We start from the raw sequence: 144,179 nt of genomic DNA, 5'->3' as shown, positions 1-144,179 counted from the left end.
TGGCCTTTGAGAAATCAGGGTGCAGGTGGAGAGATATTGAAGGTGCATGAACTAAGTCGTTTATACCTTTCCTCTTCTCTGTGAGCTCTCCCTCCTTTGTGCCAAAGTCTCTGCCGCCTCATGCTTCTTTCTGTATGGGTCTCCCCCCAGTCACCTCACCTGCTTGATTCTAGACTTCCTTCAATTCTCAGAGCTGTCTTTCCCTGATAATTCACCACCTCCATTTAAATGAGTGCCCTCATAACACTTCTTTATAGCCTTATGCACTTCTATTCATAGCACTACAATATTTGTAATCATATCTTTGTGTTGTCTGTTTTCCCCTTTGCTCATCTTTGTAGTTGTAATGCCATGTTTTAGACATATGCCTTCAATCAATATTCCCTGGGGAAAAAAACCACCATATATATACATATATGTATCTATATATCAGTATATATATCTATATATCAGTATATATAGATACATATAGGCAAAGTATCCATATATGCATGTGGTTATATATACGTGTTATATTATCTGTATACACACACACAAACTCTAACTTCAACAGTGCTAAATTTAAAAGCCAAAGCACTTAAATTAATCAATACTATTCAAATTGCTTTTCATCTTCCAAATTTTGTTCTAAACAAAATGCTTTTAAAAATGTCTTGTCTGGTCTAATAAGAATTAAATAACCACAAGAGTAAATTAAATTTCTAGTCTTTTCTGCTTTACCTAAGAGAAATATTTTAAAGATATTTTTTAACAAATTTCACTGAGTGTTGACAATTTGGGAGCATGTCTTCCCTCCCCCCCAATGAAGTAGGAAATTTGAGTAAAAGGACAGACATTCAAGAATTACTTTAATTCAGCTTGGGTGGTGAACTGTCTGACAGTAAGTAACCATTAGTCTCTTTGGGTTTAGTTTCCTCACAAGGAGGAAAGGAAACAACTCAAATTTGAGAGGAAGGTCCGCGTTCTCAGGGAGTTTCTCAGCAATAACAAAGCAAACTAGAAAAATGGACTTAAAGACTTTTTTTGTTTTATTTTTGTTTATTTATAGTTTGGGTTCACATGTTAGTTTTGTAAAACACTTCACTGCCAATATCTCATCTCATGTGGTCCCGGGAGATGTATTATCTACATTGGCATAAGGTTTATTATTAGATATTCTTCCAAATTGGCTGTGAGTTTGTTTTGTTTTCTTAAACCTAAAATATAGGGGCATGTTTTTATAGGAAGTCTCTCTGTTACAATGTACTTTGCATTTAGATTTGGCCTCCGTCACACCCAGGTCCATCTCTAGATATGAAGTATCTCACACGTGTAGTGTGCTCAGATGGTCAATACTTTCCACCTCCTTGCCTCACCTTTCTGTCCAAATATGTTTTGTCTTGCTCATCTTACCTGAGCCAGAATTGAGCAAATGAAATATTTTTTTCCCTTAGATAGTAATTAAACCTTTATAAAATGCCTAAAATTTACCTACTTACATGAACTAAACAACATAGAAATCACCTGATTTGTGAATTACCTCCCCCCAGCCTATCTCAGATCCTCCCCTGGACTACCTAGGTTTTCATTATAAGAAACCTAGAATTCTTAAATTTTTTTAGAGCAGTGGATTTATGACTGAAACAGTAGTCCTGTAAAATTGCTTTTAAAATTGGTTAGCAGCCACTGAGTTTTTTGAAAACCAAAAAATTAAAGAGTGTTGGGAGAGAAAATAGGAGGATATACAAAAACTTTAGAGATGTTTAGTCCTGTGAGTTAAGGGATATAACCTATTTCCACTCTAGGGTTTGTCAGCCTTTAATTTTTTTTTTTTAATCTCTGTTAAAGTACTCTTAGAGTATTTTAAGGAAGTGGGTATTAACTTTAAGGTATTAATCTTTGAAGATGGGGATGGGAGGTTGCCAAAAGTAATGGTAGCTCTTTATAGCTATGAATTTAGTCTCCTTTTACAGTTCCTCATAGGATGGAAGCTAAGATATTAATCTAGCTTGTGAAAACTTTATTTTTCTTTGGTTACATATGTTTATTGGCTTATTTTTCACCTCAGGGATTAATTTAAGAAAATATAAACTTTATTTTTTCCTCTGGCCTGACAAGATCCACAGCAGTTGGTTTCTGACTATTATGCAAACTTGGATTACTTGATCTAAGAAAATTCAAGAAGTCAAATAAGTAACACAAAAATTTTTGCATTTATTCCAGACCCATTTAAAATTATTCAACCACTGCTGAACCTCTTGACTATGAATAATTAAGATATGGCTACAGTGGGAATTTTCTTAAGTGTTTTATTAGATCATGCATTTTTATGCTTAAAGTAGGAACAATAAAGAAACAGTTTTGAAATGGAAAGGAAGAACTTGGTTTCTTCATGGGAACACCAGATTTCAGTTAAGGATACTGAGGATCAGTTGACTTCCACTTACCGTTTAGAGTAGTACAATAGATGGAGTCAGTAAAAAGGCAGCTAGGATTTGGAGTAGTCCTGGAAAGGGACAGGACTGTTTCATATTAGCTTTTGCATCCAAGGTAAAACAGCCAAATAATGAAGTTTTTGCTTGTGTGAAAATTGTAATTAACATGTGTGAAGATTTTGGAATTTGGTATTTTCCGTGGAGACACACTGAAAATAGTAACTGAATAGTTGTAGGGAAGACTTAGACAGGATCAAGACACTGGAGGGAAAGAGTATTAAGTAAAACTTTTTTGTTTTTTTAAATTATTATTTAATTTTTTAACTGAAAAGTTGTAGGTTTACAGAAAAATCATGTAAAAATCCAGAGTTCCCATATACCCCCTATTGTTGACACTTTGCATTAGTGTGGTACCTTTGTTACAACTGATGAAAGAATATTAAAATTGTACTAAGTATGGTGCAGCATTTACATCAGGTATATTTCCCCCCATATACCATCCTATCATTAACGCCTTGTATTAGTGTCATACATGTGTTATAATTCATAAAAGAACACTATCTTGCATTATTAACTATAGTTCATGTTTAGTTTTGTTTACTGTGTTATATAGTTCTATGTTTCACCTGTGCAGAATTTTCTCCCCAGTCCTATGATTTATTTAAATTCTCTCCCTCACTCAGTGCCCCCTTTTCCTTATACTTTTCAGTTCTGGGAACCTCTGGTCTAAACAAAGACCCCCTCCGAGCTCTTTGGCTCAGACAGTTCCTTTATGATTGTCTGCCTCATTGGACCCACTCTCTCCCAGGCTTTTAGCCAGTGCCCACCTTCTTGGGCTGACAGGAAAAATCTAAAGTCCTATTCAAAAACACAGCATTGGGTTAAGTCAAAAGGTTTAATAACCAGATACCATCAGACTAAATGAATAAACGAATAAAAGAGGAATATCCCATGTGTGTGACTTTACCATTTTTAATGAGTACACTGCTTCAACAGTATACTATGTACATATAGTCAGATTTGAGCTATAAATCTACAGAAAATGTATTAATATCAGGTCTTTTTTCAGAACTATTTAAATTATGAACAAAATAATTCATTGTGTTTACCTTCCCCACAATAATGTTAAGTCTGTTGTTAACTTATTTTTGCCATAGTGTTTTAGTCAGTTTCTGAAACAATGTCATTTGCTTCGTGTGGTTTATGCTTCAGAATCCAATGTCTAGTTCAGTATTTCAACTGTAGAGAAGATGTACACAAATATCCACTACTGCTAATTTTTCCTTTTAAAAAATAGCCTAGAGAAACCTACAAAGAAATTTTATACTTCTTGGAAAAAATACTGTGTAATTTTTACTGTGGTCTATCAAGATCAGTTTTTTCTGCGTGCATTTTATATACATAAATAATATTCAAATCATACCAATTAACAGAAAATAAAATTTAATGTCTGTTGATTGTAATTAAACCTCAATACATTCCCTATATATATTTTCTTAACATACATATTTATATAGGCTTAAATAAAAATCAATCATATGTTCTCATTTTTTCTCCCAAGAAAATTATAAATAAGATGGGTATTTATCAAGCATGTAATAAGAGTCTGTTCTTTTTATTAATTTAAGACTCTGAAGAAGAAAATACCATATTTGGAAGAAATTATTTTAAAATGCCTTTTTTCTCAAACTATTGTTAATCTCTATTTTATTTGTGTTGAGATAGCCAAAAAGATGCTTATTTCTCACTACAGTGTCAGCCTTTTTAGATATATTAGATATCTTTCAGGATATTGCCTGTCCCTCATGAATTTTCATGGTCTTCTCTTACTGCCATATTTATTTCATTTTATTTCTAAAACTGAATTATTGCTTTTTAAGTGTCTAATTATACAGAATTAAACTGTTTCACTTGCTACAAGCTTTAGGAGTCTTCAATACAACACAATTAAGATTCACTTCACCGTAGCCATAGTCATTTTTAAACTCTTTAGCTTCATATTTGTATTATAAAATTAAATGTGTGTATATTTATGTGTAGATAAATTGAAATAAAATGTATGTGTACATAAATAAATGTGTGGTATATAAGATATACATATATATGTACATATAACATATACATATGTACATATAATATATATATATGTACTTATATGTCCAAGAAAAAGTACAATGTCTTCTAGACAGTATGATAACCCAGTGATTTTATAGCTATTTTAAGTAGCATTTCATAAATGCAGAAGCTACCATCTGTAATTCAAATGCTCTACAGTCTAACTGGCTGCCTGACCATTCACTTATTTTCTCTTTTTATGTTTCCCTTATTAAATTCCCCTTTGGAAATCCAGCAATCAGGATCATTGCTCTCATATCAAAACCCCAAAGACTATGAGTTCTTGATTTCTTGAGTCTTTCTGCTCTGGATATATGTGTATTTAATATTATTCAGTGTTATCAGTTAAGGGGTGCAAAAATAACATATCCATTAAGGATAGATCGTTAAATCAGACTTACATGTTTGCTTGATATATGCTCTGAGTCTGATCCTGTTGTTTCCAACTTGGATTGGGTTTGGAAGTCACAGGCAGAAATTTTAACTAGAGAACTAAGGAGTTAGGAGTGAGACCAGGCAACAGAAGCTGAGATTTAGGATGGAATGAGCTGTGGTATTTCATAGATCTGTGGTAATCACAGAGTGTTGCAGTACTTATCCAGGGAAAAGCCCTGATCAGAGTGGGGCATTCTCTGTGACCTGACTTTACACAGTTTCCATAGACTCCATTCTGTTGAAGCTGCTGTGAGGCCAATGAAAGTCTGCAACTCAGCCTTCCTGCTAAAATCACATGAATGAATTCATTGACTGGTTTTTGAAGGTTCATAATAGAGAAATAAATAGAATAGAAATAAATAAGGGCGGCAGACTTTGCCCAGTGGCTAGGGCATCCGTCTACCACATGGGAGGTCTGCGGTTCAAACCCCGGGCCTCTTTGACCCGTGTGGAGCTGGCCCACGCGCAGTGCTGATGCGCGCAAGGAGTGCCATGCCACGCAGGGGTGTCCCCGGCGTAGGGGAGCCCCACGCACAAGGAGTACTCCCCGTAAGGAGAGCCGCCCAGTGCGAAAGAAAGCGCAGCCTGCCCGGGGAAGGGTGCCGCACACATGGAGAGCTGATACAACAAGATGACGCAACAAAAAGAAACACAGATTCCTGTGCCACTGACAACAGCAGAAGTGGACAAAGAAGATGCAGCAAATAGACACAGAGAACAGACAACTGGGGTGAGGGGGGAGAGAAATAAATAAATAAATAAATCTTTTACAAATTAAAAAAATTTTAAAAATTAATAAAAAAAGAAATAAATAAGATTGAAAGTTTGACCAACTTATTCTTTTATATTAAAGCTATGTCTCCATATTTAAAAAACAAAGCATTATAAGCATTTTAGGTACACCATGAAGGAAGCAGATAAGATAAGTGTAGTGTCTACTAGACCATAAATTCTATGAATGCAGAGCTTCTATAGTCCCATAACCTACCTCAGCAATGACACAGTAAATGCTCAATAAGTATTTATCAGTTTGCTGGGCTAACCAAATAAGCTATTAGAGACACCTGAATATGAAGAACTGGTAGGTTGAGTCATTTGTGCATATTTAAGGATTATTCATATCATGCTAATGAACAGATAAAATTTAACATGTTAGTTTACTGTATTAAGTTAGTAATGGTTTCTGTAGCTCAAATTCAGTCACTTATTGGCAACTTCAGGTTGTTCAACATGATCGGTATATTTCCAGTGTGATACAAAGATACTTAAACACTAAAGTACATCATTTATGCTTATATATTATATTTATACATTACTTATATTTAAGCATTATGAATTATTTTAAAAATTGAAAGAAAAAACTCTATAGCAATGTTTATAGATATCTTTAAAATCACCCATTATCTTACCACTACCATTTCCACATCAAACTATTTTCATTTCTCTCTTTCTTCTTAGCCTATATGCAGTTTTAAAAACAATCTGTTTTTTTAATACCTGCAAAACAAAAATGTGGAACTGAATACTCATTAGGCATATTAGAAAAACTAGAAATACTGTTCTAGTAACTCAACTGTCTCATTTTATCTTAGAAAATTCGTTTGAAATAGGATTTTACTGAAATTAGTCCTAATAGGCACAACTTATGTTAAGTGAAAAATTCACTTTACCTATTTCAATATAGCACAAGACCATATAAATGGAAATAATCTAATGACAATGCATTTTTCTTTCTAATATATATTTTATTATAGCAGATGTATTTACACCTCCTTGTATTGCATATGTGCAAATAAATACTCCTCACCCAAGAACAAATATTTCAGGTAGATATTACCCTCAGTATGCATTGGCAGCATTTCAAGTTAAAATATTTCTTCAAAGTAGAAAAAAACAAAGTAATCAATTATTAATATTTTCCAAAGGGTTATGTATATAATGTTGTTTGAGTGGTGATTTTATTTAAAACCACATTAATGAAACTTTGGCAGCCTAGTTCTTGAGTTTCATTTTAGTTGAACAACTATTATCACAGAAGTAATTTTTCATTATGCAGAGTAGGCAAGTTATAAAGGAGAGTTAATAAAAACATAGTGAGTTTGTCTCCAGCAAATGAAATACAAGGTTGTACATAAGTAAAACCTCATAAAATGTGGTTCAAAGTAAAATATTTTATTGATCCTCCTTCTGTTCTGGAAATTGCAGTCATATAATCACATTTAGGGGGTTTATTGCTGGGTGTTTTCAAGTCATAGAGTAACTAGGGCCAATTATATTCAGTGAGAGTCACAGAAAAAAGATGTGGCTTACAGCCAGAAACTTCAAGCAAGAGACTCATAGCTACTTGAGGATCATTCTCTTTTCATTGTGTAGCATGTATGAAAACTTTATTTTTCTAGACATGCTGAATCATGCCATGCATTTCAAAGAAAAGAAAATGAGTGTTATCACTACATATTAGGAAGTATAACTTTTACTTCTGAACCAACACATAAAACAATTGAGAAAATTTCATTTAGATAAATGCAGTAATCAAAGTTACTCAAATCCTCCCAACTTGCAAAATACATTGTACGCCCAGATTTGAAAGGGGGCAGGCTACCTACTTCTTAAGAAACTATCCTGGAGACTTAGGATCACAGTGACTTAGCCATTTTATTTTCTTCTCTGAGCAAACAATATCCTTGGTTGCTAAACGACCTGTTTAAATGTCTATGCCAGATACCTCCAATGTGGGCCCTGGATTACATATTTCAGATGACCACAGTTGAAATAATATGAGCTGGAAAAGTTCTAAGGCTTTAAGTTGGTGGTTCTCAATTGTAGCTGCACTTAAAGATAACCTGGGAACAATTAAAAATACTAGTGCCATAATACTAACCTAGAAAAATTAAATCAGAATCAGACCAGAAAGACTGATAATTTTTTAAATTCCCCAGGTGATTTTAATGTGCAGCCAGAATTAAGAACCATTGTTCTACATATAGGTTTGAAGCTTGGAGAATTATTAACAAGTCTATAATACTCACCCAAATAACTTGGAGAATGATTTAATCTACCCTGTAGCAAATTAAAAGTGAGTGATACATAAGAAAATTCAATTGTAATCAGACTCCAAATTTGTGGGAAAAACAGATTTTCTTTGTCAAGACCAGGGTCACATAATAGCTCAGGTCTTGAGATGACGGTGATGCTGATAATAGTTTAAAGTTGCGAGTTTTCTGTATTTAGGCCTTGTTCTAAGTGTTTAATATGTATTAGCGCATTTAAACTTCAGAATTCTCTTATTAGGTAAGTATTATTAACTCTATAATGCAGATTGGGAAACTGAAGTTCAATCCATCTTCAAGTTCTGGCTTCCATACTTGTGTGTGATCTTAAACAAGTTGCTGCACCTCCAAATTCCATTTTCTTATCTATGAAATGGGGTACAGTTTTCCAGTCAGACTTGTTTGGCGATTAAATGAGAATAGAGGTAAAATAAGTAGTACAATGCTTTTCAAATAAATGACAAATATTTTCTAACATATTAATAATATGCTAAATCAATTTGGCTTTATATAAAATACATTAAAATATTGTCCAATTTCAGATAATTCTATATACTTAATAATTGATTGGCGAATAATCAACCATAATCTTTCTCCAAGAATCTTGAGAAGATTAAGATAATACTAATAATACAACCACTTAACTCCCATCTCCATGTCCCCACTGGTTTGCCTGTGACCAGGTCTCTACAATGTAGCCAGGGATTTTAAAATGCTGGTTGCATTACAGACAATATCAGCCTCTACTTCATTGGGCTTTCATTGCTTTTAGGATAAAGGTCAAAACACTTAATTTGGTCCCCCATATCCAGGGTAGCCTTTGCTCTTAAGCCTGGCTGCCCACTGAGCTTCCAGAAAGCCCTTTTTTCAGATGTTTAACACTCCAAAGTTTATTGCTATCCCATTACTTCTCCCTGGAATATTCTTTCTGTGCTCCTGTCCTACTCACCTCCTAGGCATTCTTCACATCTTAGCAGAAAGATGGCTTCTCAGGCAACAGATCTCATCTCTGTCCTTTTCCCTTCTCCATTTGTGATTGTTAGTCTTATGTGTCAATGAGCTAGGGTATAGTGCCCATTTTATTTAATCAAACATCAATCAAGGGGCTGCTTAGAAGGTATTTTGTAGATGTAGTTAATATCTATAATCAGTTGACTTAAAGGAGATTACTCTTGAAAATGTGGGAAGACCTTATCCAATCAGTTGAAGCCCTTGAGAGCAAAAACTGAGGTTTTTTGGAGAAGAAATTCTGCCTCAGAACTGCAGCAAAGAAATCCTATTTGGGTTTTCAGCCTGCCATTGTGCCCTATAAAGTTTGGACTATAGACAGAAATATCAACTTCTGTCTGACTTTCCATCCTGCCAGCCTTCTCAGATTTTGGACTTGTAAGCCACTATCATCACATAAGCCAATTCCCAACCTACTAGGGTGTCTGCGGTTAAATTAAGGGCACTGAGTGGGAAGAAATGGGAGTCTGAAATGTGGAATAGGGACATATGGGCAGATTCTGAGGAAACTGAGGACATTGAACACCTAAATCCTGCTAAGACTTCTTTACCAGTAGAAGCACCCTCTTCTATATCTGTCTAAGAAGTTTAACCTATCTTGTGTGATGAACCTGTAATATTCTCCTCTGAGGTAGTTCTCTTGCATGAAACTACTGAATTTCCTCAGGATTCATCCCCCTTTTTCTTCTGAGGTACAACCAGACTCACATCTCAAGAAGGGAAGGAACTTGTTACACTGCCAAAATTTATACTATTAATCATTCTACCAGCTTTCCCCAAAGAGATCTACAGTCTTTTACTATAGTGTCTGTGCACTGGGTAAAATAAAATAATCAGACATTTTTGGGATTACTGGATAGTAGTTTTGAACTGACACTAATTCCAGAAATTTAAAATGGTCAGTCAGGGTGGCGGACTTGGCCCAGTGGGTGGGGCATCCGTCTACCACATGGGAGGTTCACGGTTCAAACCCTGGGCCTCCTTGGCCCGTGTGGAGCTGGCCCATGCACAGTGCTGATGCACGCAAGGAGTGCCCTGCCACACAGGGGTGTCCCCACGTAGGGGAGCCCCACACGCAAGGAGTGCGCCCTGTAAGGAGAGCCGCCCAGCGTGAAAGAAAGTGAAGCCTGCCCAGGAGTGGTGCTGCACACACGGAGAGTTGACACAACAAGATGACGCAACAAAAAAGAAACACAGATTCCCATGCTGCTGACAACAACAGAAGCGGACAAAGAAGACGACGCAGCAAATAGACACAGAGAAAAGACAACAAGGGGTATGGGGGGGAGGGGAGAGAAATAAATAAATCTTTAAAAAAATAAAATGAAATAAAACGGTCAGTCAGAAGATAAGCTTAGAAAGGTCAGATGACCAATGGAGTTTTAGCTCAGGTCCATTTCCCAGTGTGTCCCCAAATGTACTCTGTGGTTGCTACACCAATTCTGGAAGGTTTAATTGGAGCAGGCATACTCAACAACTGTCAGAATCCCCACATTGGTTCCCTGACCTGTGCTATGAGGGTATTATGGTAGGAAAGGCCAAGAGGGAGCCACTAGGACTGCCTCTTCCTAGAAGTAAATTAAAAAGGAATGCCACACTTCTGGAGGAATGGCAAAGATTAGTGGCGCCATTGAGGGCATGAAGGATGCAGGGGTGGTGATTCCTACCACCTCCCCATTCAACAACCCTTCTTGGCCTATGCAAAAAACAGGTTAATCATGGAGGATGACTGGATTTTCATAACCTTAACCAGATGGTGAGACTTCAATTGCAGCTACATATCCAGATGTGGTATCATTTCTTGAGCAAATTAGCACATTCTATGGTATCTGATACACAGGTATTAATCTGGCAAATATTTTTTCTCAATACCCATTAATAAAGACCACCAGAAAGTTTGCTTTTAACTGATAAGGTTGGCAATACCTCTTCACTGTCTTATCTCAGGGGTATTTCAACTCTCCAGTCCAATGTCATAATTTAGTTTACAGGACATTGATTTCTTTTCCCTTCCACAAAATATCATAATGGTCGATTACATTGATGGCATTATGCTGACTAGAGTAGAATCAGCAGCTACTCTAGATGTCCTTGTAAGATGATTGGTGTCAGAGGGTAGGAAATAAACTCCACAAAAATTCAGGAGCCTTCCACATGACCATAATTCCTGAATCTAATGGTCTGTGGCATGTTAAGATATTTCTTCTATTTTGAAGGCTAAATTGTTAAATTTGGCCCCTCCTACAACCAAAGAAGATACACAACACTCAGTGGGTGTCGTAGATTTTGGAGACAACATCTTCCTCATGTAGATATGCTACACTGGACTATTTACTGAGTGACCTGAAAAGCTGCTTGCTTTAAGTGGGGTCCAGAATAAGAGAACACTCTATAACAAGTCCAAGCTGCAGTGCAAGCTGTTCTGTCACTTGGACTATATGATCCATTCAGCAGATTCATTGCTGCTTAAAGTGTCAGTGGTAGATAGAGATAGTGTTTATGGCTCCTAGCAAGCTTCTATAGGTGTATCACATCACAAACATTTTAGGATTTTGGTATAAAGTCAGATCACCTTCTACAGATAACTGTTCTTTTGAGAAGCAGCTTTTGGCTTTCTACTCTGCCTTAGCAGAGACTGAATGCATAACCTGGGCCAGCAACTTACCATGTAACATGAGTTGTCCTGGATGTAACATGAGTTTGAACTGGATGTTGTTGGACCCACCAAGCAACAAGTTGGGAGTATACAAGAGCACTCTATTATCAAATGGATGTGGTATATAAGAGAGCAGGATTGAACAGCCCGTGTAGGTACAAGTAAGTTACATGAGGTAGTGGGCTAAATGCTCATGGCCCCAGCTCCTTCTACATTACCTTCTCTCCCATCCTGTAGCTATGCCCTCCTCAGGAATTCCCTATGATCATTTGACTGAGGAAGAGAAGCTTGGTTCACTGATGGTTCTGTGTGATATGCAAGCACTATCTGGGACTGGACCTCTTCAGCACTGTAGTCCCCATCTGGGACATCTCTGGGGGGCAGTGATGAAGGGAAAATTCTCTCAGTGGACAGATGTTCAAGCAGTATATCTAGCTGTTCATTTTGCTTGGAAGGGGAAATGGCCAGAGGTGCATTTGTATTCCAGTTGAACTCTGCCCAGTGTTTTGGCTGAATGGTTAGGGACTTGGAAGAAACTTGAATGAAAAATTGATGATAAGGAGGTCTTGGGGAGAAGTATGTGATAGAATTTTGTGAATAGGTAAAAAAATACAAAGATATTTGTGTCCCATGAGAATGCTCACCAAAGGGTGATCTCAGTAGAGGAAGATTTCAACAGTGAAATTGATAAGGTGACTTATTCTGTGTATACCAGTCACCAGTCAGCCTCTATCCCCAGACACTCCTGTCATTGCCCAGTGAGCTCAGGAACAAAGTAGCCATGGTGGCAGGGATGTAAGTTATACATAGGCTCAACAACATGCACTTTTACTCCCAATGTTGTCCTTTCTACAGCCACTGCTGAGTACCAAATGAGCCAGCAGCAGAGACCCACCTGTCCCTGATAAGGCATCATTTCCTAAGGTGATCAGCCAGCTTCATGGTGGCAGGTTGATTATGTTGGACAGCTTTCATGAAGGAAGGGCAATACTTCTTTCCTTATGGGAATGGATATTTTTCTCTGGATATAAAAACTAAAATCTTATGCTTCATAGAATCAGGATTTCTGAACTGAGATTTCAGCTTGTATATAGCTGTCATAATCCTAAAAGTTTTGATTCTTCCACTTTTCAGTGAAGTTACAAAATTTTTTCACTTGTTCATATTTCAGGACCTCTAGGAGATACTGGACACCTTGACAGCCAGACTGGCCACCCTAATCCCAATAATGTCCAACCTGACCCCCAAGCCTAGCCATCCTGATCCCAAACCTGGTCACCCCAACCCTGAGACTGGGCATCCAGTTCCACCAAATGGCTCTTCAGATGTTCGTCCAGTTAGTCTTCCTGTCCAATAGCCAGTGTCTAAGCATCCAGGTGGACCTGCAGGGGTGCTAAGGATTCCAACAAAAGTACCTCCATCAACCTGTCCACCTAGATTGGAATATTTAATTCAATAATTTGAAGTACATGAAATACTCACAAAAATAAAACTGTTTCCATTTCACTGAATCAGATTTACAAATAACTACTTCATGAAAGTTTGAAATGGCAAAACCACGTTTCTGACAATGAGCACTCTAATTCTTCTAGGTCAATTTCACTTTTAAAAGCAAAATACAAATATCTTAGGAAATTTTGTTTCTGTAATTTTGAAAATAATATGAAATAATAGCCAATAGTCAACATATTAAGAACTATTTTCCATGCTTTTTCTAAGTATAACGCATGTATTCTCATTTAATTCTTATAGAAACCCTATGATATAATTATCCCCATTTATCAGAAAAGGAAATGAAGTCCAGAGATGTTAGATAATTTTCTCAATGTCAAACATCTAAGGAGAATCTAGGATGCTTTTTAATCTTAGGATTTTGGTTCTGTATCCTGGGTTCTCTAATTCTATCAGTAAATTATTTACTGGGGATTTGAAAGACACTTTGAATATAGTTTAGATTTGAGTTTCAATAAATAGTTGAAAAAGTAGTTAATATTTTATATTTATATACTTTTTATTATAATTAATAAAATTGAATTTTGATGATGCTGCCTTTGTTGTTTGTCTTTTTTCCTGTAACATTTGATACGATGGCAGGCACTTATAATTTGCCTCAATTCAAAACTTACACAGGCAATAAAATAACTGTTGGATTGATGCTATCTTTAGTTTTCAGTTTTTAAATCAATAGAAGGAAACTTAGAGATTGTATAGCCCAGTGACCTCATTTTACAGATAGGCAAACTGAAGAGTTTTGACATTAAGCCATTTAATGAAACAATGAGCTGGATAATAGATGCCTGCTCATGAATGAGTTTAATTTCCTTCTCACCACACATACAGTTGTAGTAGATGCTGAGGTGAAGGGTGCTTCTTATAGAGGCAGAGGCTAGGACCTGCCGGGATCTGGGCAAAGAAACTCAAGGCTTTTCATAGTGATAGGGCTTTGAAGGATATCTCTCTCTGACTAAGTATCTTTGACACACCGATATTGTAGAGTGACTTTCGTTTGCTGACATTCCTTTTAGTTGTTTGTTAATTTGGTCAGGCTGGACCAAAGGATAAGGTCTGTTATCCTTAGGGCTTCGGACAAGAGGGATCATTATTTGTTCCTTCCTGGCTCTAATCAAGCAGAGATTTTAAACGTGTAGTTCACAATAGGAAGTTCTTTGGTGAGATACCACGTGCTTTCAGCTTTTAGAAACCGCGTTCCCCTCCCCTGCCAGGAAGAGATGCGCCCGCTGCAGGGCAACATTCACTGCGAGGGTCGTGGTCTACACAGCCTGTGAGTTGCCCGCAGTCCGCGTTCCCACGCACCTTCTCGTCTTTTCCAGTAGCCCTCTTCCACTTCTCGACAGCTACTGCCGAGCTGAACAAGGCCCCCTGGGCCTAATGTGACACTGTGGCTCATCTTGCATTTTCGTTTTCTCCCAATTTCACATATGCATGAGGGTAAGCCTTTGCATTACCTTCCCTCATACACACTGCAAGAAAATATGCCGTGAACCTGGCGTATGAAAGAAAATCTTCTCAAACCAATTTAGTAGACATAATGTTTTATAGAATATAAATATAGTGATCATCCTATATCCATCTCCATGCCTGAACATAATAATCCCCACACTTAAAAAATGATTGCGACTTTTTATCCATACATGCAGCATCACTGAGCCCACCTGCAGCCACGCCTCCCTTTCTGACACAAATTTATGGAATTAGGAAGATGTGAATTGTTTTCTTTTCCATGTCATACATGGAGCTTCCTAATTTCTCTAGCGCTTACTACCCTCTTCTTTCCTTTTGCCATTTTTCTCTGTCTGTATGATCTCTAAACACCTTACCTTTTCCTTTTACTTATGTTGTCCTGCTATTTTAAATTGTTGTTAGGTATTATATTAGCATAAATTCAAAATTTTTAAAAATAATGCTGATCATGTTTCCTGTTTTATGTTTTTAGTCATGACATTATTTGAAGCCAATAACAAATATGAAATTAAGGACATCCTTGGACAGAGGATTTTCTTTGCAGCAGAGAAACCTGGTTGTGGTATCTGAAATTTCTTTAGGTCTCTCAGTCTTTTAACATTATGATTCTTAATAATATAGGCCCAGAAGTCATAACTATGAAGACACCACTAAGATGAAGAGCCTGTTGTTTCCCCTGCTGCCTTCAGAAGGTCGGTGAGCAATTAACACAACAGTTCATAAAGTATTCAGTGTGAATTTTTACCCTTTCATTGAACCTATGTATCAAATGAGACTTAAAGGAAAATTGATCCATGAGCTGTTGTTTTATTCCTTAGGGTAAATTCTAAAAGAAGGAAGGCATTTGAAAAGGAGTAAATTATTCCCATATCACTGAGTAGTGTGCATCACGGGGTTGAGTCCATGCAAAAACCATACTTTTTGATCTCCAGAGAAAGTGAAGAAGGCAAGACACACTGCTTGAGGCTCTCACTGGAAATGACTGGGAGAGACCTGACCAGGGCCAGCGAAGGGTAACATTGAGAACATCCTAAAATAGTTCAGGAGAAAGTGACAAGAAGAATGGTGGAAAGACCAGATACGTTCATCCCACAGCTTTGCTTCCCTGGCCAGACTACTAAAGAATAAACCTAGATGAGACCTCCTCTGAAAAATATCAACTCTTGTGTTTTTCATTTTCCATTTCTATTGTTTAAATAGTTGAGTCCCCAAATATAGATGTAGGTGGGAGCACCTTCAGCTGTTTAAAGATCAGCTATCTCTTTGGCACATATTACCTGACAGATCAGTCATAGAAAATGTTGGTCTTAGGGTGTACGAGTTTACCAGAAAGTTGAGCCTTTGCTTGTTTCACCATTGACCTGAGACCAGTCCTGCCAGGGTCACTTAGTCATTCCATACAGTTTGCTGTGAGTTATGACTAGAAAGAGGTACAAACACATGAATTATTTGAACTCATACTACTCTTGCTTTGAGAAGATAACTGCAGTTGTTCATAATAAATTTAGTTCGTTTTCCGCTTCCTTTAGATTAGCCATAATAATATAGCCATACAAATGTCTGAGGAATAACAGAGTTTGATGTGGAAATGCTTAAATTTGTATAGACCTCTACAATTTAAAGGGCACATCAACATACATTATACTACTTGATCTTTTAAGAGTGCCTATGAAGTCTTCATTTACAGATGAGGAAACTAAGGTAGAAAGTCACACAGCTAATAAAGGACAGGGGCAAGATGCCAGGCCTGTATTCTTTCATTGTACTGTCATTCCCACTAATATTTGAAAACTGCACTAGCAGTCAGAACTCTGATTCAAACATATAAACCACTATTTTCAAAGGCGTCAAAAATAATTTCTTAATAACTTGGACATTTTTCATAAGTAAGGCAATTTTTTAAAATGTACATGAGGTCAGTAGAGCAGTGGTTAAGAGCAGAGACTATGCATCCGGCCTATGGGAATGTGTATCTCTCTCTTCTACTTTGTAACTAATGACTATGAAGCAAGTTGATTGACCTCTCTGTTCTTCAGGTTCTAACTCTACAATAGGGGTATTAATAGCACCAATGGAATAAGTTTATATTGTGACTTAAATACTTTAATGTACACATGGTTCTTAGAATAGTGCCTCCCACTTATAAAATGCTCAATAAATGAGTTATTATTACCCTGAAACTACTTAATATTATCATTATATGATATATTATATATTATTATATTTTTCCCTTTTTAGTTAGAAATATATGCTTCTCCTGATGCCCCAGGAGGTTATATTATTCAGACCTGGCATCCAAGTCTACCAAAGTTTACAGTTCAAAATGAAAAGACAGAGGATGTACTAAAAATTATTGGTCCACATTGGGAGGACATATGTTTTGAGATGCTGATTTTGAAGTAAGACATGTGATAATGTTTTCACGTAATATAGGATTTGCTTTCTTAATATAAGAAGACTCTAATTTTGTAGGTTGTTGCAGATATATTAAATAAATACATGCGTATGCATATCTTGAGGGAGAAAATGCACTCATATATTAAATTTGGCCAGGGAGGCAGTTATTATGCTTATTAAAAGTCAGTGGTGATTACACTAATTGAAAAAATAGCAAGAAGTGAGAAGCAACATAAATATCCATCAACAAATGAATGGATAGACAAAATGTGGTTTATACACTCAATGAATGTTACTCAGACATAAAAAGGAATGAAGTTCTGATAAAAATGCTACATGGATTAACCTTGAAGACATCATGTTGAATGAATAAGACAAACACAAAATGACAGATACTGTATGATTCCACTTACATGAGATTACTAGAATATACAAATCCGTGGAGATGGGAAATAAAGTATAGTTTGTCAGGGGCAGGAGGAATGGGGAGTTAACGCATAATGGGTAGGGTGTTGGAAAAGTTTTGGTAATGGATGGTGGCAAGGGTAGAACTACATTGTACATGTGACTAATCCCACTGAACCTTTTTTTAAAATAAAGATTTATTTATTTATTTATTTCTCTGCCCCGCCCCGCCCCGGTTGTCTGTTTTCTGTGTCTATTTGTTGCTTCTTTTTTGTTCGCTTCTGTTGTTGACAGCAGCACGGGAATCTGTGTTTCTTTTTGCTGCGTCATCTTGCTGTATCAGCTCTCCGTGTGTGCGGCACCATTCCTGGGCAGGCTGCACTTTCTTTCACGCTGGGCAGCTCTCCTTACAGGGCGCAGTCCTTGCACATGGGGCTCCCCCACGTGGGGGACACCCCTGCGTGGCAGGGCTCCTTGTGCGCATCAGCACTGCACATGGGCCAGCTCCACACGGGTCAAGGAGGCCCAGGGTTTGAACCTCGGACCTCCCATGTGGCAGACGGACGCCCTAACCACTGGACCACGGACACCCTAACCACTGGGTCAAGTCCACCATCCCCACTGAATCTTATGCTTTAGAGTGGTTGACGTGGGGAATTTTGTTGGATATTTGCTGCCACAATTTTAAAAAGAGAGAGAAACCAAAAGAAAATGACAATTAAATGCAATACATGGTCCTGGACTAGATCTGATAATTGAGGACAAAAAAAATGAAATATAGATTCTATGCTTTTTATCAATGTTAAAAATTTTAACTTGATAACTGCATTTAATGAAGGATGTAAGTGAATATTCTTGTTCTTAGGAAATATACAAGGAAGTATGAAGTGTTCAAGGAGCACTACTACTCTCAAATGTTTAAAAAATAGATGATCTATAGATTATGGATAGAGATGGATAGATAGACGGGTAGATAGATAGGTAGATTGAATGATTTATTAAATGTGGCAAAAATGTTAAAAATTGGTAAATTTGGGACTCTGGATAGAGGATATAGTGGAGTTTTCTGGGTAGGGGGACATATGAGAGTTCTCAGTATTGGTTTTGTATTAATTTTGCAAATGTCCTATAAATTTGAAATCATTTCAAAATGAAAGGATTTTTGTTGTTGTTGTTGTTTTTAAAGAGTACCTTGGTTTCCCAACTGCTAAATCAAATACCATGCAATAGTTTGACTTAAACAACAGAAATTTGCTGGCTCATGGTTTTGAAGCTAGAAAAATCCCCAAAACAAGGCACCAGCAAGATAATTCATTTTCCCCAAAGACAGGGTCATTCTGGGGCTGGCTGCTGATGATTCTGGTCCTTGACTTTTCTGTCATATTACAATGAACAGGGCCACATCTTCCCCTTTTAATTCTGTGTTCTGTTGACATCCAGATTATAGCTCCTCCCAGGGCTTTCTCTCTGTGGCCTTCTTTATAAAGCCACCAGTAACAGGATTAAGACCAATCTTGATCCACTTGACCATACCTTAACTAAAATAATCTCATCAAAAGATCCTGTTTAAGGGAAGAGGATGTAGCTTAAGTGATAGGGCCTCCACCTACCATATGGGAAGACCCAGGTCTGATCCCTGGGGCCTCCTGGTGAAAAAGAAGAAAAGAAAGCATGCCTACACAATGAGCCAGTGCCTGCACAGCGAGCCAGTGCCTGCACAGCAAGCCAGTGCCTGCACAGTGAGCCAGTGCCTGCACAGTGAGCTGAGTGTCCACACAATGAGCCAAGTGCCCATGCGGCAAGCCAAGTGCCCACATGGGTGCACGCATGATGAACTGAGTTCCCATGTAGTGAACTGAGTGCCCACGTGGGTGCACGCATGGCAAGCCAAGTTCCCACATGGTGAACCGAGAGCCCACGAGAGTGCCCACACAGCAAACTGAGTGCCCGCGCAGTGAGCCGAGTGGCCGCACAAGTGCCCACACAAGTGCCCACATAGTAAGTCAGTGCTCGCACGGCAAGCCAGTGCCTACTGAGCTGAGTGCTCGTGTGGTGAGCCAGTGCCCGCACAAGTGAGTCATGTAGCAAGAAAAAGAGAGAGGATGGGGCGAGTCAATGTGAAGCGCAGCAGAGACCAGGAACTGAGGTGGTGCAATTGGCAGGGAACCTCTCTCCACTTCAGAGGTCCCCAGGATCGAATCCCAGTGAATCCTAGAGGAGAAGGAGAAGAGAAGACCAAAAAAAAAAAGAGAGAACTAGATACAGAAGATCACACAGTGAATTGGTACATACAGGAAAAACTGTAGGGTGGGGGAGGGGGAGGGGAAGAAAAATAACAAATTAAAAAAATTTTTTTTAAAGATTCTATTTACAATGGGTTCACACCTATACAAATGAAATAAGATTATTCTAATAATGGAAGAACTTTTATCATTGATATAAAAGCAGTGACCACCAGAGGTTCTGAGGGGAAGAAGAGGGAAGAATATATATTTATATAAGGGCATTTTCAGGATATTGGAATTGTCCTGCATTGGCTTTGCAATGACGGATACAGGCCATTATATATTTTATCATGACCTGCAAAATTGTGTGACATAGAGTATAAACTATAATGTAAACTACTGTCCATAGTTAATAGCAATGTTTCAATATGTATTCATCAATTTTAACAAATGTACCACACTAAAAGAATGTTATTGTGGGAAAGTGTGGGAGGTAGAAGGAGTAGGGCATATAGGAATCCCTTTTTTTTTTATGTAACATTTATGTAATCTAAAGCTTCTTTAAAAATAAAAAAAACATTAATAAAAGAACACCCACAGGAGTGGGTTAAGAATAAAAACATTTTTCTGGAGTATGTATTTCAATCTACCACAGACAGTATAAAATATATTACCCAATAATGTACTTCTACTGTCTCTAACTTATCCTTATATTATTAGATCACTGGAAACCACAACACATCTGTTTGTTTACTATATGGAAGAAGCCCATCAAAATGGTTTTCTAACAGCTGACTTAACCCAATGGCTCCAAATTTTTGTTATAGTTGTTTTAAAATTAGGAGGTTTTGTAACTTGGTATCAATTCCCTAATTATCTTGGAAAGTCAATAAAGCTTGTAAACTGGGCCCACATTTCTACATGGCAGAAAATTTTCAATCTGAGTTGAACTGTCAGCTTTTGATAAAAACAGTGAACTCTGCCACAGTCTCTCCCACTTTCTAAGGGTTTCCGCATCCATTCATTTATGTGCAATATCTGCCAGGCTTTTCTAATTACATGATTTTCAATTCTTCTGTCAGGTCCTTGTTGTAGAAAGATGAATCATTCCCTCATTGATTTCAGAGTCTACTGAAGGAGAAAGGCAATACTAAGAAAACACATTTGATATAAAAGAGAATTTATAAAGACCCTTTTTTTTTTTTTTGAGGTACTGTTACTGGGGATTGAGCCCGGATCTCAAACCTGGAAAGCCAGCATTCAACCACTTTGCCACGTCGGTTCCCCTAAAGACTCTGATAAATGGCTATGTATAATATATGTGTATCTATGTGGATGGATATGTGTGTGATATAATATGTATAATGTGTAAGAGTATGAAGACTTTACATAGGGAATTTATAGTAACAGCTGACTATGTAGGAGGTCAGTGTTCTTAAAGATCTAAAGGAGTGTAAAGATAACTGTTCATTCAGGGAAAAATATTAACAGATGCTTAGCTGGAATATATTTAACTTGTGGAAATTAATTGAAAATACTCGAAAAGCAAGTCAGAACAGATTGGGAGTTTCTTATATTTAGTGCTAATGAATTTAGATTTCACTCATCTACCTTTCTTTAATGGACTTCCTAAAGCATCCATTACATATAATGAAATAAAATCTATCCTATGCATCTAAAATGGTACTAATTAGGTACCATCCTTGAAAGAATTGAGAATTAGTCTCTTACTCCTCACTCAAATCATTTTTTTTTTTAAGATTTATTTTATTTAACTCCCCCCCTCCCCCAGTTGTCTGTTCTCTGTGTCTATTTGCTGCGTCTTGTTTCTTTGTCCGCTTCTGTTGTCGTCAACGGCACAGGAAGTGTGGGCGGCGCCATTCCTGGGCAGGCTGCACTTTCTTTCGTGCTGGGCGGCTCTCCTTACGGGGCGCACTCCTTGCACGTGGGGCTCCCCTACGTGGGGGACACCCCTGCGTGGCAGGGCACTCCTTGCCCGCATCAGCACTGCGCATGGGCCAGCTGCACACGGGTCAAGGAGGCCCCGGGGTTTGAACCGAGGACCTCCCATGTGGTAGACGGACGCCCTAACCACTGGTCCAAGTCCCTTTCCTCAAATCATTTTTTAAAAGGGAGACATTGGAAAGTTAGCCATGTTAAGGCAGGAAGTAACTGTAACACTATGGAATGTGAACTCCAGAAGAGTGTTAATCAGTGGGGAAATCTGGAGTACAAAAGAGATAAAGGGCCAAACCACTGTGGGGTAGGAATTGTTCTAAAAGAAGGAATAATTCATGAGACAATTTTTAGGTGGGGTCCATAAAATTGGTTTGATGCCAGTTGAGGATTAATTGCAATTTGGAAATGATTCTCATGTCTTACGTTTGAAAAGTTGAATAAAGAATGTTGCCATTGCCCTAGTTAGGAATCTTGGAGGATAGAGTTGATTTATGGGAAATTAGTGATTTCTATTTAGGTCATGTTAGATTTTAGGTTTGTAGAGGAAAAGGCTTGGGATTTTTCAGCATTAGAAATGGTAGTTGGAGACATGAGATTATCTCAAATATGAATGCAAGAAGACAAGCAAACCTTCTATCCCATGCAAGAGAATCTATCTCATTTTTCTCATCCCAGTGTTCATGGTACAGTTAAAAATATGCCTTCATGAATTTGACATTCTTTGCCAGCCACACTTATGAATTTAAAGTCTGAATTAGGGCCACTGTTAGAGTTCAGGAATCTCCAAACAAAATTAATCTTGTTTGGTGATATTTCTGTCAAAAATCAAATGGAAAAGTAGCCTAGAAGGAGACTGTACCCCAAGGGCACCCTCTATTCCTTCACTAAAAGTTTATCATCACATGTACAGATAATCAAAACTTTCATAATGTTCTGGGAACTAATCCACCAAGAACAAGAGTCAGCAGACAAAAACTGCATAAAATAGAATATGATCAATCATAGAAGAAATTCTAAATAAAGATAAAAGTGATAAAAGCGGGAACAAAAAGACTGTAAGGGAAGAATTAGACTATAAATAAAGGCCTAAATGATTTGAAAATAAACCAAATGAACTCACTGGACATGAGGAGCAGTCATTAATAAAGTATCTTTGGAAAGACTGAAGAGCAAATTAAATATAGCTAAGGGAAGAATTAGTAAACTGGATGATCTCAGGAGCATACAGAAAAGAAATATATATATATATATTTATTCATAACTTCAAAGAAACATAAAAATTAATTAAGGGGACATGGAATCTAGGATAAACTACTCCAGTTTATCCCAAAGAAGAGTTACAGAAAATGAGAAAACAGAGAGGCAATGTTCAAGCCAATACATGGCTAAGAATTTTGCTGACTTTGATGCCTCAGATTTACAAAGTGCCTGGAGGGAAAAAAAGAAACCGATACATTTAGAAAACTGTAAACTTCAACTAAAATTATAAACCTTAAAAGTAGCAAGTAGGAGGAAAGAGGTTGTCTTTACTTTAATATCCCTGGCCAATAGCAAGTTTGTACATTTTTCTCGAGGTTTACTGGCTACTTGTAATTTCTTTTCTTTGCCCATATTATCTATTATTTTCTTTATTTTTTCTTGTCAATTATAGAAGTAATTTGTGTATTTGAGACATTGACCCTGCATCTGTCCTCTGATTCGCAAATATGTTCTCAAAATATTTTATTTGAATTGGGATTGAATGGTTCATTTATGGTTTTTTTTTTGTTTTGCTTTTGCCAGACAGAAATTTTAAATTCTGTGTGGTCACTGTCTTAGTTTGTCAGGCAGTTATGACAAATACCACACAATGGGCTGACTTAAATAACAGGAAATTTTTGGCTCATAGTTTTTGAGGCTAGAAGTTCATCATGGTATTGGCAGGGTTTTCTTTCTTCCAGAATCTGTAGCCCTCTGGTACTGGCTTGCCACAATCCTTGGGATTCCTTGGCTTGCATCTCTACCTCCATTATACAGTGAACTGCCTTATTCTCTGGTTTCTTCTGACTTTTAGCTTCCACTGAATGACTGAATGTGTCCCAATTTCCTCTGTTTATAAGAACTCCAATCATATGGATTGAGGTCTATCCTGATTGAATTTGACCCATCTAAATAGGATCATCAAAGATCCTATTCATAAATGAATCCATACCCACAGGACCAGAGGTTATGACTTGAACATGTGTTTATGGGAGGCATGATGCAGTACCCAAGAGTCATATATAACTTTTTTTTCTTTTTTTTCATTATTGAAGTTGTGAGTTTATAATCAGAATTCCCATACAACATCCTACCACCAGCATCTTACATTGTTACGTTTGTTACAAATGATGAAAAACATCATAATATTACTGCTATCTACAGTCCATAATGTATACTTGGTATATTTTTCCCACAAGCCATTCTATTATAAACACCATGTATTAGTACTGGATATATGCTATAGTTTCCTGAAAGAATGTTCTCATATTTGTACAGTCCATCATCCACCATGGGGTTCATTGTGTTATACAGTCTCCTGCTTTGTACAGTCCACCCAAAATATACACTCAGTGGTCCTCAGTTTATCACAGAGTGTGCTGTCATCATCTCAGGCTATTTTAGAATGTTTTCATCACTCTAAAGGAAAAAATCCCATATTCCTTTATAGACCCCCATTATTAACCCTTAGTATTGATATAGTATCCTCTTTGCCACTTCTTCAAAAATATTACAATATCACTGTTAACAATAGTCTATAAGTTACATTAGTTTTATTTTTCCCATGTATTACCATATTCCTACCACTTTGCAATAGAGGAACGTTCTTGTCTTTGTAGTATTAACCACAATTCTTATTTTAATTCCTTCTGGCTCACTTGTCTTGATTACGAAGGTCTCTGAAAACCTTTTAAAGTATTTACATTTTTCTTCTTTTACATTTAAATGTTTAAATTACTTGAAATTTTATTATTGCAAGTTAGGTTCAATCTTTAATTTCTTTTAGAGTGATAGACACTTGTATCAAGGTAATTTATTGAGTTAAATATTCTTTCTTCACAAAATTGAAATATCATCCTTGCCATACTTAAATTCCTACAACTAATGGGATATATTCTAGATTCCCTCCTCTGTTGCATTTGTCTATTTTTTCTTACATTAGTGCGTTATGATTTGCCTTATGACTTAATGATAAACCCCAGATATAGTCAAAGCCACATTGCCACTCATAATTCTTTATCATATTTCTTGCTATTCTCAGATGATTCCTTCCATGTGAACATTGTTTATTTCATTCAATAAAAAAGTTAGAATGTAATTGACATCACAATAAACCTGTTTTTTCCGTGAACATTTTTATGATGTTAAACATTTCCCATCTCAGAAATGTCTTTTTATTCATTTATATATTATTTTGTATCATTTATAAGACCATAATGCATGTCTTCATATAAAAACTCTTCCTTTTTTGTTAAATTTTTTCCTAAGTAGTTTATAGGAATTATCACTATTAGGAAGGTATATTTTTCTCATTTATATTTTAGGTATTTATTGCCAGCATTTTAAAAAGGAATTTATTGTTTACCTTTAATTCTGTCATCTCATGGGATCCAGTATAAATTTTAGAAGCTGCTTTTGCTCAATCTTTGCCTGGATATAAATGACAATGCACATGAGGTAATTTTAACTCTTTGATACTTATGCAAATTAATTGATATTTCCAGCTTACTTCCATAGCAATGATGAATAATGACAATAGTGGGAAAACCAAGTTCATGATTTTAATTGAAATAAACATACATTTCATAATTTAGAAAGATATTGGCTGATTTTTTATTATATTTTTCTATTCCTATTTTTTTAATTTCATAATTTTTAGTATGCATATCTACAATAACATTGTGAGAGTTCCACACTGTGGATTGACACACAATATTTGGAACAGCTTTATCATATTTGATCTTTAGGTAAATAACTTTTTTTTAAAGATACATAGATCATATACAATGTTACACTGAAAAATATAACAGGTTGCCATATACCCCACTATCCACCCGGCCACTCCTCCCGCATCGACAACTTCTTTCAATAGTGTGGTACAGTCACTGATGAGTATATTTTGGAGCACTGCTGCACTGCATGGATTATAGTTTATGTTGTAGTTTACACTCTCTCCCAGTTCATTCAGTGGGTTATGGCAGGATATGTAATGTCCTGCATCTGTCCCTGCAATATCATTTAGGACAACTCCAACTCCCGAAAATGCCCCCATATTACACCTCTTCTTCCCTCTCCCTGCCCTTAGCAACTCCCATAGCCACTCTCTCCACATCAATGATACAATTTCTTCCATTGCTAGAGTCATTTTATCAAGAGCAGGAGTCAGCAAACTTTTCTGTAAGGGGCCAGAAAGAAAATATTTTAGTCACTGTAGGCTACAAAGTCTGTCACAACTATTCAACTCCGCTGTTTTAGTGTGAAAATAGTCATAAACAATACATAAACACATGGGTTTGACTCTGTTTTAATAAATCTTTTGTTACAAACACAGGAGGTAGGCTGAATTGGGCCCATGAACCTTTGCTTGGTGACTCCTGAACTAGATTTTTATTAGGAATGGTTACTTAACTTTCTAAAAAGCAGCACATCGTAGTGGTCAAAAGTACAAACTCTGTAGCCAGAATGCCTGTCTCTATGACAGCTTAGCTATGTGACCTTGGATAAGTTACTTAACTTCTTTTTGCTTTAGTTTTCACATATAATCATAGTATGTACCTTAAGGATTATGAGGATTTAATTGTAAATCCTTTAGAACAGTGGTATGAATATAATAAATGCTGCATGTATTTGTAACTAGTAAATGAATAAATGACTTTGCAGAATTGAATGATACGATGATATGTTTTGAATTACATATATCTTCCAATATTTTACATTTTATCATGGTATTCACTTTTGAAACTTACCTGGGTTCAATAAGCTTGTGTGGTATATTTTTGCATCTATATTTTTATGTCAGATGAGTCCATAGTTTTTAGAATATCTTTACTAATAATTTTAATTAAATTTATGAATTGCTAAATATGATACCAATTTAATACCAATATGGTAGCTATTTATTTATTATTTCCAGTGGTTGAAATAATTTTATGATTGGGATTTTCTGTTTTTAAAAGCATATCTAAAAAACAAACAGTTACCTAGAACTAAGCTAAACCTTACCTGTTTCTGAAGACTATTCACCTGTAGATCATTAAGATCTTTTCCATTAAAAAAATCACCTTTTCTATATCTTGCATAAATTTTGGTAATGTTTAAAAATTTTCTTTCTGTAGACAGTAAAAAGTGAAAATATTAATATCTGTTAAATCTAGGTGGTTAGCTTAAGGTGGGTAAGTATCCCTGCAGTCTTTCATTTTTTAAACTATTACAAAATTGGAACAGGTGTAGCTCAGTGGTTGAAGACATGCTCCACAGGTATGAGGTCCCAGGTTCAATCCCCAGTACCTCCTAATAAATAAACAAACAAACAAATAAATAATACAAAATGTAAAATTGAAACAATTTTTTAAAAATAAGGTTTTTGTTACTGGCTTCAAATTCTTTGATGACAGCTATTAGGACACTAATATATGCAAGAGGGAATTTATATTATTTGTTTTGTGACAACAGTGTTGCATAACAAACTACCTTCAACTCAGTGGCTTAAAATAAGAAGCATTTATTCTCATGGTCTGAATCTGGGCTGATTCAGTGGACACACCGAGGCTCAACTAGATGGCTCTGAGTTAGGTGCAGGTTTGTCTGAACTTGGCTCCAAATGCAGGTATGGCTCTGTCTGCTCCACGTGTGCTCATTCTAGGGCAGTAGGGGCAACAGCTAAAACTACCTGGATCATGCTTTCATGCTGACTCATCACAGGAAAGCAAAAGCCAGGCTAACACTTGTAGCCACGTTTAAGGTCTTTGCTTAATGTCATGTCTATTAACCTTATATTAGTCAAAGCGAGTCATATGGCCAAGCCTAATGTTAATGGGCAGAAGAATATACCCTGCCTACAGTGGAAGGAGATTTGAAATTATACCTGATGAGTCATGATCCATCCAATCACAGTTTTCATATCAGAAGTGTGTTTCAGTTTTTTTAAATAACCCTTCCATCTGCATCCAAATAGAATCAGTCAATTACTTTTGGTTTCCCCACATTTAAAAAACTGACTCCAAACTAAAGCAAGGGTTTTAAAGGTGTTGCTACCACATGTGGCACCATGTGTAAATTTTTAAAGAACACTGATCTCCTGGATTAGAAAACCCTACAAGCACATAGCTTGATGAGTGTAGGTGACATTAGCCCCACCTGCCACTTAGCTAGCTGCTTTTGTCCTGGGCACAAGTTCAGTTCAGTTCTATATGATACCCTGGGTTTTCCTTAGGCAGAATTGTAAAATTCAGAAATTTTTACTTTTGTGCCCTTTCTTTCATACACCCTTCCTTTTTGGTTGTTGTTCACAAAACACCTGTTAGCCAATTATCTCTTGCCTTGGGGCATCTTACCAAGTCCCTTATTATCTCCCTTCACTCAAATCTGCTATTTCTCTTTTCCAGCCTCTTAACATTTCACTTTTCCCCAACAGATAGTGGGTATAATGGGTCCTCCTATCATATTTAAATTCTTAGCCTCTGTAAACTCTATGTATTTCCTTTAAAACAGAAGTCACATGGAAATTTTGTTTAATACCTTCCTGATGACTTCTAGAAATCCTATCGAAGAAACACTTCACATTTGTATCCTTTACCCAAGTCCCATTGGAGTTTTAAATCAACTCAAATGATTTATAACTATCTGTCAAAGTGAAAATAGAATATGTTAAATATTTTAGCAAAACTACGTTCACATAAATTTTCTAAGCAATCAAAGAAATTTTTTCATTTATCTGGAAATAGATACAGGAGATATTTATAACGGGATATAATATTCATGGTTCCATATTGTGCATGATTTTAATATAGTAATTTTTTCATTTTACTTTTACTTTGTAAGTAGTTTCGTTATTTGTTTCCTTTACATAATTTTTTAAACTCTTTTTTTTGTAATTTAGATTAACTCTTTTTTTTTTAAGATTTATTTCTCTCCCCTTGCCTCATCCCCCCCTTCCCCCCCCGGGTGTCTGCTCTCTGTGTCCATTCGCCGTGTGTTCTTCTCTGTCCGCTTCTATTCTTGTCAGTGGCACCAGGAATCTGTGTCTCTTTTTGTTGCGTCATCTTGCTGCGTCAGCTCTCCCTGTGTGCGGCATCATTCCTGGGCAGGCTGGACTTTCTTTCTTGCTGGGCGGCTCTTCTTACAGGGCGCACTCCTTGAGTGTGGGGCTCCCCTACACGGGGGACACCCCTGCATGGCAGGGCACTCCTTCCATGCATCAGCACTGCACATGGCCAGCTCCACACGGGTCAAGGAGGCACTAGGTTTGAACCAAGGACCTCCAGTGTGGTAGGCAGATGCTCTATCCGTTGAGCCAAGTCCACTTCCCTAGGTTAAATCTCTTGATGAAGAAATTATAATTAGCAAGATTTCCCAACAATGGACTGGAATTTTTAGAGCAGTATGTACAGATATAGATAATTTTGGAGTCCAGTTTACATTGAACTTGGATGTTAAAATGAAAGCTATGATCCTTGGTTCATGTTTCCTCATTGTAAGTTAACTCTTACTGATCTTGGTTATGGATGGGTTTTCTAATACCATTCTGAAGTGATTCAAAATTTTAAAATAACTTTCTTAAAATCACAAGTTTTACACAATGGGTCCCACTTAACCTTAACTTTGAAATTCCATTTACTACAGATACTTTTCATCTAAGGTGACCAGTTTCTATCTGGAGAGTTCATGTAGCTCCCTCCATGTGGCAAGGGGATAACTTGATGTGTTAAGGAGTGGCTCAGGTCTTTAGGGATTTTATTAAAAAATAAAAAAATTAATGTTTTGGGGAAAGCTTTTAATCTGGCTTACTTAGAATAAAATTCACTGAAGCATGGTGATGTCATCCTGATTCACTGTTTGACTGAATCACTTAGTATATGACAGTATAAATTGTATTAGGTATATACATCTCCACCTCTCAAATATTTCTGCTAAAAAAATTCAAACTTAAATTCAATAAAGCCTCTAGACATATCTACTAATTTAGAGGAAATACATGGGGTAAAGCAATGATTCTTAACATTGCATATTGGAATCATCTAGGAGCTTTGAAAAAAAAAGCAACTCAAGTCCCTGGCCACACTCTAGTTCAACAAAATCAGAATCTCTCAGGATTCTGAATCAGTAATTTTTAAAGCTCCCCATTTGATTCCAATACACAGCCAAACCTGAGGACCACTAGGACAGAACAATGGTTCTCACCTTTTACTGAGTAGCTGAGTAGCTGGTCAAAATTCCCATGTCTAGGCTTCACCTACATCTACTAAGTCAGTATCTCTGGAGGTGCGATCAAGCCATTATTATGTTTTAAGCTCCCAAGTGATTCCAATGTACAATCAAGGTTGAGAAAAACTAAATGAATATTTTAAGTATTGATATGGGGATACAATCAGAAAAATGTAACATGTGAAAAGGACCTAGCTCCATTGACAAATCACTAAGAAGGTAAAAAGAGATAGAACTGTAATATTGTAAAGAAACTTAAAGAACATGTCAATCTAAAGCAGTTTGTGAACTATATTTGGATAAGGATTTAATCAAACCAATGTAAGGATCCATTTATGAGGCATTCATGGAAATGTGAATGTTGACTGGAAATTTGATGATAATAAGAAATACGTATTTTTTAAAAGGTGATGATGACATTGTGGTATATAAAAACAAAACAGTGTCCATATCTTTCAAGGGACATGCCAAAGAATATCCATTTAAAATGTTATAAGATCAGGAATTGGGTTTTTAAAAAACTTATTGAAGTATATCACTCATACATGAACATACATAAACAATAAGTGTATAGTAAAAGTGGTGAACTTACAAAACAAACATACCTAATGGCATACAGAGGTCCCATACATCACTCCATCACCAACACTTGCATTGTTGTGAAACATCTGTTGCAGATTATGAAAGAATATCATCAAAATCTTACTATTAACTATAGTCCATATCTTACATTTGGTGTATTTTTCTCCCAACCCACCCTATTATTTTTTTAAATATATTTTTATTACAGAAGTTGTGAACCTACAACACAACCATGTACCTGTGTAGAATTCTTATACAACACTCCTTCACCAACACACCACACAGTGGTGGAACATTTGTTACAGATTATGAGATAATATAATCAGACTATTACCAACCACATTACATAGCATGCATTTGGGCCACTTTTTCAATACTCCCCAATTATCAACACATTACATCTTTGCAATAGATGCATGAACATTACAGTATTGCTGTTAACCACAGTCCATAGGTCACACCAGTTGTGTTTTCCCCATGCTTCTCCACATTCCCACCACCCTGCAATAGTGATGTATATCCACTCTAGCTCAGAGAAGGACACTCTTGCATCTGTACCATCAACCACAATTCTCATCCACCTCTGGGTTCACTGTGTTATTCAGTCCCTAGATTATTCCCTAGTTTTCTTTCAATTGACATTTACATCCCTAGACTAACCTTCCCAGCCATATTCCCATTTATAAACCAGCTGCTACTCACTACAATGTTACCATCAACTCTATCCATTTCCACACTTTCACAATAAAGTTAATTATCAACTGATGCTGATACATTAAGCATCAGTTCTTCTCAGTCCTCCTCTTATCTCCTAATAAGTTATATTCTAGGTTTTAACTCCCTACATTTATTCTTTGTATTTAGTTCATATTAGCGAGACCATGCAATATTTGTCCTTTTGTGTTTGGCTTACTTCACCTAGCATAACATCTTTAAGATTCATCCATGGTGACCTATGTGTCCCAGTTTCATTTCTTCTTATTATAGCATAGTATTCCACCATATGTATATACCACATTTTGTTTATCCTTTCGTTGGTTGATGGACATTTGGGTTGTTTTCATCTTTTGGCAATTGTGAATAATGGCACTATGAACATTGGTGCGCAGATACCTGTTCGTGTCACAATTTTCAGTTCTTCTGGATATATTCCTAGTAGAGGAACTGCTGGGTCATATGGCAGTTGTATTTTCAGTCTCCTGGGGAACTGCCAAACTCTCTTCCACAAAGGATGCACCATTTTGCATTCTCACCAACAGTGAAGGAGTGTTCCTATTTCTCTACATCCTCTTCGGCAGGAAGAGGTTATTAATAATGGCTATTCTCTGAGTTGTGAGATGATATCTCATTGTCATTTTGATTTGCATTTCCATAGTAGCTAGTGATATGGAATATTTTTTTCATGTGTTTTATGGCCATCTGTATTTAGGAATTTGGTTTTAAATAATAGGGATAAAGGCAGGGGGAGCTAAGAGACAGTAATAAATGAAACAAGATTAATAATTATTGAAACTGGGTGAAGGGTCAGTAGGACATTATTATGCTATTGTACTTAATATGGGATGTGTTTAATATTTCCTATAAAATTTTAAGTTTATATTCAATATTTGTCAATATTTAAAATGATGTTTTCAAACATTGTTGATTTCACATAAAAAGTAATATTTAACCTGAACCTTAAGGGAATTAACCCAAGGCAGAGTAGAATAAAAACTTCATGGTGTGTTTGAGGAAGAGAAGGCAGTGTGGTACACTTGGTCTGATAGAAAATGGGGTTAGAGGTAATAATGGGAAGATTCTTAGGAAATGACTCTAAAGGAGACTGGCTTCATCTAAAGGAACTTTGAATGTTGGGCAATTTCTTGTAGATAATAGTTAGTCAATGAAAATAGTTTGGTTAATGATTGGCTTTAAACTAAGTATAAAAAAAGTAGCTATAAATCCAAAATTTATAAAAATATATCCTGGTTACTATGTGAGAAATAGATTGAAGAGAGGTAAAACTGCAAAGTCCAAGTGACTGGCATGAAGGGATAAAAGAGAATTACACATGTGAGAGAAATAAAATCCAAAGAATTTGGACTCAAGTCACAGGTGAGGAACTATGATTCAGTACTACTGATGGAGTGAACACAGGACAAATTTAGAAGAGAAATTATGAAAATTGGCTAAAGGGGGACCTTCTAATTTTAAAATAGCTGCCATACTCCTAAAAAAATCTCAAATTTGTACTTGGAAATCCAGCCAGAAGACAAGTTTTATAATTAGAGGACTACACATGTTGATGAAGCAAAATTGAAAGAGGGATATTCCAACAGGGCCACAAAAAATGTGAAATTCAGAGAAATTATCACAGGATTAATTAAGTTCATGTAGATATCAATAAATTAATAGAATTATAGGATTTAACTACTATTACATTGGAAAGCTGAAGGTAGAGCTTGTATAGCTATTGATTTTTCCCAGATTTAATGATTGTATTTGATATTTTTGCTTTAACAGGCATGTTATTATGTTTCATCAGATCCTATTAGCATTTCTACATCAGAGAATTAATCTCTGATTTGTCTTTGAGAACTCATTTCTGTATTTTTGTTTTTATATAAGGCTTCATGTTTTATGAAAGATGAGACCATGAAGAGAAAGCAGGGATTTGTATTAGATTAATAAAAGTCTCCCTGGAAAATGTGAAGTCTGTATATTGATTGGGTCTATCTAAAAGAAACTCTGAATACTTGTTTTTTTCTTTTTAAATGAACTGTGGACAATCAACTCAGGTGACATTCTAAACCCTGCACATTTAACTCCACTTCCCTTTCAACTGTTAAATTGTCTTAAGGACAAAAGTTGAGAACACTAGGAATGCCAGAAATGACAGGAAAAGAGAAGTCCAGATGACCTTTCCATAGTACAGATAATTCACCATGTGCCAGATTCCAAAGATGAGATGTAATCATGGCATTCGCCTCTAATTTACATTTGGTACAGATGGCATGACCAATAAAGTGATATACTTGCATAACTGGATTCTAATGACATTAGTTATGCTAGTTAGAGAAGGGGAGGACTTTCCAAGGCAGCTGCTGGGTGCCACAACCAACTCAGAAATGAGGCTTGGAGGTACTGCCATTCTCTGTGACAGACACAGCTTGCTTTTATTTCCCCACTCTCTTCCTCATAAGATTCTAGATCACTGGTTAATCATAGCAAGACTGCAACTGATAAAAAACATTTCCTTCTTTCCTTCAACTATGCAAGGAAGATTTGACCAAAAACCCACATAGTATCTACAGAAATCGTTTAAAGGAATCTTGTCATTAAGTAGTTGTAAAGAGAAAAATAACCAAACAGATGAAAAATAAGCAATTTAAATGAGAATAATTCCAGGAATTGCATAAATATCTAATGTGTAATCTCAATGAGATTTGAGGGAATATTGTATATTAGTTTCTAGGACAGACAGTAAAGAAAAGGGAACATTCTGATGTGGCAAGATTTAATAAAGTTGAAAACTATAACCACATTTTAAGATATGATGAAGACACTGAATAAAGTAGATTGAATAAAGTAGAATACTAACAGAATACAGTAGAAGAGAGATTTTAGAAATTCTCTCAGAAGTCAGAAAAGACATCAAATATTGAGAGAAAAGTTGAGACCTGATGAACAGATACAACTTCAATTTATGCACAATACCAATTCCAGAAGCATAAGTATCATAGGGGAAAATGCTTTGTTTTTTTTTCCAATCAAAGAAAATTTATTTACAATTGAGACAGACTATAATCTCTAAATTAATGGGTTTATTACATAGCAGGCAAAATTAATGACAATGTCCTATTTATGGTTAATTATTAAAAAAAAAAACAACATACTGCATATCTACAACATAATAAACATTGTTAGACAAGAGCAGAATGGTTTCTGGGGCCTAACTTCCTCAATATATCCACAGCCTCAACCTAGTTCATTTTATTCTATCTCACTAACAGAGTTCAACAAATTCAGCAGTCTTTAATAGCAGACATATGTGGTATAAGGCCTAAAATTAAGGTACATTACTATGTCCTGCCTTGACATTGGTTAAGACCTGCAGGTCTTAAAAACTTACCCACAGTTATTGCCCGCACTGTACTCCTGCAGATGAGATCCACTAACTAAATATGCTTCCTTATCATGGGCACCAGTCACAGCGTCTGCTTGCCCCTAAATAGTGGGCTTCATAATGTGTGCAAGGAGTGCCGTGCCACGCAGGGGTGTCCCCCGCGTAGGAGAGCCCCACTTGCAAGAAGTGTGCTGCGGTCACCCCTCGGGCTGAAGTGTGGTTTGCTGGCCTGGCGAGGGGAGCGGCCGCGGTAGGCCTAATTCCGCTGCCCCCATAATAGGGTGGCTGGTCGGACTCACCGCCACCCCTGAAGGAAGCTCGGCATGGGCGCAGAGTGCCCTCAGGTCTCCCCTTCTCGGCAGCCATGCTTCCGCGGCCGCCCCTCCTCCCGGATGGCGCCACATGATGCCTTGTGGGGCGGCACCCTTCTTCTTCTTTCTCCCTGCGCAGGCGCAGGGCGGAAAATTCCAGTCTGCCCTTTTCCCCTCCCCCGACAGCGGCAACAGCCAGGCGTGGGCGGAAAAATCCAGTCTGCCCTCTACCCCAGCAACAGCAGCCACCAATCCCTAAACCCTGTCCCTTCCCCCAGCAACAGCGACAGCCAATCCCTAACCACCACCCCTCCCCCGTCCAGTACCGCCCACTGACCTTTCGCCGGCAACCAATCAGAACAGGGTGTGGCTTCGACCAATCAGCCTTCCCCAGCCCCTATAAAACTGTTGCCTCTCCCTCAATAAAGTGGACTTGTGTGTTTACCTTGTCTCCGCGGTAGTTCTTCTGACGTGTGCCCTCCAGTCCTGAGAGCCCCCGACAAGGGCCTGGCCTCCCTTGTCCCCAGTTCGTTGCCTGCTTCTCCGGGTGACCCCTTCGTCGCCGGCTTCGCCGGGCGACCCCGTCAGCTGAACCGCGCAACCCCTGTGAGACCGACCCCTCGTCTGCTGCCGGACCGACCCCTCGTCCCAAGCGGGACCGATCCCTCGTCCCAAGCGGGACCGACCCCTCGTCCAGAGCTGGACCGACCCCTCATCCGCAGCCAGACCCCACCTCTACCGACCGAGCAAACCGCCGCAGTGTGCCTCATAAGGAGAGCCGCCCAGCGCGAAAGAAAGTGCAGCCTGCCCAGAAATGGCGCCACACACACGGAGAGCTGACACAACAAGATGATGCAACAAAAAGAAACACAGATTCCCGTGCCGCTGACAACAACAGAAGCAGACAAAGAAGACGCAACAAATGGACACAGAGAACAGACAACCGGGGTGGGGGATGGAGGGGAGAGAAATAAATAAATATTTTTTAAAAATAAATAAATAAATAGTGGGCTTCAGTTCCTTGCAGCTCACAGAATTATTCAAACAAGCCAATCACATGTTCCTGCAGGAACCAAAGTTTACCTCACCCACTTTGTTACTAGAAAGACTGCCTCCTACAGTCCCTGCTGGTTCACTTTGTGCAAACCCCATATGACCCTGTGTGACACAGTGTCCTACCCCTAATAGGAGGACACTGACTAGTAAACTGCTGTCAATTTCATCCGTCCAGTGCTAGTTGTTATGTGTCCAGCTATCCCTTCCTCATCAGCAAGGTGAATAGGAGGTGATCAAACAATATATCAGAGACCAAAGAATGTGAAACAGAAAGGAAAATTCTATTAAGGTATTTATGACTTTGCCCCCCATTTCCCATGGCTGTCTTTGAATTAGACACTTTATGACCTTAGGGATCATTCGCCTCAGCATGATGTGACTTACAGAGACATGATGCCATAAGATTATTCTGAACAGAGACTGCTGCATCTCTTCTACCCTGAAGAGAGACAGGAAAGGCATCAACTCTCAGGACATTACTATGCACATCAAGTTCTCATATCTTGGCTTCTAAATACCATTCTCCACTCAAGGAACTAGGCTCTGAAGAAATATTTGATGCCAGAATTGAGATAGGGAAAGTACAAGATGAGCCTCAAACAATTGGTGGAAAAGCAAGGAGATACTCAGAAATGATGGCGACATGCCAAAAGAATGAAGAAACCAGCTTAAAAGAACTCCCACCAGCAAAATAATTAGAATTATTATGATATTATCACACATTGAATAAAACAGGACATCATGAATCCAGACAGATATACATAGATAAATGTATAAATCGAAAGCTTCAGGAGGAACAAGATCCATATAGCTTCAATTTATTTCCCACACTTTTAATTACAAAAGGAAGAAGAGTAACTTGTTTAGTCAAAGCCTAGCAGCCACCACCATAATCAAATGATCAAAATGAACTTCATCTGTAAAGGACAAATTGAAATCAAGTACCAGTTAGGTATAAAATAGAAGAGCAGATAGTGAAGCTTTATGGCTTTTGTTTTTTGGTTTTTGGGTTTGTGTTTAATGCTTGGAGATAAGTGTATTAGTCAGGGTTCTCTAGGGAAATAAAATCAATAGGAGAACCAGCAAGATGGCAGCAGAGTAAGGAGCTCCTAGAGTCAGCTCCAGCTACAGGGCAGTTAGCAAACACCCAGAGCTCTCTGGACCTAGGGAAGTACCTGTTTGGGGGCTCCATGAGGCCAGAAGAGCATCCTGCAACATCCTTAAAGGAATGGAAGGAGGAGGCTACCCATCTGCAGAGAAGACCCATAAATAGAGCACTCCAAGCCCCGGAAACTGGTGCCTGTCCTCCACTGGAGGCATGAGCCGCCTTGGGAGCTGTTCCATGGCTGAAATTGAAAGCTCCACTTCCCCAAAACAGGAGGAAGAGATGGCTGGGCACCGATTTCAGCTACTGATGAGGAAATTCAGTGGGCTACAGTATAATCCTGAGAACAGCCAAAGTTTGAGCCTGTCCAAGTCAGAAGAGGCTGGAAGCCACAATCTTAACTCTGCACCTGGCACTAGGGGAAGTGGGCAGACTGAGGATCCCAGTGTTGGTGAGGACCGGCTTCTTCCCATCCAGGTCAGATTGCAGCTCTAGCCTAGGCCCCAGTGCCACCTCCAGCGGGGAGGAAGCTGCAGGGACCTGTGCCAGCCTCTCCGGGAAATTAACCGGCCAAGGCACGGAGGCCAGTGATTATTCTACTCTGGCAGCATGAGCCACCCCAGGAGCTAATCTGTGGCTGCAATTGGAAGCTCTGTTTCCAAGGAACAGGGAAGGAGGAGATGGTTGGCTACTGATTTCGGCTACTGATTGGTAGACTTGGATGGCTAAGATATAACCCTGGGAATAGCTGGGGTGTGACCCAACCCAAGTCAGAAAGAGACTGGTGGCCACCATTTTAACTCCGCCCCCAGCCTGAGGGGAAGCAAGGACCAAAAATCACAGTGACAGTAGGAACCAGTTTCTTTCACGCAGATCAGCTTGCAGCCCTGGCCTAGGCTTCAGTCCTGCCTCTGGCAGGGAGGGCACTGAGGAGCCCTGCACCAGCCTATACAGGTAACTGCAGGGAACTTTGGCTGGCATAGACGGAAAATCAGAAGTCTACCAGGGCAACTGCAGTCATCTTGGACCCACACTACACAGTTTGCTGCCCACACCTGCAGCTCTATCTCCACCCCAGAGGAGAAAGGGATGTGAAGCTTCATGAGTCTCTCTGGGCAACTACAGTCTAGGCACTTGGATTATTCCACAAAGCTGTGACTCTGTCCCTACCCTTGGCAAAGGAGAAAAGTTGGAGGAAGCTTCATTGTTCCCTGGTGCAACAAGGGCAGCTTGAGCCTCCACAGCTTACAGCACCAACTACATGCTTGGCCCCTACTGCACAACCAACAAGGGAGAAAGAATAGGAAGCCCTAAACTAAAGAGAAAAACTGCACCCAGAAAAAATACTCTAGTAAGCAGATGCAAAGACACCAACGAAAAATTTCAATCCACACCAAGAAACAGGAAGCTATGGACCAGTTAAAGGAATAAGATAAGTCTCCAGATGACATAAAGGAGTTGACACAACTAATCATAGATGTTAAACAAATCTCCTTAATAAATTCAATGAGATGTCTAAAGATTAAGGATATTAAGAAGACATTGGATAAGCTAAAAGATGAATTGTATGTATGAAAGCATACGTAGAAAAACAGCAGATCTTATTTGGAATGAAAGGTGAAATAAATGAAATTTTAAAAACATTGGAATCATATAACAAGCAGATTTGAGGAGGCAGAAGAAAGGATTGGTGAGCTTGAAGAAATGGTCTCTGAAAGTGAACATACAAAAGAACAGATGAAGAAAAGAATGGAAAAAATTGAACAAGTCTCAGGGAACTAAATGACAGAAAAATGCATGCAAACATACGTGTCAGGGGTGGCCCAGAAGAAGAAGAGAAGGGAAAAGGAACAGAAGGAATATTTGAAAAAATAATGATAGAAAATTCCCCAACCCTACTGAAGGACATAGATATCCCTGTCCAAGAAACACAACATACTCCCATCTGAAAAAATCTGAATAGATCAACTCTAAGACACGTAACATCAGAATGTCAAATGCCAAAGACAAAGAGAGAATTCTGAGAGCAGCAAGAGAAAAGCAATGCATAACACACAAGGAATATTCAATAAGATTAAGTGCTGATTTATCACCAGAAACCATGGAGGCAAGAAGACAGTGGGCTGATATATTTAAGATACTGAAAGAGAAAAACTCCCAGCCAAGAATCTTATATCCAGCAAGACTGTCTTTCAATAATGAGGGCAAGATTAGAATATTCACAGATAAACAGACACTGAGAGAATTTCTAAGCAAGAGACCAGATTTTCAGGAAATGCTAAAGGGTGTGCTACAGCCTGAAAAGAAAAGACAGGAGAGAGAGACCTGGAAGAGAGTCTAGAAATGAAGAAATGTCAATAAAAGTGTCAAAAGAGTAGTGAAAATAAAATATGACATAAAACTCAAATAGTCAGGAATAAACTTAACCAATGATGTAAAGCACTTGTTTTCAGAAAACTGCAACAGAATGTTAAAACAAATCAAATAAGCCCTAAATAACTGGAAGAACATTCCATGCTTATGGATTGGAAGACTAAATATCATTAAGATGTCAATTCTACTCAAATTGATATACAGATTTAATGTAATCCCGATAAAAATAACACCAGCATTAAAGAAAAAATTGAAAACATGATCAGTAAATTTATTTGGAAGTGTAAGGAGTCCTGAATAGCCAGAAACATCGTAAAAAGGAAAAGTGAACCCTCATCTCCAGACTTTAAATCATAATACCTACCTACAGTGGTAAAACCAGCATGGCCTAAAGACAGACACAATAGACTAATGGAACCAAATTATTGTTCAGAAACAGACCCTCGCAGGTATGGTCAAGTGATTTTTGACTAGCCTGTCAAACTCACACAGCTCAGACAGAACAATCCATTCAACAAATGGTGCTGAAATAATTGGACATCCATAGCTGAAAGAAGGAAAGAGGACCCCTATCTCACACCTTATCCAAAAACTAACTCAAAATGGATCAAAAAAAATAAAAATAAAAGCAAGAACCGTAAAACTTCTAGAAGAAATTATTGGAAAATATCTTCAAGACCTGGTGGTGGGTGGTGGATTCTTAAAGGAGTTAAGAGGTTGACTGATTGGACTACTGATGTTTAAGTATGTAGAAGGATTAATTAGCTTTACTATAAATGTACAGAAATGTATAGAGTAGATGATAACACACAGTGAGTAACAGCTAGTTTATAAGTGGGGAGGTGACTGAAAATGGTAGTCTAGTTATGTAAATGCCAGTTGACAGAATGCTAGAGAATAATCTAGGAACTGGATAGCACAGTAAACCAAGAGGTGGGTGAGAATTGTGGTTGATGGTACAGATGCAAGAGTGTCCTTTGTGAGCTAGAGCAAATGTATATCACTACTGCAGGGTGTTGGGAATGTGGAGAAGCATGGGGAAAATACAACTGGAGTGATCTATGGACTGTGGTTAGCAGTAATAATACAATATTCTTGTATCTTTGCCAAAGATGTACTATATTGATACCTGAGGCAGTATGGAAAATGTGAGCCAACTGTATACTATGGACATGGTAACAATCAGATGATATTATTTTATCTGTAGCAAATGACACGCCACATTGTGGTGTGCTGATGGAGGGGTATTGTTTGGGAATTCTGCACATGTGCATGATTGTTTTATAAGTTTACAACTTCTGTCATAAAAAAATATATTTAAAAAATAATAATAGGGTGGGTTGGGGGAAAAACACACCAAGTGTGAGATAAGCACTATGATTAGTAGGAGGATTTTGACAATATTCTTTCATAATTTATAACAGATGTCTCATGACAATGCAAGGTGTTGTTGGAGGGTTGATGTATGGAACCCCTGTATGACGTTATACACATTTGCTTTATAAGTTCACAACTTTTACTATACGCTTAATTGTTTATGTATATTCATATATAAATGATATAAAGATAGTAATAATAGGATTGGTTAGGGGAAAAATACTTTGTTTAGTAGTACTATTTTGACAATGCTCTTATTTTTTTTTATTCCCCTCCCCTTTTTCCCTGTTGTCTCTTCTCTGTGTCTATTTTGCTGTGTGTCTTCTTTGTTCTCTTCTGTTGTTGTCAGCGGCAGGGGAATCTGTGTCTCTTTTTGTTGTGTCTTCTTGCTGTGTCAGTTCTCCATGTGCAAGGCGCCATTCCTGGGCAGGCTGCACTTTCTTTCCCACTGGCAGCTCCCCTTATAGGGCGCACTCCTTGCACGTGGGGCTCCCCGACGTGGGCGACACCCCTGCGTGGCGGGGCACTCCTTGCGCGCATCAGCACTGCGCATGGGCCAGTTCCACATGGGCCAAGGAGGCCCTGGGTTTGAACCACGGACCTCCCATGTGGTAGACGGACGCCCTAACCACTGGGCCAAGTCCGCTTCCCCTTGACAATGCTCTTTAATCATTAGTTAAAAAGGTTTAACAACAGTGCAAGTTATTGGTAGTAGGGTGATTTATGAGAGTCCTGTATGATGTTATATATGTTTGTTTTGTAAGTTCACAACTATTATTATACACTTATTGTTTATGTATGCTTATGTATGAGTAATATACTTCAATAAATTTTTTTAAAAAAGAAAATCAATAGGAGATATCTGTAAATAATATGAAATTTTTAAAAATTCTCTCACATCACTGTGGGGGTGCACATGTCCAGATTCTGCAGGCAGGCTGCAAACCAGGGGCTCTGATGAAAGTGCAGTGAAGGTCCTTGATGAGTTCTAGGAGATGTTGGCAGTCCAAAGACAAGCTGGGAGATCCTCTCTCAATGCTGGAATCACTTCCTCTTTTAAGGCATTCAACTATTGGATGAAATATCACTTATTGCCTATGGCAATCTCCCTGGTTGATTGTAGATGTAATCATCCATCTATGCAGTAAACTCACTGAAGACTCAAGTCCATAAATATCCTTGTTTTACTGTTAGGCCAGTGCTTGCTTGACCAAACAACTGGGCACAAGTACCCAGCTGACACATTAGCCTAACCATCACTATGAGTATATCTTTCCTTGCAGTGGGCTTTTAGTGTAAGGATTGTGTTTATCTAGTCAGGAGTTGGGTTTGGTTTGTAGTTTGTTTTTGTTATGGTCACCCTCAGTGCACAACAGGCTTCAAATTCTTCTAGTGATAACTTGTGTTCAGGATGTGGGCTGATTTCCCAGAGGGTTTTACAGAATGCCTGCTCCCTGAACTTATCTGTCTCTTGAAACATTCCTTGCCATAATTGTTATTTTTCCCCAGTGCTTCTTAGGCTGATGGTGGGGATGGGGCTAGGGAGCATTCTCTGACATTCAGCTTACACCTCAGTCTTAGGCAGGCACTGTAAACCCAGAGGGTCGTGCCATAATTCAATGTAGTCCTGACGTCAGAGTCTATGGAGAATCAGTTTACTCATTTGATCATGACATCACACAGTTGGTGTTTACTGAGAGTCCAGGACTGCCGAGAAATGTGAGAGCTGTGTCTAGCTGTGTTTGTGTGAGGGGGGTTGATAGGCAAGTGAAGGAAAGGGTTGGAAACATCTTTCAATCAAAAGATATTTAACAAGTAGGCAAACCAGTTAGAAACACTCCAGATTGGAAAAGTTGATGAAAGCAAAGTGAGGAAACTCCTCCTGCCATTTGCCCTATGCAGCATGGCTGGGAGCAAACAGATGAAGGAGCTGCTTTTACTACGATCCCCAGACAGGTAAGCACCTCCATCATGCCCCCTCATCGTCCTACCTGTCTTCCACCCCACTGGAAGCCAAGCACCCTTGGTGTGAGAGGAAGGGAATGGTGAGAAGTTTCTCTTCTTGTTTCAGAAAGGCCTGAAGTCCGGGGCAGTGGAAGCTTGGGCCCACCGAGGGCTAAGATCCAGAGTCACCCTAGGGTGTGTTGGGATTGAAGGGATGGACAGTACATGGTCCTGACTAATGGGTACGTGCAGGGAGGAGGGTCACAGAGGCTTGGAACTGGACTGTGATTTCAGTCCTGAGAAGGAAAATCTGGGCAGTGAGGAGGATGGAGAGGGAAGGCGGAGAAGAGGCTAAAAGATGCAAGATCTTCCAGTTCTTTGTGCTTGAACACTGACTCGAGTGTCTTTCAGAAAAGAAAGGGAAAGTTGAGGCCTGCCTGGGAAAGACGCAAACACCAGGCAAAGACAGTTAAATGGTCTGAAAATCCCTATTTGGACTTTCTAACATTCAGTTAACCACTCTTATTCTTTGAAGCCCAGGTTAAAAGGTTGAAAAGGAGTTTGGGCTCAGAAAGAACTACTGTAATTTTAGGGTATATAGAAGAGAATCAATAAAGAATTCTGCCATCATTTATAGAAAATGTGATTATTTAAAATGCTTCCAAGGGGAAGTGGCTGTAGCTCAAGCAGTTGGGCACTTGCTTACCACATTGGAGTTTCTGGGTTCAGTTCCTGGTGCCTCCTAAAGAAGATGAACAAGACAGTGAGCTGGCATGAGGAACCGACGTGGCTAGCTTATGCAACAAGATGATGCAGTGAAGATGGTGTAACAAGGAGACACAATGAGGAAACACAATGACAGACACAACAAGCAGGGAATGGGTGTGGCTTAAGCAAGAGGGTACCTACCTCCCACATAGTAGGTCCTAGGTTCAGTTCCCAGTGCCTCCTAAAAAGAAGACAAGCAGACACAGGAAATACACAAGGAAGAGACACAGAGAGCAGAAAGCGAGCACAAACAACAATGGGGTAGAGAAATAAAATAAAATTATTCTTTCTTAAAAACAAATGCTCACAGGGCACATTTACTATTCCTCGTATTGCTACACACTGGAAAGGTGTGCAGGGGTTCCCCCAACTTCCTGCACTGTCCTTAACCCTTCCCGGCCAGCACTGACTACTTGACTTCATAAGGCCACTTTCCTGTACCTTGCCTTTCTCTTCCCAGCTTTGTGTTCCTCTCTGTGCTTTGATTTCCTCAACTGCCAAGTGAGCATGATAATAGTTTCCACCCATAGCATCGGTACAGGGATGAAAGTGATGTAATTCAGGTCAAACTGAAGCAAAGTAAGCAGGTTCCTGCCGTAGAACCAGAGAAGAATATGACAACAGCTGCCTGTTGATAATGATCAGTAATTTTCAAAACAGCAAAGTGGCTCAAGCCAATTTAGAAACTTTTTTACTAAGTTGAATTTTTGTATTGTGACTGAATGATTCACAATGAATCCAAGGATGAAGAATGGAATTTCTTCATACAAGATGTCAAATTTGGAAGACGATTCTCCCCTCAGAGGAGAGTGGAATGCCATCTATACACAACTGCCTTGAATTCTCTCTGTTAGCCACATAGTATCAAAGTAGGTCAAGTCATTGAAAGAGAAGAGCAAAAATCTGGAGCAGGAGACCAGAAGAATTCTTATTCTGTGAACAACACTGAGTTTGAACTCAAGGTTTTGGATGAGTAATCATGATACTAAACAATGACAACCAACAGTCATTTGGCCACAGACCTCTGTAATTACCCCTCACACCAAGCACTCAAATTAAATTTCAGTCTACTTTTAACATTTATATGTGGTAAAAAATATCCCATTGGGCCAAACAACTGCTTATAAAATTAAATTTGGTAAACTGATGCTTGAAGCCTGCTTACTGACTAAAGGCAATTTGTTTCCATTTTCTTTCTGCCTGTAGATTCTGCTTTCCCACCATTGATATATTGAAGTTATTCTGTTTGGCAGTGATAGGAAGCAAACTTTTCTTTCTGCAATAGAAGTTTTTTTTGAGACTCAATTGCTAGAAAACACTTAAACTTTATTCAAACATTGTGAACAAATTACAGTCATCTAGAAACAGGACAGGCTAATTCCCTGTTAAGTGAAGTTTTCAGAAGTTAATCAAATCATTGTGTACTATTTACCTACTAAACACATTTCCATTAAAACACACTACCAAAATTCTTTAATATTTCTGTAACAAGCATTTGAGAGTTTATTTGCAAGACTTTGCACATCTATTTAGTTATTTTGTAATGAAAATTGATTTACTCAAATAATTCAAATATGTAGGTGATTTTTTTCCCATTGAGACAAATATAAAGGTATAAAATTGATTGATGTGCTGACTTTCAGGAAGATGGCAGGTTAGAAAGAAAAAGGACTTTCTCTTATCACAGAAAAATAGCTAGAGGACAGGCAGAAATGGCCTGGGAAAAAAGTTCCCACACCAGGGAATGGCAGGACACCACACAGAAGAGAGAGAGAGAGGCACAGGTAAGGAACTGCAATGTTAAAACCATGAGTAGACTGCAGCTACAGAGAGGGGCCAGCACCCCTGCCCCCCAACAGCTGAAAGCTTTGAATTCTATGACCCAGAGACTATGGCTATAGACAAAGGGGGTTGCAGGTATCTACCTCCCCAGGAAATGAGAGAGAGAGGGGTGAAACTAAGGCTTATTAAGCTCTTGACTCACGAATTTGTTCTGCAGTGTACCAAGAACCTTTCCATGCTCAGGGCAGGTGGGGGGGGTAAGCCATTGTTTTCCCTGGGAGCTCATAGGAGACTACAGAGATTTGAACCCCTCAAACACCCTTCCTACCGACCAGGACAGGTTTCTGAATATGCAGAGGGGAGTGGAATTATTTCCTACTGGGAAAAGAGAGAGGGCTTCCAGCAAAGTTTGGAGAACAGTCTCTGAGAAAGTTTGATTTGTGAGGCAGTTAGCCTTCAGGCAGGAATGTCTGTCATTTTGATCCTATCCATGTTGCAGAAAACACACTCCAACCAGACTTCAAACTGAAAGGCTTACTGAAGAGTGCCATCTGCTGTAAATAAGTAAGAGAAGCCTTTCCCAGTCTTTAAAATCTCCTTCCAACACCCTTGGAATCTGGTTTGCAGTCCATTACCTGGGTACAGGGTCCAGATTTCAGGAACTAAAAGGGACAATACTAAAGACCTAGAACAGGTTGAATCAAGAATCTAAGAACAGCAACAAAACAGTCTCCTGCCACTAAATCTCTACAAAAGAAAGACAAATTGAGTAACAGAGTAAACTCACCATCATAATGAGATGCCTAGAAATCAACAACAACAACAACAAAATACAAGCCATATTAAGAAAATGGAAGAAATGGCCCAAGCAAATGAATATGCAGAGACCCAATGAGACACAGGATTTGAGACAATTAATCAATGAGATTCAGACAAATTTCCAAAATCAAACTGATGAGTTGAAATACAATATGGTTAAAGAGATAAAGTACATCAAGAAGACACTGAGCAAGCACAACGAAGAATTTTTTGAAAACCTGAATAGCAAAGTAACAGAGCTCATGGGAATGAAAGACATGTGAAATCAAAAACACATTAGAGGCATACAACAACCAACTTAAAATGATAGAAGAAAAAACAAGTGATACAGAAGACAGAACAGCTGATATTCAAAAAAGTAAAGAACAGGTAGAGAAAAGAATGTAAAAAAAAATTGAGCAGGAGCTCAGAGTTGAACGATAACATGAAATGCAACAACATATGTGTCATGGGAGTTCCAGAGGCAGAAGAGAAGGGAAAGGAGGAAGAAAGAATATTTGAGGAAATAAGGATGAAAATTTTCAACACACATGAAAGAAATGAACTTACATGTCCAAGAAGCACAACATACCCCCACCAGAATAAACCCAAAGAGACCTGCTCCAAGACATATACTTACTACTCAGAATGTCACATGTCAAAGATATAGAGGACATTCTGAGTGAGAAGGAGGGAGAAAGAAACCATGACATACAAGGGACATTCGGTAAGAGTATGGATTTCTCATAAGAAATCATGGAGGAGAGAAGACAGTGGTGTGATACAGTTAGTATACCGAAAGAGAAAATTGCCAGCCAAAAATTCTTTATCTGGCAAATTTTCCTTTAAATATGAAGATGAGTTTAAAATATTTACAAACAAACAGAAACTAGGAGAGTTCATAAAAAAGAATCCAACTTTGCAGCAAATAGTAAAGGGAGCCTTATAGCTCAAAAGTAAAAGACAGGAGGGAGAGGTTTGGAGGAGAGTGTAGAAGGCAAGAATAGCAGAAAGGATAATCATGAGAGTAAAAAGACAGATAAGAATAAGATGTGACATATGGAAAACCAAAGAATGATAGAAGTAAATAATGCATTTACAGTAATATTACTGAATGTGAATGGATTAAACTCCCCAATCAAAAGATATAGACTGACCAGATGGCTAAAAAGCTTTAGACAGCCATATGCTACCTATAAGAGACTCACCTTAGACCCAAAGATACAAACTGGCTGAAAGTGAAAGCCTGGAAAAAAATGCACTGCACTAACTGTAACTGAAAAAGAGCTAGGTAGCTATACTAATATCAGACAAACAGACTTTAAATGCAAAAAAGTTATAAGAGATACAAAATGCCATTATATATTATTAAAAGGGACAGTCCACCAGGAAGAAATAACAGTCAAAAATGTCTATGCACCTAACCAGGGTGCACCAAAATACATGAGGCAAACTCTGGCAAAACTGTAGGGAGAAATACACATCTCTACAATAACAATTGTAGACTCCATCACACCACTTACATCATTTGATTTGTAACTAGACAGAAGATCAACAAGGAAACAGAACGTAAACAATATGATAAATGAGCTAGATCTAATATGAACATGAATGCAGAATGTTCCATGCAAAATCGGTGGGCTATATATTCTCAAGTGCTCATGGATCTTTCTTCAGGATAAACCACGTTAGGTCACAAGGCAGGTCTCAATAATTATAAAAAGATTGAAATTATACAAAACGCCTTCTCAGAACATAATGGAATGAAGTTGGAAATCAATAATAGATAGGAAAGAGGAAATTCTGCAAATGTGTGGAGGCTAAACAACACACTCCTAAACAATTAGTGGGTCAAAGAAGAAATAGTATGAGAAATCAGTAAATATATTGAAATGAATGAAAACAAAAGCACAATATATAAAACTTATAGGATACATGGAAGGCAGTGGTGAGAGGGAAATTTATAGCCCTAAATGCCTAAATGAGAAAAAAGAAAGAGCTAAAATCAAAGCTGTAATGGAACAACTGGAAAAACTTGTAAAATAGCAACAAACTATTCCTAAAGCAAGCAGAAGGAATGAAATAACAAAGATTAGAAAAGAAATGAAATTGAGAACAACAACAAAAAATAACAGAGAAAACCAACAAAATCAAAAGCTGGTTCTTTGAGAGATCAAAAAAATTGACAAGCCCTTAGCTAGACTAACAAAGAAGAAAAGACAGATGCAAATAAACAAATTCAGAAATGAAAGAGGGATGTCACCACTGATCGCACAGAAATAAAAAAGGATCATAAGAGGATAGTAAGAGAAACTGTATGCCACCAAACTAGACAACCTAGAAGAAGTGGACAAATTCCTGGAAATGCAAAAACAACCTGCACTGATGCTATAAGACATACAAGAATTCAAGAAACAAATCACTGTTAAGGAGAAAGAATCAGTCATAAAAAATCTCCTAACAAAGAAAAGTCCAAGACCAGATGTCTTCACAAGTGAATTCTACCAAACATTTCGAGAAGAATTAACACCAACCCTGTTTAAACTCTTCCAAAAAGTTTAAAAGATGGGAAAATTACCCAATACATTTTATGACGTCAAGATCACCCTTATACCAAAGCCTGATAAAGGTACTACAAGAAAAGAAAATTACAGGCCAATCTCTCTAATGAACATAGATGCAAAAATTCTCAACATAATCTTGCAGGTAACATCCAACAGCATATCAAAAGAATTTTACACCACAACCAAGTGGGATTTATTCCTGATATGCAAGAGTGGTTCAACATAAGAAAATCAATTAAATTATTATACTATATTAATAAATTAAAGGGGGGAAAAAACCACAGGATCATCTCAATTGATGCAGAAAAGGCTCAAATACCTTGGGACCAATTTAACCAAGGAAACACAGGACCTAAGTTAAGAAAACAATGCTAAAAGAAATCAATGAAGACCTTATAAATGGAAAGACATTCCGTTTTCATGGATTGGAAGACCAAATATCATGAAGATGTCAATCCTACCCAAACTTGTTTATAGATTCAATGCAATACCATTTAAAGTTCCCAAAGCCTACTTTACAGAAATATAAAAGACATTTACCAAATTTATTTGGAATGGAAAGTGCACCTGAATAGCCAAAAGCATTCTAAAAAAGAAGAGTGATATAGGAAGAATTTTGCTTCCTAACCTTGAAATATATTACAAAGTTACAGTGGTCAGAACCACATGGTATTGGCATAAAGACAGAAATCTTGATCATTGGAATAGAACTGAAAGTCCAGAAATAAATGCTCACCTCTATAACAAACTGATTTTCCACAGACCTTCCAAGTCCATGTTAACAGGACAAAATACTCTCTAATGGGATAAAACATAAAGATCTCTTGGTAAGTTGGTGGTTTCTTGGACCTTGTACTGAAAGTACAAGCAGGAAGCGGACTTGGCTCAGTGGTTAGGGCGCCCGTCTACCACATGGGAGGTCTGCAGTTCAAACCCTGGGCCTCCTTGACCCATGTGGAGCTGGCCCATGCTTGGAGAACTGGATACGTATAAGCAAAAGAATGAAAGAGGACCCCTTTCTCACTCCCTACACAAGAATCAACCCAAAATGGACAAAAGACCTATATTAGTCAGCCAAAAGGGTGCCTATGCAAAATACCAGAAACAGATTGGTTTTTATAGAGGGTATTTATTTGGGGTAGAAGCTTACAATTACCAGGCCATAAAGCTTAAGTTACCTACCTTGCCACATGTTGGAGCAAGATGGCTCCAAGAGTTCAGGCTTCCTGGGTTCCTCTCTTCCTAGAGCTTACCTTTCTCTGGCCTCAGCTGCTCTGCTATCTCCACAAGACCAGCTGTAGACTATCAGGCAAAGGGCTTGTCTTTCTTCCCAGGGCCTCTGCTGTGTCTAATCGAGCCTTGTTTCTGCTCCTCTGTGTGCTTACATCCCAGGCTCCAGCATTAAAACTCCAACTAACTCCTCTACTTTGCTGTGTAGTTTTATCTGTGAGTCCCTGCCCACTATTGACTTGGCCCAATCAAAGTTTTAATCATTAATTAATCAAATAAAGTGAAACCTCTGAATCCAATACAATCTAATGTGCAAACAGGCCAGTTGACAAATATAATCCAATATCTATTTTTGGAATTCATACCAAACTACTACAAGACCTAATACATAAAAGCCAGGACTATAGAGAATATTAGAAGAAAATGTAAGGAGGCATGTTAAAGATCTTGTGGTAAACTGGTGGTTTCTTGGACCTTATACTGAAAGTATAAGCAGGAAATGGACTTGGCCCAGTGGTTAGGGCGCCCGTCTACCACATGGGAGTTCTGCAGTTCAAACCCCATGTGGAGCTGGCCCATGCACTGTACTGATGAGCGCAAGGAGTGCCGTGCCACACAGGGGCATCCCCACGTAGAGGAGCCCCACGCACAAGGAGTGCACCCGTAAGGAGAGCCGCCCAGCGTGAAAGAAAGTTCAGCCTGCCCAGGAATGGTGCCGCCCACACGGAGAGCTGACACAACAAGATGACGCAGCAAAAAGAAACACAAATTCCCATGCCGCTGACAACAACAGAAGCGGACAAAGAAGAACACACAGCGAATAGACACAGAGAACAGACAACCAGGGCGGCGGGGAGGGGAGAGGAGGAGGAAGAAATAAAAAAAATTTTTTAAAGTATGAGCAATGAAATAAAAAATAGATAAATGGGACCTCCTCAAAATTAAAATTTTTGCACCTCAAAGGACCTTGTCAAAAAGGAGAAGAGGCAGCCAATTCAATGGGGAAAATATTTGGAAATCACCTATCAAATAAAGTTTAATATCATGATATATAAAGAGATGCTATAATTCAATAATAAAAGACAACTCAATTAAAAAATGGGCAAGACTCAAATAGGAATTTGTCCAAAGAAGAAATACAAATGGCAAAAAACACATGAAAAAATGTTCACTGTCATTAGCGATTAGGAAAATGAAAATCAAAGCTACAATGAGATATAATTTCACACCTATTAGAATGGCCACTATTAAAAAGAGAGCTACAAGTGTTGGGGAGGATGTAGCAAGATAGAAATATTTATTCACCGCTTGTGGGAATGTAGAATGGTACAGCCACTTTGGAGGACTCTTTGGCAGTCCCAAAAGAAGTTGAATATAGACTGATCATGTGACCTGGCAATACCAGTACTTGGTAAAAATTGAGAGGAGTGACACTAACAGACATCTGCACACTGATGTTCATAGCATTATTCATAATTGCCAAAAGATGGAAACAACCCAGGTGTCCATCAACCAATGAATGGATAAACAAACTGCTATATGTACATGATGAATTATGCAGCAGGAAGAAGAAAGGAAGTAGTAAAGCATATGATAACATGGATGAAACTGGATGACATTATGTTGAATGAAGCAAACCAGAAATAAAAGGAAAAATACTATATGATTGCACTACTATGAACTAAGTATATTGTGTAATCTTATGGAGTTAATTACTTGAATATGGGTCACCAGAAAATAAAATGAGGTTAGAGTATGGAAAGCTGAGGGTTAACTAGTGCAGAATTGGTAAAAAGGATGTTTGTTAATCTTTGGAAATGAATAGAAAAGGTGAAAGCACAAAATAATACTTGTAACTATTAATAGCAGTGCTATTCAATGGGTATGACAGTGGTTGAAAGGGAAAATCTAAGGTCATGTAAATTACTAATAGGAAAGCTAAAAAATGTACCATGATAGTGTATAGCATAGTAAAACCTCATGTAGAATATGAAAATGGGTAATATTGTAAGATAAGACTGTTTTTCTTTGACACTGAACACATGTCAATACTATAAGATGTTAATATCAGACAAAAAAAAATAAGCTAAGTGAAAGAAGCTGAAACATTGTGTAATTGTATAATTCCATTATATAACATGTAAATATAAATCAATTTATAAAAATGAAATTAGGTTAGTCATTATGTAGGGCTGGGGAAGGATAGAGGGATTGAGAGGAGACTAAGGGCTGCGGAGTTTTAGTGTTTTGGAGTAATGAAATTGTTCTAAAATTTTTTGTGACGATGAATGCACAACATTGTGATTATACTAAAAGCCAATGATTATACACACTTTGGCTAGATTGTATAGTATGTGAATATGTATCCAAAAAAAAAAAAAAAAACCTTTAAAATAAATAAATAAATAAATAACAAGAATAGCCAGAAATAAAATTATGTATAGCAGGGGAAGCATAAAAAGATTAAGAGGTGATACATTTTTTGTTTGTCTGTTTTTTATTATTATTATTGAAGTAATGAAAATGCTCTAATAGTGATCGAAGTGATGAAAGCACAAGTATGTGATTATGCCAAATACCATTGATTGTACCCTTTGGATGGATTGTATGTTTACTAATGTGTATAAATAAAATTGATTCGTTTAAAAAAATTGATTGATGTCAATGGGCTCAAACTGACCATCCTTCTAATAAATTCTTGCAAAGCTCCTGCATTGGGCCAATGACTGTGGTATACTGGCCACAAAAAAAATAAAGTCTTCAAATTGGTTAAGGCCTATTGTACATGTGAAACATGTGGAACGTACTATGATTGGATTTAAGGTACTATGCAAAGTAAATAGTAGGGACACTTAACTCAGTGTTAAGAGTCACTTCCTAGGCAAAGTGACACTTAAACCGAGACGGCAAGTTTGCTGGGCAAAAGGAATTTGGAGAGAAGACTGGGTCAGGCAGAGGGAAGAACACAGGCGGAAGTCATGTAGGAGCTTTGCAGTGCGGCTGGGCCATTGGCTTCATACACTGTAGGCGAAGGCTTGGAATGCACAGGTGGACGGAGGTGGGAGCGCTAGACCTGCAGGGCCTTGTGAGCCACATTAAGGGGTTCAGGTCAATAGTTTCATGCTGGAATTCCTGAAAGTTCTCACAATAACCAAAGCCCATTTATCTGAAGAGATTGGGATTAGCAGTTACTTGCTTAAGTACAAATGACAACAAAAGGTGGGAAATCATATATATGAAAGATTCATACATTTTTTAAAAATAAATTAAGAGTAAATTATATCAACATTCATTCATCTGCAAATCTTTTGATGGAAGGCAAAGGTCAAGTATGGAACTGCTGTTCTTTGTCTTTCTTGCATAAAAACCCACACTTAATTTTTATTTAAATGGAAACAATTTAAAGATACTTAAAATGTATTCTTAGTGTAGAATACTGGATCGTCACTATTGTTTTCAATCTCTCACATTTGTCTCATACTTAAGTAATTCAACAGCAATTATCTTTAGCAACCAGATTTAATAAGCATTTTTAAATAATTCAATTTCGTTCCCATAGAAACTATTTCATTTTATATTTATACTAAATTAACCAAATAATATTTTCTTCTGTAGTTGCAAAGTAGATACAGCTTGTGTAAACTGATTTGAGAACAAATACAACTTGTTTTTAGGAGGGATCTATGGTGGTTTGAAGCTGTAAATATCCCAGAAAAACATGTTCTTAAATTTATTCCATTCCTGTGGGTCTGAACCTACAGTAAGTAACAGCTTTTGATGACGTTATTGAGTTAAAGTATGTGTGTTGCCCAGCCCAATCGTATGAGTCTTAATCCAGTTACTGAAATCCTTTATAAACATAATGAATACAGAGAGAAAAAATTCATAGTGGGAGCTGCCAGAAGCTGAAATCGATGGAAGCTGGCATGGCCATGAGCCTTGCAATGTGACAGAGGAGCCAAGTATCACTGGCTGCCAGGCCCAGAACTCTGGTCTTCGGGAAGAAAGCATTGCCTCAATGATACCTTGGTTTGGAATTTTTTTGGCCTCAAAACCATAAATTAATAAATCCCCATTGTTTAACCCAACCCATTTCATGGTATTTGATTAAGCAGCCTAGGAAACTTAAACAGGATAGAACTCAATTTGTGAGAGCTTATGGACCCAAGAAGGATCCTCAAATGTATTAGTTCTATATATTCGGCATGATATGGACATTATGAGTAGGTTGTACAGAGAGAATAAGCAACGTAAACCCTGTGAATTGGATAAGTAAGATTAATTAAGAGAGTATGTTGAATTCCTTTGGTAACTAATTATTCTCATATAAAGAAAACAACTCTTTAACCAGCATAATAATTTTTAAAATATGATTTGAGGCTTCTGTAAGAAATTTCATGCTCCAAAATCCTCTCCTCTATGGAAGGACAGCCTCTCTATATACTTTATCTATACAGTAATTTGGGTTAAACAAAATCAATCCCATAATTTACTTCCCATTTGGATAAAACTTTTTCTATATGAAAAACAACAAAAATCACATTGATATAGTAATAGGTATAGATATGTATTGTTTGTATGCATGTACACCTATTCTCTATTTACACTAGAGGCAATGACACACCAGTAGTACTCCTCACTCTCTTATGCTTTCTAAAAACTAGACTCCATTTATAGGAACCAGGCTCCTTGAAAAAATGGCTGACTCCAGGGATGGGCCAGAAAAGTTCAAGATGAACTTGGAATATCTTGTGCCAAAAAATAAGGAAGTGGTCAAAGAATGATGTAGACATGTCAAAAGGACATGCCAGCTTTAAGAGGATCTCACTGTTACATATGGAACAATTTGAGCATCAACCTAAATAAAGGTACCAAAAGATTATATCCTGTGAATAAAGTAAAAGTCTAAGAGTCAATACTAATACAAAAATTTAAAAAAAGGAAGACAGGAAGGAGGAAGGATGGAAGGAAGGAAGGAAAGGTAAAGGAAAGTTCTATTTTTTTCTTTTTTACATTAGACGCTCACTAATAAATTTAGACACCATTTGGGAATAATCATCATAATTTGATTCCAGCAAGAAAGCATTAATGGCTGCTGAATTTTATGGGTGAAAGTTTGAAAAGTAGCAGAATATTTACATTGTCTCAGAGTAGCTCCCCACAAGATTCTTATTCTTTACAAAATCAAGAAATAGTAAGTAGGCGTTACACAGGACACAGTTCAGCCAAGCTTTCTACTACTATATAAGAGTGATCTTGGACTTCTAGGAAAACGCAGAGATTGACCCTCTCACACAAAAAAGCAGAGACAATGCAGGTAACTATCTAAAGGAGGTGCTTCCTATATATACATAGAACAGGAAGGTGCCCTGAGTCGTCTAAAAGGGTACTGGAAAGATAAAGAAGGAAAGCACAAGTTGCTCGGACTCTGGCTAGAAACTGCACATGTATCCCACCTTTGTGGCCAGTAGCCATGGTGCCCCTGGCTTGCTGCTGACAAGGGACTGGGTGTGAGTGTTCCCTGGGAGGAAAAGCAGTCTGGCAGAGGCTGAGGAGTGTTTTCTTTGTGGTTAGTTTGGCCAGCTGAGCCCCATTTGAATCTCCAAAGGGAGAGGGGAGGGGGGATCAGCTCAGGGCCATACACCCACCCTGAGAGAGAAAGCAATTAGATTAGAGAGGAGGGGGGACACACATCTGGGGAAAGGGGGACAGATAGCTCCCTGAAGCACAATAACCTAAGGAGACAATTTAGCTCAGTGGAGAAATTCCTGCCTTGCGTATTTGAGGCCCTTGGTTCAATTTGCAGGTTGATCATGATCAACCTGGTTATCAGGCATCCAGCTTATACTTTATGATAAGGAACTTATAATCATTCTCTTTGTTTTAGACTTTCTTGAATCTGTTACTTTTTTTTTTTTTTGGTTCCTTTTTTTATTTTAATTTTTAAAATTTTACTCACTAAAACCTGATACATCACCTACAGAGGGCAGGCCACAGGGTGACTGACTCATGAACACCAGCAGCCTGAGATGCTCAATGGGGCCTAAAGGGAAGGCCGCCTTTCCTTGGTCGTTTTGTTGTTGTTGTTGTTGTTGCTACTGCTCTTTTATTTCTTCTTTGTTGTGTTTCCCCTTTCTTTGTCCCCCCCCACTTTTTTTCTGTTTTACTATTTTTATTCCACCGACATTATTTCTTTTCTTTCTTTCATTTTTCTATCTTTTGTTTTCTATTGTTTTTCATTCATTCCACCTCTTTTTATTTGTTCCTCAATTTTTTACACTTTTATTTCTCACTCTTTTTTAATATAACATTTTTGTGATCTACGTATCTTCAAAAAAACAATTAAAAAATTAAAATAAATAAATAAATGACATCCAAATTAGAAAGGAAGTAAAAATTTCACTATTTGCAGATGACATGATCCTAAACCTCAAAAGCCTTAAGAAAACTACAAAGCTTCTAGAGCTTATAAATGAGTTCAGTAAAGTGGCAGGTTATAAGATTAATGTTAAAAAAGCAGTAGCATTTCTGTAAACCAATAATGAGCATTCTAAGGAGAAAATCAAGAAAAAGAATCCCATTTACAATAGCAACTAAAATAATCAAATACCTAGGAATAAATTTAACTAAAGATGTAAACAACTTGTATACCAGAAACTATACAACACTGTTAAAGGAAATCAAAGAATACCTATATAAATGGAAGAATATTCCCTGTTCATGGATAGAAAGACTACACATCAGTAAGATGTCTATTGTACCCAATCTGATTTACAGATTTAACACAATCCCAATAAAAATTAATACAGCATTTTTTACTGAATTGGGAAAGCTAATATGAAATTTGTTTGGAAGGCCAAGAGGCCTCAAATAGTGGAAGACATATTGAAAAAGAAAAATGAAATCAAAGGATTCACACTACCCAAATTTAAAGCATATTACAAAGCAATGGTGGTCAAAACTGCATGGTATTGGCACAAAGATAGACATACTGACCAATGGAAATGAATTGAGAGTTCTGATATAGATCCTTGCATACACAGTCAGCTGATATTCAACAAGGCCACCAAGCACATTCAACTGGGAGAGATGGACCTCTTCAACAATGAAATATCCATATCAAAAGGATGAGAGAGGAATACCATCTCACATCTTATACAAAAATTAACTCAAGAAGGATCCAAGACCATAAGGATCTTGGAAGATAATGTAAGGAAGCATCTATAGGATTTAGTATTAGGAAATGGTTTCATGAAATTTATACCTAAAGCACAAGCAAAGAAAGAAAAAATAGATAAATGGGACCTCCTCAAAATTAAAAACTTTTGCAAAGAGTTTATCAAGAAAGTGGGAAGGTGGTCAACGCAATGGGAGAAAATATTTGGTAACCATCTATCTTATAGGGGCTTAATATCCAGCACATATAAAGAAATCCTACACCTCAAAAATAAAAAAGACAAAAAAACCCACTTAAAAAGTGGGCAAGTGATTTGAATGGACACTTCTCCAAAGAAGAAATACACATGCCTAAAAAAGCGCATGAAAAGATGCTCAACATCACTAGATATTAGGGAAATTCAAATCAAAACTACAATGAGATATCATCTTAAACCCATTAAACTGGCAGCAGCCATTAAAAAACAGAGGGCTACAAATGTTGGAGAGGATGTGGAGGAATGTGAACTTTTATCCACCACTTGTGGGAATGTAGAATGGTGCCGCCATTGTGGAAGACAGTTTGGCCCTTCTTCAGGAAGCTAACTATAGAACTGCCATATGATCTAGCAATCCCACTGCTGGGTATATACACAGAAGAACTGAAAGCAGGGACACAAATTGATATATTCATACCAATGTTCATGGCAGCATTATTCAATATTGCACAAAGTTGAAAACAACACAAATGTCCATCAAAAGATGAATGGATAGACGAATTGTGGTATATACATACAATGGAATATTACTCAGCTGTAAAAAGGAATGCAGTATTAACAATTGGGATAACATGGTTGAATCTTGAAGATCTTATGTTGAGTGAGGCAAGCCAGGCACTAAAGAACAAATATTACATCACATCACTGATATGAATTAGGCAAATTGGGCAGACTCACAAAGCTCGAGCCTGGAAGATAGGTTTACAAGGGACAGAAAGGGAAGAGAAGGTCAAGTCATTGCCCACATAGGCAAGATCTATGATAAGGTGGAAGTGGTAGCTATACAGAAGGACAAGCCCATGATGCAATGGTACTATTGGGCTGAGCAGTGCTGGTTTGTGAAGGTGAGGTAGACTGTCCATGAAACTAGGGGAAGGTTGGGGGAGGGACCAGGTGAACACTGGGGATTTGCAAGTATGTGGTTGAAACTACAAAATTAGAAATGTTCTTTTGGCAATATGACAGGGGAGGATTACTGGTTTAGGATGTTGGATGGGGGGACATTTGGGACAGGGTGCACCCGAGGCAGGCTTCTAGGGAGTGTGAGTGTTCATCTTGTCATAGTGTGTTTTATCGGGGGCTGGAGACCCACACAATGAGAGGGAAGGTGATGGACTCCCATGCTGGGGAGTCCCACTATGTTGTCAGAAGTGTAGAAATCTCTCAAGAGCATAGGCAGTGCCCAATAAGGGAGGAAAGGCAGTATGTCAAACCCTCAATGTTGTTGCAAGTAACTATGAATCTTGTTCTTCAAGGAGTGAAGCTTGGTAGTTGCTGTGGGTCCCAAGGGGAGGGGATGGAGGAATAGAATAGGTGGAACATGGAGCATTTGGGGGGCAATGGAAGTGTTCTACATGATCTTGCAATGATGGATACAAGCCATGCTAAATTTCATTAAAATTTATAAAAGTGTATGGTCCAAAATGTAAACCATAATGTAAATCATTGACCATGGTTCATAACAATGTTTCAATATTTATGCATCTATTGTAACAAATATACCATCCAGTTAAAAAATGTTATTAATAGGGGAAAGGGGAAAGGAGAAAAAGGGTGGATGTTATATATATATATATGAAAATCCTCTGTACTCTGTACATGAATTTTCTGTAATCTAAAGCCTCTTTGACAACAAAATGAAAAAAAAAAGACAGAAAGAATAAACAGAAAAAAAATGTCATTATATGTACAAAATAACAGATCTCACAGTGATGAAAGACATGTCAAAAATATTTAATTTTATATTTTTAATTATTTTTTATTATTCTAATTTTTAAAATGTTTTTGCATTTTATTTATTTTTAAAACTAACATTTTTCATTTTCTTATTGATTGTATTGGTTATTTTCTTAGTTCCATTTTTCAAGAAGTTTTGCATCACAGAAGTGTTATAACTGTGGCAGGGGAGTATCATTGGTACGGACTGTCAGTGATGGGGGATGCATAGGAGAAGGTTCACCTGAGGCATATTTATAAGGCATATAAGTGTGTTCACATGTTCATGATGCATTGTCACCATGGGTGGAGTTTGACAATATAACCAAAAGAATATTGAATTCCCATCCTGGGGTGCTCAGCCACATTCTCTAGTCAGACAGCAAGAATCCCCCAAGTACAGGGGGAGTGACTAGTGAAAGAGGAAGGACTACTGATGGGCCCTTGATATTGATGAACATAATTATGAACCTTTACTTTTGAAAACGAAACAACCTGGTATTATAGGGTGCCTAAAAGTTACCTCCTGAGACCCCCAGCGTGGGATATGACTCCTGTGGATGAGCCTCCCTGGCACCAGGCGATTACCACCAAGCACCAACTAGCAATGTAACTGGAAAGATGTTAAACAAAGGGAGGAAAGGGTAAAGATAAGTTAATTTATATGGCTAAGAGACTTCAAGGTGAATTGGGAAGTCATTCCAGAGGTTATGCTTATACACATCTCAGCAGGATCCTATTGATGGCTATTGCTTCAAATAGTGGAGATATCCAGACATTACAGGCAGGGCAGACAGTTCAGGACTTTGGTGCTCTGCCTGTGGGCCTTACTTGGGAACTTATGCTCCCAAGTGTGACAGAGTTGGATTCAGGTATTGTTTTCCTACAAATGGCTCTTTTGCCCCTCCTATTTGAACCTATATTTAGTGCTAGAATTGATAGGTATATGTCCAAGAGACTTAAATCTTTGGATTGTCCATGTGCCAGTCTGGCCCTGAATCTCAACAGAGTTGCAACACCTACTCTCCAATTCACTGGACTCACCCAGGACAACTAACAAGGAGATGATGGTAGACAATGACCATCCCATGGTATAGAGAAAGTGGACATCACCATTCCAGAATTCTCAAGTTTGGGGAATGAACAATGGACTAAAGTAGACTTAATGGTTATTCTACTATAGACTTATTATGATTCTAGCAATGGAAGAATTTTTATCATTGATGTGGAGGTAGTGGCCCCTGGAGGTTCTGAGGGGAGGGAGAGAGAAAAACAGGTGTAATATGGAGGCATTTTTCGGACTTGGGAATTGTCCTGAATGACACTGCAATGACAGATGCAAGGCATTATGTATCTGGTCATAACTTACAAATTTGTGCAGGAGAGAGTGTAAAGTACAATACAAACTACAATCCATGCTTTGTGGCAGTACTCCAAAATGTATCAATTATACGTTTGGTACAAAATGTACCAAATGTACCAGTTCACCAATTGTAACAAATATACCACAATAATGAAGGATCCTGTTAATGTGGAAAAATGTGGGAGGGTTTGGGAGCAGGGCATATGGGAATCCCCTCTATTCTTTATGTAACATTTACATAATCTAAGTATGTTTAAAAAAACTGTATTTTAAAAAAAAAGATCTTTCATCAAACTTCTAATATCATGTTCTTCATTTTCATCTGAGGCCTGACATACATAGCGCCTATAACATCCACATTTTTACCCTCAGTCTGTTCATGATAATTTATGTATTTTTTAAGATACATATTTTTACTACCATGCTCCTCACTTCCTTCTGAGTTCTTACTAACAGAGTGATTAATACCACATTTTTGTGAACAGTCTGTTCAAAGCAAGTAAGGTTTTTTTTTAACATGTTATCAAAACTTCTCCACCCTCTGCTCATTGCCCAAGTTCAAAGCTATTTCCACATTTTAGGTGTTTTGATAACTTCCAGTTATTGAAATTTATATTAGTTTCCTATTGCTGCTATGACAAATTACTTCAAACATAATGGCTTAAAACAATATATATTTTTTATCTTATAGTACCAGAGGTCAAAAGTCTGAAATGGTCTAAAATCAAAGTATTGGCAGGGCTGTGTTTATTCTGGAGGTTCTAGGGGTACATGCATTTCCATTCATTTTCACTCTTTGAGAGACCACACTTATATCCCTTAATTTGTGGCCCCTTACATCTAATCCATGCAATTTGGTACTCCATTCTTCATGCAGAAGAATTCTAAATAATATATGTAGATTGTCCACCCTCAATGGGAGAGAGTATTATTCCCCACTCCTTAAGTGTGAGCCTCACATAGTGACTTTCTTTCAGAGTACTGAATGGAAATGAGGGAGGGCAAAGAGTAAGTTTACCATGGAAAAAACAAATACTACCTCAGCCGGGTGATCAAAAAGTCAACATCAACATTGATATTGTATTTATTGTGTATACCCTTGACATATATGATGAAAATGGCATTTTGTCTCTGTGGTCTTCCACTTAAAGCCCATAACTCCAGTCTAATCCAAGGAATACATCATGTAAATTCCAATAAAGAAGCATCCTATAAAATATCTCATTAGTACTGCCAAAAAATTTCAAGATCATCAAGAAAAAAAATATTAAGCAAAAATCTAAGACACTGTCATAGCAAGAAGAGTCAAAGGAGACATGAAAATGAAATGCAATATGGAATGATGGAGTGGATTCTGAAACAGCAAAAGTACATTAAGTGAAATCTAAGGAAATTTGAATGAAGAATGGATAATTGGGGATTGTGCAAAGGTGGAGGAATAGAGCTCCAGGACTCAATCCTTTGATCAAATTAACTATTAAACAGGCAGGATCTGTTCAAAACTCCAGAGGTCAGAAGAAAACTGTACAGCACCCAGGGAAGAGTGGGAGGAGTAAGCTAATAAATTAGGGTAAAAAACAGTAAATTGCTTTTTACATGAGCTGGCTCTCAGCACCTAGCCCCAACTCTCCCTGGCTAGCTCACTGGTGGCAGAAAGGGACATAAAAGTCTTATTCCCCAAAAATAGGAGTGGGCACAGCTGAACGCTGATCATGGGTTTTGATTAACGTCTTTGAATCACTGGGGTCCCAGCTCTGAAGGCAGTCTCTGTTTCAACCTATCCTGACGAGGGCGATGGCAGCCATTGCTTCAGTTCTCCCCAGATACTGCACTTCCTCAGGGCTGTGGGAGAAAGGTAGATGAGCAGGCCAGGAAAGTCCAGCTTTAGGGAGCTGTTGGAGACTCTCCTTATCTGTACTTATTCTCCCTGAGGGGCACTTCGGCGCTGGTCTGCACACCCTTCCTGGCTCCCTGGCCCTGTTTTGACTACAAAAATCTAATTTGGGAAAGTCCACTCCAGTGTGCCCTTCCTCCCAGAATTTTCCCTCCAGGAAAAAGGAGATTGGAAAGACAAAAGGAGTGTGAAATATATATAGTGGCAAACAGTCTGGGGCAATGCCCATTTCAAACACCCAGGAGAGGGAAGTCTGTCTCCTGGGAAACAAAGGGACAACCAAACTCCCATAAAGAGGGGAATGTCAAACAACTGAAAAACAAGAGCCCAGGACAAGACAGGGGCTGATAAAGACAGGGAAAACCCTGCTCACTGAATTTACCTTGGGCAGGCCTTTCTGATTGGAGGGCTGAAGGCAAGAAAGTCTGTCTTATCACTAGTTGCTTTAAAAAAACCAAGGAACAGAATAAAGTGAATTGGGTTGTAAGTTAGGATTGTGGTTAATAACACCAATACGAGAAGGTTCCTTTATTACAAGGTGTTAAGAATATGGCGATACATGGGCAAAATATTAGGAATGTAACTTATAGACTATAGTTAACAGTAATGCAACATTTTTGTAGAAAGGGAAAATAAGGTACTATATCAATGCTAAGGGTCAGAAAATAAAAGAATATGGGATTTAATTTTATGCGATGTGAATATGATCAAACTTTCTTTTCATTTTCTTCATTAATAAGGAGACCTTGGTAATGTCATTTAACCAATCTGTATTTATTTATTCATCTCTCAGAATACTGGAGAAACAATTGAGCTTGTTTTTAGGATTAAATAAGCCTAGGACTGCCATTACAAAGTACACAAACTTGGTGACTTAAAACAATAGAAATTTATTACCTCAAAGTTCTGGAGGCCAGAAGTCCAAGGTCAAGGTGATGGCAGGACCATGCTCCCTCTGAGATCTGTAGGGTGGAATCTTTCCTGTTAATCCTCAGCCTCCCTGGTTTAGGGCTGCAGCACTTCAGTCTCTGCCTCAGTCATCCCATGGCCTTCTCCCCTATGTCTATGTCTCTTCCCCTCTACTTGTAAGGAAACACCTCATCAAATTTAACTAAAATCCAAATTGAGGCACATTCCCAGGTACCAGGGATTAGGATGCAATTCAACCCATCACATACTCCTCTCCCAACCTTGGTGAAGCCCTGGTAAAACAAACAAAAACAAACATCTTTCCTGGGTTCCAGACATGAGATATATGTGTTTGTGGGTGTGTAGGAGATTTAGTTTAACAGGTGGCCCTCCTTTAGATAGAGTATATTTATGAAATGTTTAATGCTACATGGTATCAGTTTTTTATAAGTTTTAGTTGCACAGCAGCAGTAAATAATTTAAGATGAAGACCAGTTAAACACTATAGTGAGCTTCTGTTTTCTGAGTTTTCTTATTTAAAGTGGTGCACAAATAAAAATTCAAAATAACATGTTAAAGATTCCTTTGCTCTTTTCTCTCATGTGAAACTGGCCATCAGGTATGCATACCCAGGGGCTCGTGTGGGGACCCAGGGCTGCACCCCAGGTCCTCAGCACACAGCTGCCTGAGTGACCTAGACATACGTTAAAGGTTAACAACCCTCCCCACAGGGAAGGGAATGTAGAGATTGGATCATAAACTATAATCTTCCCACAGCAGTAAACGTCCTTGGTAAACATCCTTCGTACAAGCGTGATGAAAACCTCATCAGACACCATATGCTTCACATGACTCTAGCAGAATTCTGTTCTCACACCATATGAAATGTCCTTGTTCTGAAACCCCTTCTATTACCCTTCATTTTCCCATCTCTTTGCAGAATGCTACCTTCATTCTCTGAACTGCCACCTTCAGAGATCCTCTCCCTTCCGTAAGTCCCAATAAAGCTTATGCTTGGGCTCAGTTCCAGGTGTGTGCTTTGGTCTTGTGGCTGCACCAACTCTTGCCCTTCAGGAGTTGGGTTGGAACAACTGGTTCTTCGGTTTTATTGTACATGATGTTTTTGTAATCAATATTTATCATGTTATTAAGTGATGTGGAATGGAAATAGGATTTGTAAAACTGGAATTTTCAAACAATAGAAACAGATTTAAACTGATGACTATTCTATTACAATTTTCTAATCTTATTGAGAGTATAGGTGTGTGTTATTTAAGTAATCACATCCTTAAGAGAAAAAACTGATTTTTACCACATTCTGTTAAAGTATATAGTGTCCTAGAACAAAACAATAGTCTAGAGCTTCTTATTTGGTCAAATTTTGGGAAAAAAATCTTCTGGAATTCTGCCAAGTAATCAGGCAGACAGTGTCCCCAAATAAGTTGGACACCAGGCTGCTCACACCATACGAAACCATAGGGTCTTGAGATTAAAGGGACATAATCTGTAAAGCCACAAATGGGTGGGTCCAGTTTTTTTTGTTTTCTTCTTGGCTTCTGCACGGTCCTATTTTATTTTACAGGTCACAAATCTCTGCATGTAAGTCTAGAACTGATCCATCATTTTCAATTGAAGAGCTAATTGCCAGGTTCACATCCATAATGCCAGGATTTGAGAGAGTAGATATTTGTAGAAATATTAGCCGTACCACTCTTCTAATACAATTCTCTTTGTGAATTCTCTGTCATCCATTTTCAGAGATTTAACAGTAGTAGGTAGTATATAATTTAATCCAATTGTATTATAAATTGTAAGAAATTCAGATATTCCCAGGGTATGATTTAAGTCTCTTAAACTCTCCATTGAACTTGGAAAAAAGGCTTAAATTAGCCTCTCTAAGCTTCAGTTTCCTCATCACTAAATTGGACAATAATTCCCTATGTTTAGTGTTATTGTAAAGATTAAATAAGCATGTTTTACCATTATTATTTTATTATTAATACACTCCTGATACTCAGTTCTTAGATAGATGACAATGTATTGTAAGCATTATTTATGGATTTCAGATGATACAGGAAATGTTCTAAGTGGGAGACAATTTCTTAGAAGAATAATGGGAAAGAAAAGTTTTATTCATTCAGTTATGGTCTATATCTAATCTAGTGTTTTCCAAAAGAGGGAAATGTTTTCTCTCCTACACTATCAGCATGTATTTATGAAATAATTTTAGTTTTGATATGAGATTCAAATAATACCTATAAATGTGTGTATTTATTTAACTCACACCTTCTCCAACTTTGCTTTCCAATTTTAATTTTCTTCCAGCTTTTCCCTAAATTTAGAACTCACCATTTTAATTCAGCTTAATTTCTACATGCAAAGAACACTTGAACTTCCCTCAGAGTTCATAAAGAAGTATTCGAGGCAGTGGACTTGGCCCAGTGGTTAGGGCATCAGTCTACCACATGGGAGGTCCGCGGTTCAAACCCTGGGCCTCCTTGTCCCGTGTGGAGCTGGCCCATGCGCAGTGCTGATGCGCGCAAGGAGCGCCCTGCCACACAGGGGTGTCCCCCGCGTAGGGGAGCCCCACACGCAAGGAGTGCGCCCTGTAAGGAGAGCCGCCCAGCGCCAAAGAAAGTTCAGCCTGCCCAGGAATGGCGCCACACACAGAGAGCTGACACAACAAGATGACTCAACAAAAAGAAACACAGATTCCCCTGCCGCTGACAACAACAGAAGCGGACAAAGAAGACACAGCAAATAGACACAGACAAGCTGACACAACAAGATGACTCAACAAAAAGAAACACAGATTCCCGTGCCGCTGACAACAACAGAAGCGGACAAAGAAGACGCAGCAAATAGACACAGAGAACAGACAATCAGGGTGGGGAGGGAGGGGAGAGAAATAAATAAATAAATGAATCTTTTTTAAAAAAAAGTATTTGAGAGTATAAAATTCTATGCATTTTATAATTAGAACAATCCTTAAAGTATCATTCATAGATAAAAAAGGTAACTGAACAAATATTGTTCTCCAGTTAATGGTATGCTTGGTGAATTACTTAGTGGTGAAAGAATGGAAGAAGAGAATGAGCTGAGGTTTTCAATTTTCTGTGAAATGCATCAAAAATTAAACTGCATTGGTTGGTAGAAAGATGGATGATAGGTATATGATAAAGCAAACGTAGGAAAATGTTAATTGCAAAATCTAGGTGGTGGGTATGTTAGTGTTTACACAAGTGTCCCCAAATACATAGAAATAACATATTTCTACATTTATGTATGTATAAATATTTTTATAATTTTTATAAACGTTCATTTTTATAATTGAATGTTGGGGAAAAGTCAATATATTTGCTTTAACAAATGGAATTTGCAAATTCCATTATTCAACTTTAACAAAGTCTTTAAAGTAAGTTTCATCAAAGGTCAAAATTGGGTTTATTGGTAATATGTGAGATGGTTATTTTTTTCATAATCATGGAGACCTCCACAAACCTGATAACATTCTCACACCTAGGCGTGAGAAGCAAGAACTAGAAAGCAGAGCTGAAGGAAATGAAATCCATCATCAGCAGTGCAAAAGTAAAATAAGTGCCTTTTGGCTAGAAAACTTTATAATAATTTTGGCATGTGAAGGTTAAGTAATTTTAATGAAGATCTTTATATTATATTTCAGAATACTAATGTATTTCATAAAATTTGATAATTGGGCCATTCTAGCAAAATTACGGAAATTAATTATCGAATATATAGTTGAATAGTATATTTGCAATATTGGTTAATTTTTTTCTTCTTTTTCTCCCCTTGCACTACCCTCTTTACCCTATAGCCCATTTTGGTCAACTAAGCATTTCATTGTTCATTGTTTCAGATATTAAAGGAATCCCTTTGTTATCTGAAGAGTTTTGAGAATGAAAACACTTGATTTAGGGTGTTGGGGGCAGGTAGTTAATGTGTTCATAGTGCTTAGACAAACATTTTAGGAGATATCAAAATGAGAAAAGAAATTATCCCCGAGTTCTTTCCAGAGTAGATAGCAGTTCTCTTGGCAAGACAGGAACTGGTTGTGTAGATGTTGCTGGGGTCCAGAATGAAGAAACTTGGAGCAAGTGCAAATGGCAAAACAACCAGATAGTGTTCTGAGACTCACTATTTTATCAGAAGAACCTCTTGTGTAGTTGTAAGGGCAGAGCCCAGGGAGAGAGCAATGTATGAGAGAAAAATTGACTAGATGGTGAGTCTAACTAGAGAACATTAAATGTCTTGCAGGGTTTCCAATTATCAGGTGAAGTATGATAATTTGGGGTCACTCATTTGTATTTCCTCATAACATTATACCCTAAGTGATTTTCCATGTTATTAAAAATGCTTCAAAAACATTTTCCAGAGGAGTGGGGTGAGGGGGGTAGGGGGTATATGGGGACCTCATATTTTTTGACTGTAACATTAAAAAAATAAAGACAAAAATAAAATAAAATAAAATTGTTTGTAAGTCAAGATAATACATAGAAGTGAATGCTGCATGTGTTTCACTCAGTGTGTAAAACATAAAACACACTGGTTTTGCAGATCTCTAAGTGAAACTTGTGTTTTAACATTGTAAACCAAGATAAGTATATATAACTAAATGAAGCACGTATTTACTCAGACTCTTAAACTAAACCTGGTACTGATTTTGCATCTTGCTGAGGAAAATTTTCTTTCAAATTTATTTGTAAATAAAATAAATGTGTATAAGTGAAAAAAAAAAAAACATTTTCCATGGCTACATAATACTGTCATAATTTGTTTAAAGTATTCCAGTAATTTGAAACTTTAAGTTTGTTTCTAATTTTAAAAAGAGATTGAGGCAAACGAAACAGAAAATTATTGCTTAAAGTTTCAGATTTTCTGTTTGAGGTGATGAAAATTTTAGGTAATATAGGCTAATGACCATGCACTATTGTAAATTTATTTCTTAACAGTATATGGAACAGTTGAAGATGATTAAAATATAACTTTTTGAATTGTATTTGTTTCTACAATAAAATTTTTTAAAATGTTTTTTAAAAAACTGGGCAAATTAGTGAAAAAACAACTCTCTGTACCAGTGCTACACAGATGAGAATACAGCCATCTCCATGGAGATCTAAATAGACCAGTGATTGAGAGCCCTGGAACAAGTTGTGACCCATCAGATACCACAGTGAGCTGCAGTTACTGAGGACCTGATGGGCTCCTTTAAGAAATGTCAGTGCGACACAAGCTCCGTAGATCGTGGAATGGTAGGTCCTTTAACCTGTCAGTAAGCCCAGGAGGAAGAGGCTCTGACTTTGTTAATTATTCAAATTCAGAGTGTGCAGTGCTCGGCACTACACTTTGTGTCGCTACTACCGTTCCAGGCCAAAGGGAAAATGTCAGCTTTATATCCCAGTGTCCATATTCTTAGAACCAAGTAGCTTCAAAGTTCTGAATGGAATGTGTAGTGTTGTTGCTACTTAGATCTCCCGGTCTTAGAATCTTCCTAACGACAACTCTGAGAGGCTGTGGATTTGGGGCCAGACGGAGGACCAAGCCTTTTCAAGCTCACAGCCCAGGTAGCCATTGCACATGTAATTTCTGAAAACTAATAATATATTTCAACCACTGATCTCCATAACTGACTTCTCCCCTTAGGTTATAACTATGGCCTGAGCCATGGCCCACCTAAAGGACACTTTACAAATGACTCTACATAACTGTGGGCTTCAGGCAAAAGAAACCATAAATTTGCTGATGCTTCATTGCTGCCAGTATGTCAGCACTGCTTCCTCTGATATAAGAGAAAATGTTGCTGCCTTTTTGGAGAGGATGCCCAGAATCCTGAGTTCAGGACCAATCTCTGAGTTTCCCAATCAGGCGTTCAGTATCCAAAGAAAGAAACAAACATTAATGTTCCTATCTAGTGAGCAGAGAAACAAGCATCATTGCTGGGGACTAACAAAGCTCCAACTCCATATTACTTCTGCTTATAATTAACCATATATATATGATAGGTCTACCTTTCTTTCCAGCCTGATGCACTCTATCTATTCATACTTCCCACCTGTATTCCATGATCCATCTCAAATCCCCTGCTATTACTCACTTAAAGATACTGGCTTCTCTCTCTAGTTCTCCTATTTATGAATCTAAGTGACCAACACATCTCTGTGCCTTATATATTTGATCTGTAAAAATGGGATGAGGGTTGAATTAGAATAACTCTTTCACTTCTGACAATGAAACTAGTATGAATCTCCTCTAGAGAAAAGATATGATGAAAGTATGTGATAAAGTCACAATTTCTTCTAGAATTGAGAAACCTATATATTTGGTTGAGGCATGATTCATATTCTTGATGAGAATTCAGGACAACTTTCTAATTTATGTAATTGTGGGGCTATTAATGTTCTTTGAAGACCAGTGATAAAGGAAGCATTAGGATTTTGACAGTGTTAAGAAAATTTTTATTTTAGATGCACTGGCAGCAATAAATTACTTTATCAACCTAGAGATAATAAAAGGCCAACTAAGGTTGAGAATATTTGAGAAAAAAATTAGAAGACCACCAATTTATTCTGGCATGATTACTTCCTTTCTCTTTGGTAGCATGTGTGTTTAAAAGAGCAACATAACTATACTTATAAACAAATGCTAAAATTAATATATATGTATAATGAGAATTTTTAAAGTAAATGTATTTACATTTTATATAAAATAATTGTGTTTCAGTCAATGCACACAGGTATTATATTCTTGTTTTTAATTCCAAATAATTACTACTCTACATGAATTAATTATTTCAAAAAAATAATTCAGATAAATGACCTCCAAAAATCCACACTTTCATAAAAGCTACAAGAACACTTAAAAAATTGTCAAAATCAACTTTTTTGGAACTCTGGAAATTAACCAGAGAGTTGTAAAATTCTAAGAAGCATTTATTTAAGATTAATGAGAAAATCTCCATAAGATCAGTGGGTTTGGGTCATTTTAAATTTTCCTATGCCCATCTTCCTCTCCCCACTTCACAGCTGATATACCATATCGACAAAAGGTGGTTTGGCAGTGGATGGAGAGTGACAGTGGTGCAGTGATGTGATTGGGTTCAGTGGTGCAGGATGTGGGGGGGAGTGAGGTGAGGGGAATGGGTTGGACAATCCATGGAATTGGGAGGAAGGCTGGAGGAAGCATCAGGTGAACTCTGAAGACTTTAGGTCTGTGGCTAAAACCACATTGTGGGAATGCTCTTTTGGCAAATATGGCAGAGGAGCGTTACTGGTGCAGGGTGTCAGGAGTAGGGGGAGATGCAGGAAAGGATGCTCCTGTGACATTCCTCTATGAAAAATGAATGTGTTCATCTTGTCCAGAGTGTATTATCTCAGTGGGTGGAGACCCACACAATAAAAAAGAAAATATTAAATTCCCATCTTGGGGAGAGCTGCTATGTTCTCAGTTTGAGGGGCAAGAATCTCTCGAAACCATAGGCAGTGCCTAATAAAAGAAAGCAGACCAATATGTCAAGCCCTCAATACCATTACATGTAACTATGAACCTTATTCTTCAAAAACTGAAACTTAGTGGTTAACCTAAGTTCTAAGGGGACTGGTGGGGGGAGAATAGAATAGATGAAACATAGGACATTTTTAGGGTATTGGAATTGTTCTGCATGATCTTGCAATGATGGATACAGGCCATTTTAAATTTTGTCAAAACCTATAAAAGTATACAGTGCTAAATGTAAACAATAATGTAAACTGTTGACCATAGTTAGTAACAATGCTTCAGTATTTGTACATCATTGTAACAAATGTACCATTCACATGTAAAATGTTATTGATGAGGGAGAATGGAAGAGGGGGAGAGGGTTGGGTATATGGGAATCCCCTATATTTTCCATGTGACCTTTTTATAACTTAAAGCTTCTCTGAAGATAATGTGAAAAAAAAAAAGACACTGGGGGAACATACGGAAGAAATTGTCAGTGTACATAACAGTTCTTACAGTGACAAAAGACACAATGGGAAGATTTTTTATCTTTTTCTATTTTTTATTTTTATATTTTACATCAATAATACATGTTTATTATTATTTTATTTTTTTATTAATTTTATTTGTTTATTTTTTTTGGCTTTGTTTTTGGGAATACTTTGGATTGCAGAGGGGTCAAAACTGTGGCAGGGGAGGACCACTGATGTGGGGTGTCAGTGATGGAGGATGTGTGGGGAAGGGTACACCTAGGGCATGCCTTTATGCCCTAAGAATATGTTCAATTGGACATGGGGCATTTCCTTGGTGGGTGGAGACTCACACAGTAACCAAAAGAATATTGAATTCCCATCCTGAAAAGTCCTGCTACATTCTCTAATAGAGTGGCAAAAATTGCCCATGTACATGGGCAGTGCCTAGTAAAGGAGGACAGACAATTATGCCAGGCCCTTCATATTAATGGTTGTACTTATGAACTGTTTCTTGTGAAATTGAAACTGAGCCTAGTATTTTACATTACCTAAGAGTTACTTCCTGAAAGCCTCCTTGTTGCCCAAAGTGTGGTCTCTCTCTCAGCCAAACTCAGCACATAAACTATCTCCCCCCTCACCCCCGTGTGGAACTTGACTTCCAGGGATAAGTCTCCCTGATGCCAAGGGATTAATGCCAAGCCCTGAACAGAAATACATCTGAGAAAAGACCTTGACCAAAAGCGGGACATATTAAATACAAATAAGTTTTTCTGCCTAAGATATTTCAAAGTGAGTCAGAAGGTCATTTTTGAGGTTACGCTTCTGCACGTCTCAGCAGGATCTCATTGACAGCTGCAGTGAACAGCGCCTCACACTGTGGGGCTCCTGAGGGCTTCGAGACATCTAGACTCTCTAGGCAGGTCAGATAATCTCAAGAAGTCAGCACCCTGTCAGTAGGCCCTACTTGGGAGTGTATGCACCTCAGTGGAACAGAATTAGACTCATTTGTAATTTCCTTACATAAGGCTCTTCTACCCCTTTTATTTGAACCTATAATTAGCACTACACTTGTTAAATATATGTCCCAGAGACTTAAATCTTCTGTCTGTTCATATGCTGATTGAGCCCTGAATCTCAGCAGAGTTCCCACACCTACTGTCCAGTTCCTTGGACTCACCCAGGACAACTAACAAAAGGATGGTATAGACAGCCCCATCCCAAAACAACAGAGTATCTACAACTTCAAACAAGATAGTTCCATCCATCTGCCCCATGGTATCTAAGACCCTCTCAATAAGAAACAGGGTGGGCCTTGCCATCCCCAAATCCTCATGATAGAGGAATGAACAAACATTAGGGAGGAATGCAACTATGGACTTAAGCAGACTTATGATTATTCTAGGAATGGAAGAACATGTATTATTGATATAAAGGCAGTGGCCACCAGAGATTCTAAGGGGAGGGAGAGGGGGTTGTTATGACCATTTTTGGGACATTGGAATTGTCCTGCATGACATTGCAATGACAGATACAGTCTATTATACATTTTGTCAAAACCTATAAAATTGTGCTGGACAAAGTATAAACTATATTCCATGATTAGCAGCAATGCTTCAACATGTGTTCATCAATTGTAAAAAAAAAAAAAAAACGAAAGATGTTGTTAAATGTGGAAAAGAATGGGAGGGGGAGGGAGTAGGGTGTATAGGAATCATATATATATATATATACATTTTTTTTTCTATTTCTTTTTATTTTTTTAAGAAGGTACCAGGGATCAGACTTAGGACCTCATACATGGGAAGCATGGACTCAACCATTTGAGCTACATCTGCTCCCACCCTATATTTTTCCTGTAACACTTATGTAATCCAAAGATTCTTTAAAAATAAAATTTTTTAAAAAACCAATAGCCTCAAAATCACAGTAGCCATACTACAGTATCCTGAATAATGAATCCCCAAAAAATGTATGTACTAATCTCCAAACCTGTAAATATGTTATTACCTTAGATGTGGCAAAAGGAATTTTGCAGAGGTGATTAATTTAAGGATCTTGAGATCAGGAGATTATCCTGGATTGTCTAGTTGGACATAATGTAATGAAAAGGATCCTTATAAGAGTGAGATAGGGAATCAGAGAGAAAAGAGATGCTGTGCTACTGGCTTTGAAGATGGAGAAAGGAGTCTACAAGTCAAGAAATGCAGGCAGCCTGTAGAAACTGGAAAAGGCAAGGAAACATCCCCCAACTAAGCCTCCAGAAGGACTTGTTCCTATTGATTCATTTTAGATTTCTGACCTCCATGCATGTATGATAATAAATTTGTATTGTATTAAGCACACGAGTTTGTTTCAGAATCAATAGGACACATACAGATTTTGATAAGTGGAAGTGAGGTGCGGCTATAAAAAATACCTAGACAGAGAAGTGGCTTTGCAATAGGATAGTGGGTGAAGGTTGGAAAAAATTTGATGAGATTAATAAAAAGTCCTAGATTGCCTTCATCAGACTGAAGAAATCTGGATATTAGAGCACTGCTATTGAGGGCTCAGAAGAAAATGAGGAAGATGTAATTGGAAATTGTAGGAAAGGGGATCCTTGTTATACACTCTATTTATTGCAAAAGCTTAACCAAATTATAAAATTAATAGGATAAGGTCATGTGGAAATGTACGTAAGCGTAAAGCTGAAATCTCTTCACAATTTACACTCAGTTTACCATGCTGGTATTAACTGGAACTTCTTTTATTCCTGAGGTTCCTTCTGGGTTTAGTTGAAAGACAGACCATGTATATAAAAGCACAACAAACATTTAAAAAATAAAATATGGATGATCTCTACACCATTGAATGAAGAAAAACTGAACATGCATTTGAAGTAGATACTCATCTCTAGCAAGTTAATATGTTTCTATAGTGTTAGAATTTAAAGATAGGCTCAATTTGTCCAATTTTCATACTCTAGAACACTATATAATCAAGATTATGGATTTTTATGATTCACTCCCTGCAATACAATGTATGCCAGTAGTAGAGCCAATACCTAACTGTCCACCTGGATTGGAATATTTGACTCAGGTATGATAATGTGTTTCTTAACATCTTTGATCCATAGTAATAAAAATTTAGATAGCTTCAGGATATATATTGTGCCATAAGAAAAATTTTGACTATATATTAAAATACTATAACAGTAGCATTAAGATTTTTAAAATTTTATTAGAATTTAAATATTCTATTTCAATTCAGGTAAACGTACATTTGAAATTTTCTAAAGTTTCATTTTACAATATTTCCTGGAAAGCCTACTTAAGAAAAACTGCAAACTTTTAAAAGTACCAAAATAGGTTTTGAAAATGTGGCTTAAAATTGATTTCAGGAATTCACATTTCTTCTAGAGCTTAGGTATTAGGATCCTAATATGCAAATATGAAAATTGAATTCTGAGATCTTAGGAAAATATCTCTTGGTCTCTATCAGGCTGTACGAGAATTTCTTCTCCAGGAAACTTCACCTTTTATTCTTAAGTCCCTCCACTAATTATATATCCTAAGCATCTGTGCTTTTAATCACCTACATGAGCTGGCCAAAGGCTCCAAACAACCTCTGTATCTACCACTGACACTTCAAGATTGGATCTGCTGACTTACATAGCCAAGTGGTAGAGCAGTTGCACAGCAGACTGGACCTATTGCGAAGCCTTGTCTTGTTCTTGGTCCCAAACAAAAATAGCAGCTTTTCAGATTACTCAGTAAATGGGCCAGACTTCACACCCAAATGAGGAGCATGTTGCAATCAAAGAGGTCTACTAGGTGTTCTGCCTCTTTTAGGATCACAGGAGGAATCAGATGTAACAATTTATCCTTCAAATTTGACGGAATATCTTGATATTCTGTATACCACTAGAGCACTAGAAATATCAATGAGGTGGAAGGCCCCTGAATTTTCTTTGAATTTATTTCATACCCTCTAACATACAAATGTCTTGTAAGTGAGTCTAGTGCTATTCCTATTTCTTACTCACCAGGTCCATTCAGCATAATGTCATCAATGTAATGGACCATTGTGATATCCTGGAATTAGATTATGACATAGGACTGGAAAACTGATATTCTCCTGAGGTAGAACAGTTAAGGAGCATTGCTAACTTGCTAGGTGAAATCAAACTGCTTCTGGTGGTCTTCACTAACAGGTATTGAGCAAATCCTTTGCCAAATTAATAGTTGAATACCTGATACCAGGGATGTGTTAATTTGCTCAAATAATAAAACTGCATCTGGAACCACAGCTGCAATTGGAGTAACCACCATTGGCCACTGTCATTCTCCAACATCCATCTATTTCTACACAGGCCAAATAGGCGAGTTGAATGGCGGATGATGGAAATCATCACCCCTGCATCCTTCAAGTCCTTTGATTGGCTCTAATCTCTGAAATCCATCAAGAAATGCAGTATTGCATGCGTATCCTGCATAGAGACAGTTCAAGCAACCTTTCCTACCATAATAATCCTCACTTCATAGGCCAGAAAACTAATGTGAAGACTTTTTCATTCGCTGATCATGTCTATTCTAATTATACTTTCCAAAATTGGGGAAAATAACCACAGATGCCTCTACTCTGACTCATAGGCCACAGTGATATTTTGAATCTCCTAGAATTAGTATCTGTTCAGAGTCTTTTCTAGTAACTTCCTAATGTCTCATTATTTCCTTTTCCTCAGTGCATAGTCACTCTTGTAAAATGCCATAGGTCCACTTGGGTAAGGGAAGGAGAAATATCGACGCTATCAGTGTTTAAGAGTACAGCAGGGTCCTTCCTCAAGGAGATCCAGCATCCCCTTCCTTCAAGGGATCTGGGTCTATTACCTTACTAAAGTTTGGGAATTGAGAGGCCATGGTGCTGATTTAGTGATTCAAGTCATACTTCTGTTCACATGACGTAGAACTCTTCTGCTTATGTTGATCAAATAAGAACTTAGTAGACTACTCATCTATTTCCCATATAGGCACACATTCTTATAAGTATCTGATTGGGAACATCCAATGTTGATGTTTTGCATAGCTCTATTGCCACATCATGCCATGAACTATTAGTGCCCTTGCTACTACAGAAAATAGAGTCATTAGTACCTTTAAATATAATCAGATTAGAAAACCAATTCTGGAAACCCCAGAACCAATTCAGAAAACACATTCTTAAGATTCTTTTCTTCTAGAACTAAAATCTGTATCAGTCGGGGTTTTTCAGAGAAATAGAACTATAGTATAAACCTTTATGCATGCACATGCATGCACACACACATATGCAATTTATTTTAAGGAATTAACTCACATGAATGTGTGGATATTAAGTTTGATATCCACAAGGCAGGAGAGAAGTTTAGAAACTCAGACAGGAGCTCATGTTATAGATGTGAGACTGAATTTCTTCTTCTCCATGAAACCTGTCTTTGTTTTAAGGCTTCAATTGATTGGATTCTTTCCTTATTTATAGTAATCTTTCCTTAAAGTTGACTAATTGCCTTCACAGGAACATCTAGACTGCTATTTCACTAAACAACTGGATACTAAAGCCTCCACAAGTTAACACATAAATCACTACACTTATGCTATCAATTCTGATTTAATTTCCTGTGATGTTCTCTCTGACTAAAAACTTTAACAATTCTTATGAATATAATCATTTGCCATTTCTTATTTAGCCTTGTAATCTTTTAAGAATGGAATATGTTCCTCCTTGAAGAGGTTGGTTACATTTCCAATGCTTAATTGTATATTTTACACAAATTATGATATAAATCTGATTTAAGAACACTTTTAAAACTTGGATAAAAGCTATACTAAAATATTTTCAGAATTTTGTCACTATTAGATTTACTTCAAGATAGAAATTTTGCTCTGAATTTCAAAAATGTTTCTAATATTTAAAATGTTGTTAGCCAAAATTCTGAGCACATTAATAATAAAGGAAAAAGAAATCACTGTAGATTAATAATATTTATGTATTTGCCTTTTCCTATGGTGAAAAATATTAAAATTAGTATAATATATATGTGAAAAAATTTATTTGGAGAGGTTGATAATAGAGTCATTACTTAAAATATTTGAAATAGAAGTATTAATTTATATTTGTGTTGATATGTGCTTTAAATTTGTTTGATAACTTCTACCATCATTTATTTTCTTCTTTAATAGGTAAATCAATTACTAGTACGTCAACGTCTTGACCTTCTAGAAGGTATGTACCAGATGAATTAATATATTTATTCTTATAGATGTAATTTGATTTTTTAGTTAGATCAAAGACTCTAAATTAAAGTGCTTCTTTAATCTTTGAGAAACTAAACATTGCTAAGATGAAGAGAAAATATAGAAGCTCCTTAGATGGTAAGAAAGTGAATGAGGGAAAGTTTTCTAATAGGCAAGTAAGTTAAAAGACATTGATTGAAGAATCATACCTAAAGATTCTGGTTTAGAATTTAATCTTACTAAACATTAGGTCAAATTCCCAAGGGGATTTTCCTGTGTTGAATTTCTCAGACACTGGTATTCAGAGAAGCAATGATTCCAGATTCTTCAAGAGTTCAGCTAACAGAAGCAGAATTCGGGTAAGTTTCTGATTCCAAGTCTGAAAAATTAATCTAATTAGCATTTTAGAAAACATTGTTCTATATCTTCTTGCTTGTATTCAACTTAATATAGGTATTTTTATGTATATGAAGCTAAAATACATGTAAATAAAATTGGTATACAGTTAAAAATGATATTATCTTTATTGATGACCTTCCCTTTATTGATTAGGAGACCTGACACTAAAATAAGCATTTATTCTTTTATTTAATTCACAAAGATTTACTCATTTAAGGATGCTATAAGAGAACATTTTCTTTGGGCTCTTCTTGCTGCATTACATTAAAATATTTTATTTTATGAAAGACTATTTATTACAGAAACACCTTTGATTGCCTACAAGGAACAAGGCATTTTAAGAGAAAGAAAAGTCAGACTTGGGCTTGCCCCTGAAGGGTTAGCACAGAAATGTGAGGGATAAACATACTTGACTAAAGTACAGACTGTGAAGTCGTAAAAGTCATGAAAGAGGTAAATACCAATTATGGTAATTCAGAGGATAGAAATATCCACTGTTACTTGTAATTTATGAAGCAAAATATTGGGAGAAAATATCAAAATATCCATGAATAAGGAACTGGTTCTCTAAACCACTGGCTCTCAAGGTGTGACAATGCAATAACATTGCCTGGATTCATGTTAGAAATACAAATTCTCTGGCTCCACCACAGACACCACTGAATCAAGAAATCCAGGACTGGTGCTCAACAATCTATTTTTTATCAAACCCTCTGGATGATTCTGGTATTGGATAAAATTTGAGAATTACTCCTCTCAATAATGGTACATCTTGTGATTTGCCTATGTGTTATTAAAAAGAAAGAGACAATTCTATAAAATTGTTAATATATACAAAGTATTGCTAAGTATAGAAAGCAATTGCAGAGGGAAGCAGATGTGGCTCAAGCGATTGAGGTCCCCCTACCATATGGGAGGTCCCTGGTTCAGTTCCTGGCACCTCCTAAAGAAGGCAGCAAGTTGGCATGATGAGCAGGCAGGGCAAGATTACACAACAAGATGATGCAACAAGAGACAAAAGAAGAAAAACATGATGAAAGACACAACAAGGTAGGGAGCAGAGGTTCTGGGTGCCTCCTAAAGAAGATGAGCAAGACAGCGAGCTAATGAACAGGCAGGTACAGCAAGCCAATGCAACAAGATGATACAAGAGACACAAGGAGAAAAACATAATGAAAGATACAACAAAACAGGGAATGGAGGTGTCTCAAACAATTGGGTGCCTCCCTCCTCAGAGAAGGTCCTGGGTTTACTTTCCAGTGCCTCCTAAAGAAACAAGATGAACAGACACAGCAAGTGCAAACAAGGAAGGAGTGGGGAAAAATAAATAAAATAAATCTTTTTTAAAAAAGTAATTGCAGAATAAGGTATATAGCATTTTATGTGTGTAAATGTGTGTGTATACATTTTAAATATATAGAGAACTCACATATGCTTTGTGGTCACCCCTCGGTCTGAAGTGTGGTTTGCTGGCCTGGCGAGGGGAGCGGCCGCGGTAGGCCTAATTCTGCTGCCCCCATAATAGGGTGGTTGGTCGGGCCCACCGCCACCCCTGAAGGAAGCTCAGCATGAGCGCAGAGTGCCCTCGGGTCTCCCCTTCTCGGCAGCCATGCTTCCGTGGCCGCCCCTCCTCCCGGATGGCGCCACACGATGCCTTGTGGGCGGCACCCTTCTTCTTCTTTCTCCCTGCGCAGGTGCAGGGCGGAAAATTCCAGTCTGCCCTTTTCCCCTCCCCCGACAGCAGCAACAGCCAGGCGTGGGCGGAAAAATCCAGTCTGCCCTTTTCCCTTCCCCCGACAGCAGCAACAGCCAGGCGTGGGCGGGAAACTCAAGTCTGCCCTCCACCCCAGCAACAGCAGCCACCAATCCCTAAACCCTGCCCCTTCCCCCAGCAACAGCGACAGCCAATCCCTAACCACCACCCCTCCCCCATCCAGTACCGCCCACTGACCTTTCGCCGGCAACCAATCAGAACAGGGCGTGGCTTCGACCAATCAGCCTTCCCCAGCCCCTATAAAACTGTTGCCTCTCCCTCAGTAAAGTGGACTTGCGTGTTTACCTTGTCTCCACGGTAGTTTTTCTGCCGTGCGCCCTCCAGTCCTGAGAGCCCCCGACAAGGGCCTGGCCTCCCTTGTCCCCAGTTCGTCGCCTGCTTCTCCGGGCGACCCCTTCGTCACCTGATTCTCCGGGCGACCCCTTCATCGCTGGCTTCGCCGGGCAACCCCGTCAGCCGAACCGCGCAACCCCTGTGAGACCGATCCCTCGTCTGCTGCCGGACCGACCCCTCGTCCCAAGTGGGACCGACCCCTCGTCCCAAGCGGGACCAACCCCTCGTCCAGAGCTGGACCGACCCCTCGTCCGCAGCCAGACCCCACCTTTACCGACCGAGCAAGCCGCCGCAATGCTTGGATATCTCTGGAAGGATGGATATAAAATTAAATGAGGGAGGCAGAATAGGATAGTAGTGCAAGAATTAGTTTTTTAACTTAGTAATATATTTTATTTAACCTAGTAATTCTAAAATATTACCTTCTCAACATAAAATAGATATAAAAAATATCGATAAGTTGCTTTGCATTCTTTTTTGTTTTGTGTTAAGTCATAGAAATCTGGTGTGTATTTTACACTTACAGTGCATCTCAATTAAAACAGCCACAGTTTCAAGCAACCGTCACTAATATGAAATAATTTGAATAAGCAAGCTCTAATGTCAAAGTTTAGAATATAGGTCACCAGGGGCTGCAGTGGGGGTAGAGAATGGGAAGTTAATGGTTAATTTTTACAGAATTTTTATTTAAGGTTATTATAAAGGTTTATAAATGGATGGTGGTGATGGTAGAACAAGATTGTGAGTGTAATTAAAAGCACTCTATTATATATGTAAAAGTGATTAAAAGAGGAAATTTTAGGTCATATGTATGTTACTAGAATAAAAATTAAAAGATAAATCATAATACCATATAACAGAGAAACTTATTGTAAATGATGGACTATATTTAATAGCACTAGTATAAAAATGTTATTTCATGAAATATAATAAATGTACTACAATAATACAAGGTGTTAATAATAGAGTGGTATATGAGTGAAGATACACCTAATGTAAACAATGGACTATAGTAAATAGTATAATTTTAATATTCTTATGTCAATTGTAACAGAAGTACCACACTAAAGCAAAGTGTCAAAAATAGAATGTATATAGAAATGCTGTAATTTTTACACAATTTTCCTGTCAACCTATAGCTTCTATAATTAAAAATATTATAAAAAATTAAATTAAATTAAAATTAAAAATTAGAAAATAACATAAGCCAATTAAAAAAAAAACTACTATAAAATATGTTGGTACAATGTAAAAACCTAATTATGTTCCTATACCCATTACCTTAAAAATGTGAGGAAAATCTGTGATTATCTATTTCAAAGTTTAACATTAAACAAAATATTGAGCAGAGGCAGCAAGATGTCATCGGTCAAAATGGGCACTTATAATCTCTCTCACAAAAAATGGCTGAATGGGGGCAAGATCCTGCCTGAGTGAGCTGTTTTGAGAACCCATCGAGCAGGAGGATTCAGGTCATCGATCTGGAGAGAGCAGGACAAAGAGATAACTTACTCAATACTCAATGTAAAACCATGAGTTTCTTGCCACTGCGGCTGGGAACTGTGGAGAGCCATACCCCACCCTCAAAGAAAAATTTGCAGGCAGTAGGAAGTGCTTAATAAGCTTCCAAGAGAGTTTTTGGGGTACCCTGGGAAGAGGGGGTGTCTGGAAGAGGATAGTCATTTTTCTGTGGTGAGTTCAGTCACCAAGGACCTGTTTGAATTTCAAAGGGGAATTCAACCTGACCAGGAGAGGTGAGGGGGGATCCCCTCACACAGACTATCTTAACCTGCTGCTCTGGGAGAGAAAGAAATAAGAATAGAAAGGGGGCAGGGACAGACTCCTAATCAGCAGGAATCTATACAATAGCAAAGAGTCAAACTTGCCCAAGGGAAAGTGACTGCATAGTTTTCTGAAGAGCTAACTAACCCAATGAGAAAGTTTAGTTCAGTGAAGGAGGACCCTAGTTTGATTCCCAGCTCCTCTTAGAGTAGTCTTCCTCCAGGATGTCAAACATCCAGCTGATACTATAGGATAGGGAAACCATAGACATTATTTTTGTATTAGCTTCTCTTGGGTCTCTTAAAAAGTTACTTTTAAAAAATATATAACTTAGCTTACTTGGTTAATCCTGCTTCAAAACCTGCAGAAGGCAAGCTGCAGGGTAATTAATTGATGTACACCAGCAGCCTGAGAAGTTCCTCAAGGGCCTAAGAGAGAAGTGTGTCTTTTTTCAGTTTTTGTTTGACTGCTTGCTTGTGTGTTTATTTCTTGTTTTTCTTTCCTCTTTCTTCCTGACTCCCCCTTTTTTTAAAATTAGGTGCTGCTGGCTTGTCTCTTGCTTGCTGTGCTTCCTCTTCCTTGATTTCCCCTTTTCTGTGTATACAGGTCTTATTTATCAATGCAATCTTTTCCTTCCTTCATCTTTCTATCTTCCACTTTCTGTTGTTCTTACATCCCACCCCTTTCTTTAGTCCTCAATTTTTCTGGTTTTTATTTCTATTTCATTGGTAATCAAAACTGTCCAAACAAATATCATGGACCAATTTAATGAAGTGAAGGAAGAGGTTAAAGATATTAAGACACTGGGAAAACATACTAATGACATTGTAACCATACATAAAAAAGATAATGGATAAGATGGTGATGCATGGCACAATTCAAGAAAACAAAAATACCCTGGATGCACATAACAGCAGATTTGAAAAGGCAGAAGAAAGAATTAGCAATGTGGAAGACAGTATATCTGAAATCAAACAGGTAGTAAAACAGATAGATAAAAAGAAGAAAAAATCCAGCAAGGACTTAAAAATTTGAACAACAATAAAAAATGCACAAACATACGCATTATAGGCATTGTAGAGGGGGGAAAAAAAGGTAAAGGGGACAGTAGGAGTGTTGCAGAAAAAATGGCTGAAAACTTCCCAAACCTATTGAGGGAGATGGATATATATGTCCAGAAAGCGCAGTGCATGTCAAACATTATAAATCCCACAGGCCTACTCCAAGACATATATTTGTCAAGTTGTCCAATTCTCAAGACAAAGAGAAAATACTGAAGGCAGTAAGAAAAAAGAGAACCATCACATACAATGGAAGCTCAATAAGATTAAGTGCTGATTTCTCATCTGAAACCATGGAGGCAAGAAGGCATTAGTATTACATAATTAAGGTACCAAAAGAGGAAAAACTTCTGGCCAAGAATTCCCTATCCAGCAAAGCTGGCATTCAAAATATTCACAGATAAAGAGAAATTAAGAGAGTAAGCCAATAAGAACCATGCTCTTGAAAAAATACTAAAGGAGTTACGCAGGTTGAAAGGGAAAAATAAGAGATAGACAGTTGAAGGAGAGTGTAGGAACAACTAAAAAGACAAAAAGAGAATTAAAAAGAACATTTGAGGGAAACGGACTTTGGCCCAGTGGTTAGGGCGTCCGTCTACCACATGGGAGGTCCGCGGTTCAAACCCCGGGCCTCCTTGACCCGTGTGGAGCTGGCCATGCGCAGTGCTGATGCGCGCAAGGAGTGCCATGCCACGCAAGGGTGTTCCCCGCGTGGGGGAGCCCCACGCGCAAGGAGTGCGCCCGTGAGGAAAGCCGCCCAGCGTGAAAAGAAAAGTGCAGCCTGCCCAGGAATGGTGCCACCCACACTTCCGGTGCCACTGACGACAACAGAAGCGGACAAAGAAACAAAGATGCAGCAAATAGACACCAAGAACAGACAACCAGGGGAGAGGGGGGAACTAAATAAATAAATCTTAAAAAAAAAAAAAAGAACATTTGACATAAACCCAGAAAAAAACATGGCTAATGTAATTAATTCCTCGAGAGTACTAACAATGAATGCTAATAGATTAAACTCAGTCAAGAGACACAGATTGGCAGAATGGATAAGGAAAGAGGACACGTCTATATGCTGTCTACAAGAAACCCACCTTAGATGCAGGGATTCAAAGAGGCTGAAAGTGAATGGCTGAAAAACACTATTATGAGCAAACAATAACCAAAAAAGGGTGGGAGTAGCTATACTAATATCAGACAAAATAGACTTTAAAAGCAAAGTTATTGTAAGAGACAAAGACAGACACCACATATTAGTAAAAGGTGTAATCTTTCAAGAAGAAAGAACAATCAAAATATTTATGCATCTAATGAGGGCACATCAATATACATGAGGCAAACACTGGAAAAACTAAGTGGTGAAATAGATGCCTCTACATTTACAGTGGGGGACTTTAATACAACATTATCACCATTAGACAGAACATCTCAACAGAGAATCAATAAAGAAACAAAGACATTGAATAATACATTAGAGGATCTGGACCTGATAGCCATATAAAAACAAAACACTACACCCAAATACAACAGTATATACTTTCTTCTTGAGTGCCAATGATCATTCTGCAAGATACATCACATGCTAGACCACAGAAAAATTCTCAAAGAACTCAGAAAAATTGAAATATACAAAATAATTTCACTGACCACAATAGACTGAAGCTAGAAATAAGTAAGGACTAGAGAACCAGATTAGGCACAAAGATATGGAAGTTAAACAACACACTCTTAGACAAACAATGGGTCAAGGAGGAAATTTATATCAAAACATATGGGTTGCAACAAAAGCTGTACTGAAAGGGAAATTCAGAGCCATAAATGCATATATATATATATATATATATATGTATAAAATCAAAGACTTAACTGTATACCTGGAGGAATTAGAAAGAACGATACACTAACCCAAAAGGAAGTAGAAAGAAGGAAATGACAAATGTTAGAGCAGAACTAAATGAAATAGAAAATAAGCAACACTAGAAAAAATAAATAAAACCAAAAGCTGTTTTTTGAGAGGATCAATAAAATTGACAAACTCTTAGCTAGACCAGCAAAGGAAAAAAGAGAGAAGATGCAAATACACAAAATAAGAAATGAGAAAGGGAATATCACCACTGGCTGCACAGAAATAAAGAGTATCTTAAGAGGATACTTTGAAGAATTGCATGCTCTCAAGAAGGATAATTTTGAAGAAACAGACAAATTTCTAGAAATACACGAGGAGCCTACATTGAAGAAAGGAGAAAATGATTAAACAGACCAATAAGAAGTAAAGAGAATCAGTAATCGAAAACCTCCCAATTAAAAAGAGCCTAGGACCAGACAGCTTCACAGGTGAATTCTACCAAAAATTCCTGAAAGAACTAACACCAACCCTGCTTAAACTCCTCCAAAAAAATAGTAGAAGGAACCTTGCCTAACTCATTCTATGTTACCAACATTACCCTAATACCAAAGCCAAACACTGATGCCTCAAGGAAGGAAAAGTACAGACCAATCTCTCTAATGAAACTAGATGCTAAAATCCTCAACAAAATATTTGCTATTCGTATTTAACAACACATCAAATGAATTATACACCATGACTAAGTGGGTTTCATTGTTGGTATGCAAGGATGGCTCAGCATAAGAAAATCAAAGGAATACACCACATACACAGATCAAAAGAAAAAAATCACATGATCAACAAATGCAGAAAAAGCATTTGACAAAATACAGCACTCTTACTTGATAAAAATACTACAAAAGATAGGAACAGAAGGAAACTTTATGAACATGATAAAGGGTATATATGAAAAACCCGCAGCTAACATCATATACAATGGCAAAATCCTAAAACCTTTTCCTCTAAGATCAAGAACAAGATGAGGATGTCCACTATCACCACTCCTGTTTAAAATTATGTTAGAAGTACTTGCTTGAGCAGGAAGGCAAGAAAAAGATATAAAAGGCAAATTGGAAAGGAAGAAGTAAAATTTTACTATTTCCAGATAACATGATCCTATACATAGAAACCCTGGAAAATCTACAACAAAGCTTTTAGAACTTATAAATAAGTTTAGTAAAGTTGCAGGTTATAAGATCAATGCACAAAAATCAGTAGCATTTCTGTACACCATTAATTTCCTCTGAGGAGGAAATCAAGAAAAAAAAATACCATTTACAATAGTACATAAAAAAATCAAATACCTAGGAATAAATTTAACTAAAGATGTAAATGACTCATACACAGAAAACTACACAACACTGTTCAAGGAAATCAAAAAAGACTTAAATAAGTAGAAGAACATTCCCTGTTCATGGAAAGGAAGACTAAATATCATTAAGATATCTATCCTACCCAAACTGATATACAAGTTTAATGCAATCCCAATAAAAATCAATGCAGCATTTTTTAATGAATTGGAAAAATTAATTATGAAATTTATTTGGAAGGGCAAGACCCTGAATAGCCAAATAAATATTGAAAAAGAAAAATGAAATTGAAGGAATTGCACTACCTGACTTTAAAACACTACAAACTACAGTGGTCAAAACTGCTTGGTATTGGCACAAGGAAAGACAGATTGACCAATGGAACCGAATTCAGATTTCTGATACAGATCCTCACATATACAGTCACTGGATATTTGACAAAGCCACCAACCCCACATATGTGGGGAGATGGCCTCTTCAACAAATGGTGCTTGGAGAACTGGATATCCATATCCAAAAAGAATGAGAAAGGAACACCATCTCACACCTTATACAAAAATCAACTCAAGATGGATCAAAGATCTAAATATAAGAGCCAAGACCATAAAAGACCATGGAAGATAATGAAGGGAAGCATTTACAGGATCTTGAAATAGGAAATGGCTTCATGAACTTTACACCCAAAGCACAAGCAGCAAAAGAAAAAAATAGATAAATGGGATCTCTTCAAAATCAGAGCCTTTTGCACCTCAAGCAGTTTGTCAAGAAAGTGAAAATACAGCCTACCCAATGTGAAAAAATACTTGGTAACCATATATTTGATAGAAACCTAATATCCAACATATATAAAGAAATCCTATATCTCAAAAATAAAAAGACAACCCATTTTTTAAAATGTGCAAGAGATTTGAAATGAGATTTCTCCAAAGAAGAAATACAAATGGCTAAAAAGCACATGAAAAGATGTTTAATATCACCAGCTATTAGGGAAATGCAAATCAAAACTACAATGAGATACCATCTTATACCCATTAGACCAGTGACCATTAAAAAAACAGAGGACTACAAGTGTTGGAGAGGATGTGGAGGAAGGGGAACCCTTATCCCCTGCTGGTAGGAAGGTAGAATGGTTCAGTCATTGTGGAGGACAGTTTGGTGGATCCTCAACAAGCTAACTATAGAATAAAATATGGAATAGAGTGGACTTACTAGTATTCTACCATAGAACTATTGTGACTCTAGCAATGGAAAAAATTATATCATTGATGTGGAGACAGTGGCCACAGAGAGTTGCTGAGGACAGGGAGAGGGAAGAAGAGGTGTGATATGGGGGCTTTTTTGAGACATGGAGTTGACACGAATGATATTGCAGGGACAGGGGCAGGACATTATATATCCTGCCATAACCCACTGAATGAATTGGGGAAAATTGCAAACTACAATGTAAAGTATATCCATGTGGTATAGCAGTGCTCCAAAATGTATTCATCAAATGCAATGAATGTGCCACACTGATGAAAGAGGTTGTTGATGTGGGAGGAGTGGGAGGGGTAGGGAGTGAGGTATATGGGAACCTCTTACATTTTTTAATGTTAGATTTTGGGTAGTGTATGTATCTTTTTTTTAACAAAGCCAATAAAAAATTTCATTTTCAAAAAAAAAGTAAAGGGGATGATGCATCTGAAAAAAAAGGAGTACAGTACTAACACATGGGATAATATTGATGAATCTTGAGGACCTTATTTTAAGTGAAGCAGACCAGGCTTTGCCAGGTATTGGAGGACAAATATTATGACTTCCCTGATATGAATTAAGCAAATTGAGCAGACTTGGAGATAGAGTCTGGAAGATAGGTTTACAGGAAATAGGGAGAAGAAGGCTTTGAGTCAACGCCCATATGGGTGAAATCTATGCTAAGGTGGAAGTGAGTAGTTGTGCAGTCAAGGGATATGACAGGGGTGTAGGGGCACTATTGGGTTGGGTGGTGCCAGCTTGTCAGGAGTGTAGGGTGAGGAGGATGGTTTGGATGGTCCTGTTCCCTGGAACTGAGAGAGGGTTGGGAGAGGGAGCAGATGAACACTGGAGATTAGTGAGTATGTGGTTGAAACTACAATGTTGAAAAAACTCTTTTGGCAATATGACAAGGAAATGTTACTAGTTTGGGGTGTTGGTTAGGGGGGAATTTGAAACAGGGTGCACCGAGCAGTCTTTTGTAGGATGTTTGTGATCATTTTGTCATAGGATATTGTATCAGTGGTGGGAACCCTACATAATGAGTGTGAAAGAGTTGGACTCCCATCCTGGGGAGACTCATATGCTCTCAAACAGAGGGGGGGATGCCAGGAGAGCATGCACTATTCCTAATAGGGGAGGACAGATTTGTGTGTCAAGTCTTCAGCATTGTTGCAAGTATCTATGAATCTTTTCCTCAAAGAGTGAAGCCTTGTGGTCACCACGGACCCTGAGAGGAGAGGAAAGGAGGAATTGAATAGATGGAAGAGGGTGTATTTAGGGGGCAATGGAAGCAATCTGCATGTTCTTATAATGATGGATACAGGCCATGTTAAATTTCACCAAAAATTTATAAAACCATATTGTCGAAATGCAAACCATAATGTAAGCCATTGACCATGGTTAGTAGCTATGTCTGAATATCTGTACATCAATTGTAACAAATGTACCATACACATGTAAATAGGTTATTAATACAGGAAGGGGTAAAGGGGAAGGGTGTTGGGTATATGGGAGTCCCCTATATTCTGTATGTGACTTTATTGTGACCTAAAACTTCTTTGAAGACAAAATGAAAAAAAGTAAGACACTGGGGAAGAAATGGAAGAAAATGTCACTGTACATACAGGACAACAGATACTGTGTGACAAAAGGCAAAATGTCAAAAAAAAAATTTCTTTAATATTTTTAATTATTTTTAATATCCTTATTTTTTACTTTATTTTAGTTTTAGTTTTAGTTTTTCTAAATTATTATATATTTTATTTCTTATGTCTAAACCTATCATTATTATTTTATTTTCCTATTAATTTTTTTTGGTGATATTCTGGGCTTCAGTTTTGAAGAAGTTTTGAATCACAGAAGGGTTACTACCATGGCAGGGGAGGATCATTGGTGTGAAATGTCAGCAATGGGGGATACATGGGAAGAAGTTCACCTGGGTGTACATATAAGTTATATAAATATGTTCAAATGTTCATGGGGCATTGCTACAGTGGGTAGAGATTCACCCAACAACCAAAAGAATATTGAATTCTGATCCTAGGGAGCACTACCACATTCTCTAATGGAATAGTAACAATCCCCCAAATACAGGGGCAATGACTAGTGAAGAAGGATGGTCCATTGATGGGCCCTTGATATTGATGACTATGTTTATGAGCCTTTGCTCTTGAAATTGCAACTTAGCCTAGTGTTGTAGAGTGCCCAAGAGTTACATCCTGAGATCCTCCATGTTGCTCAAATGTGGCTTCTCTCTAAGCCAAACTCAGCATATAAATGCATTACCTTCTCCCCAGTGTGGGACATGACTCCTGGGGATGAGTCTCCCTGGCACTAGGGATTACTACCAAGCACTGACTGGTGATGTAACTGGAAAAATACCTTGAATAAAAGGGGAGAGGGAGAATGTAAAGACAAATGAATTGATATGGCTAAGAGACTTCAAAGTGAGTCAAGAGAGCATCAGAGGGGTAACACTAATGCACATGTCAGCAAGATCTCATAGACTGCCAAAATAGATACTACCCCAAATAGTGGGACTCCTGAGGTCATGACACCCAGTTTCTACAGTCATGGCAGTTAGTTCTGGAGTTTGGTCCCTTGCCAGTTGGCCCTACTTTGGAATTTGTGCTCTGGAGCATGACAGAGTTGAACTCAGATATGACTTCTCTACACATGCCTTCTCTGTCCCTTTTAGTTGAACCTATAGTTGATGCTGGAGTTGGTAGATGTACCCCAAGAGACTTGAATCACTGGGTCCATGTGCCAGTTGGGCCCTGAGCCTCAGCAGAGTTGTAACACCTACTCTGCAGTTCATTGAACCCACCCAGGACAACTAACAAGGAGGTGAGGATGGTCCACCTCCACACTAAGTAACCAAGAGAGTCTACAACTACAAGTAAGAGATTCCCATCCATCAGCCATATGGAATCAAAAACCCCTCCCAATTAGAGGTCGAGTGGGCATCACCATCCCAGAATCCTCAGGATTGAGGAATAAAATATGGACTACAGTGGACTTACTCATATTCTACTATAGACTTATTATGATTCTAGCAATGGAGGAAATTATATCATTGATGTGAAGACAGTGGCCACTGGAGGTGCTAAAGTCAGGGAGAGGGAAAAAAAGGTATTATATGGGTGGCATTTTCAGGACTTGGAATTGTTCTGAATGACATTGCAATGACAGAAACAGGCCATTATATATCCTTCCATAACCTACAGAATTGAGTGGGAGAGAGTGTAAACAACAATGTAAACTATAATCCATGCTTAGTGGCAATGCTCCAAAATGTGTCCATCAATTGCAATGAATGTACCACACTAATGAAAGAAGTTGTAAATGTTGGTAAAAGTGAGAGGTGTGGGGAGTTAGGCATATGGGAATCTCTTATATTTTTTATGTAACATTTTATGTAATGTAAGTATCTTTTAAAAATAAAAAATATATTTTAAAAAAATGGTGGGGAACTGTGGGAACATGGTATCAGACCGGCAGACAAGTCTCAGCACTCTCACAAAAACAATAGAGAAAGAGTCTAAAGCTGCCAGAGGGACCTACTTTGGGGGTCAGCAGACCAGGACAGGGCTTCACAACTCCCAGGATGTTGAGGGACAGAGAGAGAAAGTAGCTGAAACAACAAACTGTGAGTTACTAAAATTCCCTACTGCAAGGAAGGGCTCCCCTCTCCAACCCCTGAGATATTCAGCAGTGGTAAAACCTGTGACACATTGAAACTCACTAAGAGGGGAGCAGAGGTCTTTTCTTCAGTGAATTTGGCCAGCTGAGTCAACTTTAAATCTTGGTTCTGGCCAGAGGAAAACAAAAGAATACCAAGGAAGATAAAATTCTGAATAATACAATAAATGAACTAGACCTAATAGATATCTGCAAAACTTTGCACCCCAAAAGAGCAGGATATACATTCTTTTCCAGTACTCATGGGTCCTTCTCCAAGATAGACCATATGTTAGATCATAAGACAAGTCTAAATAACTTTTAAAAGATTAAAATTATATAAAATATCATACAGAATTAAACTGGAAATCAATAATAGACAGAAACAGGAAAAACACAAAACTATATGGATATTAAACAACACACTCTTAAACAACCAATGGGTTAAAAAAGAAATTCAAGAGAATTCAGGAAATATCTTGAGATGAACAAAAATGAGAGCACAACATATAAAAACCTAAGGGACAGAGAAAACCAGCAAGATGGTGGCAGAGTAAGGAGCGCCTAGAGTTAGCTCCTGCTATAGGGCACTTAGTAAAGACCCAGAGCTATCTGGAGCTAGCTGAAGCACCTGTTCAATGGTTCCAGGAGTCAAGAAGAGCATCCCTGCCACATCCTTGAAGGAATGGAAGGAGGAGAATGCGCATCTGCAGAGAAAACTCATAAGTAGAGTGCTCCACACCCCAGAGGCCAGTGCCCATCCTCCACTGGAGGTACAAGTCTCCTTGGGAGCTGTTCTGCAGCTGAAATAGAAAGTTCCACTTCCCACAAACAGGGGAGGAAGAAACAGTTGGGCACCAACTTCAACCACTCATGAGTAAATTCAGCGGGCTAAAGTATAATCCTGAGAACAGCTAAAGTTTGAGCCCATGCAGGTAGAGACCAATAGCTGCCATCTTAACTCTGTGCCTGGCACAAGGGAAGCAGGGCAGACTGAAAATCACAGTGCTGATGGGGACTGGCTTCTTTCCATCCAGGTCAGATGGCAGATCTAGTCTAGGCCCCAGTGCCACAACCAGCAGGGAGGATGCTGTGGGGACCTGCACCAGCCTCTTCAGGAAATTACTGCCCAAGCCTGGAGGTCAGTGATCATCCTACTCTGGTGACACGAGCCACCCCAGGAACTATTCTGTGGCTGGAATTGTAAAAACCATTTCCCAAAAACGGGAGGAGGAGATGGTTAGCTGCCAATCTCAGCTGACTAAGATATAACCCTGGAAACAGCTGGGGTATTAATCTGCCCAGGTAGGAAAGAGGCCAATGGCCCCCATTTTTACTCCACCCCCAGACTGAGGGAAAGCCAAGAGCAAAAGCCACAGTGATGGTAGGAACCAAAGTTTCTTTCACCCAGATCAGCCTGCAGCCCTAGCATAGGCTCCAGTCCCGCCTCTGGCAGGGAGGAGGCTCCTGGGCCCTGTACCAGCCTATCCAGGTAACTGAAGGTACCTTTGGCTAGCACAGACTAAAAACAAGAAGTCTACTGGGGCAACTGCAGTCATCTTGGACCCACACTGCCTAGATTGCTACCCACACCTGCAGCTCCATCCCTGCCCCAGGAGAAAAGACCATGAAGCTTTATCAGTCTCTCTGGGCAACTATAGTCTAGGCCTTCATAACTTGGATTATTCCACACAGCTGTGACTCTGTCCCTACCCCTGGCAAAGGGGAAAGTTAAAAGAAGCTTCATTGATCCCTGGAGCAATGAGGGCAGCTTGAGCCTCCACAGCTTATAGCACCAAGTACAGCCTTGGCTCCTACTGCACAAACAACAAGGGAGAAAGGGCAAGTAGCCCGACACTAAAAAGAAAAGCTCTACCCAGAATAAATACTCTAGTAAGCCAGATGCCAAGGCACCAACAAAAAATTACAATCCACACCAAGAAACAGGAAGTTATGGCCCAGTTAAAGGAAGAAGATAAACTTCCAGATGACATAAAGGAGTTGAGATAACAAATCATAGATGTTCAAACAAATCTCCTTAATAAATTCAAGGAGATAGCTAAAGAGATTAAGCATATTAAGAAGACACTGGATGAGCACAAAGAAGAATTTGAAAGCATACAGAGAAATATAACAGGTTTATGGGAAAAAAAGGTACAATAAATGAAATTTTAAAATCATTGGAATCATCTAATAGCAGATTTAAGGAGGCAAAGGAAAGGATTGATGAGCTTAAAGAAATGGTCTCTGAAAGTGAACATACAAAAGAAAAGATGAAGGAAAGAATGGAAAAAAATTGAACAAAAGACAACAAAACGTATGCAAACATACATGTCATGGGTGTCCCAGAATGAGAAGAGAAGGGAAAAGGGGCAGACAGACAGAATATCTGAAGAAATAATGGTAGAAAATTTCCCAACCCTATTGAAGGACATAGATATCCATGTCCAAGAAGCACAACGTACTCCCATCTAAAAAAATCCAAATAGAACAACTCCAAGACACATACTCATCAGAATGTCAAAGGCCAAAGACAAAGAATTCGGAGAAGAGCAAGAGAAAAGCAATGCATAACATATAAGGGATACCCAATAAGATTAAGTGCTGATTTCTCACCAGAAACCATGGAGGCAAGAAGATCGTGGTCTTATATATTTAAGATACTACAAGAGAAAAACTTCCAGCCAAGAATCTTATATCCAGCAAGACTGTCTTTCAGAAATGAGGGCAAGATTAGAATATGCACAGATAAACAGAAACTGAGAGAATTTCTAAACAAGAGACCAGATTCTCAGGAAATACTAAAGGGTGTGCTAGAGCCTGAAAAGAAAAGACAGGAGAGAGAGGCCTGGAAGAAAGTCTAGAAATGAACATTATATAAATAAAAGTAACTAAAAGTGTCAAAAGAGTGGTGAAAATAAAATATGACAGGTAAAACTCAAATAGCCAGGAATAAACTTAACCAACGATGTGAAGTGCTTGTATTCAGAAAACTGCAGCTCCATGTTATAAGAAATCAGAAAAGGTCTAAATAACTGGAAGAACATTCCATGCTCATGGATTGGAAGACTAAATATCATTAAGATGTCAATTCTACTCAAACTGATTTACAGATTCAATGCAATCCCAATAAAAATTCCACCAGCATTAAAAAAAAATTGGAAACACTATCATCAAATTTACCTGGAAGGGTAAGGGGTCCTGAATAGCTAGAAACATCATAAAAAGGAAAAGCAAACCCTCATCTCCAGACTTTAAATCATATTACCTAGCTATACTGGTAAAAAAAAAAAAAAAAACAGCATGGTATTGGCATAAAGACACACAATAGACCAATGGAATCAAATTTATGCTTCAGAAACACACCCTCACATGTATGGTCAAGTGATTTTTGACTAGCCTGTCAAATCCACACAACTCAGGCAGAACAGCCCATTCAACAAATGGTACTGAAAGAATTGGATATCCATAGCCAAAAGAAAGAAGGAGGGCCCCTATCTCACACCGTACCCAAAATTTAACTCAAAATGGATCAAAAACCTAAAAATTAAAGCAGGAACCATCAAACTTCAAGAAGAAATTGTAGGAAAATATCTTCAATACCTGGTGGTAGGTGGTGGATGCTTAAAGGAGATAAGAGGAGGGCTGAGATGGACTACTGATGTTTAATGTATATAGAAGTTTTAATTAGCTTTACTGTAAAAGTGTGGAAATGCAGAGAGTGGACGGTAACACATAGTGAGTAACAGCTAGTTTATAAATGCGAATGTGGCTGAAAATAGTAGTCTAGGTATATAAATGCCAATTGACAGAATGCTAGAGAATAATCTAGAAACTGAATAGCACAGTAAACCAAGAGGTGGATGAGAACTGTGGTTGATGGTACAGATGCAAGAGTGTCCTTTGTGAGGTTGAGCGAATGTATATCACTCATGCAGCATGTGGGAATGTGGAGAAGCACGGGAAAAATACAACTGGAGTGACCTATGGACTGTGGTTAGCAATAATAATATAATATTCTTGCATCTATGCAAAAGATGTACTGCACTGATAATGAGGCAGTATGGAAAGTGTGAGCCAAATGTACACTAAGGACATAGTAACAATCATCATATCTTCTTATCTGTGGCAAATGTTCCGTCACAGTGTGGTATGTTGATGGAGGGGTATTGTTTGGAAATTCTGCACATGTGCATGACTTTTATAAGTTTAAAACTTCTGTTATAAAAAATATATTTTAAAAGTAATAATAGGGTGGCTGGGGGAAAAACACACCAAATATAAGATAAGGACTATGATTAGTAGTAAGATTTTGACAATATTCTTTCATAATTTTAACAAATATCTCGTGACAATGCAAGTTGTTGGTGAAGGGTTGATGAATGGACTCCTGTATGATGTTATGAATGTTTGCTTTGTAAATTCACAAATTTTACTATTATTTAATTGTTTATGTATGTTCATATAGAAATGATATAAAGATAATAATAGGGCTGGCTGGGGGAAAAATGCTATGGTTAGTAGTAATATTTTGACAATGCTATTTAATGTAGCTAAAAAGGTTTAACAACAATGCAAGTTATTGGTGGCAGGGTGAGTTATGAGAGTCCTGTATGGTGTGCTGTATTTGTTTTGTAAGTTCACAACTATTACTACACACTTATTGTTTATATATGTTTATGTATGAGTGATACACTTAAATTAATTTTTTTTAAATGAATGGGGTGAAAGAGGAGGAGGGAAATGAAGGCAGAATTCCCATGGATTTTATTGTTGAAAAGTAAAAGTCATTTAAAATTAAAATTTCAACCTAAAATGGGGGAAAAAAAAAAACCTATGGGACACTGCAAAGGCAGTGATGAGAGAGAAATTTATAGCCCTCAATGCTTACTTCAAAAAAGAAGAATGAGATAAAATTTAAGATCTAACTGCACATGTGGAAGAATTAAAAAAAGATCACAAACTAATTCCAAACCAAGCTGAAGGAAAGAAATAGCAAAGATCCAAGCAGAAATCTATGAAATTGAGAACAACAACAAAAACAATATAGAAAACCAATAAAACCAAAAGTTGGTTCATTGAGAAGATCAATAAAATCAACAAACTCTTAGCTAGCTTGACAAAGAGAAAGAGAAGACACAAATAAATAAAATCATAAATGAGAGGTGGGACATTAGCATTGATCCCATAGAAATAAGAGAGATCATAAGAGGGTACTATAAACAAACGTATGCCAAAAAAGTAGAAAAAGTAGAAGCACATGAACCACCTACATTGACTTTAGAAGAAATAGAAGACCTCAACAAATCAATCACAAGTGAAGAAATTGAAACAGTCATCAAAAACCTCCCAAATAAAAAACCCGGGACAAGATGGCTTCACAAGTGAATTCTATGAAACATTCACAGAGATCAACTAATACTGATCTTGCTCAAACTCCTCCAAAAATTTGAATAGGTAAGAATGCTACCAAACTCATTCTAAGAAGCCAGCATCACTGTAATACCACAACCAGATAAAGATACTACAAAAAAAGAAAATTACAGATCAATATCTCTAATGAATATAGACACAAAATCCTCAATAAAATACTTGCAAACAGAATCCAAAGGCACATAAAAAGAATTATACACCGCGATCAAGTGGGTTTTATTCCAGGTATGCAAGGGTGGGTCAATATAAGAAAATCAATTAGTGTAATAAACCACATTGCTCAATTGAAGAAGAGAAATCACATAATACTCTTGACTGATGCAGAAAAGGCATTTGACAAAATACAGCACACTTTCTTGATAAAACACACCAAAAGATAATTATAGAAGGAAGCTTTCTCAATATGATAAAGTACATATATGAAAAATCTACAGCTAGCATTGTACACAATGGTGAAAGATCAAAATCTTTCCTGCTGACATCAGGAACAAGACAAGGATGCCCACTGTCACCATTATTATTCAATATTGTGCTGGAAGTTCTAACTAGAGCAATTAGGCTAGAGAAAGAAATATTATAAAAGGCACTCAAAATAGAAAAAGAAGTAAATTTTCACTGTTCACAGATGACATGATCCTGTATGTAGAAAATCCTGAAAAATCCACACAAAGCTACTATTCTAGTACCTAAATGAGCTGCTAGAAAAATTAGCTAAATTCTAATTCTAAATGGACAAGTTCAGCAAAGTGGCAGAGTACAAGCTTAATATGAAAAAATCAATAGCATTTCTGTACACTCCTGATGTACACTCTGAGAAGGAAATCAGAAAAACAAATCCATTTATAATAGCAACTAAAACAATCAAATATTTAGGAATAAACTTAACCAAGACATAAATGACCTGTATTCAGAAAACTACAACAAATCACTAAAAGAAACTGAAGAAGACAAATAAATGGAAGGACATTCTGTGTTCATGGATTGGAAGACTAAATATCATTAAGATGTCAACTCTACCAAAACTGATTTACAGATTCAAAGCAATCCCAATAAAAATCTCAACAGCCTTTTTTGCAGAAATAGAAAAGCCAATAATCAAATTTATTTGGAAGGCTAAAGAACACCAAATAGCAAAAAAATCTTTAAAAAGAAGAAGAAAGTTAGAGGACTCTCAGTTCCTGGCTTTAATGCATATTACTTAGCTACAAGTGGTAAAAACAGCATAGTACTGGCATAAGGATAGACAGATTGACCGATCGAACCAAATCAGGAACTCAGAAATTGACCCTCACATCTACAGTCAAGCGATTTTGAACAAGACTGTTAAGCCCACCCAGCTGGACCAGAAGAGTCCATTCAACAAATCATGCTAGGAGAAATGGATAGTCATATTCAAAAGAAAGAAACAGGACCCCTATCTCACACATTATACAAAAATTAAAATGGATCAAGGACTTTAATATAAATACAACAACATAAAACTTCTAGAAGAAAACGTAGCAAAACATCTTCAAGATCTTATGGTAGGTGGTAGTTTCTTAAACTTTATGCCTAAAGCATGAGCAACAAAACAAAATATAGATAATGGGACCTCCTCAAGATTCAACACTTTTGCACCTCAAAGGACATTGTCAAAAGGGTGAAAGGGCAGCTGACTCAATGGGAGAAAATATTTGGCAATCACATATCTGATAAGGGTAAATATCCATGATATATAAGGGAATCATATAACTTAATAAAATGACAAAGTACCCAATTAAAACATGGGCAAAGGACTGGAAAAAGCAACTGTCCAAAGAAGAAATACAAATGGAAAAGAAACACATGAAAAAGTGTTCACCATCAGTAACGATCAGGGAAATGTAAATTAAAACTACGATGAGGTATATCATTTCACACCTATTAGACTGGCCACTATTAAAAAGCCAGAAGACTGTAAATACTGAAGATGATGTGGGGAGACAGGAATGCTTATTCACTGTTGGTGGGATTGTAGAATGGTACAGTCACTGTGGAGGACTGTTTGACAGTTCCTAATGAAGTTGAATGTATACCTACCATGGGATCCAGCAATACCATAGCTAGGTATATACCCAGAAGAACTGAGAGCAGTAACACAAATAGACATCTGCACACTGATGTTCATAGCACGTTTTTCATGATAGCCAAAATTGGAAACAACCCAGGTGTTCATCAATAATGAATGTATAAACAAATTGTGGTATATAAACAAGATGGAATATTACGTAGCAGTAAGAAGAAATGAAGTCCTGAAGCATATGACAATATGGATGAACCTGGAGGACGTTTTGTTGAGTGAAGCAAGCCAAACACAAGAAGACAAATGCTATACAATTGCCCCATTCTGAACTAAATATATTATGTGAAATATAAATATAATTTGTGAAATACAAATATGGGTAAAATTGCATATGTAAGACCAATTTTCCTTGAAGCTAAACAAATGTAAGTTAATACTACACAATGTTAATATTAAAAAAAAACAACAACACATTGTACTAAGTGAAGTAGACCAGTTACAGAGTACTACATATTGTTTGATTCCATTTATATAAAATGTAAATATAAATCAATCCATAAAGATGACAGATTAATTACTATGTTTGTCTGAGGAAGGAATGCTAAGGACTTTGGAGTCTTTCTTTTGGGAGTATTGAAATTGTTCTAGAATTTTTAAGATGATGAATATACAGTATTTTGATTATATACTTCGGATAGAATAGCCAGAAACAGTCTCAATAATAGAGTAATATGTACTCATCAAAGAACATTTGAAAAATTTAGGAAAGTGGAATAAAATGCATCATCCATCCACAAGTACTGACAATTTTTTCTGAAGACTTTTAAAAGTTATTGTATAGACTTTTTAAATCTACTTTTAATCATTATACATATTTTTCTATTTAGTCTTTTAAGGTTATTTTTGTTATTCTTGTTTTGTCTTAAAAATCACATTTTAAATATCTACCTAACAATCCTTGAAAGTATATTACATACTGCCTCTTGTTGATGGATACTTTGTTTCTTTTTATTTCTAATTTCAAAAAGGGTAGTAATGAATATTTCATTGCATAAAGCCTTTCTTTAATTTTAGGATTTTGTTTGATCACAGAGGTAAAATTATTTTGGCAAAATAATATTTCCATTTGCTTGCAAAAATTAATTTCATTATTATCTTATCTGTATAGTATAAGAGAGTATTTCTCCCCTTATTTAGCAAAAGTAAAGTATTCTCTCTTGATGTGGAGACCTATTATATTCTCTTTTTATATCCTGTAGGAAGGAAAATATGAAAAGAATTACAATTTAAAATAACTTAAAACATTATAGCAACAGGTAAACTTGTCTGAATTTCAAAACTGATAACAAACAAAAAAAAGCCGTATATAGAATTTTAGTATTAAAGTAAACCAGGTAGTAGCTAGCCCATCTCTTTCATTCTTCTATAGGGAAATTAAATACCAGTGACAATAAGGAACTTAATGCCAAGCAGTTTGTTACCCAATATATGTTGCATGTTTGAAGGTGATTTAATAAGCAATTTATCCCAGTCTTATATCACTATTACTAATAATTCAACATGTTGTTTCATTCTTTAGTACTCACTTGTCTTGAAACCAGTAACAAATATGAAGTCATGAACAATCAAGGACAGAGAATTTATTTTGCAGAAGAGAAACATCACTGTTTTCTCCTACACTTCTGTGGATCTTGGAGACCTTTCACCATGACAATTTATGATAATTTCGGCAGAGATGTAATTACTCTGTATAGATCTTTAGGAAGTAGCTGTTGCTGGAGTGACTGCTGCCTACAAAAGGTCAGTAAATATTACTTACATCACATGATTTAGAATATATTAGATTTCCTTTGAGATAAAACCTCAACACTGAGAAGTAGGTTAGAATTTAAATACTGGGTTTAGGTATGAAAAATTGTTCTGTAATGAAATATGTGAGAGAGAGTTCAATTTTGACACAACAAACCTACAGACTGAGAATCCTGCACACTATAAAATTTTTTCAGGCAACAAAGATCACAAGATTTTTAGAGGTTTTATTCTAAAATAACTAAGTATCCATCCAAGGCTTCAGTTCTGGCCAGTGGTCATTTGCGAGCTAGATTAGTCACAGTTTTAAGCTTCTTGGTTTTACACTTCCTGGAAGGCTTATGTACTATAGAGCACAAACAACTTTTTATTCTCTACAGTAGATGTGAACTGGACATTTGTTGGTTTTATTTCTCAGTTGTTCGCTATTATGAAAAAAAGCTGCTATGATATTTCATGTACAAGTCTCTGTTTAGACATTTTTTTTTTTTAGTTAAATATCTAGGAATGGAATTAGTGAGCCTTTTGGTAGGTAAGTGTATGTTAAGTTTATAAGAAACTGATAGACAGTTTTCCAAAGTGGTTCTACCATTTTAACAATCCCACCAGCAATGTATGGGTTCTACTTGTTCTGCATCCTAGTCCACATTTATTACTGTCAGTGTTATTAGATTTTAGCCATTATAGGGGACATATAGTGGCTACACACATATACACATATTCACACACATATAAATAATGAGCATATATTCAATTACATAAAATTGAAGTTTTTACTTGCAATTCCCTTCATGTGCTTATTGGCTATTCAAATGTCTTCTTTTATAAAATGTTCAAAATTTTTGCCCATTTTAAAAATCAAACTATTCGCAATTTTTCCTCTTATTATTGAGCTATAAGAGTTCAGTAGTATGAACCGGGCGTAGTTGTAAATCACAGTTTGTAAGAAGGAGTTGGGGTGCAGTTCTGAATCCTGGAACACACTGTGCCCGTGCAAGGTAAATTGTAGGAAATAAAACTCCTGGGCACTGATGAGCCACAGTTGGTATGTAAGAATGCAGAGGTAGTTCAGGTGCCCTTGGGTGTGCAGTCCTGGATCATGCAGTGAAAACATCAAGAGTTTCCTGGAAGTGGATCATGGATCCAGGCCAGGGCTGCACCCTCTGAGATCCTTGCTGGGACAGAGCAACATGGCTGTTCTCAAACACCTGCACGGCTAAGTAATCATGAAGCAGGAGCAAGAGAAAAAACAAAAACAGGCAGAAGCATAACCATCCTCAGTAGGAAAAGTAGCACTCTCCCTCTGCAAATGGCCCTCCTGTGCCCTGTGTTGACAAGGTTGGCTATAGTATCAACAGTGTAGAAGAAATAAAGACACCAATTCTTTAATGCAGAGTGGGCACTAAAGGGGATTTGGAGCTGAGAAGTCATAGGTGATATCTGACACAGTTATTTGTATAGGTTTTACTTCTAAATTTTGATGGATTTTCAAGATAGTTTTCTCATTGATCTCTGTTTCTGTTATATATATATATATGATACATAAATTATGTTATTTCAATCTTTTTAAATTTTTCGAGACTTGCTTATTGGGCCAGTATATGGTCTGCTGCATTAAGTGTTTCTTGTGAACTTTTTTTTCCTTTTTCTTTTTTACAAAGATACATAGATTACATAAATATTACCAAAAAATTTTGAGGGGAACAGAGGTGGCTTAAGTGATTAGGTGCCTCCTTCCTACATTGGAGGTCCTGGGTTCAGTTTCCGGTGCCTCCTAAAGAAACAAGGAAGACAGACAGACAAAACAAGTGCAAACAACAAGAACAAGGGGGTGGGGAGAAATAAATAAATAAAAATCAATCCTTAAAAAATATGTAAGAGATTCCCATATGTCGCACTTCCTACCCCTCCCATACTTTCCCACATTAACATCTTTCATTAGTGTTATACTTTTGTTACAATTGATGAACACATATTGGGACATTGCCACTAAGTGTGGATTATAGTTTGCATTATAATTTAAACTCTCTCCTGTACATTTTTGTAAGTTATGACAAGATATACAATGACCTATATCCATCACTGCAACATCATTCAGAACTATTCCAATGTCCAGAAAATGCCACTATATTATACCTATTTTTCCCCTCTCTCTCCCCTCAGAACCTCCAGCAGCCACTATCACCACATCAACAATAAAAGTTCTTCCATTGCCAGAACAACAATAAGTCTATAGTCAAATAACAGTAAGTCTACCCCAGGCCATCACTCATTCTCCAATTCTGAGGTTTCTGGAATTGATGCCCATTCCACCTCTAATGCTAAGATCCCATGGGGCAGATGGATGGGACTACCCCGCTTGCAGTTGCAGACTCCCTTTTTCCCTTGATCGTTACCCATCATCATCTCCTTGTTAGTTGTCCTGGGTGAGTCCCATGAACTGTAGAATAGGTGTTGCAACTCTGTTGAGGTTCAGGGCCAGGCTAGCACATGGACAACCCAAAGATTTAAGTCTCTTGGACATACATCTATCAACTCTAGCACTAACTGTAGGTTCAAATAGAAGGGGCAGAAGAGCCATTTGTAGGGAAACCACAACTGTGTCCAACTCTGTCACACTGGGGAGCATAAGTTCCCAAGTAAGGCCCACTGGCAAAGCACCAAACTACTGAGCTCTCTACCCTGCCTGTAGAGTCTGGATGTCTCTGCTATATGAGGTAATATTTACTTTAGCAGTCAATAAGATCCTGCTGAGACATGTATAAGCATAACCTCTGGGATGACCTCCTGACTCACTTTGAAGTCTCTTAGCCATATAAACTCATTTATCTTTACACTTCCTCCTTTGTGTCTAGGTCTTTTCCCAGATGCTTTGCTATCCATGTGAACTTAAAAGAAAGTTTTTGCTATCATTTGTACAAGGAAGTGTTGAATGTCAATGAGACAAGCATTGTTAATAAATTGAGCACGTTTTTTATATTCTCTCTTATTTTCTGGCATCACTCTACAGTGTTTTATTAGTTATATACTATGATACAACAATATACCCCAAAATTTACAGTTAAATCACAAAAAATTTACTATTTCAGTTTCCACAGGTCTGAAATTAGGGAGTAGCTTAGCTAGATGATTCTGGCTCAGGATCTATCATGAGATTGCAATCAAAATATCTGTAGCTGCGTTCATTGGAAGGCTTGACTGAGAATGGATGATTTGCTTCTGATATGGTTCATTCACATGGCTGTTGGCAGAAGGCCTCAATCCCTTGAAAACTGATGGCAGAAAGATTCAATTCCTTGCATGATTTGCTTTTCAGCATCTAGGTTATGATGTGGCTAGGTGAGATTTTCTTTGTATCCATCCTTTTTGAGAATTGATGATCTTAAATCTATAAATGTATTTTTCAACAAACAGGAATTTTCAGTCATTATTTCTTTAAATATATTTTCTGCCCCATTCTCATATCTCCTTCTGAGACTCTGTTTACAGTATGTTGGAGTGTTGGATATTATCCAACAATCTCTGAAGTGCTTCTAATTTTCTGAAATTTTTTCCTTTATTAGATTAGATGATATCCATTGACTTCTCCTTGAGTTTGCTGACTCTTACATTATTAAGCTCATCCATTAAATATTTTTTATCTAAGATTTTGTTTTCAATTTGAAATTTTTCATTTTTTTAATAGTTTTATCTTTCTGTTCTGATATCCTCTTTTTTTAATTTTGAACATATTTGACTTTAAGTCATTTTACATAATTTTATGTAATGGTTGAGTTCATAAACTGACCAGTTTATGTCCAGTTGCATCTTCTAGCAAGTCCTGGCATGATTATTACTGTAAAGATTATTTTCTGATTTAAATCAGTTGATTATATCTATGACTGATTACATCTACAATGCACTGAGATTGCCTTCAACAATGAGAGGAGTCTCATACAATCAGTTGAAGACCTTAAAAGAAGTGATGATTTCAACAGTCAGTAGAAAGAATTTCCATCTCTACTTTAGCCAGCCAGCTTCTCCTGAAAAATACACTGAATATATAAATACATATGTGCATATATATATGTGTGTGTGTATACATATCATTCAGAACTATGATATATATATGACATACATATATAATCTCCTGTTGATTCTGTTAACCTAGAGAACCTGAATACCTGACTAATACAGCTTTGGTACAAGGAATGGTTCTTGAGAAACAGTTATCTTAAGGATGATATTTCTGAATTGGTTATGAGGTTTCTGAAAGTAATTCTCTAATCTGATTAGATTCAAAGACACTAATGACTTTATTTTCAACAATCAAGATGTCACTGATAGTCCTTGTCATGAGTTGCCAATAGAGATACATAAAATATCATCACTGGATGCAGCTACTCAAATGCTTATAACAACAAGGCTCTGAGAGAATTTTTTACACCTTCTTAGAGTTTTGTGGAGTTAAAAAGTTTATTGATATTGACTACTTGTTCCTAAATATTCTGGTTACAGATGTAAAAGAAAGGGATGAATTCAAGGCTTCAAATTTCCAATTTAAATTCCACATGAAGGACTTGTAAGTTTATATGTGTGCTCTAAAAGAACACCATATGTTGTACAGCCCCAGACTTGAGATTTCTGAAAACCAGACCCAGAGACTCATTGTGTGTGTAGCTTTGAATTACAACATAAACTAAATCCCAACTCTGCATAGTGTCGGCTGTTAAGGTGAGGGCATTAATTGGAAAGGAATGGGATCCTGAAAATTGGAATGGGGAAACTTGAAAACTTCAATTCTGGTGATTCACTGCCAGATTAAAATGTAATGATTTGGGAGCAGATGGGGTTCAAGTGATTCAGTTCCCACATGGGAGGCCCAGGGTCAGTTCCAGTGCCTCTTGAAAAAGCAAACCAAGCAAGAAAACAAACAAAAAAACCAACTCAGGGAAGCCAGTGTGACTCAGTGGTTTAGTGCCAGCTTCCCACATACAAGGTCCCAGATTCACTCCTCACCCCCCCCCACACACACACACTTAAAAAAAAAAAAGTAACGGTTTGCCCTGAGGAATCAACCACCTCATGTCCAGTTTGCCCTGAGGATTCAGACATTCAGTCTCCACCTGAAAAGATTAATCCTGCTGTGCCTGATAAATCTGAAACCACTTCCCCTGAAGAAATAGCCCTCACTCCTCTGTTTTAAAAGATTAATCCTCTTTCACCAGATGAAATTGAAATAGAATGTCCTGAAGTAGTTGACTCACAAGACACTTCTAATTCTTCTTGTGACTCACCCCCATCACCCCTATTTTCTTCCAGAACTGAAGCTAGACTAAAGTGTCAAAAGGCCCCAAAATGTGAGAGGCAAAGTGTGACCCTTGAGGAGGTATGCTAAAATCCAAAAGAACTGCATGATTTTTCCAATTTATATAGGCAGAAATCATGAGAGTATGTGGCAATGGATGTTAAGGGTATTCCATTGTGGAAGGAATAGAAAAACATAAAGTTGGATCAGGCTGAATTTGTTGATATGGACCCACTAAGCAGAGATTCTGGACTCAGTGTTGTAGCTCAAGGTGTTAGAAAGGACTCTAATAGTTTGTTCAGGTAGTTGGCTAAAGGATGGACATAGACCAAAAGTTGACCTACATTGCCTGAAGTGGAGATGCCAAAACTGCCCTGGTATAATGTAGATGAAGGCATCCAAAGGCTTAGATAGAGTGGGAATATGAGAGTGGCTTTATCATGTTAGGCCTTCTTACCCACACTAGTAATGTCCAGAGGACACAATTTTCACCAACTCTGTAAGGCATAAATATGTGAGACTAACACCATCATCCCTGAAGAGCTCTGCAGTTGCTCTTCTCTGTAGGTCAGGTATTAATATAGGAACTGTCGTCACTGTACTTGGACCCTTAATGGGGATGATTGGCTACCCAGTTGGCAGAAACCAAGTGGCAGGAATTAATGGCCAAAGACAAGGTTTAGCCTGGCAGCCATAATGGACAAATAGATTGAAACACACAGACCTATGCTGTTGGCTAGAATTTCACAGAGTAGCTAAAAGTAAAATGGATGGGCAGTCTTTTAAATTCTTACTTGATCTGTGTGAGTAGAGCGGTCAAGTGAATTACAAAAGCAGCAAGTCATGATCTTTTCATCAATTCCCAGACTAGAGACAGTTTACAAACCCAAAGCCCCTTGAATGAAGGGAAGGCCAGGTTCCCTTGGGGAAGGACCTGCACACTACCAAAAATTTATACTGTTAATGTTCCTCCCCAGTCTTCCCCAAAGAGTTCTACAGCTGTTTATTGCATTGCACACTGGGGAAAAGGAAATGATCAGGTTTGTTTTTTTTTTTTTCAGGATTATTAGACAAAGAATCAGAGGTGACATTAATCCCAGGAGACCCAAAATGTCACTGTTGTCCACCAGTCAGAGTAGGGGCTATAAAAGTCAGTTGATCAATGGAGTTACAGCTCCGGTACATCTCACAATGGGTCTAGTGGGTCCCTGGACCCATTCTATGGTTCTTTCCCTAGGTCTAGAATGCATAATTGAATTAAATATACTCAGCAACGGGCAGAATCCCCACATTGGTTCCCTGACTTGTGCTGTAAGGGTTATTATGGTAGGAAAGGCCAAGTGGAAGCCACTAGAACTGCCCCTACCTAGCCAAATAGTAAATCTAAAGCAATACCAGATTCCTGGAGGATTGCAGAGATCAGTGCCCCCCTCAAGGACTCACACGATGTAAGGGTGGTTTTCCCACCAGAACTTCATTCAATTCCCCTATTGGGCCAGTGAAAACAACAGATAAATCTAGGAGAATGACAGTGGATTTTTGTAAACTTAGCCAGGTGGTGACTTTAATTGCAGCTGCTGTTCCAGTTGTGATATTGTTGCTTGAACAAATCAATGCATCTCCTGGTACTTGGTATACAGTCAGTGATCTGTTCAAAGCTTTTTTTTAAATCAATTGCTGCTAGTAAAGACCAATGGAAACAGTTTGCTTTCAGCTGACAAGGCCAGAAATACACCTTCACTCTTCCACCTCAGGGGTTTGTCAATTATCCAACCTTATGATTATTGGTAAGACACTGATACATCAGCAGGTAGGAGATGAATCCAACAAATATTCAGGGTCTTTCCTCCTCAGTGAAATTTCTAGGTGTCCAGTGATATGGGGCATTTTGAAAAATTCCTTCTAAGTGAAAGATAAGCTGTTGCATCTATTCCTTCCTACAACCAAAAAAGAGGCATAATGCCTGGTTGGCTTCTTTGGATTTTTGAAACAGGATAATCTTTATTTTGGGGTGCTAATATGGCCCGTTTACCAAGTGACCCAAAAAGCATATAGTTTTGAGTGAGGATGGAACACAAGAAGAAGACTGCAACAGATGCAGGAGCTGTACATGCTGCTCTGCCACTTGAGCCATAAGACCCAGCAGATCTAATGGTGCTGGAAGTGTCAGTGACAAATAAACATGCTGTCTGGAGCCTTTGGCAGACCCCTATAGGAGAATCACAGAGCAAAAACTTCATCTATTATAGCAAAACCTTGCCATCCTCTTCCTAAAACTACTATCTTTTGGAGAAACAACTTTTGCTGCTACTGGTCCTTAGTAGAGACCAAACACTTAACCGTGGGCCACAAAGTCACCAAGAGACCTGAGTGGCCTATCATGAGCTTGGTATTGTTTGACCTGCCAAACCATAAAGTTGTGCATGTACAGGAGTACTCCATCATCAAATGGAGGTGGTATATATGAGATAGCGCTTGAGTTCATCCTGACGGCTTAAGTAAGTTACATGAGGAAATGGCCCAAGTGCCCATGACTCCCGCTGCAGTCACATTACTTTCTCTTTCTGAACCCACAACTATGGCCTCTTGGGGAATTCCTTACAATCAGTTGACTGAGGAAGAGAAAACTAAGGCCTGGTTTACAGATAGTTCTGCATGTTTGCAGGTACCACCTGAAAGTGGACAGCTGCAGCAGTGCAGCCCCTTTCTGAGACATCTCTGAAGGAAAATGGTGAGGGAAAATCCTCCCACTGAGGCAGTGTACCTCCTTGTTCATTTTGCTTGGAAGAAGAAATGGTCAGAGGTGCCTTTATGTGCTTATTCATTGGCTCTTGCCAATGACTTTTCCAAGTCAATGACTTAGAAAAGTGTGACTAGAAGACTAGTGACAAAGAGGTCTGGCAAACTGGTATGGGGATAGACCTTTTTGAGTGGGCAAAATATATAAAGACATTCGCATGCCACATAAATGGTCATCAGAAGATGACTTCAGCAGAGGAAGGTTTTGATAATCAAGTGGGTAAGATGACTGCTTTGTGGATACCAGATTGTCTCTTTCCGCAGCCACACCTGTTTTTGGCCAATAGGCCCAAGAAAAAAAGTAGCCACAATGGTAGAGATGGAGGTTGTGCAGGGCTTAGTAATGTGGACTTTCACTCACCAAGGCCAACCTGGCTTACAGCTACTGCTGAGTGTCCAATCTGCCAGCAGCAGTGAATAACACTTTCTGATATGACTCCAATCCCCAAGGTGATCAGTCTGCTACCTGGTGGCAGGTTGATTACATTGGATGACTTCCATCATGGTAATGGGCAATATTTTGCTCTAATTGGCTTAGAGTTGTACTCTGGATATAGGTTTGCTTTGCCTGCACACAATTCTTCAGCCAAAACTATGATTGTGGACTTAAATAATGTCTTATTTACCATCATGATATTCCATAATGAATTGCTATTGATTAAGGAACCCACTTTAGAGCAAATGAAGTGTGGCGCATGCTCATGAAATTCACTGGTTTTTATTATGTTCCCCATCATCCTGAAACAGCTGGATTGATAGAATGGTGGAATGGTCTTTTAAAGACTTAATTATGATGCCAACTATGAAGCAATACCTCTCAGGTCTGGGACAGTGTTCTCCCACAGTCTGTGCATGCTCTAAATTAGCTATCACTCTATGATACTGTTTCTCCAAACGCCCAGACTTACAGCTCCAGGAAACAAGGTGTGGAAATGGGAGTGGTAACACTCACTATTACCCCTAATGATGCACTAAAAAAAAAATCCCTTCATGTCCCTGAAACCTAAGCTCTTCTGGTCTACATGTCTTAATTCATAAAGGAGGAGTGTTTTCACCAGGTAACACAACAATGATTCCATTGAACTGGAATTTAAGACTGCCACCTGGCCACTTTGGGCTCTCAAGTCTCTGAATCAACAGGCAAAGAAAGCAATTATTGTACTGGCTTGGGTCATTGATCCTATCCAAGAGAAATAGGATTTGAGGTCTTTGCCTAGAATTTAGGAGATCTCCTTGGTCATCTGTTACTATTACCAGTTAATTTAACTGAGCTCAAATTAAATTCTGCCTCTCTGGCAGTGGCAAGAGCTGTTAGCTCTATGAATTTTAGGTACAGCTATGCTCCCTGGAATATGCTCCACATATGCATAGTACAGGGGTCAACAATAAATTTGCGTAGAATTTATATACAAAATTTGGAGCTGTATCTTTATGAGTCTTTTCTTTCTAGGATTCCTTCCTCCACTTTCCACTAGATCTGGTTGCCTCAAATACTATCCTTTGATTTCTCAACCAGTGAGACTGCAGGTTTCTACCCAATATTTAATGGCCCCATGAGGCACAACCTGAGTCTTGCCCACACATAAGAAACCATAAAACACACACACACAAGAAACAGCTTAGTCTATTACTTTTTCAGGTGAAGACATCTATAATTTCTGTCTTCAGAATCATTTTTGAAAGTGTAACTCTGCCTCCCTTATTATTTTTATAGTTATGTTTTATCTATCCACATCATTAATACATATAATCACTTTATTTTATTCTGTCAATTTTTTTCCATGTATATATTAGTCAGCCAAAGGGGTGCTCATGCAAAGTATCAGAAATCTGTTGACTTTTATAAAGGGTATTTATTTCAGGCAAAATCTTACCATTACAATGCCCTAAAGAGTCCAACTCAAGGTACCATAAGAGGTACTTTCTCGCAAGTCTGTTGCCACATGTTGAAGCAATGTGGTTGCCAATCACAGATATTTAAGTTTTAACTTCCTCTTAAGGCTCTTTCAATCTCAGTCTAAGCTGTAGGGCTCATTTCTCAGGTCTTCTCAACTGCTCTGTTCTCTGCACAAGGTCAGCTGTAAACTACCAGCTGAATGGCTCAGCTCTCTCTGGGACCCCAGGGTCAAAACTGACAAAGTTGTCTCTCTTTCCTTCCATGTATCATCTTCTGTGTGTCTTCTTGAGTGAGTGTCTATTTATATAGTCCACTAAGGGGGCAGGGCCTCAACTCTGAGTCATGTCCTACGGACATGGTTGAATCAAAGCCCTAATTTTAAAATAATTTAATCAAAGAGATCTCAGCTGAATCTAATACAGTCAAAGGGTATCAAACCCTGAGAAAAAGACCAGTTTACAAATATAATCCTTCTTATTGGAATTCATAAATAATTTCAAACTACTACACTGTATTTTTGGTCTGCTATACTATCCTATATTGTTAGTGCACACAATATTTACAAATATTGATATATATTGATATGTATGTCTTTATATGATATTCTGCCCATTTTTCTCTCATCATTTAGTCTTAACTCTAGAGGTAAATATTTTCATTGCCAAAGATCAGCCATTCATGTTGGTTTTCTACACCTAGGCAGGTCCTTAGCTATGTTTCCCAGGAAAGACTCAAAGTAATAATATTTTCTGAGCTCTAAAATGTCACAGTAATTTCTCCATTCCATTATCCATGCCTTGTGCTGAATAAAAATGCCTTGGATCAAATTTTCTTTCCTTGAAAATCGAAGGTGTTAACCCATTTTCTTCTGGCATAAGTGTAGCTATTTATCACTTCTATTGACAATATGATTTTGATTCCCTATTATTAGTGTGATTATATTTACTAGTTTGCCTGGTATAATCTTAGCTTAAGCCTATTGTCCAAATGTGTTAATAGTGCCCTATTTATCTTTCTTAAGTATTCTGTAGATGAAGTAAATTACATGGTAAGTCTTCTAATAAGTGATTTGGCATTTCTTACTAAATTCCAAAGGATTATTTTTCTTTTTCTTTATGTTTTAATTGTCTCTAAAATATGTTTCAATGATAACCATTTTATGTTGATTTTCCTCAGGTATGCACTTTTAATTGATAGGATCTCTTTTTTCTTTTGTTTTCAAAAAAGTTTTATTGAATTATACCTTTTAGGTTTTTTTCTTTATCCTTAATTTGGTTTACTTCTTTGAGGACTTATTAGACTTATGTTGGACTTTCTTTTACTATTTTCTATTCTATTTTTCATTAATCTCTTTTTGTATTTCTTCCAGTTAAATTTTTATTTATTTAATTGTTCTGTTTTTTTTATTTCTTTCCTGAGTTTTTTTTTGTGTATCCTTTTTTTTGTCTAGTCACCTCATTTCTTAATTTTTCTAATACTGATTTATATTATTTCTAATTTCTATCATTTCTCTTAATTTGTTTTAAAATGTTTTGAATCATAGATGGTGTCTAATCTTATGTAATGGCAGGAAAATTATTTAGACATTGTTCTCTTTCATTACAATGTCACTGGAAGAGATTCAACATCAATTAATTTGAATTGCTCACATTTTCTTGCTTTGGGTTCTTTTGTAATTTTAAGGGATTCCCAAGGGAAGGTGGAGATTAGGAATTTCTCTTTTGTTTACTAAGAAATGTTAATAATATGGTTTCTTACTTTCCTTTAATATCTAACTTCTCTTCCTCTTCTACTTTAACCTGCAATTCTCTTTCTATCATCCCAGGTCTTCTTATCTTGCTCAATTTTGGTTCTATTTCCAGCAATTTCTTGTCAGTGTAAAGCTTTGTCCAGAAAGGCAGTCTTAGATGCTGACTGAGATCTTATGCCTAGACATCAACATCATTCAAATTAACTATTAACCGTGGTCCTTTTTTTACTGCCACCAAACTGGAGTCTGTAATTCCCATCCCATTACAGACTGGTCCTGTGAACTTTTATTCTGACTGAGGCCACTTTCTTATTTATAGTGAATACTTGTCAGTAATGTCTGGATTGCTTCATCTCAGCAATATCTATCATGTCACTTATATCCTACAACTGTTTGTATTTTGAGATTTGTGGTTATATTTTATAATTTTAAAATAATTTGATGGTGATTTTGTTTTGTTTTGCTCACATACTTGCTCTTCCCTTTTCTATGAGGAATTTTGAGGAGTCACAGACTATACCCTGACAGCCACCATCTTAACTCAGCAGTCTCCATTTATTTTTTGAATGGATAATATATATAGTAAAAAAATAAAGTTAACAGAATTAAATTAAGGAAAAACCATGTCTTCCAAAATCTTGTTTATCAGACCTCCTATGTCCTTCTTTAGCTAAAACTACCTGTGGCAGTTTGAGATTATTTATGTGTCCTAAAAAGAGAAAGATTATGTTTGTAAACTAATCTATTCCTCTGGGTATGATACCCTTTGATTGTGTTAAACTCAAAGGATTTATGTTTACTTGATAAAATCAATTTAGGAATTTTGATTTCACCACTGTGGCTCAGATTGAGCCCCCACCCTGTTGTTGGGCTGATATAAATGGACATCCACTCAGGAAGATTTTCAGAAAGAAAGAGAGGTCTGTCATTTTTGATCCTGGCACCCCGGAGAGAGATGAATTGTTTGCCTGATAGTTTACAGCTAAGATTGGGAAGAGTATGGAGACTGATATAAGAAGCCCTGAGAGATAAGCTGTATGCCAGCCAACAGTCGAGATTAAGAAGAAGCTGAGCCCACAGAATTTCAAAAGGAAGAGGAAGTCCAGGGTTGAGAGACCAGGTAGAGATCAATGACCATCTTAAATCAACACATGGCAAATGACTTTGGTGAGAAAGCAACCTTGAGTTGGACTTTTGGGCCTTTTAACTGTAAGCTTTGACCCCAACTAATACCCTAAGAGTCAACAGATTTCTTGTACTTTGCATCAGCACCCCTTTAGCAGAAAAATATCCTACCTTTATGAGTTTTCTTTTATATGCTTACACAGTTATTCTATGAATATATGTTATGGTATGTCTATATAGGCCATATACCTGTGTATGTGTATGTTTGTGTTTTCAACCAATTGGAAGCATACCATTCTAATCTACAATTTACTTTTAACATAAAACAATATATTCAAAGTTTATTTAGATCAGTATGTATCATGATTCTTCTTTATTTTCAATGGCTGCCTATTAATTCATTACACGAATGTATAATAATTTATTCATCCAGGCTCTACCTATTCTGCAGAACTGGGATTTAAATTACAACGGAGATAAAAATTTCAACTAATTCATATTTTCTTTCACATAGAAGTATGAAAATACTTGACATCCTGGGTAATTAGCAGTTTTTGGTGTGATTAGAATTTAAAGGCATATCCCATAGGCATGGCAATTTACAAAATGATCCTCACAAAAGCCTAAAAAAAAGCAATGATTATGATTCCTTTTATGTAAATAGAAAGTGTCTTTTGGGGATTTTAGTGACTTATCACATTTCACGCAGTTAGAAAATCAGAGAAAAGGTCTCAATTTCAATACTAAGTCCTGGACCATTTCACTTCTATGTTTATTCCAAAACATAACACATGCCTTAAACATAGAAATTTCTGTTAAACATTTAGTGTAGGTTAAAGTGTAGCATATAACTGAACATACTATTACTTACAAATCTAATATATGTCATTTGATAAATATATTTTCAAACTTTTGCAGCTAAAAGTTGAGGCTCCTCCTGGAGAAAAAATTGGATATGTTTATCAGAGCTATCAACCATGTTTCCCAACGTTTACACTAAAAAATGAGAATATGACAGATGTAATGACAATCAGAGGGCCATGTATAATTTCCAACTGTCTTATGGATGTAAATTTTAATGTGAGTAATTAATTATGTTTTAAGATTATCATGTTCAAATTAGTTCATTAATTTGACTATTTTCTAGTACCTAAAATTAATAAGTGTGAACAAAGTCAAAAAATTTAATTAAACAGATTATCAGTTATTACTCTAACCAGCTATTTGTCTTTTTTTTTTTTCAAAAATTGACTTCCCATTTCAAAGTGTCCTTGTTTAATTAAGACTCACAAGTTCATGCTTATATTGTAAGGCATATTTTTGAAATATCTTTTAAGTATATAGTTTTCAAACATCAAATTTGGTATTTAATATTTTAAGGAATATTGAAAAGAAAAATGTTTTATTATAATGGACAATTAAATAATCGGGTTAATTACAGATAGCATATTATATTAATGTATATTAATATAGCTTCTAATTTTATAAAATTATGAAATTATGATATAATTTTCAAAAATGTAAGTACTTACTAATTTACTATTCAGACCACATCCACATTAAGATAAATAATATGGGAGTTTAATGTCATTTAAAAACTAAAAAACTAAACAACCAACATGTTTATTTATATCTGAAGATTTGTAAGCATTAGAGAACATTTTGTCAATTTGATGAAAAAGTTAGCTATGGTTTTCAAAAGCAGTACTTCCCAATCTCTCATCAAGGGAATTTTAAAAATTTGAAATATCTAATCAGCAATTTGGCTAGAGCTTGAATAAAATGCTGCAGAACTCTTTTCTTTAGAATTGTCCATTCAGTTTAGTGACAGATTCTGACTGACAGTTGTATATACTGATTAATTAAAACCTACTTAAGCAAATTAATTATAACTGTAATGTGTATAGTTCAGAAAATGAAGACAAAAGATTCTCTTCTTCTCTATTCTAAGTTGGAAACCAATGGAACAGTTCTATCCTTACATAAAATTTGAAGCCAAAGACACTTTGGCTCACTTTTACTGACATCAAATACTAAAATGCTTTCCTTTTTTTTTTTTTTTTTGTTATAAAAGTGCATTGTTTTGTATTTCACAGTATGACACAAAACCTACTTTATTTTAGTGTCATCACAACTCTCTCTAAGATATATAAAAAAGTTCCTATTTCTTCTAAGTTTGAAGCAAACTAACATTTTTGAGTAAGCTGCAAGAGTTACATGGAGGGAGGTCACAGGTCCACGAGAAAGTCATTTTGTGCATGGATGTGGACAATCCCTTTCCCTTTACTACTTTTGGCTATGAAGAAAAGGAGAAAAATAAAGTGATAGATACAAGGCCAACGAAGGTGAGACACTGGCCTCAGGTACAAAATTTAAGGAGGCACCAAAACTCTCAGTAATTAAGATAAATGATATTTCAATGTAATATTTTTAAAAATCAAAATTCATGGAAAAAATCCATAACGAGCAAATACAAAAAATTTAAATAAAAGCAGGCTCTGTCACTGCATTTGTATAACTTGCTTTGCTGTTTTACCTAATGCCGTTCTTGACTGAATGGAGGTGCAGAGAAGAAGGGGAGGTATTTTTATGAATGGTGTATCCTGAGCATGATTTGCTCTTAAAGAAAATGAAACAAGTAAGAGAGAAAGTGTGGAGATGCAGCACAGGTTATGAATACTTAACGAATCCAGCCTTTCACTTAGTATGAGACCTAAGGCACATTTAGGGAATTAGCTTCAGACAGACACAGAGGTGTCCCATTTATCATAACAGGAAAGAAATAGGAGATGTTAGTGTGGATGGAATAAGTGTGTAGTTTTGGTTTCTGGGAGTTTAGTAGGTTCATCATCCCCAGTGGCTTTTATCCTCATTGCAATATAAGACATAAGTGTTTTGCTAAAGCTGAAGGGGTATGGAACTTTCTTTTCAGAATTCTGAAAGAGTGGAGGAAGTTTGGCATTGTTAAAGTAGAAAGCAGGAGAGTGATAAGTATACACACATAGAAAGATTGCCTGCACCAATGAGGGTCCAGTTGAAAATCATAACTTTATAATGATACATAGTCTGCCTTATTTTTTTCCTTAGAGAAACTTGCTAGCTAGAAAGTGGGCATGTATAAGGCACATGGTAAGATTTATCCCAAATAAGAGTTTAATCATGTGGCTTCCACAAGGAAATCATGGAGCAAGGAAATTAAGGATATTGATAAATCCCTTTACTTCAAACTCAATATGGAATCCATTATCAGCCAAGTATCTATTTATTATCTCTCTCAAATATTTCTCAGATCTATTCAACTCCTTTTCATTTCTATTGTACCATCCTAACCCAACCCTTCATTATCTCTTGTCTAAACAACTGCAATAGTTTCCATATTGTTCTTGCAACTTCTATCCTTGCTCTTTTTTCTGTCTTTTGCTTTGCAGCTGATTGATTAGCTTAGAAACGGAATTCTAATGACCATTCCTTTACTAAAAATCCTTCCATATTTCTCTTCTTTCTCGAAATTTGTTAACACTATTTACAAAGTCAAGTATGACTTAGGCCTGCATACCTCTCTTTCCTCATTCATTTTCTCCCACTAACCCCTTTACTCATTTTGCCCCAGACATGCTCCCACCCAACTCAGGGTCTTTATACATGTTAACTCTCTCTAGAATGCTCCTCCTCCCTATTCCTCCCTTCACTAATCCTTACTGATAATTCAAGTCTCAGCTTAAATAGTGCATTCCTCAAGAGACCTTCTTTAAAACTATCCCCCAATTAGTTTAGGCTCGCCTATTATCTACCTATTGTTCTCCATCACATCACCCTACCTTTTCCTTTATGACACTCATTATAAGGCAAGAAACAGTATTTATCCTATTACATATCTTTTATATTGAATGAATGAATGAATATTTCTTCACATGAAAAGTGTAAGTGTAAGGAGTCTAGACGGGAAAGAAAAACAGGGATGGGGAAAGGTAGCTGGGTCCAGAAAATTAAGATCTCTTTGTAAGTATAGTAGTAGAGCAAGCTGTGTAAAAGAGTTGAAATGCTGGTGGTTTTCATTTTGAAAGTAAATTGATTCTCAGATCAAATTTAAGCAAATAATATGTATATATAATATATGAAAACTTATTTGTAATCCTGATCAGTTGCCTATAATCAAGTGATGAAAATCTGTGGTTAGATAAAAATGTCTGTAGATGTTTTTCCAAGCTATTATGTGTCCATGTTACATCTTTTTTATATTGCAGGGTACAATCAATGCAATTATAATGCATAAGTGCCATATTTAGTTATTAAAATTGGTGTAGGAATATTTTTTCTTTTTATTTCAGAGATTCTCTAAGATCATGATTTTGTCCTTTTAGTTATTATCTCTGGATGATGAAAAAGTTATTGGAAAGTTTACCAAACAATTGGCTGGATATATGACAGACAAGCTTAGAGATGCTAATAAATTCGGTATCCAGTTTCCAGTCAATCTTGATGTTAAAATGAAAGCATTGATGCTTGCAGCAAGTTTCCTCATTGTGAGTCTATTTTTACTCTAACTGAAAATAAAATTTTCTGAAATAATTGCAACTTTGCTGAAATTTGCCCTTAAAATGTCCAGGTCAATGATAAATTGTAGATTTTTAGTCTAGTCTTATATCCCTAATCACATCATGAATTCAGTATTCACATTACAAAGGAAGCAAAAGATAGAATGTCCTGGAAGCATGCTCAATGAAGTTAAGATATTTTGCCTTACAGAAAAATCTTTCTAAGCCACTGAAAATAGGAACAAAATGGCTCATTCAATGTAATTTCCCATATTTTAAAATTGTATTAATAAGTACCTTTTTAAACATTTCATTTAAAAAGTAAAGAATGGCTAATTTAGAAACTGTAGATACATGGAAATGAAAATTTTTGCTTATAATTGCATCTTTGGACAAAATGACCACAAGCAATTATCTCCTATCTTCAATTATGATATAACAGAAAATGAAAACAATACATTAATAAAACCAATTTGAAACAAGAAAGAGTGCCATTATCAAATTTTTTAAAGTAGAATAGCTTATGAAATATGTAAGACATGCTGGAGCAGATCTGTGGAGGGGAAAACAGTAATAACACAAATCAAAATACATTCAAAGAGACTTCTGTGGTATGAGAGAACTCCAAGGTGAGAGTCAATGGAATCAGAAATGGTAAGATGTCTTGAGGAATTAGAGTGATTAATCAGGCAGCTAGCTATATTCAGAGCAACTATTCTATTTCATATTTATACCCTTACTCATTTATTAAAAGAAATAGGTTGTAGTGGTATTTGCCCACAGTCTGAAACACTGATTTGACGTGATTCCTAGCTGTTCAGTCACCCTGTTTCTTCTTCTTTCTCAGTACACAGCTTGACTTTATTCTCATGGATGGGCAAATGGTTGAGTTTTAGCCTCTGAAATGTGACTGGAAATATTATTCATCTCTTCCAGTCCCAGCTTATATAAAATTTCCACTCAGGATCCTCAATTTCTTTCCCCTTACACTTGGCTGGTTTTTTATATCTGGGGATACTTTGAAAGCCACATCTTAAAGATGGAAAAGTCTCCTTCATCTTGGATTCCTGTCAACTGTGTGGAGCAGGGTTCTCAGCCATCAATATAAAAATGCTTTGGACTATTATATAAGCAGGAAATAAAATGTTATTGTATTCAAGTCACAATACATTTTACTCTATTTGTACCAGCAGTTAGTCTGCCTTAACCTATACTGTGTTTGTCAAAAATGAACAGGGCATTATTCAAGGAAGGATGAAAAAAACCTAAAAGTAGAAGACTAACTGCCATCACAATCATCTCACCAATGTGTTTTGTCTCTTACACACAGTTAACAGCACAGTACTATTAATAATAAGGACAGGAGTAAAGAGTCCCCCCGATATATATATAAATATATGATGAGATAACAAAACAGTTGAGTAAAAATTGCACAATGAAACAAATGCATCAAATGCAGAAAACAGAAAAAAATAGCATTAAGGAAGCAGATAAAATTGAGAAAAGAAAAGACACATTAAGATATTTATAATTAATACCTTGAAGAATTTCAAAATATATTTCATCCAAAAACAAACAAATAGTGATATGGAAATAAAAATGTATTAATTGAAATTAAAACTTATTTGCATAAGAACAAATTAGTGAGCTGGAAGATTAGGCTATGGGATATCCTAAGAATTCAAGTCAAAATATAAAGTTGTAGAAAGTATGAGAAAAAATATTAGGGACTTGAAAACCATATTCCGAAATTCCAGAATCTGTTAATTCTAAAAGGAGATAACAAGAGAGATTGACAGAGAAACATAATCAAAGAAATGGTAGAAAATTTAGTTTCACTTCTAAAAATATAGCAGATTAGATATTCTTAAGGACCCAACTCACAAATCAATAAAATTCTGGATAAAATATAATATTTTCCACCAAAAACTAAAAACAGTGCAAAAATACGTGCACTAAAGATGAAATTGGGGGAAGAATGTAGGAAGAAATTAATATCTTTGAGAGAAAATTCCAGGAACAACATTAAGCCTTGGACAACTATTAATATGGTGAGGAAGCTAAATGTAAGACTCTTAAAATAAGCCTGGGACACTGGAGAAACAAAGGAGTCTCAGAGGTGTCCTCTTGACTCCACCAAAAGTAAAAGCAAATTATTTCTGGAGGAAAGCTCTACCTTAGGCCCAGGAGAGTCCCATTAAATATAATCAAAGTCTAGAAACTATGAACTTACGATGAAATACCAATAAGCACTCAAGGAAGCAAGTCAGCTTGAGTGAGAAAAGGGATCAATAGCAAACATCATATTCAACCCTAAGGATTTCAAATAAGGGAAAACTCAGATCCAAACTATAGAATGACTATGGCATGTTTAAAGGCATAAACATGGAATCTTCCACATCATGCTGAGTGAAATAAGCCAGGTACAAAAGGACAAACATTGTATGAACTCACTAACATAAAATAATTAGAATACATAAATTCATAAAGTCAGAATATGAAGTATAGGTTACCAGTAGCCAGATTGGTGCTAGGAAATTGGGAGTCAAAGCTTGAGTTGTACAGAGTTTCTACTTGGGTTGATTGTAAAGTTTTGGTAATAGATGGTGGGGAAGGTAGCACAACATATGAGCATAATTAACAGCACTGAACTATATATATGAATGTGGTTCAAAGGGGAAGTTTTAGGTTTTGTATATGTTACTACAATACAAATTTTAAATAAAACAGACTGTACAATCCAGTGAACTCTATTATAAACAATGGGCTATAATTAATAGTACAATTAATAAAAACGTTTTTTCATGATTTGTAACAAAAGTACCACATTAATGCAAAGTGTTAACATTAGGTGGTATTTGGGAACTCTGTACTTTATGTATTTTATGCATACATAAAATACATAAAATGCTTTATGACTGTAAACCTATAATTTCTCTAATTAAAAAAAAAAGGAAAGAATCTTCCAAATGAGTAAATACAAGATTCTATTAATCATGAACAGGCATCTGAAAAAGGAAAAGCTGGAGATTTTTAAAATTAAAGAAAAGTAATTGTTGACATTTAAAATCAGCAAATAAGTTAAATAACAGCTGAGCTACAGCTAAGAAATTTATTCAAAATGCAATACATAGAGACAAGGAAATAGGATATATGAAAAAGAAGTAAAGTGTTCCAGAAACAGAATAGACAAAACAGAGAACAGATGTTTGCTAAGAAATTTCCAGAATACAGAAACATGAATCCAGTGATTCATAAAGGACTATATATCCCAAATAATGTTATTAAAAATAAATTAATATGTATATACATTTGAGTGCAACAACATATCAGGAAAGAAAAATAAGCAGCTATGAAGAAAAAGATCCCTGACAATTAGACTGACAATGAACTCTCAACAGAAACAGTGGAAGCCAGAAGAAAGTGAAATAATACCTCCAAAGTACTGAAGAAATGAAATTTCCTTAACTCTTAAATTCTGTATTCTTAAAAATTATTTCAAAGATGAGAGCAAAGTAGAGATATTTACCCTCCATCCCCCCAAAAACCACCCAGACTATGTATCCTTCAGGAAAAAATGAAAATGATCCCAGAAGGATCATCTGAGGTTCAAAAAGAACTGGTGAGCAAATAAAATGCTAGCTATATTTGTGAATTTAAACATGCATTGGAAAAATAAAATAATAGCAAATGTCTGATCTGTGAGATTATAAGGAAACAAATCTAAAATACTAGCCAACAAAAGTACATAAATTGTGAGACAGTGATTAGAATTTATATACTCTAAGGTCTTTGTATTTTTTAGAAGGTGAGTTAATATAAATGTGCATGTTCAATGGATAATCATTGAAAAAACAAAATCAAAATGCACAATTTTGAACTAGTAGAAGAAAAAATGTGGAATTAAAATATAAGCAGGCAAGCAAAAAAGCAAGCAAAAATTAATTTAAAAAAAGAACAAGAGAAAAAAGCATAGAGAAAGTGGGACAAATAGAAACAAAATAAAATGGTAGAAAATATCTGCCTATCCAGCTATAGCAAAGATTTCAATTAAATACATTCTTTACAAACTGAAATAATCACAATAAATGTAAATCAACAAAGCTCACCAGTTAAAAGACATTTTTAAATTGGATTTTTAATGTGCTTATAGGTTTCTTTATATAGAAAACTATAAAATACTAAGGTCAAAAAAATTTAAGGAAATGAAAATGGATAAATATATAACAAAAACTAACCACAAAATGAGAGAGAAACAAAATTAATTCCACAAAAATTAGAATTCAGACAAAAACCATTAGGGACAAATACAGGGAAAATAATTAAATGATGATAAAAGTTTCTATTCAAAAGAAGGTATAATACTTGTACACACTTGGTACCAACCTCAAAAAATAGTGAAAAATTGACAAATTCACCATAATACTACAAAATTTACTCACACCTCTAAATATTTACCGAGTATAAGAGACAGAACATTTGTAAAACTGCTCAAAATTCATACAAGAGTAAAAGGATTAAACGTAGACCTTTGTATTGATTAGAGAATACACATCATTTTCAGTTAACCATAAAATGTTGACAAAAATTGACTGACAAATTTCAGGGTATTGGTGTAATTCAGACCTTGTTGTCTAAGTAAAATGCAATTAAATTAGAAGTTAATGAAGGTAAATATTCTTTAAACATCTTCAACATTTGGAAAGTTGTAAGTACACACTAAAAATAAAAAATAATGAAAATTTAAAAATAAAATATATAATAACCAAAACATTACATTTCAAAATTTGGGTGCACTATCAAAAAGATGTTTAGCTGTAAACACTTTATTGAAAAAATAAGATAAGCTGAAAATTAATGAATTCCATGCATCTACATCTAAAAATTTTTTTAGATACTGAGTAAACCCAAAGGAAGTTGTATTGGTCAGCCAAAGGGGTGCTGATGCAAAAATACCAGAAATTGGTTGGCTTTTATAAAGGGTATTTATTTGGAGCTTACAGATACCAGGTCATATGCATAAGTTACTTCCCTCACCAAAGTCTCTTTTCATGTGTTGGAGCAAGATGGCTGCCAACAGTCTGGAGGGTTTAGGATTTCTGGGTTCCTCTCTTGCTGGGTCTTGCTTCTCTCTGGGTTCAGGTTCCTCTCTTCCCAGGGCTTGCTTCTTCCTGAGCTCAGGGTTCCTTTATTCCTGGGGCTTGCTTCTGTTTCCTCTGTGAGCTTACTTCCCAGGTCTCCAGCTTAAGGCTTTAGCATCAAACTCCAACATCAAAACTCCAACATCAAAAACCCTTAGATCTGTTCTTTGCCATGCCTTTTATCTTTGAGTCCCTACCCACCCAGGGGCCCAATCAAAGCCCTAATCATAACTTAATCATGCCCAGGTACAGACCAGATTACAAATGTAATCCAATATCTATATTTGGAATTCATAACCATATCAAACTGCTACAAAAGTATAAGGAAGGAGATATTGAGTTGTTAATCAATAAATAAATGAACAAATAGTGCTTTCTATATGGGAAAGCACTCTCAAAGCAAAAAAAAAAATCACAAAGTAAAAAAACTGCTAAATTAGAAAATCTTAAATGTCATTTCTTCAAAACAAATCATAATATTAAATGTTAAAAAGGAAACTAAAGTAAGGAAACTATATGTTGCAAGTATAACAATGGATTAATATCTTTATCTTAATGAAATTTATTTAAATGAGAAGAAAAATATCACATCCCCAAGATAAATGGAAAAAAAATATGAAAATATATTTCAAAGAACCATTAAAGTGGATACAAAATAGCCAATGAACACAAGAAAATACTTTCAAAAAACGCAATGGGAAACAGAAAAGGAAAAAGCAATGAAATGCTCCTTTACATTTATCATATAATAAAGTTTTGATAAATCCTCAATGCTGGTCAGGATTCAGGGAACAAGCATTCATGAACTACATTACAACACTTCTGAAATGAATTTAAAATACCCATAAAAAATCTTAATAATTCATATTCTTTCACATGTAATTTTCTCTTCCAAAAAATAGAGATATAGGCAGATACTTATGTATGCTCTAATAGAATAGTAGCATATACTTTATGTGACAAACTTCACTCCAAAAACAGCAAAAAATTTAAAAACCTAGGTGTTAAAAGTATCAGATTTATTAAATATATTATAGGAGCTATCTAAAATGGAATAATAAACAGATGTCGAAACAGATGAAATAAAGGCTCAAAATAAATGCTTTTAAAGGGCATTAGTTATAAATATACTTAAGATATGTTATGCAGTGAAAACAGCAGTATAGTAGCATATTGTGATACCAAATGTGTGTGTCAAGAAGGAATTTAAACCAAAATATTAATGATAGTTTTTCTGGGTGGATAGCATTGATTCGGTTGATGATATGATATTTTCCCTTGTTCTTTTCCTCCAGTTACATATATAAATGGGGGGGAGGGCAGAAGAAATAGAAAGATTTGATAATAAGTTTATACTGAAATATGTTTATAAAATCAGTTAAATTCTGTTGCTATTCTTGAAGGGCTTTTATACCCAAATGTATTATTTTGGTATATTTAAAAGCATCTTGACAATCATTCTCATGCTTATAGAAGTTTGTTTCTTATAGGTCTGATCTCAGAATTCTGTGTTTCAATATATTTCATAATCATGCTATTATAACACAGTGACACTAAAGCACTCCCATGACTAAAATCTGTACTTGGATCTACCAGTAACCAACCTAATTGTATTTATTTTTTAAAATTTCATTCTAGGACTACATGTATTTTGAAATTTGCTCATAAGAATCAGACTGAAAAAGTATTCCAGAGATTACCAATATTAAATTTTGTCGCTCACTCAGGAAAAATTTAATAACTTTCACTGAGAATGTCTAAATAAAGTTTTATTTCACTGAAATTATTTTTATGAGTAAATGTGGATTATTTTGCTGCGTCAAACCACACCAAAATTGAGTAGCTCAAAAGACTATGTTAGCACAGGATTCTCCTGCACAGTTCTTCTGGTCAAGAACAGGCTCACTCATGCATATGCAGCCATTTAGCAAATTGGCTGGAAGATATCTCATCCTAATGGCCTCAGTCATAAGCTTGAGGGTTGGCTGGGGCAATGGGACTAACTTCCCACATATCATTTATCATCAAAGAGGATTGTCAAAGCTTTGACTTCAGACAAAGATTTGACACTTGGTGACTATGTTTTAAAAGCAGCAAGAAAGCAAGCCCAATGTGCAAACTCTTTGCAAACTATGGCATGCTTCACATTTGCTAATATCCCATTAGCCAAAGCACGTCACATCGCCACACCCAGATTCAAGGCATGGAAAGACAGATTCCATTTCCTCATGTGGGAATCTGTAAAATATTATGACTCTATTTCCCTCAAATCTATCAGTGTCCACCCTCTGGCTCACAATTTTTTGTATTCTCCTTGTGTGTAAAATAATCCCAACCATCCTAGGCTCTCATAAGTCTCTTCTAATCATGGCATTAGGCTCGAGTCCTGTATGGTGCAATCTGCATCTTTTGTGAATGCAAATGAGGCTCTATGAACACCAGTCCTCTTGACTCACAGACTTGAAAAACTCAAAAGATACACTAAACATTTAGTCGTGAGCCAAGAGCAAAACAACCACAATAAACACTTCCATTCAAAAAGATTACAAATGGAATCCACATAGCAGCTACTAACCAACAGCAACTCTAGAATTCAGATGGGCACGTTTTCCAGTTCCTTTACTCTAATGTTGGCTCTCTAATCATTTGTTCTCCATCGCTTTCATCTCTGTCCTCTGAGGTTTTGGCTCTGCAGTTTGAGATACCGTTTCTTTTCTAAATGAAATAGCCATGTTTTAACCTGAGTAGTTTCCCAGCCTTTTTCCTGCCTATAAAAAAAAAAATTGGTAACAAAGGTCTCTTTACATTTTGAACCACCTGGATTCCTTTTTAGTCTATGCAGGTAAAACTCCTTTAAAATCTATGTTAAATTCCTTGTATAGATTTAGTCCACTCTATTGGGTAATATCCACATCCAGTATTCTTTTCAAGACAGGTTTCCTCTCCACACATTCTCACAGCTAGAATACTTTATATGATGGCTGGGTTCTAAAAGCAGTCAACAATCAAGCTTCTATACACTAGCTTTTCAAGCCTCTGCTGGTATCATGTTTGTTAATAGCCAAATCATGTTACATAGATGAGCCCACTTTCAAGGAGGGTTTAAAGAAATCTCACTGGTTGATTGGAGGAACCATAAAATATTGTGGTCAAGTTTTCACAATCTACCACGTTACTTAACTGGTGATTTTCATTTTGTATTACCTAAGAAATAGTTTTTTGTGGTTTTCTTTTTTAATTATTTCTCATTTTCCTGTAACTGAGAGATACCTATGACGATGTTTAGGTATAGTTCTGTTGTAGACATTGAGAGAGGTTCAATTATTGCGTATGAAAAGGCCAGGACTCAGTAATAATTGTGGGAAGGAAAAAAGAATTTATTCATAACTGGCCAGGCTCAGGAGCTTCTCATCCAAAACCTGAGCCCCGAATGAGATTTTTGAGTTCTTTTTATACAGAGGAAGAGTTAAATGGTCCTTTGTTTCAGTGCTCAATAACTTTGAATTAACACAGATCCCCACATTCTAGGTAAACTTTTAGCATGAATCCCATACATTCTAGATAAGTTTTTAGCATGAACTTCATACATTCCATGTAAGCTTTTAACACATTTGGTTTACATCCTTCCTGAAGATTTAAAGTTTATTTACTGCTTACTTGTTTTTCCAGGACTGGAGTTGTTGCCATGGTTACCAAGGGCTGCTCTCACCGATGGACACACATAGCTCAGGTTATCTATGAAGAGATGAACAACCCCCACCCATAGCCTGTGTCAGTTCCAGTGAGAAGTAAGATCCAAAGAACAGATCATCCTACCCAGAACTACATAGACACTGTTGCAAGGGGGGCAAAAGAGATACTCAGTGAAATAGAAAATGAGGCCTGAGTATTTCCAAACAAAGGCTACTCATCCTTCTTACTAAAGTGTCTAGATATGACGTGGGCTATGGGTGGGAGGCTCTTTGTCTCTTCGGAGGTAACCTTAACCTAAGCTGTCTGTCCTGACTTGTGGGTGTGGGATGATGAGAGGCTGCAGTCCTGCCCTTGGTGACCATAGCAACGACTCCAGTCCCAGGAAACAGTTTAGCAATGCAAACTCTATAAACTTTAAATACTCAGGAAAAATGCAAACCAAATGTGCTAAAAGCTTATCTAGAATGTATGAAGTCCATGCTAAAAGCTTACCTAGGATGTGGAAGATATATGCTAAGTCAAACCTATAGAGAACTGAAACAAAAGGACCATTCGGCCTTTCCTCTCTGTATAAAAGGAACTCAAAAATCTTGTTCAGGGCTCCGGTTTGAAACAGAAAACTCCCGAGTCCAGCTGGCCGTCAATAAACCATTTTTCCTTCTCAAAATCATTCCTGAGTCCTGGCCTTTCTATACGCAAATAACTTTTGTCATACAAAAATTACTGTTACACTCTCAATAAATCCTATCCTGGTGAAAGGGATTTCTGTCCCCAGAAGAAAATTGCAGACTTTTGTTTGCAAAATCTCATGCTTATAGTGGGTATAGAAATACATGAGCTCAAAAGTTTAGAGGGGTCATAAGTGGTTCATCTAAAAGAAGCAGGGATAGATTTGAGGTTGATACTAACCTGCTCCCCTTCAGTGATCCAGAGGTAAATGGACCCACAATTATACCTGAATGCTATTTTGGGAGTGCTGTGGCCTAGAAGACTCACGGAAGAACTGCATTCTCTGGCTTGGCCAGGAGGAATTAGAGTACCCTTCCTTCCAGGGGCCTATGCTTTTCTCTCTCCCCAGGTTTCTGTACTTTAAAAGATTCCATAGTTGTTTATAATCTTTTAGTGGGAGAAAAACATTGTCTGCTCAAAACAAAAAATACATGAGATTGAATATCTTGCCATATTGATGAATAGGGACTTGGAGTCAGATTAATTTGAAGAAGAAAAATGAATAACGTGATAGTTTGCTCCTGGATTTGGGGGAACAATTTCATGGCCAGATTGTTTTATCCACAGTTCCTTCAACAAAACTTCTCTGTTTACAATCTCTGGAAGAAAGAGGATCTTTTCCTTCTCCATGCAGGGCTAACCAAATGAAAATTTGGCATCTTTGGGGCAAGGTACTCAACTCTTCTAAACTTTGTATATGGTAAAAATGCCTACTTAAAGCATTGCTTGAAAAATAAAATTAGCTAATTGTTTTATCACAGTGTATATGGTACATGCTGAATGCTTGGTGTATGTTAATCAGTGTTATTATAGCTGTGTTTAATTGAATGCTAATTGTTCAGGAATTTACTTACCCACAATTGAGGATTAGCATATGAATAAAGTTGAAAATTGTTCACATTCTAGAATCCTGCTTGTTTCCTTCTGTTCATAATACATAAGAGTGCTGTTTCCCGGGACACATGAGTTTGGGTTGGAATTGTTAAGATAATATTAAAATTGGTATTTTCTGCCTTCAATTCAACCAAGCTTCCAAAAGCTGAGCACAAACATTAAAATTTCAAGTAACCTTACCTTCCAGAACAAGGTTTTAAACACATATAGCATACAGTGAAAAAGTAAAGTGGCTTTTAGCTCATAACTTATTAAATACAGTTCATGCAAACAAAACAGTTACATGAGGAAGGTCAAGTAGATGTTATGGTGTCTCTTTCCAGTCTGGTCCTTTGTGATTTGGGTATTGAGGACCAGAACTAATAAAACTGATCAAGAAGAAAACATGTGAACAAGCAAAATTGTTTCAGCAGCAATGTTTAGTCTCACCTCTGCAAGTGACATGAAGTTCTTCTAGGACCCTGAGGACTGGAAGCTTTGACAGCACCTAGAGCCAGTGCCCTTGGTAAGAACGTTAACATTCCAATAATAGGTCATGGCGCAGGTGCGATTTCTGTAGGTGACTTGGTAGACACAGGGCATGAAGAAGTGGGAGCAAAAGCACAAGAAGCAGAGATGGCATGAATTGTGGTACTAGCATGGGCACACTGGCACCTCTAACGTGGTCTCATATAATTTGACGGCATTATGGAGAGAGCCTGGGAGAGCAGTGACTCCTGCTAATACTCTGGTAGGCTGCTTTGAGAGAGGAGATATCTGGGTTTATGGTATCATTGTTATTGTTGTAGTTTGTTATTAATACTGTAAAAGGACTTGATTCCTATGAGTTATTGAAAATAACTTAGCTGCATGAACTGGACTGTTTCGTTGTTTGTCTTATTTTGTTTTCTGAAAGTGAAACTGCCAAGAAGCAGCATTAGCTTTGGGAGCCTAATTTGTTTTCTTTGTTCAGTTATTGCATATGAGCAGGGGTTCACATATGCTTACAAAATTATCAACTAGTGAACACACTTGATAGAGAACAAATGAGATTTTCAGTTGCCTTACACACCCACTCGAAGGGGACTTTTAAAGTGCACCACAAAATAAAATCAATGTGCATAGAAATATTACCATTTAATCTCTCTAGGAAAATATGTGATTTTGAAATGCTATTTCTCCCTAAGAAAGTTAGTTTATGCTATAAACTATTTCCCAACAAAATAATTCACCCACAAATGGGTAAAGACATTTTTGGAAACACCAGAGTTCTTGAATAAAAAATCCCTGGAGGATTTTTAAAACAGATTGCTTGGCCACCAACCCAGCTTTCTCATTCTGAAGTCTTCAGTGGGAATACAAAAATGGGCATTTCGGAGTTCGCAAGTAGTGCTGCTGCTACTGCTGATGGGGACCCTACTTTGAGAACTTTGGTACTAGAGCAAATTACCAGAATTCAGCCAGACTTCCATAAGCTGCCAAAAGGACCAATTTAAGCAAATCATGAATGCTTATTAAACAATTTAGAAAACCACTGGGATCATCTAAATTACCCATCTTCAAGCAGTGTAGTTGTGGATCTCCAAGCATACACTATGGAATGTTTCATAGATTTAATGAAATTATAACAATCACATCATCTTAAAGGAATTGCCACTGGGAATTTCCCCATCTTTTCAAAAACTCTGGTATTTATTGGGTATGATGTCATCTTTGTTGGGCCTTTAGCCCTTAATTACTGTGTTCTCTGAAATGTTCCATAGCCATACTGCAGGAATCTTTTATCCCAGTGAAATTAGTGATGCAATTGTTCCACTTAGCATCTGTTCTACATACAAAGCATGCAGGATGATTCTGGACTGTTGTTAGTGTTAAAAAGACTGGATAACTAGAGAAGTTCTTTAGTTTGGTTTAGTTTGGCTTAAATTCCATATGTTTATAACCCAATATGACTCATTGTATTGATTGCCCAAAGATAATTCTTATACTTAAGGAGGAACATTGATAATGCAGCATTGCTGACTTAGTTTTTATGTGATGAAACAAATGACTAGAATCTGTGTGGTTACAAGTGCACACACTTCTTGGGCTAATATATCCTAGCTGTGTACATCAATGTAACTTGTGGTTGTGGCTGTCTAGAATTTAATTTTGCCACTACATGAGTAATTGTTGTAGATTATTATTTCATGATCGTATATATGCCAGATTGTATATATGTCAGATCCATGTAGCAATTCTAGCATAATATTCTGGCCTAAAATGCATAAAGTCGTCAGAGCTACCTTCCTCAATTTCCTGCCAATCAATTTACAAACTTATTTTAATTCACACATACTTATTTGTTTACTCCTTGTCAAAAAGGAAAAGGTACCTGCTTTTCCTCCCATCAAAAGGTAACCAAACACTGGTATACTGGATGCCTCCAGCCTCCAAAAGAACTTTTCCCACTCAATTATATCCTTTCCTTAGTCTTCAATCTTTCTCTATATAGACACTGTTGTTGAAAATGAGGTCCATGAATCAGTAACTTAACATAATCTGGGTACTTCTAAAAGAGGCACATTCATGAGCCCAAACCTAAGCTACTGAATCAGAAACTCTGGGGATGGGGTTGAGAAAATTGTCTTTCAATAAGTTCTCAAGGTAATTGTAATAGTCCCTAAAGTTTGAGAAGCACTAGAACAAGACAATAGTTCTCTGACTAAGATACATATTGGAACTATGTGGGAACTTTAAAAACTATTGGTGTTTTGATCCTATCTCCAGAAATTGATTTTACTCCTCTAATGTAGCATGGACTGGAATTTTCAGTCTCTTCAGGTGATTCTCATTTGCAGCCAAGTTGAGAATCACTCCCTGGAAGATTTTTTTAATAAGTATTTAAACATGTTTGGGACTCTTACCTTTCCCAAAATTTCCCTCAATCATGTATCTACCTTTTTGTTGTTGTTCTTTCATATCTAAGCTTGTTTTCTCTTTCTTTTCTTTACTTCCTTGTCCCCTTTCAATCTCTCAGTTCTCTGTGATTCCCTTGCATTTCTACCATCCTCCTCTTTTCATCAAGGGAGCTTTCAAACTTGATCTTACTTGACTTCTCAACAGCATTTGGAATTGTTGACCATTACTTCCTAAATTCTTAACTTCCACTGGTTTCCTGACAAAGCATTCTCTTGACTCCCCCCTCCCACTTCTTGTCACTCATTCTCAGTCCCTATTGGATCTTCTCCTTAGCTCAACCCTTTAATTTTGATGTTCCTCAATTGTGCTTAGTAGACTCTCTCTGTACTATCTATCTTGTCACATAGCAGAGATATTGGAGTGACAGGAGAACTTTTTTAACTTAAAAGCTATCAAAGTAGAACATGAGAATAGTCTAAAAGAGCAAAAACTGCTAAAAGACGTATTGCAAAATCAGTCTTTGGATACTCCCTTGTATTGTAACACCTAAAATTTCATGTGCTACTTTGACATCTTTAAGCATCACAGGGCCGCAAAGGCCTAATCTTGAGTTCTCCTTCTCTCAATAGATATGCACCCACAAATGGAAAAGGCACACCACCCAACTTGTTCCCCTATCAGTCAGACCAATTATGCTCCACCTAGTTCTCAGTTCAATAGGTTTCACCTCCCTGTCAGCTTGTGGCATTATTCAATTAATCAATTTTACTGACTGATTCCTGGTTGGCTTGAGCTTTAGCTTGTGACAAGTTCTGTTGTCTCTCTTGCTTGCTTCCATTTCTTCTCACCAATATTAGTATAGCTACTTGTGCCCTTTTTTGGTTATTGTTTGTTCATAAGATTGTTTTCCGGCCATTCACTTTCAATCTCTTTGACTGTCTGGGTCTAAGGTGGGTTTCTTGTAGACAGCATATCGATGGGTCATATTTCCTTATCCATTCTGCCAATCTGTGTCTCTTGACTGTGAGTTTAATCCATTAACATTCAGTTTTATTACTCTCAAGGAATTATTTATGTTAGCCATGTTTTCTTTGGGTTTGTGTATGCCATATGCTTTTTTTAAATTTCTTTTTGTCTTTTTAGTTGTTCTTATACTCTCCTCCAAGTCTGTCTCTCCTGCTTTTTTCTTTCAACCTGTAGAACTCCCTTTAGTATTTCTTGAAGGGCAGGTTTCTTATTGGCATACTCTCTTAGTTTCTATTTATCTGTGAATATTTTGAACTCTTCATCATTTTTGAATGCCAGAATGGATAGAGAATTCTTGGCTGGAAATTTTTTTCTTTTAGTACATTAACTATGTCATACACTGGCTTCTTGCCTCCATGGTTTCAGATGAAAATCAGCACTTACTCTTATTGAGCTTCCCTTATATGTGATGGTTCTCTTTTTCCTTGCTGCCTGCAATATTTTCACTTTGTCTTAAGCATTGGATAATTTGATATGTATATGTCTTGGAGTAGGCCTTTTGGGATATATACTGGTTGGTGTGTGCTGCATTAAATTGGATTTGAATTCATCCCTTAGCTGTGCCAAAAGAGTGCCCAAGTTTTTCCATTGTGATCTTGAGGATTAGGCTCTGTCATAAACAGAGTGGTACAGGGAATAAAACCATCCTCTGCTGTCACCCTGTCTTTATCTACCACACAGGCTTCTCCTCTCTCTTCCTCTTTTTTATATTTGGGTTTCTAACTGCATATTGGTGGTTTTCCATTTCTGTCTCCGTCAAATCACTCATAGTGGAGACCTTCTTATAGTGAAGAATGAGGAAAGTGGCTGGGTAAGGGGTTGTTCAGGAGAATATCTGTTGACTACCAAATGATCTTTTCCCCTTTCTTCCTCATAAATCTCAGGACCATGGTCTACCTAATAGGCACTTGATACTCTTAAGAGTGAGGAAATTGAGTTAGACAGCAGCTAGAGAAGTAGCAACATAAGAGATGGCCAAGGATGTTACCACCATTCATACAAGGCAATCAGGGAGCCATTCTTATTTCTTCCCTGGTTGGTAACCTGGACTGTGCCTTCCTACAAACCTGTAGGTTTGGGAAGGTGTTGTACCCTCATCCTGGGAAGGCCCAATGTTCTCAAACAGAGGGGAGGGTGGCTCACATGAGCATGGGTGGCTCCCATTAGGGGAAGAGAGACATACTGAAAAAAAAAAGGAATACCCTGAGGAAGGAATTACCTTGCCACTGTACATACAGGACAATACCTATTACAGTGATAAAAGGCAAAACATCAAAAAAATTTTTAGAATATTTTTCATTTTTTAATACCCCAATTTTTACTTTATTTTAGTTTTTCTAAATTATTATGTACTCTATTTCTAGTCTTTAAACTTATCATTATTATTTCAATTCCCTATTAATTGAATTTGACAATATATTAGGCTTCATTTTTGAAGAAGTTTTGGATCACAGAGGGGTTCAACTATGGCAGGGGAGGAACATTAGTGTGGGGTGTCATTGATGGGCATGGTTGGGAGGGAGTATGCCTGGGCAAGCATATAGAATATATAGATATGTTCAATGTTCAGATGTTCATTGGGTATTGACACAGTTGGTAGAGATTCAAATGACAACTGAGGGAGTGCTGGGTTCCCATCCTGGGGAGCTCTGCCGCATTCCCCAATGGAACAGCAACAATCCCCCAAGTGCAAGGGCAATGACCAGTGAAGAAGAAGGATGGGCCAATGATGGGCTCCTGATATTGATGACTATGCTTATGATCCTGTTGTGCCTGAAATTTCAACACCTGGTGTTGCAGGGTGCCTAAGAGTTACCTCCTGAGAACCTCCATGTTGCTCAAATGTGGCTTCTCTCTAACCAAACTCAGCATATAAATGTATTACCTTCCCTGCAGCATGGAACATGACTCCCAAGGATGAGCCTCCCTGGTGCCAAGGGAATACTACCAAGCACTGGATGGTGAGACAACTAGAAAAAGACCTTGAATAAAAGGGGGAATTGGTAAATACAAACGAGCTTATATGGCTAAGAGACTTCAAAATGAGTCAGGAGGTCATCATAGGGGTCATGCTTATGCACATCTCAGCAGAATCTCAGAAACAGCCAAAGTAGATACAATGCAAGGAAGTGATGCTCTTGAGGGCTACAGAGACACCCAGGTCCTACAGTCATGGCAGATGGCTCCAGAGTTCAGTGCCTTGCCAGTGGGTCCTACTTTGGAATTTGTGCTCCTCAGTGTGATGGACTCAGGCATGACCTCTCTACATATGCCTCTTCTGTCACTTTTACTGAACCTACGGTTGGTGCTGGGGTTGGTGTATGCCCAGAAGACTTGAATCCCTGGTGTCCTTGTGGCAGCTGGGCCCTGAGCCTCAGTAATATTGCAGCATCTACTCTCCAGTTCATTGGACTTACCCAGGTCATCTGACAGGGAGGTGAGGATGGACAACGATCACTCCAAGGAACCAAGAAAGTCTACAACTGTGGGCACAAGAGTCCCTTCCACCAACCATGTGGGATTGAAGACCTCTCTCAACTGAGAGGTGGAGTGGGCATTGCCACTCCAGGGTCCTCAGGATGGAGAAATAAAATATGGATTAGTGTATACTTACTGGTATTCTACTATAGAATTAACGTGACTCTAGCAATGGAAGACATTATATCATTGATGTGGAGACCATGGTCATAGGAGTTGCTGAAGGCAGGGAGAGGTAAAAGGAGGTGTGATATGGGGGCATTTTCAGGACTTGGAGTTGTCCTGAATGATACTGCAGGGACAGATGTGGAACATTATATATCCTGCCATAATCTACAGAATGGAGTGGGAAAAGAGTGTAAACTACAATGTAAACTATAATCTGTGCTGTGTAGCAATGCTCCAAAATTTATTCTTCAATTGCAATGAATGTACCACACTAATGGAAGAAATTGTTGATGTGGGAAAAATGGGGGGTGTGGGGAGTGGAGCATATGGGAACCTCCTATATTTTTTAAAGTAACAGTTTGTGTGATCTATGTATCTTTTAAAAATAATAAAAAATACATTAAAAAGAAATGGGGAAAAATCCAATTTAGGTCCAGGGTCTTAAACCTGGTGAGACCCCTAACCTGAGCTGAGACTTTTCTGGAATATAAATTTATAAATATGAGCTGGTAGAGGGAGATACACACACACCCTTAAGTATATTCAGAGACAAAAAATAGTGGGGAGGGTGCAGAGGAAGGAAGGAAGGAAAGAAGGAAGGAAGGAAGGGAGGGAGGGAGGAAGGGAGGAAGGGAGGAAGGGAGGAAAGGAGAGAGGGGTTGGGAAAGGAGGGAAAAAGAAAAGGGAGGGAGGGAGGGAGGGATCTGGGCACAGATAAATATTGGTGCTGAATTAAAGTTGTAACTAGAGATCTCACTAAATTTAAATATAATACTTGCAATAATCTTAGAGAAGTAACTAAATATATAATAGAGGGCATATAAATATTTTCATCTTAAAAATGGGAACTATAGCCCTGCTTAAACTTCCAATAGTCATAACATCCATTGCCTAGAATATGCAATAGTCAATGTCTTAGTTTGCCAATGTTGCTATAACAAATACCACATACAAATTTGCTTAAAAATTGAAATTTACTTTCTCACAATTTTGTTGGCTATAAGTCCAAAATCAAGGTATTGGCAGGTTTTCTGGAAATAGAGGCCCTCATAGTCCTGAATCTCCATGTGCCTGTAACTTTTCATACCCAGCCGCCCATCATGTGTTGTATCATGGAAGCGGCACCCCCAAGTCTACCCAAGTCTACCAAGGGCCTCCTTGCTACAGGATGGAGCTAACCTGGACCTTCTGACTTATCTCATCTGCAGGGGGGTGGCCTTCCTTATCTTCTATCCTTTACTGGATACCACTGTCCTGGAGGAGGTCTTCCCACTCCAAGTCCCTTGGGTACCTGGGAATCCCCTTGAGATTAACTGCGTGAACAGCAATGGAAGTATATATATTTTCCTGGCAGCATTTGATCATCATGCATGATGGAGTTCAGAAGACTGTTGCTGCTTTCATCAATTAACTGTGATGTTTATGATAACAGATGGGACCCAAGTGTCAACACAGTTGACTACACTGCAGGAAGTCATCTTAGCATTGGATGCCCTTGCCGATAAATGGCCCCATGTTCACATTTTACAAATTCTTGAGCCTTTGCCTAAGAGTTGTCCCTGTTAGGGTAAAGAACTCTTGGAATCTCTTGCCTCATAGATACCCAAAATATAAATTATGGAAACAGATACCTCTTCACATACTGAGGCCATAATACAAGGCCTCATCAGGACATGTCTTACCCCTTCGGAGTTTCAAACATTACTGATAGTGACAAAAGCACTCTTTTCACTTCTCAAAATATGCAATGCTAGACTCTTAGAAAAGATTTTCAGTGGAGTTTCCTTTTGCCGTACAGGCCTCAGTCAGCCAGATTAATTGAGAAGCCTAATGGGCTCCTCAAGGAACTCTTATTTAAGTTCAAAGTGGCAAATAGACCTCCCCACACACACCTGCTGTGTTTCACTTTTGCCACAGTTATTGATTAATCTAAATCCATGCCCCCTAGGGATATGAATATCCTACACAATTGCCACATAGTTCCCTTAATTGCCTTTATTGGTCATAAAGGGGGACACCTCTAAGTTTCATGTTTTTGGCAACCACCACCCTAAATAAATTCACTATTTATTGAATGCCTGTGCATCAGAGGATAAACTTCATACCGGAAACCACCTGTTTCACATGGATCAATAATACCAGATAGGTCCATATATTCCTCAGAGAAATGAAAATAAATGTATGAGTAACATATAATGTTACCTAAATATTTTAAATGCCTATGGTGCCAGAGATCCCAGATTACTTTTCCTGCCTAACTCTAAACAAATGGGAACAGTGGCTTCACATGGTCTTCCAAATTTTATTACTCATAACTTTGGCCTTCCTAATGCCTTCTTATTTCTTAAATTCTTATTACACGGCCTCCAGAGTCTTCTCTTTGGCCTCTCAAATTATCAGTCATCTCTTAAGTAGATGGTTGATGTCAGGGCATCAAAGTGTCAATTGTATTGTAAGACTTGAAATGTTATGTACTGCCTTGATATCTTTGAATCTCACAGTGCCCCAAAGGCTTCCACTTCATTGGCCAGTTATGCCTCCTACTTGACAGGAAAGACTCTCCACCCAGCTGGTTCTCTTATCAGTCAGACCAGCTGTACTCCACAGGGTTCTCAACCTAATAGGATTCACTTCCCTGTTAGTCCATTAAATTACTTAAATAAGCTAGTCACATCCTCCCATGGGAATCAGGGGGCACTCTACCATCTTGTTACTCACCAGAAAGCCTACCTGCCACAGCCCCTGCTGGTTCACTCTACTCTTGAGTACAACCTCTGTATAGCTCTACATGGTGTGCAGTATCCTCTTTTCTCAGACTCTGAAGATATATGACTAATAAACTACAGTAATCTCATCTCTCCAATGTTCTGTTATTCAATTGGGTAGGATCTCCAGTAAAATAGTGAATAGAAGTACTAGCAGTTGATATTTTTGCTTTGTTCCCAATTTTAAGGAGAAAGTATTGGCTATATTACCCAAATGTACGATATTAGCTCTAGACTTTTTGGTAGATATTTTTGGCACTTTGATATTTTTTATGAATTGCAAAAAAAGATATAAATTATGCTTGTAGACTGGTCTGTTTCTCTGGGCATGGTAACTCTTTGATTGTATTAGATTCAGCTGAGATATCTGATTAAGTTATGTTAAGATTAGAGCTTTGATTCAACCACATCATTAGAGACCACAGAGAAGATACACAGAGAATCCTGTAGGTTGAGAAGAGAGATGAGCCTGCTAGTTTACAGCTGATCTTGTGAAGAGACCAGAGCAGCTGATCTCAGAAAGAAACAAGCCCAGGAAGAGAGATGAGCCTTATGCCTGCCTACAGCTGAGATCGGAAGAAGCTGGAACCATGGAGCCTTAAGAGGGAGAAGGAAAACAGAATCCTCACAGATGTTGCCCACCATCTTGCCTCAACACATGGCAACTGACTTTGGGTGAGAAAGTACCTCTTATGGTACCTTGAGCTGGACTCTTTAGGGTCTTGAGACTGTAAGCTTCTACCCCAAATAAATGCCATTTATAAAAGCCAACAGATTTCTGGTACTTTGCATCCCCACCCGTTTTGACTGCCTAATGCAATATTCTTAGGTTGAATAAATATAATTTTATTCCTAAATTGCTGCAATTTTTACCATGTTAAATGTAATTAAATAATTTTTATGACATGATAGATCACATAGTTTTTCTTCATTATTCTGGTCAATTAGATGGATTGGCTTTAGATTATTTAACCAAAATTGCATTCCAAAATGTCAATTATATTTCCATGTCTAACTTGATCATGACGTGTTATTATTTTTATATTTTGCTAGGTTAGATTAGTTATTACTTTGTTAAAGACTTGTACAATTACATTCATAATTGATTTGTGTCTGTAATTTTCTCTTCTTGTAATACCTTTGTCAAATTATAGAATCAGGATTACTCTGACTCAGTGGTATGCTGGAAAATATTAAATCACTTGCTTTCCAGGGAAATAGAAAGTCTTGCTTTGTAGTGGTTTGTAATTCCAAGGTGTATATACGCCCATCATTGCTGATTTCAAGCTACCATTGTGACATCACTGAATGTAGGGTTGGGAAGAGATGTTCACAGTTGGCTCTTGTGAACCTATGCAAGCTGGCTTCAGCATACCACTGTTCTGACTTGATAAAACAAATTGAGGGTTGTCCTATCAAGCTTCATGCTCTGAAGGATTTTGTGTATGATTGAAATTAGTAATTCCTCTTTAAATTGTTTTAGCCTTCACAAGGATTTAATTAATCTGCTTGAACATGGATTCAATCATTCTTGAACAGTATCTATCTATAAATATATAGATAGATAATATTTCATAATATGAAAAAAACTTTCTATTTTATAAGAAGGATGGCCTCAATCACGTGTCTTCAAGAGATGCTCTTATTAAATATGTTGTGCCATATTGCAGCAAAAAGACAAAAGGCAGAAAGAACATCAAGCTCTGCTGCCTGAAAAAGTATAGTTGTAGTTGGCTACAAAATTAGCAGTGACTTTGGCCAAATGCTATAGAAAAATACTTATGCTAATATTTGCTCACTTTATCTTAGGCTATGACATTAATTTAATCAGTGGCTCACTTTCTCTTTAGCTAAGACATTAACTAAATCACGTTAGGAAAATAAAACCCAGAGGCAGAAACTAATTAGGCAGTGAAACTTTTAGGTAATGAAACACTTGCACATTCCTCTTGGGGTTTCATTAAGTTTTACTTCTGGGAAACTCATTTATCTCACCTAAAAAAATATCATTGTGAGGGAAATATATTAATTGTTCAAAGTAATTAAGTAAAGGAGAATTTTGTCATTTCATTTCACTTCAACAAATGCTTCATCGAATTTTTGGCTAAATTTTGGGAAGCTAAATACTAAAAAGATAAACAAGGCACTATTGCATTTAAGGAGACTGGTAGAAGAGAAACACATTTAAACCAATAATAACTCTATCAGGTGATGGTGTCTGGCTGACATTCCCAATACACAAAGGAAGCCTCTATATGCCCAGGACCCAGAGTTTGGCATAATGTGACATCCTGCTGAACAGTTAATTGAGATGGAGTTAATCGGACCAGGGTGCCACATCCAATTTTCATACATCTTTAGATTAGTCTTGTATATTTTGTGATCCCGGAATTAAAAATAAGTTTTACTTTCTCTTGTGTTCTGCAATGCATTTCTGTTTTGTGTATGTGTGTTTTAACCTGGCAGAAAAAAGACCAATTTCCTCTCTTCTGTATTGCTTGAATTTTCATAACATGCATGTATCATTTTCACAATTGGGAAATATATTGAGAGTATTTTTATTATGAACAAAACAAGAATCTATAGACTAGGGAAGTTGAAGGAAGCTATCAGACCAGATAGTGTGAGGAATAGTTTCTTTGTAACATTAACTCAGAAGGCACTAAACACACAGGACATTTACAATTAATTAGGATAATATAAACAGATGTTTAAAGCAACCAAATTGTACATATTCACATATTCACTGGAAAAAATCAGACCTCCTATTTTAAATAATCCATTATTTTGGTTTGTTATTTCTAGGGCCTATAGAAAAACATTTCTAATCATCCTATGTCCCTAAAATTTAAAACTCATCACAAGAACAAGAGAAGAGCAGAAAACATATTAGCAACATTTTTAACAATTGGCATATATTTCTAAGTATAGTACACTGAGCTGCTGAAAAAGGAATAGATTTTAAAAGCTACTGGACATGGTTTGGAAAATATTTTTTATACTAGTCATTGCAAGGCACACTCAATGATCCCCATACTATGAGCCATATTTGAAATTACATTTCCAACATTTTCCTAGACTATTCTTGGCATATATTTGGTGATTGTTTTAGCCAATTTATTAAAATGTTACAATTATGTGGTAAAGTTAAGTTCTGAAAGAGGCAGGCCAATTATTTCAAAAGTATGGGAATAAGGAGAGTGTGATATCACAGAGCAGAGAGGCATGGAGGGTCAGTAAATAAAGATTGTTTTCACTGAATTTGTAAATACAGAGGTGATTTGCAAACTAAGCCTGAACCACTTCCATGGAGTATTAGGAAACAAAGTTTCACTGTATGTAGATTGAAAAATACATAGGGGATAAGGTAGTAGAAATATGTAATAACAAGCGATGCTTTTAGGAAGCTCAGTTGAGAAGAGGAAGAAAGAGACTGGCTGGTGATTGTAGGGAGAAGCAATAATAAATGCTTTTTTTAATTTGATAGGAGAGAGAAGTTTAAGTTTTTGGCTAAGAGGAAGGAAACAGAAAAAGAAAGAAGTTTATGGTACGGGAGAGTAATACTATATATAATCAATAGATGGAATGAGTGGCTGGGGACATGAAGAGGATACCTCATTATCTGCAATTGGAAGAAAGGTAAGGACAGGGGTGAATGCAAATAAAAGTGTGGGTAGATAGAACCAGAAGTTGATCAGACTCACTTCGGTTTCTCAGTAAAACAGCAGTGAGATCAACTTCTGTTCTGCACATGGTATCCTTTGTTCATTCAACAGATAAACTGAATATCCACAATGCATCAGTTAGGGAGGGAGACATGGTTTCTGCTTTTACTAATTTCATAGTCCAGTGGGATTTGCACATGTGTAGATGGGCAATGACAATATAGCATAATAAGTGTTATTGCAAGGGAGGTTAAGGGTACTATGGGAACTCATAAGATTTTTACCAACCAAGCAGGGCTATTTCATATAGCTCTATTGCTACAAACTATGATTTTAATTATATTTCACCACTTTCCATGCCTACTCCTGACAGTTCCTTTTTGCACAAAAAGTTGAAGATATATCAGTCAATTAAATGTGGTACAAGAGTTTCGGTATTTATTTTTGAGTGATAAAATACAAAAGTAGGTTGTTCAATAGCATATAGAATAATTGGAAAACATAAATTATAAGCCAAGAAATCAAAAACAGAGAAACTGATAGTGTATAATATTGTGCCAGTGCTAATTTCCTGATTTTTTATTATTGCTTTTTGATAATATAAGAGAATGTTCTTGATTTGGGGTAAGACACACTGAAGTATTCAAGAGTAAAGCACCAGCATGTTTGCAACTTAAATGATTCAGAAAAATAATATGTATGTTAGAGGTTTGCAATAATTAATAAGCTGCAGCTCAGTTTCCCCTGATATGCATTGGAAAAAGGCAAACACCCTCCCCTGTGTCTGATGACAGAGCATGGCACTTTCCCACAGGTTAAACAAAAAAAACCTCATAGGGACAGAAATAAAGGAAAATAAAGATCTTCACCATCTGCACATCAGAGGGAGATGGAGATCTTTACTCCTACCTGCATATCAGAGGGAAACTGAGATGGAAACCTTCACTATTTACATATCCTTTAATCCCTACAAAGGAAAAGAAACATCTGATCCTGTAGAATTCCAAGAAATCATAAACTCCCTCAACCCCCTCCCACTATTTCCCCACCTAGGAAAGTTCTGTATTAATTCAAGTCCCCCCTTCCAGGAGTGGGCTGGAGTCTCTCTTCAGACCCCTGCCATGCTGGTGGGGGGGATTGAAGACTATTCTGCAGACCCCCTCCATTGGGAGAGCTTCTCAATAAATAAATTCTTTGCTAATGATCAATCAGTCCCCATGTTCCAGTAAGAGTCGTGTTTTCTCCAACACATGGTGCCAAACCCCGGGACTGGGATCATGTTGAGAGTGATTGACTAGCGAGGAGTCTCCCCTCTGCATGGCTGAATGCCCATCCTACACTGAACGTCGAATCCTGTCTGGGTAAGTCAAGGATTTCTCCGGAGGATCCTGCTGCCTCTCTCTCCTTTTCCATTGTGCAGGACAACCCACTGGGAAAACCTAGCATAGGGCAGGATCCTCCCTATTCCCCAACGGCCACGGCAGGTGGTGGGCCTGCGTCCTCGTGGGAAGAAACCCCTTGGCTCCAGAGACGTCTGGCTCCAAGAGAGGTTTCTCATTTCCTTGGAGATATCTGACTGATTCGGGGATGCCTGTCTCACTCAGAATCTCCCCCATTCTAGAGATCCTTAGTCTCAGCCAAGCCACCTAAAATGGGGAATTCAAGTTTGGTCCCCAAAAAATCCACGCCCTCTCGGATGTCTCCTTCATAACCTTAAAACTCTGTACCCGGAAGGAAACATCAGACCTAAAAATCTCATTTTCTATTTGACCTCTGTGTGGCTGCAATACCGACTGAACAATGAAAATCAACGCACTTTTAATTCCCAAGTTCTCCAAAACTTAAAAACTTTATCCAGAGCAGTGGCAGACATGCGAGATTCCTGACGCTCAGGCCTTCTCTCACCTTTGTATCCTGGTCTTCTTTTACACCAAAAACCTCTTCAAATGCTTTCTTCTTCCTCCTTTCTGCCCTCCAAATCCCCCCCAAAACCTTGACTTTAATCCAGCTGATCAGACTCCCCCTGCACTTCCTCCATATATTCCTTGGACATCACATCCACTAACTTCCCCTCATCCCCCTCTGGTCCTCTCCGTCTTCCGCCCCAACTTTCTCCCTCCTCATACAGGTACTGGAGCTGGAGCTCGCCTCCTGTCCCCACCCCTCCTTGCCATCCAAACACAGAAAACCCTTCTTCCAACTCAGATCTCTCCTCTACTGCTCATCAGCACCCCCAACTTACACCATCCTCCTCAGATTCCCCAACATCTCCCTGTAGAACTGCTCCCTTCTCCCCACCCACCATCCGTTCTCCAGCCCACCTCCGCACTCTTCAGGCTCCTTCCCCAGCTCCTGTGCTCCGTCTCCAGAAAGTGGCTGAGGCAGAAAACACATCCCCTTCTCTCCCAAATCAAACACCTTCTCAGATCCTATTCCTCTGATCCCTCACATCTTACCAATACCCAGCTGTCCCTAATAACCTTCCTTAACCTACAATTGCTCCTCTTACAAGTAAGCTTTCAGCTGACTTCTAAGTATATTTCTAAAAAGGAATAATCTAAAATACATGTGCTAAATATCTATCTAAACTGTTAAAGCTTAACTGCATTTATCATGCTCAAATATTCCTAACTGTTGCTGATTACTAGTAAAAGTGTTTCCAAAAACAAACTTGCATATTACAAGCAACACTGATTCCAAAAAATCTTAAAGGCAGTAAAACAAGGATACCAAAGGAGTAAAAATTCTGAGTCAAATTAATAAATTATATGTTTCTGTCTGCGTGCCATAACTCTTTTTGTGTTTGTCTGTTTGTTCACTGGCAGTATACATTTTAATACCTCCGGATGGTAATATTAATTTCTATAAAAGCTGTATTCAAATGGCCAAAAATTAAACAAGCACTTATATTAATAAATAGGTATGAGTAGTGAATATTGTAAGTCTTGATTGATGAAATTGCTACAAATCTCTTCCTAAAAATGGTTCTTGCC

The 144,179-nt window shown here is 37.3% G+C and overlaps 1 protein-coding gene and 1 long non-coding RNA gene across 2 annotated transcripts in view; both read left to right on the top strand.

Annotated features, from left to right (window-relative positions):
- LOC131278332 (uncharacterized) overlaps positions 1-15,789 on the top strand; it is a 16,229-nt gene extending 440 nt beyond the window's left edge. The window contains exons 2-3 of the long non-coding RNA XR_009185674.1: positions 15,282-15,352; positions 15,479-15,789. This is a non-coding gene — a long non-coding RNA (uncharacterized lncRNA). The remainder of the gene's footprint in view (positions 1-15,281; positions 15,353-15,478) is intronic.
- A 53,140-nt stretch (positions 15,790-68,929) lies between these two features.
- Positions 68,930-124,671, top strand: LOC101419956 (phospholipid scramblase 1-like). Its single transcript, XM_058296409.1, has 7 exons — positions 68,930-68,980; positions 74,331-74,443; positions 77,563-77,605; positions 100,125-100,345; positions 114,131-114,292; positions 117,574-117,735; positions 124,527-124,671. Exons 2-7 carry the CDS (start codon positions 74,351-74,353, stop codon positions 124,554-124,556), a joined length of 711 nt encoding a protein of 236 aa, XP_058152392.1. The 5' UTR covers positions 68,930-68,980; positions 74,331-74,350; the 3' UTR covers positions 124,557-124,671.
- The last annotated feature ends 19,508 nt before the right edge of the window (positions 124,672-144,179 follow it).

This window comes from Dasypus novemcinctus, chromosome 4 (assembly GCF_030445035.2).
Source record: "Dasypus novemcinctus isolate mDasNov1 chromosome 4, mDasNov1.1.hap2, whole genome shotgun sequence".
NCBI classification, from domain to species: Eukaryota; Metazoa; Chordata; class Mammalia; order Cingulata; family Dasypodidae; genus Dasypus; species Dasypus novemcinctus.
The sequence above is the reverse complement of the archived record's forward strand: the minus strand, read 5'-3'. Positions and strand labels throughout refer to the sequence as shown.

Coding starts and splice junctions, on each gene's coding strand:
- LOC101419956 (XM_058296409.1), top strand. CDS start 74,351: ATGGATTTTTATGATTCACTCCCTGCAATACAATGTATGCCAGTAGTA. Junction 74,444..77,562: donor GATTGGAATATTTGACTCAG/GTATGATAATGT, acceptor CTTCTTTAATAG/GTAAATCAATTACTAGTACG. Junction 117,736..124,526: donor TTGCAGCAAGTTTCCTCATT/GTGAGTCTATTT, acceptor ATTTCATTCTAG/GACTACATGTATTTTGAAAT.